The 144,179-nt window shown below is 38.2% G+C and overlaps 2 protein-coding genes and 1 long non-coding RNA gene across 9 annotated transcripts in view; all 3 read left to right on the plus strand.

The window, feature by feature from the left end:
- Positions 1-26,546: 26,546 nt before the first annotated feature.
- On the plus strand, positions 26,547-84,256 carry PELI1 (pellino E3 ubiquitin protein ligase 1). Of its 2 annotated transcripts, none has more exons than XM_025868591.1 (7): positions 26,547-26,868; positions 70,400-70,539; positions 73,563-73,692; positions 76,940-77,041; positions 80,784-80,981; positions 81,077-81,265; positions 81,825-84,256. In XM_025868591.1, exons 2-7 carry the CDS (start codon positions 70,469-70,471, stop codon positions 82,389-82,391), a joined length of 1,257 nt encoding a protein of 418 aa, XP_025724376.1. In that variant the 5' UTR covers positions 26,547-26,868; positions 70,400-70,468; the 3' UTR covers positions 82,392-84,256. The 2 variants fall into 2 exon arrangements, with proteins under 2 accessions (XP_025724376.1, XP_073753756.1); XM_073897655.1 differs by lacking the exon at positions 26,547-26,868 and adding an exon at positions 56,886-56,990.
- A 10,846-nt stretch (positions 84,257-95,102) lies between these two features.
- LOC112820705 (uncharacterized) lies at positions 95,103-123,899 on the plus strand. 2 transcript variants are annotated; one of them, XR_012379808.1, is made up of 5 exons: positions 95,103-95,256; positions 95,372-95,492; positions 107,527-107,617; positions 120,333-120,416; positions 122,894-123,899. It is a non-coding gene; the product is annotated as an uncharacterized lncRNA (long non-coding RNA). The 2 variants fall into 2 exon arrangements; XR_003207231.2 differs by lacking the exon at positions 122,894-123,899 and having other exon boundaries at positions 120,333-120,704.
- A 14,571-nt stretch (positions 123,900-138,470) lies between these two features.
- Positions 138,471-144,179, plus strand: part of VPS54 (VPS54 subunit of GARP complex) — an 89,231-nt gene continuing 83,522 nt past the window's right edge. For 2 of the 5 annotated variants that reach the window (XR_012379806.1, XM_073897647.1), the window contains exon 1: positions 138,515-138,610. The gene's annotated coding sequence lies outside the window, so the exon portion shown is untranslated. Of the gene's footprint in view, positions 138,611-141,908; positions 142,471-144,179 lie in introns of those variants that run through there. The other 3 variants (XM_073897649.1, XM_025868595.2, XM_073897648.1) reach the window with 3 other exon arrangements.

Consider the following 144,179-nt stretch of genomic DNA (forward strand, 5'->3'; position numbering starts at 1 on the left):
CCTTTGTTATAGACTTTGTCCATAAGTTGAGAAATCAATTGGTTTTATGCAACAGAACAATGACTAATAATTTAATTACAGATCATCATGTTCAACTGGGGTGATAATCAATTTAACTATGTGATATTCAACATGAGGGATGTGGCAAACTTTGCACATAATTCCAAAATAGAGGTGTGAAATATCATTTTCCCCTGTGACTACTTGGTTTACCCTAGACATTTACTATGTTTAATATTACAGCTGCCAAGGAGGCATAGAAATTAATTTAGAATCTTGTTGGACTTTATTTTCTACTTTGAAGCAGCTAATACTTTTAAAATACCCTGTTCAGGGTACAGAACGTGCTCTCCAAGTGTCCTGATGTGCATAGAGGTGAGAGGACATTATGCCTGACTTTGAGAACAAATCATCTCGTCCTCGCCATCATCCTGCACGATTGCCCATGCATTGCTCCTGACTTGCATTTTAAACGTTGGTCAGCATGCTTTTGGCAAGACTGTGCCAGGAGAACAGGTTTTATGAGAGGACAGTGATAGAAGATGTGATAATCTTGCCCTAAAACCGTCCCTTCTCTCCTTGGGGCCTTGTCCTCCCCTAAGCTCCATGATGTCATAGTCCACTCAAGGGACCAGGTTATAAAGGGACAAGGGGATGCCAAACTTGCTTTTACAACTGGTTGCCCTCTTCCTGCCCCAAGATGAGGTTAAGAAGTGCAGGCTCGAATCAACATATTTTTTTAAAATTTTTTAAAATACCGGATTCATTTCACTGGATTTTGGTGAGTTTTGCCTCTTAAAATGTTATCACAACCTCAAAATGACATCAGAAGGCAAATTTCCATTTATTATTTATATAGTACTTATATTATAAACCACTAACATAGGAAGTAATTATCTTATAATTATCATTATCATAAATTGTTCATTATTTGCTATCACTGTGAAAAGAAGGGGCAAAGTTAGTCCCCTGGAGCTTCTGGGGCCGGGCCTGGAAACCACCTGAACCCATCCAGCTCACCCATTCAGCAGCCGCCACCACGTGCAACTGTGCACATGGAGCCCTAACACCTTCAGCCTTTGTCCTATACCTTTTTGTATGCCCCCTCTCATATCTTTTCTCTTTACTTTTTCTCAGCCTTCCCAGATTCTAGCCTCCTGGGTTACTTCCTTGTCTATCGCCGCAGGCATAATTCTGCTGACCACTTCCCTGGTGCTAACATCTGCCTCTCCCTCTGTTCACAATTTGGATACCCATTGAGACCATGGGTTCCCACTCCTTACCTCAAACCCTTCCAAGTAGAAACTTACCAATTCACCCAGCAGCAAGGGGGACTTGAACACAAAGGTAGAAAGCAGAGAGACATGGTGTTCCCTTAGGTAAGCCTCAGTTCTGGGGGTAGCTATTAATAGCTTGCTCTAGTCCCTGCACTGGGGCTCTGGGGGAGAGTGGGGCCATTGTGGTGTCAACACTATACCTGCACTAAGGTTTCTTCTACCTGAACCCTGGAATACATGACAGGGCAGTGGGGGAGCAGTGGACAGAAAATATGGGGGGATTGCAAAGCAGGGAGATGGACATTCAGAGATCAAGCATGTTTGCCTTGCCAGAGCTTATGATCAGTAAAGTTTTCCTATACCAAGGAGGCAGGGCCCAATAAAGATCCAGCTCTGCTACCTCATTCATAGACTTCAGTCAGGACTTTTTCTTACTGGATTCAACTTGTACTCAGCTTCCACATTTGGTTTTGTTCAACTGGCAATGGTTCAAGCTGTACCTCTTGGGTTAGGGTTAGAAGGTGATGGTGATCCTCTATTACAGACATTGATTTGCCTTCTCAGGAACACTTCAAACATGCTTTGTAGAACACATTGCTGTGTAGCTGGGCAACAGCAATAATCCCTACACCCACTCTTGCATGGGACTCTAGCCCTCAGCCCAGTCCAGTTAGCTCCAATCCCCAAGAAAGGGATTTGAGCAACTTTAGAGCAAGTATAGTAAGAGAGAGAGGGAAGGAGTTACTAACATTTATTAAGCCCCTGTTATAAGCCAAGTATTCTTCTAGGCATTCTGTTCATAGTATCATGAACATAGCATCGTTTTGTTCCTAGTATTTCATGATCCATAGTAACTTCCATGAAATCAGAGAAATTTGCTGTTCTATCTCCAGTGCCCAGAACAGTTCCAGGCTGATAGAAAATTCTCAGAAAATATTTGTTGCACTCACATAGGACCCAGATTTGGGTTTCTAAATGCCGTTCCCTAATAAAAGGAACCAGGGCTCTTTGGAGAGATGGCTGATTTTAGAACTGGAGCAGAGAAAATTTAAGATGAGCCTAGAGCATCTTATAGTACCAGAAAGCAAAGAAGTGCTCAAAAACACAAAAGGGTCAAAATATGTCAAAGGGGCACAGGAAACACCCTGAAAGGGCTCCCCATGGACAAAACTGGAGCAATTTGAACAGCAAAATAAATAACATAGCATTAGATTATTACCTAAAATATAAAACATACATAAGCCCATACTAATATAAATGAATAATAATTAATTAAGAAGAAAAAACAACTCTTCCTTACAAAAGAACTCCAAATATTATATATGGACATTGCCCCTCCAGGAGGCAGAGCTTAATCCCCCACTCCACACTCCCATCTTGACTGGCTCCAACCTATGCCCAGCCTGGTTCCCAGAGCTCCCCATTCTAGCTAGGCATTTACAGCTTGTCATGACCTTGTCACTATAGGTGTCCCAAGTTAAGACAATCTTAATAACTATTTGCTGCTTAATATAATCAAGTCAAATTCTGCCCCTAATATACACAATTTATATTAAAGCATTTGAGTATTTTATACAGTTATCCAAGGGCTCAGAAAATATTTTCTCTATTGTCTTAAGGTTTGAGTAATAACTTATATTTATTGAAGTCATATGTGTGGGCATATTGTTCACTATAATCCTATAAGTATTATTATCACTCATTTTCACAAATAAGGAAACTGAGAGTCAGTGAGGGTAAAGGACTTCCCTATACAACTAGTAAGTGGTAAAGCCAAAATTTGAACTTACTCTGATTCCTATGCCTATATTTTCCCACTGTGCCATGCTGCCTCACCAAAAACAAAAACAGAAACAAAAACAAAAGCACACAACAAAACAAAAAAACAAAAAACAAAACAAAACAAAAAAACCTAAAAGTTCTATAGATACAGCATTCCATATGCAAAGCACTGTGAAAACAGGTAGAGCTAAAATTATGTCTACCAACTTTGTTTCAGATTCTACATGTGTGCTGAGCTTATTGTTTCTTGCCTGATGATTTACTTTCTATACTTGCCTGACAGAGAAGGTAACAGATGTAGTGTGAGAGCAAAAAAGAAACAAAATGTGTCCTGATGCCAAAGTCAAAATTAACTCTAACAGAGGGAAAAGTTGAAAGAGGAAATTTTCTTTTTGATAGAGTTTAGTTTGGATCACCCATGCTTCTATAACAATTTATAAATCATAGAATATTTTGGTACTCTACCTTGTTGTTTTTAAATTGCTTCTTTAATGGAAAGGTTTGCAGATCTTTAAAAAATAGATAGTTTAATTGTTCTCAGTTATTTGGTTTCATGCCTTTCTTTCTCTACCAGGTTCTATGATCTGTGGAGACCACCATGTCTTACTCATCTTTTTCATTCGCACTGCCTGACAAAAAGTAAGGACCCCCAAAATAACGACTGAGTGAAGGAATAAGTGAATAAAGGAGCAACAAGCAAATTATGATCAAGTCAAAAATAGTCCAAAGGAAGTTGGGCATTCACAGATGAAGTCTTTTCTCTCCAACCAGAGAGTTCTTTCCAGTCCTCTATCAATCCTTTTGATAGGACAGATTTTCTTTCCTCAAGGATACAGGGTGCTTAAAAAGCAGATTCAAATTCAGTTAACACCCACTGAGAACCTGCTATGTGTCAAGATAGTTCATGTACAATAGCTTATGTAAAACATCTAATAACCATGTAGCTATTATTATCCCCATCTTTTAGATGAGGATGCTTAGGCTCAAGGAAGTTAAATGCTTTGCCAAGGGTCTCACAGATAATAAGGGGCACGACTGGAAGCTGAACCCGGTCTCAATTAAATTTCGGCACTCACTCCAGTCCCCTGCCATTTCCCCACAGTGTACTAACCCAATGCCATATTTTGGTAGAAATTATGGCACACCTTTTTCAGAGCGTAACATCTCTGAAATAGGAATGCATTTTATAAATGATAGCCTTTAAAATTCCTTGAAATGTAGTAATGGTGTCTCAAAAAATATTGAATTCACCATCTCTATCCTGTATCATTACCTCTGACCAAAAACTAGTATTAGAGGCCTCTAGTCTGTTTGTAGTATCACAAGAAAGCTGAAAGAGCCTAACTGCAATAATTTAAAGAACTGTAGGAAGACAGATCTGATCAAAATCCTTTTCTGCATTATTTTTATTTTGTCACTTAACTATCAGAAATTCTTAGCTTAGTTAGTAGCAGTTTAATTCGCTAATTTCCTCTTAACCTCAACTGAGATCACCTCAGAGGCAGTGAGGGTTTTGATTGGGAATGGAGTGGAGGGCAGTGAGGGAGTTGATACCATTTGAGAGCGCAATGGGGTACTGTGGGAAAGATAAGAAGGTTCCTCAGGGACCTTAAACAATAGGGACAGGTGAAGGAGTGGAGTTTAAAATGAAAGAAACATTTTAAAGAAGGTAAATAAATACACTCAAAATAGAGATTTTTTTTGTCCTGACCCAGAAGTCCCAGATCAATTTCCAGGTCAAGACCAATGCATTTGTGCAACCAGTTCAATGCCCTGTGGGCACAGGATGGAGTACTCTCCTCTCACTGGCTTAAAGTGTCTGTATCCCAGTTTATTGGGTAAGCCAAAATGGACTTCAACCCACAATTCCTTTTCTTTAAGCATGGGTGGCTATGTTTTGTATCTCATGACCCAACATCATGGTTGTTGCTAATTGGACCAGGGGAAGGCATCTAATTCAAGGAAAGCCTATTTGTAGACTACTCAGCAGCCTACGTATTCTGGTTCAAGAGCACTTTTTGATGGTTGCCGAACTTGGACCAACCAAGTTCTCTCTTTGAAAGATGAATGATTTAGGGGTGCCTCTAGATACAATGATGCAGAGAAAGACAAATGGTCGTTGGAAGTGGGAGAAGAAGACAGACACAGAAGAGAGCATAATGAAAGGGAATAGCTAAGTTACTCTAGCGTAGAACAGTAGAGTAGATGTGGGCAACAAGGATCGTGAACAACCTTCCAGTTCTATTTTCTGAGGCAGCGGGCCATGGTTCTTTTTCTTGAGATATTTTGCTTATTCATATTTATCCTGAGTACTCCTGAGCCCCAGTGCTTTGGTCAGAAATGGTTAAATTTTAACCAAATGGTTAAGGTAATGTAGAACATGAATACCTCAGCAGTTTAACACAATGAAAGTTTATTTCACTTTTTGCAGAATTTGCTCCAGATTTAAAAGACTGTTCAGGGCATATATATGTTCTTCAAAATCCCAGATTTCCAGCTGAGAACTGATCACTGACTCAAATACTTCTCCCTACATGTGATGTTAACACTTCTGCTCCCAGTAATTGGCCAAAGCTTATCACATGGTGCAGTTGATGACACAGACACTGAGAAATGTGATTTTCCAAGTAGTAGGAAGAAGAAAACTAGAAATACGAGTGAATCAGGTACCTAAATATGGGATACCTTGCTACCATATCTTTAACCTTTTCTTGGTGCTTTGTGTTAATCATTTTACCCTTCCTATGCTTCACTGAAACCCATCAGGTAGTGTTACATTCATGTCATTTAACTCACCTTTGAATCACTGTCAGACACACCTAGTCATGCCTCTCTATTCACTAGCAAATTTGATGCTTCACAATAAATCTAACAAAACTTGTAGCAAGCAGGGACTTGCATTGTCGAGTAGATGCTTTCAGATGCTTTCAGTAGATGCTTTCTTTCCTTCTAAAACAAGAACAGTAGCAGAGAATGATGGATTTTTGCCATGTGCTGGGGAAGGCAGGGGCGTGGGGTGAGAAGATAATGAGAGTTACTGAGATCATTTCAGTGGGACCAACTACTGTAATTTATTTCTTTGTAATTCTGTAATTTACTTCTTCTCTAAGAAGCGTAAGTTCAATCTGAAAAGGAAAAAAGGGGGGGATGGGGCTAAAATTTACTGAGTATCTACTATGTGCCATTACCTCATACAGATATTACCTAATTTATTTACCACCAAGCAGTATCTATGGGCTAGATATTACTATCATCCAGCTGATAAAATTGAGACATGAAGAGATTATATGATTTGCCCAAAGTCACACAGCTATGATGACTGAGAATTCAATCGAGGCTTCTAAATCCAGATCTTCAAATCCATGCTTCTCACAATTTCATGAAAACACAAGCAGCAGCAAACCTCAGATACATCCTGGAAGAAACAATCCAGATTTTGGGGGGCTATTGCTAGAGGAAATAAAGTTCAGGAAGGATTGAATTGATCTTAGAAAAATCCCAGAGGATTTTGAAGATGGTGATCTTATGCATTTATATACTCATTCATTTATTCAAAAAGATGTAATAAATGATGATTAAAAGGAAGTGAAGATAAAAAGACAAAATGGAAAATCCCTGTTCTCAAGTTGCTCACTGTACCTAGGCATAGCCTCACAAGTAAACAAACAATTATGATGATATAGTGAGATAAGAGTTATTGTAGAAATAAGCAAGTGGTGTTGAGGGTCCTAAGTCAGTGTTGCTACTTAGTTCCCTGTGAAATAGACTCTAAGATGGAGATTTATGCACAGGAGTCTTGCTTTCAGGATTAATCACCTATAGGGGAAGTGAAAGAAACTGAACTGAACAGAAGAAGAAGTTGGACTATGATGCAGTCACAACAAGGTCCTTAGACCTTTCACAGGAGAATTATAGGGCTAGGATGGCCTGCAAATTGTTTCAACGGGGGCAATAGGACCAGGCCTCTATACTTCTGTATCAACTAGTCATTGCACATGGGCTGCCCATAGGAAGGAAGGCATGACCTTAATCAAGTGGCTCTCTTCAACCAAGGTCATTCTCCAAAATGAGACTTAGCTGAGATCTATCTGTTACTAACACTCTCAGCAGTTAGGGAATGAATGTTTCATTCCTGAGGCGGTAGAGGAATCCAAACAGCACACCATTGGACCCACCATAGCCACCTTTGTGGAAGGTTTTCCAGAGAGGATGGCCCTGGAGCTGAGTCTTAAAGGACAAGTAAGAGTTATCTAGGAGAACGGCACATATGAAGATATGACAGCCTGGGGAGAGTACATTTAGGACAGTTTATCATGCCCTTGGGAACAAATAATGCATAAGGGAAACCAGCAAATGCTGAGGTTTAGACGTAGAGGCCAGATTCTGCAGAACATAACACACTATGCTAAGGCGTTTGATCTTCTTCCTGAAGGCAATGGGAGGGCATTCAAAACTTTTATTCAGGGAGTGATATAATCAGATTTGCTTTGTAGAAAGATCATTCTGACAACAGGTGAAGAATATATCAGATGGGGATGAAACTGAAGGAAGAGAAGCAGACTCATTAGGAAGCTGTGACAGTGATCCCAGAGAGAAGAATACTTGAATTGACAGGTAGCAGTAGCAGTGAGGATAGATAAAAGTGAATTTTAAGGATATTGCAGAGATATTAAGTGGGCAAAACTGAGAAAACTCAAGAAATCAATTATGTGTTGTGGGTAGGGAAAATTTTAAAGTCAAGAGTAACTCAGAGGATGGTTCCATGTATTATTGATATAAATCCAGAGGAAAACATGGTAAGTTCAGTTTTAAACATTTGTGGAGCATTCATGTGGGGATCTCTAGCATGCGGAGCTCCATCTGCCCTCTGGAGCTCAGGAGAGAAGTCTAGGTTGATGACAGAGTCAGAGTCCATGTATGGATGACTATAGAAGTTATGGGAATGGAAAAGCGTGTTCTAAAATGTACATAGACACAGAAGAAAAACATTATTTAAGGTAAAGAGAAGCAAACAAAGAATTGCTAAGAACGTAGGAGGAAAATCAGGAGAGAGGGATGTCTTGGAATTGAAAAGAGGGGAGAGTGTTAAGAAGTTCCAAGTGCAGTTGAATGCCACTGAAAGATTTAAAAAAAGACAATTTTCCAGAGTATTGAGTAAGTTGAGGGTCACTGGATACCTTGGCAAGGAACAGTTCAATCAGTTCAATGACATGGAAAAGACAAAACAAAGAGACTAAAAGAAACATGACTGACCTTAAGGATGTTGTGCTAAATGAAATGTCAGTCACCAGAGCATGAATACTCTATGATTCCCCTTATATGAAGTACACAGAGTTGTCAAACTCACAGAGACAGAAAGTAGAATGGTGATTACCAGGGGCTGCAAGCAAGGAAAAGGAATAGAGAATTATTGTTTAACAGGTATAGAAAGTTCAGTTTGGGAAGTGACAAAGTTCTGGAGATGGATGGTGGTGACAGTTGTAGAGCAATGTCAATGTACTTAATGCCACAGAGCTATGCATTTAAAAGTTAAAATGGCAAGTTTTATGTATATTTTACTAAAAGAAAAAGAGAGAATGAAAAGATTAAATGAGAGATGAGAAAATGTAGGGACTGAATATAGCCCTTTCTGAAGAAGTTTGGTTGGGAAGAGAAGGAGAGAGAGAAAGTAATAGCTAAAGGAGGGTTTAGGGTCCTGGGGGGCATTTTGAGGCGAGAGCCAGTAGAGAGGCTCTCTGGAGATATCAGAGGTGCATCAAAGAGAAGCAGTTCTGTGAGCTGAGCAAGACAGAAAGATGGTGAAATGGGGGCTGTGAGAGCAACAGTTGAATCTCATTCTGGTGAGCACTGAGAAAGGTGGAGTAACGTAACAGAAGAATGACTTTTGGCCCATGAAGGATAAAAAAAGGTCTTACTCTGCCAAGATGATGATCTTCAGTTGAGAAAATTCAGTAAATGATTAATGCTCTCTTGAGGTTTAAAAATCAATATCTAGTTCATTTGACTGTTTTAAGCAGCTAATAGTGGCCACACAGTCTTTTACAGATTAAACTGGTCAATCACAAAATATAGTGTGTCATATGCAGTGAGTAGACACAATTATAGTATTGTGATATGTAAGTTTTCATTTTCCCATTACATGTTGGGTGATGTTTTATCCAATAAAGGGCAAGAACATACACAAACTTTGAAGCTCACTAAAATGTCAAAAAAGAGTATTGTCTAAATTTTAAGGAAGAGTATTGTCTGAACTTTACACTCTTAAATATTTCCCCTTTTCACTAAATTTGTAAGATACTATATACTTTTATAGTATGTTACTTTAAATACCTACAAGAAAAATATATTCAAGTCATGGGTTCACTTGAGTCACAAAGAAAAAAAATAGTAAAGTAAAACAGCAAATTGTTTTCTCCAGCGTGAAAAACAGAGGGGTCTTTTTAGAAGCACCACATTTAATTCGTAGATTTTTAGTCTGTCTAAATGGTCTGTGCCAATTATTCTCCTACACATCAGCGATAATGCTCAAACATTGCACTGTATTTGTTTCTGTCTAGACATAAATGTTTATAAATTACAAAGGTAGAAATCTTTGATATACCTTTTTGTGAACATACATATACACTTGCAAGTGCTTGGGGAAGATCTGGCTGTTGGCCGTGATTATGTGAATTTGCATCATTTCTTAGTTATATGAAGACACAGCACCAGGAAATCGCACACAAACAGAAATGCTCTCTCACTTCCAGTCCTCTGATGTGAATTGAGTTTTGCGCTTTCTGTGGCAGTTTTTAGATTTAATCTATATGAATATGTAGATGGTCATAAGAGCTCTCCTGTTGGGTACATGTGTATGAACTTGTCATTAAAAAAACACCTTCAGGGTCACAATATGAGGTGGTAATAATGACACTAAAACAGAACTTTCTGTGCCACTATATGCATTAATCTCAAAAAATAAAGTAAACTTAAAATCTTTATTTGCTAAGAAGTATGTCATAACCATCACAAAGCATGTGTAACACAAGTATGACACAAAAACAAGTATGTCTTAGGAGCTGCCAATATCACACCCATTGTGTGTGCATGGGCATTTGGATATTGAGGATACACCACATTAAAAATGAGAGATCACATTGTCCCCTGAGGTCTGGAACATGTGAACCAATTAAAAGCTGTAAAGAGAAAAAGGAAAGGAAATTAAAGGATTAGTCTTTTTTGAGAAGCTGTCAAGTAGGTCGAGATAAGATTCCCTTTCAACATTTTCTTTAATAAGCAAGGAATAGATACATCCTGTCTTTACACTATTGCTGCTAGAATGCTTCCTTTCCTTCAAAGGGGAAGAAAACAGGGCATTGTGTTCTTTTAATGAATCTGCTATCTGAGCCTCATCTAGGTGTGTAAAGGACTGTTCTAGGCCAATTGCTCAGTTATTGCTTTGACAAATCCTGTCATACTGATTCAATATTTAAATGATTCTTAGAAAATAAAATAAGAGAAATGTTTTTAAAAGTAGAAGTATATTCTCTTACATGGCTGAAATGCTGTCCTAATAATAGACGGACTCTTCCCAACTTACAGACTAATCAGTATATATGTGCTATTTGAAGCCTTAAACTGGAAGAAAGAATTTTCAGAGTATCTGTGGCATAATAAAACTTCATAAATAGATCTCTCTATGTTGTTATAAACTCAGATCATATTTCATAAAATATTTGAAGCCCATCAGAAGACCTATTCACAATCAGTTACTCTTTATTAATTAAATGCTCTAAGTCTTCAATGAGTGTGGGACCCACCTATAAAAACTCTCTGATGTTCCTAAGTACCATTTAGAAACAAAGCCAAAGTAAGATTTTCGTAAAAATATTAGATCGTTACCCTCTATGGTGTCCAAACACTTTGAAACAAAAATCAAAATGAATGGTTTAGCATGGTTTTTAAATGGAATATTAAAATTGGAACTGTCTTAAAAACTCTACAAAAAGTAGTCATAGCTACACATCCTCCATCTGTGAATTTGCCCAAGAAAATATTTTCCTTTTTCTTTAAACTACATCCATTTCTTTGATTTTTTTAAAAAAATTAGCAAAAGGGCTTGAACAAAACTAACTTTATGCATAATTATGTTTTTGTCATTGACATAAAGCACCACTTCTGAGTGAACAAATATATATGTCTGAATTAAGTAATTATCTCCCACACAAAGTTTTCTTGCAATCCAAATAAAATGTTAAAGCTATTCAGTAATGAATGGTATTTTTTGTTTTTTGAATGTTGTCTATGATCATTAACCAATTGAAAATTTTTTAATGGCTATTTTAAAATTATTAACATTTTTCATTAAAAATACATCAAACACCTAAGCGGGACATGGGAATTTAAAAGAACATGCATGTCAATAAAAGTAATGTACCGTAGATGAAAACATGATTTTCTTATATTTCTAGGAATACTTTTCATAAATAGTTTTTTCAAATGTTCCCGTGAATAGACTGGAGAGTGAAATTTTGTGATTAGTATTTGAGTCATCTGAAAGATACTAGCTAAGCAATAGTTGGCTCATTTTTTTAAAAGTGGTAATTGAATGTATTGCTCTCAAATTACATTGAATGTAGTTTTTAGCTTTTTTTGTCTTTTTGTAGCTCAGAGAGCACACTATGGATCATGATTATCATCATGAGACCAATCATCAATACAGCACTATAGGGAAAGTATAGGAAATCCAGTTCAACATTGTATGTAAGACATACTGCTCTTTAAAGTAAACCCTTGGTTTATTTGGTGCTGAATACCTGAATTTTAAGTTCAGAGATCTTTAAAGAACATCTGGTGTCCTATTTTTCTCACAGAAGTATAGAATGGGGATAAATCCAATTATTTTACTTTCCTAATAGCTTGAATTCCTGATAAATTAAAATTTCTTATAACTTGTAGAAACACATTTTAGATACTGTATGATTCAGTATTAACACATAATCCAAGTTGGTATTAAGTGCTGGGACTATTTTTGTTGGGCCCTATGACACAAAATAGTGTTAACCTTTATTTAATATGTCTATTTGTACTGTTTCCCAAGATAGGAAACTTTATTTATCTGGTATTTTTAGAAAAGAGGTATTCCACATAGGAAAATTTTCCAGGTACTTGAAGTTCATCCCTTTGAATGCACATTTTATTTTAACCATATCTATTTTTGACTTTTTAAAATATGTAATACTTTCCCCTGTTTTCTTAAACAGAGAGTAATGAACATAATGTCACTAGTTCTTGATTATTGGGGTCTTAATTGTACATATTTTATTGTACCATTGTTACATTCAACCACTTTATGTATTCAACAAAACCCTCACAGGCTGGTGTAGTGTTTTCAGGGCCCTTTCCTTTTATACAGAATTGTAGACAAAACGCTTTATAAGTTCCTGTGTTTCTGGGGTTTTGTTGGAGTAGTGAGGTGTAGGAGCAAGAAATTAAGCTTTCATGTCAGACAGACCTGGATTCAAATCCCAGGTCTACTATTTACTAACTACGCAATTCGGGGGAAATTTATTTAATGCTTAGTAACCTCAATTTCTTCATCTAAAAAGGGGCTGCTTCTAAGTTACAGCATGGTTGCAAAGAATGAATTCAATAATAACTGTAAAGAGTCTGGTGCTCCCAACCCTCAGCCCCCTGCTGTTGTGCTGTTGGCCTCAGCTCCTACCAGCTCACTCCTCTTACAGTTCCCTGGCCCTTGTAGACCTTGACAGCAGGAGCCTCCCCAACCTGTTCATTGCTGTATTCACAGTCCCTGATGTCTGCTTTTAATGCCTAAAAGTGTGGTCTCTGGTAAAACGCTTGTATTTGAATCCTGACCCTTCTGGCTTCTACTGCGTGATCTTGGGCAAATTTAACTACCTCTCTCTACTTCCGTTTCCGTGTCTGTGAAATGAGGGGAATCATAATACATACCTCCTAGGATTAAATTAGCTATTTATGTAACTATCCCTCACACATAGTAAACACACAATAAATGTTAGAGTCTATAATAACTGGGGGTTAAAAAATTTATTGCTTCTAATTTTCTGTGACTAGGGGAATGAAATATCAAGTTTATTTAGATGAGTTTAATATTAGAACATTTTCTACTAATAAAGTTTGTGATCTTTAGTATATAGCTTTTTAAACATTTTTTCCTTTTTTTTTTAAGCAGCTCAGAAGTTTTACCTTTGGGTTATTGGGTCCTATTTTGATTGCTGGATAAATGATCTCAAGATAATTTGGATTTTTACCCTATACCCTATAAATACCCTATATTTTTACCCTATAGGACTATGAGATAACCTATCTTTTTATTTCTTTTTTTCCTCCAGTATCATTTGGTTCCATTTTCTCTGTTCCATTTATGAAGACAGATTTGAAGTTTCTTCTAAGCTAACCAGTTTGCCTGTGTTCAGGTATAGAAATGTTTGCCTTTTATTCACGTGTGGCCAACCATATCAATAGCCTAAGTCACAATTGGGTATGTCATCAGTAAAAATTCATAGCAGTTATATTTCTAAACCTTAACATCTAACTTATTTCAAAATGGGATGCTTACATTATGTATTCCATTTCTTTATGTTAAGTATCACCTATTTGTCTTCAACTCCTAGCTCAGGCTAATCCTCCAGTTGAATAATCTGTTGGAATTTGGAATTGGAGAGTGAAAGATGAGGGTAGAGAGCTGTGGTTAAGGAATGAATAGCAACAAATTGCTTTGGATACCAAAATAATCTCATGCATGTTATTATATGGTTCTAATTGAACAATGAAATTTAGAAATTGAGTAAACAAAAGTTCAAACTGAACCTGCAATTATGAAAGAGTTTATTTTGTTTTATTTCTTATCAATCCTACTACTTTATATGTATAGGACAAGGTTTTTACTGAATTTCCTGTTTATTCTTTTCAATCAGTAAGACCACTTCTGAGTGGCAGAGCTTTCCTGAATTCTAGTTTTCTGGGAGATAAGAATTACTTTTCATGATTTCCCTAAACATTATTAAGTCTGGTCAGTAAGAAACTAAAATGTAGGTGTCTGTCATAGTAATGATAATCTTCATATAAACCAAGTTGCTTTCTTTAAAAGTATATAATACTAATGGGTTTTTCCAGTACCATTTCCCCCTCTGCATCAAGGGATTTTTTTTTCCCACTTCCTAGAGATGATCTTTGAAATTCTTAAAACCAGAGAGAAACTTGTGAGTGCAGGCAAGATGTTCAATAAGCAAAGGGAGACCCAGGCTAGTGACCCATGGTTTAGAATATGCTATTTATGAGAGCGTCTTAGGAGAGGGAATTATAGGAGAGTTTTATGGGAATCCTGTTGGGTCTGGGAAGGAGGCTGGAGTTTCTCACCATAGGGATATAAGTGTTGTGGTCAAGCACTATAGAATGTCTCTGTGACTTGACTTCAAGAAGTATCTCCAGCCCGATATCTGACCTAGAGAGAAATTTTAAGGGTAAGTCTGAAGGAAAATGTAGTGCTATATTTTCTGCTGTTGCCGCTCAAGAGAATAGTATCAGGGATAAGAGGTGGGAAAGTAATTATTATGGTATGTTTGGAAAATATAGCCAGTATCCTATGTGTTGCCTCTAGTATCTCTGATAATTCTTTACACCAGCATTTGCTTAATATGTGGAGAGCCAAATGCATGACTATAATTTACGGAGGCCTTGGGGAGCAGAAAATCTAACTCAATATGTAAATCACCAGGCATTTTCAGTTTTACTTATTATACTGATCTGATGTCACTCAATTAATCAGACTCTTTATAAATTGTTCTCTGAGGTTCATACCTAGAATAAGACAATTTTTTTTCCATATTCTGGACTCACTTGGTCTATTTTTACTATTTTTCCATATATTTTATTGGAATACTATTTTATGTATTTTCTTATACATATACCCTCAAGTCCAAGTAAGAACTTTTTTCCTTTTCATTAGTGAGGCAAAGGCTTTTCTATTTCTATTACTTCTCAGCTTCCAGGTAAATTGATTCTTCATCACCACACATCTTCATTAGGTAGTATGTCTCTCACTCCCCATTCACTGAAACATGTTAGAACTATATTCTTTGCATTTATTATGTACTAAGTCCTCAGTCTTTTCTTTCTTTCTAGTTAGATTTTAAGCTAGTTTTCTTAGACACTTTTATATTTATCTTTCTAGACCTCATGCTGTTTCCACGTCTACATATGATATTATTTTTCTCACCCAAGCAGGGTTCTTTCTTAGTAAAAATGTTAGCATATCTAAAACCTAATTTATCTACATCTCCTACCACAATGAGTTATGGTTACACTTAAATCTACACATATTTTGAGGCAGGATACCCCCATCAAGCCTAGCTCTAATGGGAATATAGTCCCATTGAACTTGCTAAAAAGAATAAGTTTATTCTTCTTTTTAGTTGCCCAATTTCTGGGGGATTAGAAAGAGATGCTAACCCTGTTTTACATATAAAGTTGATTCTCATTCCTCATGGAGTATGTATTTGTGAATTTGCCTACTAGCTAAAATTTATTTGTAACCCCCAAATCAATGCTCATAGTGCTTTCGCAGGTCATTCATGGACACGGGAAGAGTAGCCAAAAATTTGAGTCACCTGGCACTCGCATACCTAGCTGAGGCTGAACAAGGCAATGCTCTGCCTTCTTGTCTCAGCTCTCATAGTATAAATAAGTGTCCTTTTTGTGGTCCATTTAGCACCACATTGTTCAAATTTTTGTGACTTTTTTTCTTTTTTTCTTTTTTTGATGATTTCAATGTTTAAAATGGCCCACAAACATGGTGCTGAGGTGCTGTCTAGTGTTTCTAAGTATAAGAAGGCTGTGATGTTGCCCTCAGAGAAAATATGTGTGTTAGATAAACTTCATTTAGGTATGAGTTATAGTGCTGTTGACTGTGAGCTCAATACAATATATACTAAATAATTTGTCTTTCAACAGAAGTACACATAAAATATGGTTATCTATTGCTCAGTTGACTAAGATGTTGTGACCAGATGCTCACAGGATCTTAATCTTGTATTTCCTCTAGGAAGCATGGTTCAGTATTCACTAATTCAGTGTTCACAGCAGCTTTATAGATCATAACTACTACGAATAATGAGTTTCAACTGTGCGTGTGTGTATGTGTATTTATTTCTATGTAGCAAAATTACTGCAACTTGCTAATACCTCACTGAACAGCATATTATAGTTTATAATGCACCCCTGAAAATCCTGTAAGTTAAATCTAGTGAAATTATATATACATTTACCCTTTGATCCAACAATCTTATTTCTAGAAATCTATCCCAAAGTTATAGTGGCAAATAAAAGAACACCCATCACTGTGAATCTTCTAATGGAAACACACGACACCACCTTTGAAACAGTCTTGACAAAATTGAATTTGAATCTTTTATGCCTCTAGATCTATCAATTTATGGAAAATTCAAGGGACAGAGGAATATGTAAAACACATGTGGATGCAAGCAGTGGAATCCAGATTAGACATTCTACTGGACAAATGACCTGAATTCCTCAAGAACAACCAACCCCCTACACTCAGGCACCCACCCACCCACCCACACGCACAAACACCACTTAGACCACTGAGACCTTAAAAGAGACTTAAGCACTGGTAGTCTTACGGAAGAATGTTCATAGCAGCTTTATTCTCAATAACAAAAACTTCCATTAACCAAATTTCCATCAACAGGAGAAAGGATACACATATTGTAGTAGTGATAGCAATTATAAGAAGTAGACCAAATGAATCTCACAGACATTATACTAAGAAGAAGCTGGACATAAAAGAGGATAAGGGTCTAGAACAGGCACTAATCTAAGGTTAAAAAAAATCAACATAGAAGTTTCCTGTGAAGGGGTAAGAGACACAAGGGGACCATCTAGTGAGATGTAAATTCCTATGTGATGATAGGGATATAGGTTATATTGATATATCCATTTGTCAAAACTATACAGCTAAGATTTGTATGTTTAAATATATGTATATATTTTACCTCAAAACACTGTTGAAAAAAAATAATGGAATGGAAGTTGGAGAGTGAGTGGAGGTAGAGATGATACAAGGAGATGGACTGCTGGTCATGGTTGAAGCTGGGTGGTGCGCATATATATTATACTGCTTACTTTGTATATGTTTGAAAATTTCCATAATACGAAACTTTTTTAAAAAGAGAGAATTAAGAGATAATAACAACCAATTGCATTTTTGGCTCTCAATTCTTAAAAACTGTCTGGATATTTGAGGATATTAAGGAAATATTCAGGGGATTATTTTTAGGTGTGATAATCACGTTATAGTTTTGTTTTTAAAATAAAGATACCCAGTTTTTAAGAGACACATATGGATATACAGATAAAACTACATGGAATCTGGGATTTGTTTTGAAATAAACCAGTGGGTGTGGTGGAGGTAGAGACAAAACAAGGTTGACCAGGAGTTGAAAATTCTTCAAGCTGGATGATGGATACATGGGATTCATTGGACTATTCTCTGTTCTTCTGTATATTTTGAAATTTCCTATAATAAAAAGATCTATAAATAATGCATTAAAAACATACTCCCATAAACTGAAAAACTCCAGGCAGCTAAGTCTGGTCAAATGGATGGAAATGTGTGACTCCTCTAATGTGCAATGCTGATTTTATCAGAGAAGAGACAGGCTGGGGGCAGGAGCCCCGGCTGGTAACAGTAGGACGGCGCATGTGGTGACTCAGGTTGGGAGGCTGGGAGTTTTATACAGTGACACAGCAGGGTGGGGTTGTGAAGAAACTGATCTCTGAGAGGTAACTGTGGAGGCAGGACCAGCAGGAGACAGATGCTTAAGGCAGGGAAACTGAATGGGGGAATTATCTGAGAAAAGATTAAAGCAGTACCAGTTCAGGAGACCTCGCTGGGAGGAATCAATCCTGAAAAAGGCAGAACTTAACTAGGAAAATTTTATTGGCAAAGTCCAGGATTCCTGTACGCAGGCCTACAAAGAGATGTTAAAACGAAACAAAACAAAAACTGATATAGAGAGTAGACTAGAGAAGACTACCAAGGAGGGTTTGGGTTATGGGGCACCAACATAGCTGGGAGGGCAAAACAAGGAGAATGAGAGTGAGCACCATGTACTGCCAACTTTAAATATGGCTGTTTACCCTAAACCCCCTCCATACCCCAGCCTGGCTCCCCAGCATTCCCTAACCATGCCTCAAAAGTGTCTATACTACCACTCCAGTAGTATAGAGTGGTAATGCTTCACAGTTAGTGTATTTCTTTTGTACTTGAATGCTAAGAAAGTAGTATTTTAGAAAGTCAGGTATGTTCTTAAAGGTATCAGTAAAAGATTTTAGAAAAGGAGGAATATAGGTAGTTATGGCAAAGTGTTTGAAACCGTTTTCAAAAATGAATGAAAAATAGGCTCCCATAACATGGCAGACTGGGCTAATTGTAGCCACATTTTCTCATACAAATACATAGACATCCTGGGTAAATATAACAACATAGCTGAGCTTGAGAGAAAAGAGAAATCCTTATTGCCAGAGGGGGGAAAAACGTTGTATTAGGAGAAGGGGACTCAAAGCTAGAGACCTAAATCTCAGCCTTAAGGGCCTGGGGCCAGGATTTTAATGCCCATATAGGGACAGGAGATGTGTACTGGTATTGGCAGTGCAGAGATTAGAACTGGGATCCCTGCTAACACGAGGACTTTCAAATAGCTGAAAGCCAGTATCCAAGCTCAAGGCAGTCGGGCAGAAGGAAATTCCTCATTTGTGGAAGGATCAGCCCTTTTGTTCTATTCAGTCTTTCAACTGATCAGATGAAGCCCACTCACATTAGAGAGTGCAATTCGCTTTACTCAGTTTAGTGATTCAAATGTTAGTATCATCCAAAAAACACCCTCAAAGACACACCTAGAATAATGTTTAAGGAAATATCTGGCCCAGTCAAGTTGACACATAAAATTAACAATCACTAGTATTTATCTCATAGAGTTGTGTCAAAGATTAAATGAGATAACATAGAGCAGGATGCTTGGTCAAAGTAAGATCTTAATAATGCAATAAACGTTAATGGTTGTTATCGTTATTACTCTACACACTCTCCCTGGTGGATCTTTTTTTTTTAAGATTTATTTATTTATTTGAGAGAGAGTGGGGCGGGGGGCAAAGGGGGAGAGAGAGAGAGAGACAGAGAAGCCGACTCCCCGCTGAGCACAGAGCCCAAAGCGGGGCTCGATCTCACAACCCCGAGATCATGACTGGAGCTGAAACCAAGAGCTGGACACTCAACTGACTGAGCCACCCCTAGGCACCCCTGTCCCTGGGGGATCTTACCCACTCTCAGGTTCAGGATGGCATGAGTCCTCAATATTTATCTCATGCCTGCTAGATATCAACACATTCACTTCAAACTCTGTTGTCCAAAGCAAAATTCATTATTCTCTACAAAGTTGCTTCTCCTCTTGTGTTCACTATATTAATGAGTAACTTCAGTGTATAATGTCCAGTTATACAGCCAGAGACCTCAAAATTATCCTTCTCTCCTCTTTCCCTCACTTCCCACATCCAATCAGCAATTGAGTCCCATTCATTCTATCTCTTGAATGTCTTTGGTATCTGTTCTCTTCTTTCCATTCCCACAGCTACTTAGTCTGTCCATCATCTCTCACCTGAATTATTACATATTCTTTTAACTGGTCGCCCTGGTCAAACACAAATATGATTTATATCACTCCTCTGTTTAAATTCTTCCAACAGTTTCTCATTGCCAAACTCCTTGGCATGGCATGGCATACAAAGACTTCTGTGATCTGATCCCAGAAAATTTACCTAACTTCATGATTCAGGGTGCCCCCATCACACCCTATGATCTGGCCTGAATTGCTTATAGTTCTGCAAGTGGGCCATGCTATTTCAACTTCCATGTTTTCTCTTATAGTGCAAGCTCTGCTGAAATGTCCTTAGTCACCTGGTGAGTACCTCCTCATTTTTCAGGACTCAGCTCAACCACTACCTCCTCTTTGAAGTGTTTTCTGACTGTATTCTTGTGTAAAATTGATTATTCCCTTGTCTACATATCCACTATTTCCAAAATATACTTCTAGAAAAGTGATTATAAAATTTTGTTGTACTTATCTACTCCCTTGCTTATAAGCTTTTTGAGGGTTGGAAACATGACTAATTAATCTTTACATCAATAGCTTGGCATTATGCTCAATGAGTATTCAATGAAAGAATTAATGCATGAAGTTTGAGGTATAAAAATACAAGTAATTATTCCATGAGCAGATTAATCAATAGGGATGGAAACACAATCTAAATCTTCTCTCAATGAGTTTTCCACTTCTCTCATTATTTAGTATTTTTTTAAAGTTTCAAAATAACTGCTTGCATATGTGTTGGTTGACCTAATACTGAGAATATACAGGCTGCATTCTTCGGTATATAAGCACATTCCTTTAAAACATTAAAATCTTAACTAGCTTGTCTTTGACATTTTCCAAATATATCTAAAATGTCAGAGACAGCATTTGGGGCCTACAAATCTTTTGAGTGAAAGCCCAGGCCTTCAAATTGTGTGCCATTCACAGGTTTAAAATAGGAACATGTTCCATGTTGACTGTGAGCTATTTGGAGACTCTGAGAACATTAAAAGAGAATAATTTTATTTTAGGGAGGACTATCAGAAAGTAGAAGTTTTAAGAGATAACCTACATAATTTATAAATATTAAAATGCATGCCTCCCTCCCCCACCAACACACATTATTACTTTCAAATCTGAGAGTCTTAGCAAGAGTTCAATATGCAGTCTAGGTCTTCCTGATCCCAAAGAGAAGACTGCCTGTGTTTCTAGTAAAAAAAAAACAACTTTTAACGTACATGAACTAACAGGATATAATCGTTTGTCAGTATAAAATATGAGAAATTTGGACAAAATATGAAAAGGTATGTTCATATGCTGCAGATGAAACATTTGCAATAAAAGGAGAAAAATAAGTTTGTAAGTTTTTTCAAGTCATAAGAAAAGATTGGTATATCCAATTCCCTCTACATCATTTACTAGCAAATTAGATTAATTGCATGATGTTTTGGAGAAAGGTATCAATGTTGTGATCTTTTCCTTATATTCATATTCTAAATACCATTTTCATGTATGTTTGGAAGGAGGGTAGAAATACAGTTTTAGGTAACTTTTATATAGTCAGATGTGGAGGAAACATTGGAATTTACTGAGCAAAGTCCCAAGATCAAGAATTTTTTAGAATTTAAGAGATCTAACAAAACCTAAGTTATTAATCCCCCAGGATCCACTTTCTTACTGAAATGTCTAGATATTTGAATATACCAAATTTGAAAGTGCAGATAAGCAACAAAAGGATAGCTGTTTTGGTCAAGGAAATGTTCAGTATTAAACTAGATACATAGACTGAGTAGATGATGGTAAGTGAAGGTACACTCATTTCATTTCCTGTGACTGAAATTTCCTGAATTCAAAGCACTGCAGATTTTGAAGAACTATATAGGAGTGTATGGTGAACACAATTTCAAAAAAGAGAGTCACTGATTTTCATAGATAAATGAATGCCACATTGATTTTCTACCCAACTTTGGAGTATGAACCCCATAATATGTCTAAATTGGGCTGTCTCAACCTTATTATGGTGGCTTCTTCAAAGTAGTATATATTGACTGAGCATTTACTCTATCCCAAGGACTTTACATGTATTTCCTCTTTTAAGAAAAGTTGATTGAACTAATAGTAAGGGATGTTCATACAAAAGACAAACTATTCCTGCAACTCCAGAAGTATGCAAACTCCAGAAGTATGTTGAAGTTGCTGCCAATGAGACCAAATTTTGAGCAATGTGTGTGTCTGCCTGATTGTGGGAAATATACTTTATTTCATGAAACTACTATAAGCATGTAGCTATTCTGATTATATTCAGCTGTACATACATAGAATACAAAATAATAATGCCTATAAATAAGAAAGAAGTTTATTTCTCTCTCACTTAAAAGAGGTGAAGGGGTGCCTGGGTGGCTCAGTTGTTGAGTGTCTGCCTTCAGCTCAGGTCATGATCCCAGGGTCCTGGGATCGAGCCCCGCATCAGGCTCCCTGCTCCTCAGGAGGCCTGCTTCTCCCTCTCCCACTCCCCCTGCTTGTGTTCCCTCTCGCTGTGTCTCTCTCTGTCAAATAAATAAAATCTTAAAAAAAAAAAAAAAGAGGTGAAGAGATAGAAAGTCCAGAACTTATGTCAGCTCTATGGTCATTAAGGATGCAGATTTCTTCATATTTCTATTTCTACATTCAAGCATACTTTTTTAGAATTTCATTTTATCTCCACTGTTGACTTATTAGCTATACCCGTTTGTTTTATTTTTGATGGGCATTCTAAGATTTAGAATGCACATTTTTAATTTATCACAACTGACCTTCAAATAATAGTACAATATTTCACATAATATAAATTCTAACAATATAATTCCATTTCCCCCTTCCATCCTTTGTACTATTATTGTCAAGCATTTTACTTCTACATATGTTATGAACCCATAAAACAGTGTTATATTTTTGTTTAAGTAGTCAATTATCATTTTTTTTAAATTTTTAAGTGGGGGGAAGCCTTTTGTATTTACTTATATAGTTACCATTTCCAGAATTCTTCATTCTTTAGTATAAATCCAAGCTTGTGTGTGTGTGTGTGTGTGTGTGTGTGTTTAATGCTGAAAAAGTTGCTTTAACATTTCTTGTTGTGCAGCTCTGCTGGTAACATTCTCTCAGCTTTTGTTTTCTTTAGCTTTCCTTTTTTGAAAGATATTTTCTCTAAATATAGGATTCTGTGTGACAGATTTTTCTTTCTTTCAGCACTTTTTAAAATGCCCTTTCATTGTCTTTTGCATAGTTTCTGATCAGAAGTTTATTGAATTTTTGTCTTTATTTATACATAATGTGCCTTTCTTCCCACTGGCTGCTTTTAATATTTTCTTATCACAAGTTTACAACAATTTAATGATGATGTCTTTTGCAGTGGTTTTGTGAGTGTGTGTGCTTACTCTGCTTAGGGCTCATTGAACTTGTTGAGTCTCTGGGTTTATAATTTTTATCAAATTTTTAGCTATATTACTTCAAATAATTTTTCTGTCATCCTTCTCACCTTTCTTTTATCTGGAACTCCAGTTGCACAAAAGTTAGAATACTTGGTATTATCCTACAGATCACTGAGGCTGTTTTTCTTTTTTTAGTTTTTGTTGTTTTAGTTTTTTTTTTTCTTCATGTGCTTTACTTTGGCTAGACTCTACTGCTATGTCTTCAAGTTTACCAATCTTTTTTTCTGAGTGTCTAATCTGCTTGAGTGTCAATCCCACCCAGTGAAATTTTTATGTCCATTGAAATTCCGTATTTTTATATCTTTAATTTCTCTCAGTATATGGAGCATATTTATAATAATTTTTAATGTTGTTGACTGCTAAATCTACCATCTTTGTCATTTCTGGCTTTGTTTACACTGACTGACTTTTCTCCTGGTTATAGATTACATTTTCCTACTTCTTTGTACGTTCTAGTTCCCTTGCTAGTTCCCAGGCATTTTCATGATCTTCCTGACTACTCCTTAAGTGCTGGTGTTCCCCAGGATGCTATTATTGATTCTTCCTTTTCTGCTGTACATAGTCCCGGTGGGGTTATTTCATCCATTCCCATAATTTTGACTACCATCTATATGATGGTATATTCCAATTATAACTTCTGCTGTTCAGATCTCTTTTCAGAGCGCGCGTGCGCACACGCACACACACACACACACGTATATATATATTCCACTTCTCCACAGAGATGTCCAGAATTATCTCAAACTCAACATATCCAAAGTGAATTCATCAAATTCCCCCTCAAAAGCTGTTCAATCTCCTATATTCCCTAACTCAGTGAATGGCATCACTAGCTCAAAAATCTGTGACTCATCCTTCTTCTTCCTTGTAATAGATATTGTGGCTCCCCCCTTGTCAGCCTTTGTTCTTCGTTTTCTGGGCAATCACCTCAGTTTTCATTGGAATATCCACACCTCCTCATCACAACTTGGGGGAATCTGACTCCTTTGGGTCTAGGGGCAGGGCATATGTCTTTATCCTAAGATAATTAGACTCATGTCATCCCCTGGCCATGTACAGACACATGAACCAATTCTTGAGGCTTCTGGGAAAGGTGTTTTCTCTCCTTTCTCAGAGAGTTTTCAAAAATTTTCTTTTTTTTCTTTTCATGTGCCTAGATGGTGAAACTTAAAACCACAGGAATTTTTAAAACCACTGTCATTTGACCATAGGCTAATACTAAGTAAGGAAAAGCAGTGAAACAAGAGAGAAACATGACATCTTTGAACTGTGGAATCATTCAGCTCTGTAGCCCACCTTTTCACTGGACTTTCTATCTAGATAGGTAATATTGGTTTATTGGTTAAGCCGGTTAGAGTTGGGGTTTTGCTGCTTGCAACCAAAAGCATCATAATTGTAACTTTCCTTCACCTTTCACCCCCAAACACAGGCAATTGCTCACTAGGTTCTATTAATTCTCTCTTTTAAATAGTGTCTGAGTACCCTCAGTTCTGTCTCCTGCCACTGTGAATGCCTTAGTTCAGGCTCTCCTTTTTTTTTTAAATGCATAAAATGCATTTCTAAAATACATATCTTATCAAAATTTCATCTGCTTACATCCTAGCATGAGTTTCCATTGCTTCTAGAAAAGAGTCCACATTCCTTAACATATTGTATAAGAGTCTTCATGATCTAAGCAGTTTCCCTTAATTTTTCTGCGTCTCCTCTCACTACTCCCTCAACCCCGTTCTACCGACAATGCTGAACTCTTGGCATAACCAAAATAGTATAGTCTCCTGCCTCTAGCACTTTGCTCCTGCTGCCCTCCACCTCCACCTGCAATGCTCCCACCCACTTCTCTCTTCCCCCTCCTCCACCAAAGTGCACAAACACACTGATAGGTAGTCATCTTCAAGCTCAAATGTTCCTGGAAGCATCTCCTGACCTTGCTTGAGTCTGGGGCAGCTATGTACCAAAGCACCTGGTGTGCTTTCCTGTTACAGTATTTATCACACTGAGTCCCTTTATTTACGGGTCTCCTCTGTGCACAGCAAGCACTTTGAAAACAAGGAATGTTTCTTTTACATTCTTGTATCTCTACTTCTGAGAACTAATAAAGGGACTGAGACATAGTATACTCAATAAATTTTTTTTGAATGAGTAATTATGTGCTCTACAAACATAAGGATTTCTGATCTTGAGATTCTATTTGAAAACCTCTAATTTCTCTTCCGTGACATGTGTTTCTGATTTATAAACATTAATCTTTTTCTTCCAGGGTATGGGTTTCTAGCTAGGCAGAGAAGGAAAACAAAAGAGCTTGGGACAGGTTGCCTTTAGTCCTTTAGAGATCCAGTAACTGTATCCTGCCTTTCACCACCCTCCTCCAACACCAGTTCACACCTGGGTGCCCAATATGGGTGTAGACTTAGCTGACCAGCCCAACAGCATACTCAGACCTTGGTTCAGACTTCTGTTATTGCCAAATGAAAGTTTGCCAATATAAGTACAGTAAACAATTTTCAACCTCCCATGTATCGTTTGAATTTATGTATGTTTCTTTAAAAATCGTAGACCCTAAAATAAACAAACTTGGATTATTTTACACTGGGCAAGTAAAAAATACCAGTCCTAATCCTGAACTTTTACCTTTGCTGGTCTTAAAGTCTGATGTGACTAAGTGAAAAAATTAACTATGGGATTCCGACAGTGTTCCTAATAGTTTTATCACTTAATTGTTAAGTTACTGGAAGGAACTACATTTCTACAAGTCTTAAGTAAAAAACAAAACAAAACAACCTTGAATTTAAAGCAGAGAGGATTCGTTTGAGGGAAGGGAAGGAAATGGGTATTTCTGATTCAAAATTTTGAAAGAAAATGAAGCCACAGGGAAGACCGAAATACCGACAGGAAGTCAGATTTCACCGGGCACTTGTAGTGGTGAAGCTAGGAGCTGGGGGTGGAGCGAAGTAGGAAGGACTCGCTGAGGGCGGGATCCCTAACAGCACCTTAAGACAAGAAGGGCCTTGTTCAGCCCGCAGCAGCAAAGAACACGTTTTCTTTCTCAGTGTGTCGGTGACCATAGTAACAGTGGGGGCCGACCCTCTCTCTCTCTCTCTCTCTCCCCTCTTTCTCTCACGCGCGCCCGCGCGCCCGAGCGCGCTCCCTCTCCGAGCATGCGCAGTGCAGAGAGAGCCGGGCAGCATCCTCAACGATGTTTCCCTTTTTTCTTCAGTCGGAAAACTACAACTCCCAAGAGACCACTCGGTGTCGCGTCACCGCCTCCCGCTGTGGCCCTGCCCGGTCCCCTCCCTCCTGTCCCGCCCTCCTCCTAGTCCCCTCCCCTCCCTCCGAGTGTGTGTCAGTGACCCAGAGGCGGTGTGAGGCGGAGGGACCGTCGGGGGGCGCCGCCGCGGCCGCCGCCTCCACCAGCAGCACCAGCCGCGCCGCGCGTTCGGATTTGCCTCGAGCCCTCCGAGAGCGCACCACAAAGCGGGCCCCGCGTCTTTCCGTCCGCCCGCGGCCCCTCAGCACTCGGCTCCGAGGCCAACTTCCCTCGCGGGGCTTGGTTGGCTGGCGAGGAAGGCGGCGGCAGAACGCTGGGCTCTCTGCTCGCGCTCCTCGCGTACGCACACTTCACCCCCTCGCTCCGGATCTCGGGGCCGTGCTGGGATTGCGGTCACCAGCAATTGTCCGGTGAGTGTGGCCGCGGCGCGCCGCGGGAGGGATGGTGACGGGGCTGGCGAGGGGTGCGGGCAAGGCGGGCGCGCAACTTCCTCGGCGGCTGCCCGGGGCGACCGGCCGGCTCTCCCCGCCCGCCTGCGCGCCCCCGCGCTAGAGGCGGCCGGGAGCGGAGTTTGCGGCGCCGGCATCCCGCGCCCTCGCAGGAGGAAGAGCCTTTGTCAGGAGCCGGCCCGACGCTCCCTCCCCCTCCGCCCGGGAGCCCGGCGCGCGGCGGCCAACTCCGAGCTCCGCGCCCCGCGCCCCGCGCCCGGCCGCATACTGCGGGAGGGGAGCTCTGCGGGGGCGGGGAGGAAGAAATGAAAGAGAAACAAAGGGGGCTGTGGGCTTTTCTTTTGTTTGTGCGAATCTGCTAACTTATTTCTCCTTATATAACGCAGACTTCCAAGTTAGTCATTTCTTTTTATTGTTGTGATTATTGTCATCTTCTCTGCGTGTCTCTCGCATTTCCTTTCGTCTCTGGATCTCAGAGCGTTTAAAAACACTAATTAATTACACCTCTGGGGTCCCTACGAAACAAGTTAATACGCCCGTTTTCCTAAGTGGGTAAACTGAGGTCCGGAAGAGCTCTCCAATTGATGGATACTCTTGATCTTCCGCCTGGCCTGGTGTCTGAGGACCTGAAAGCATTTATGAGTAAGAACTCGTTCTCCAATGCTCCGTGGAAAAGTTAAAGATGCTCATTTTAGTTACAGGTTAACTGAAGTCTAAAAGAAGTCTGGGTAATTGTTAGGTAGTTCAAACAATAATTCTTCTTGCATAGTATTTGAATCTTAAAACCTCAAGGACTCTTGAAAAATGCTTCGAGTATGGAAAATGCTGTAAATCATAAACTCACCTCACCATCTACTTTTAATTTTGTACACTCGGGTCTCTTATGAGGCAAGATGGGGAGCAGGAGGGCAGAGATTTTTTTTTTAATGTAGATTTGACAGATATTAATCACTACACACAAGGAAATTTGTCTTGGTTTTAACAGCATCAACAACCTTCCCATCGTGTAGTCATCAAAGACTATGTTAACAAATAATTGAGGGAGCATTTTATCCATAAGGTGCTGATTGTGCCATGGACTGAAGCTTCAAGTTTGAAAAGGTCATCTGTTTGTTTTGGTTCAAAGGCTGTGTACTTTTCCTCCTCTGCAAAATGTTATTTTGTTTTTGTAGCAGCTGATCTTTTGTTTCAGAACTGGCTTTGTCTTTTTCTACATTGAATATGTATTATAATTGAAGAGGGATATAAGATGCTGGGTTTTTTGTTTTTTGTTTTTTTTGCACTGTAGTGTGAATTTCAATTTTTGAATTGTGGAGAAGGTTCAGTCTCTTCATTTCTTCTGTTTCAGTTTATGATGTTTCCTTTAAAACAGGAAATGTTTTCTCAGAGTGATCAGATTTACATCTCTCAAAACATTGTCCTCATTGTATAAATATATGAATTCCTTTTGTTTTTTATTCACACCAACAACCTCTTCTGGAGGAAAATGCTTAACTCTGAGAACAAGCTTATTTATTTTGGTAGTTGAACCAAACTGGAGGGTACCAAAAATTTAAATCAAGCATCATTTCTAGTAGTTATTTCCTGAGGTGAATGATGATCAGAACTATAGTTAACAGTGAGTACTTTCACTTATCCTAATTACTCTTGAATTTAACTTTGTGTAATATAGTTGCCCCCAGATTTTAGATTCTGGTCGTCCCGTCAGAAAAGGAAAGTGAGACATTTGCTATTTTCATATTTCTCTCCAATTCTCTAACCTGTCCCCTTCCTGTTTAAAGAGGTCTTGAGTTTAAAACAAACAATTGGAAATAGAACAGTTAAGTGTATGGAAAGTTGCATGTAGTGAAGTGGTTTTAATGCCTAATCTAATAAATTTACACCTTTTAAAGAGAATAGTCACCTAGGTTTTCATTAATGTGTTAGAGGTGCTATAATGCAATAATGGTAGTATTTATTGACTTAAAAAAAAAAGCTAGACATTGTGTCTTAGTGACAGATTTGGGGTGAAGGGATAGAAGCTGTGCTCTCCTTAAAATTGTCATTTCAGTGACCTTGCAGTTAGTTGGTTATGTTGAACTTTTTCTGTAGCTTTTACAAACCAGATTTGCCAGAGGCATTTGTACTTTAAGGAAGCTACTGACACAACATCTTTGTTCAATCACTGGAGTCCAAAGGCGGAAGTTAGTGTTGACTGAAAAAGGCTTGCACTGCAGTGTCCTGGTATCTTTGGGAACCCTTAAAGAAATGACTGAAAAGCACAGGTCAGGGAACGGAGTCTGGTACCGCTGAATACTAATCAGGCAAGTTTCAAGGGGAAGCCTCCAGTAGGTTGCTATTCGACTTTGTTTCAGCTTCTTTTCAGGTTGTCATAATGTCACATATTATTCAGAATCCTGTGATTCAAAACATGCCTTATGGTAGTTGTCCAGTGGGTCAGATGATAAGGACTATACTATAGTAATCCTACTTTGTGAACAACTGTTTGCAGACAGAAACTTCTGGGGCTGATGAAGATTTTAAGCCCACACTTAGAATTGAAAACTATCTAACATTCTCACACACATACATTTTACCATTGCACATCAGTATAGACCTACCCTAGTATTTATTAAACCAGAAAGATTTATATGGATTATTTTATTACATATATTTTAACTGTACAGTACATAATATGTTAAAATTTCAAAATGACAGGTATATGATGGTATTAAGATAGTTCCAGGAGTTTCTTTGGAAAAATCATGTTATTCCAAAAGTTACATTTATGTCATTTAATTAAAAAGAATGAAACAAATTTAAGAGCCAGTGGAAAGAAGGAAGAAGAAAAACAACAGAAAGAAGGAAACCTGATGAAGATGTTTTTAAAGAGTATAATATAAAAGATTCCTGGCAACATTATATAAGGGACAGAATTCTAGCTGAAATCTATAAACAGTGAATTCCACTTAGCACTTTCTGTTTATAGATTTCTAGCCATCTTTTCCAGATTCCCTCTAAATATATTACACAGGAAAAGTAAACAGAAATCATTCTTTCAAGGGATTTGGGTTGTTGGAGATTGTTTTTACACATGTGGTAAGGGGGAGGGTGGGCTATTATTGTTTTTCTTTAAGTTTGACCTCTGCCAGAGAAGGTTTTCCCCACACTAATGTGTGGGAATCTCAAAACAAGAAATATTGGTCACTGAAACAACTAGATATAATTTCAAGTTATGCCACTAGCTTTTTCTTACGTTAACTTGAAAGACCACTTTTAACTTTCCTTTCAGAGGTTGAAAATAATTGCCTAACATATTACACTTAGTAGGTCCTACATAATTTCTGTTGTTGGTGCTGAATTAATTTGCAGTTAATAAAGAAGCAGCAATGATTTTTTGAGAGAATATCAGGGAATTTGTGATTTTTTATCCTTTTTAAATAGAAATAAGTAATCGAAACATGAATGTCTGATTGGAGCCTTTCAGTTAGCATAGCTTCCTTCAGAAATAAATTTAGAGGAAAAGCTTCGTCAGGTAATTTAAGAGAAATGAATTGTAAATGAGTCTAAGAAAATGTGATTATTTTTTCAGAATGTGTAGACGATGTTTTAGATTTTTTTCTTTACTGCAGTAAACTCTTGTTTCAAAGAACTAGAATTCGATATAATACTCCTTGTATTACTCCTGTAAGACTTTTATAAACCTCAAAATACCATTTACAGAAAAATAGAATGTGTTGCTGTTGCCTATAAATGGGAAAATCCGGACATTTGTCATTCCCGTTAATCTTGACCATTTATGTAGTTAAAAAAAAAAAATTCTAAATTCAATACACTTGTAATTTACTTCCTTTTCAAAGAATTTATTATTGATTTTTCTTTTATAATGGACCCTTGGGATGTTGCTAATTCTAAAAATACATAATACCCCTAGTTTCCCACCATCTTCTGCAGTTTCTTTTCCTATCATTTTTTGGCTACAACTTGCTTTCTCCCCTAAATTGTCTAAAATAAGCTAAGAAATGTTTACACATACTTGACAAGAAATACAGTTACTAATTATGTTCAACTTCAGCTAAATTTCATTGTACAGGGTGCATTGAATTTGTTTTGGAGATAAAAGTATGCTTACTTTGAAACGGGGAGAGGTAAAGCAGGAATAGCAAATAAATTTCACTTTAGGTACCAAACCGGTTTCTTGGTGGTGGCTCCCTGCACTATATTTGGAAAACTGGGAGTGCTGTGATTAGCAATTTCTGCTTTTGGGTGGGCAATGGACTTTTGAGATGAACGCCAAATATTCATTCAGTAAGTATTTATTGGATGTCTTTTATGTGTCAGGCACTGGTCTAGATGCTGATATCACTCACACAGACTAAAAGTAAAAGCTCTGCCTTATGGTGTTTACATTCTAAACCAAGACACAGGCAATAAAATAAAAAAGTAAAATATTTCATGTTTTAAGGATAAATGATCCCATTTCTTTTTTTTAAAGATTGTATGTATGTATGTATGTATGTATGTATTTATTTATTTGAGAGAGTGAGCGAGAGACCATGAAGGGCAGGGGTGGAGGGAGAAGGAGAAGCAGGCTCCCTGCTGAGCAGGGAGCCCTGATGCAGGGCTCCATCCCAGGACCCCGGGATCATGACCTGAGCCAGAGGCAGATGCTTAACTGGCTGAGCCACCCAGGTGCCCAAATGACCTCATTTCTTCAAGAAGTAAATAACAAAAATAAGAAAGGGAGAGGAAGCTCTAAGATTAAAAGAGACTTCAGAGGCATAGCCACCAAATGCAATGTATGGACCTTTGATCCTGCTTTGAGCAAACTAACTGTAAAAAGATGTTTATGAAATATTGGGGAAATTTAGACATTAGATATTTGATTAAAAGGAATTGTTTTTGTAGGTGTGATAATGTATTATGGGATTTAAACAAGAGTCCTTTTAGAGATCTAATGTGTTTATGAATTAAAATATCATGTCTGGATTATTGCTCTAAAATAATTTGGAGGGGAGAGGAGCATAGATGAACCAAGATTGGCCATATATTGAAAGTTGTTGAAGGTCGGGGCGCCTGGGTGGCTCAGTCGTTAAGTGTCTGCCTTCGGCTCGGGTCATGATCCCAGGGTCCTGGGATCGAGCCCCGCATCGGGCTCCAGCCCCAGCCCCGCATCGGGCTCCAGCCCCAGCCCCGCATCGGGCTCCAGCCCCGCATGGGGCTCCCTGCTCTGCGGGAAGCCTGCTTCTCCCTCTCCCTCTCCCCCTGCTTGTGTTCCCTCTCTCGCTGTGTCTCTCTCTGTCAAATAAAAAATATATATATATATAAAAAGAAAAGTTGTTGAAGGTAGATGATGGATACCTGAGATTTTTCATATTCTCTCTACTTTTGTGTACGTTTGAAAATTTCTGTAATGAATAGTTTTATACACACACAAGAGAAAATAAAGCAGAGAAGGGGGAAAAGGGATAGGTGGGATGTGATAGGAGGAAGTTGCAGAACAGACGTCATTGAGAAGGTGATAGAAATTGGAGTAAAGACCTGAAGGAGGTGAGGGAGTAAACCTTGCAGATAATCCTTGGGCAGGACATAGGCAAAGAGCAAGTATGATGGCCCTGAGGTAGAGAATCTTGACTAGAATGCAGGAAACTACAAGAAGACCAGTGTGCCTGGGTTAGAGGGAGAGAGTAGAAGGTGATTGGGCAAGAAAGGTACAGGGAGGTGCCAGGGCCTGGTTGGCTACCCATCCTTGCTTTAAAGTAAGGACATTGACTTTATACACTTAACTAAAGTCAGTCTACTTTAGTCACCCTGAAAGCTATACACTTATTTCAAGAATACTAGCATTATTAAAAATATTTTTAGAACTACCTTTTTTTGGTAATTGCCTTCTAAGCCAGTTTAGGAGCCACACATGAAAATAGCTCAGTACTTTATATTTACTCCTTGTTTTTAAGGAAAAAGGGGGTATTAGCCACATGATATCTCATTTCATTTATCAGATATGACTCAAAGGATTTTGGACAGAAAGAAGATAGGAAATAACTCCAGGCTGTTTCTAAAATTCACATCCACTCTGAGAAGGCAATTACTATTTCTAAAAATCATATCTTCCCATAGACTGAAAGGGAGTTTTAATAATGTTGTGGACAATTGTAGCATCATTTAGAATAAGGATCTAACCTCTGAGAGTGACTAATATGGAAGAGACTGTTATACTCACTGAGATATTTAAGTTTTGTCTGATGCATTAAAACACATACACATATACACACAAGACTGTGCACACTTCTTAATAATTAAGTACTCAAAACAGTCATTGCAGATAAGTGTCCGTGTTAGGTATTCAAGACTGAAGAGATGGCACGTATAATGTAATGAAGTTGTATAACTTTCTTGTTGCTATGGCATATACTTGGGGCATTGAAAGACTAGCACACGTTTAGTGTTAGAGACTAATCTGGCTCTTAAGTCTTATATTCATGCTTCAGTTCTCAGATTAGTAGTTGCTTCCGGAACATGATGATTTGCCATAATAAAGAACTGTGTTTAAATCTTTTATTATTATAGAAAAATTGATCTCATCCTCCAAATGTTTGAGAGGCCCCCTCAATAAAACCCTCCATAAATACGGATTTTTAAAATCATCTATTCATAGGACAATATACATGTGGAGATTACTAGTTTTGAATGATTGTACGCTAAAAGATTTAAAATGACAAATGATTTTCATTTTTGTAGGGATAAGTTTTCCAACCTGAGAAACTAAACTTATTTCAATGATTTTTACTTTGTTGATAACATTGAATTTAAAAAACCATTTTTTTCTAGTTAATTATGCATAATGGGGGGCACAGTGTTTTCTTTTGTATTTTTAATCAATAATATGTAGGATTTAATGGGATTAAGTAGAATTTGTGAACTTTTATTTTATAATAAATTGCAGGGGCACCTGGCTGGCTCAGTCAGTAGAGCATGCACTCTTGATCTCAGGGTTGTGAGTTTGAGCCCCATGATGGGTATAGAGATTACTTTAAAAAAATAAAATCTTAAAAAAAATAATAACAAAATGAGTTGCATAAAGTGACTAAGAATATAAGTATGTAACAGTATAAGGAATACTTTAACAAAGCTCCCTATTTTAAACATTTTTCAGAAAAATCTTTAATTTCTTTAATTCAATCAGAGTTTTTGGTCCTTTTAGTGTGTATATATGCATAGGTGTATGTATAGATAGATAGAACCTTTCTTCATATACTGTCTATACTCTCAGGATTTAGATGCTAGACGGGATTATTTAACGTATTTTAAACACTAGCCTACTGGCATGGAACACAGAGCCCATGTTTAATTCTTAGGCTTTCCATTAACTCTGAAGGTCTTTACAAGCAATCTTTGATTCATCTGTAAAATACAATAAAAAGAATAATAGTTTTTCATGAAGGACTTTGAAATTCTATGGTGGGACCATCATGATGTGTGGCTCATTTTAGAAATTGCTTTCAGTCTCTTGATTTGGTGGTAGGATTATGAATCTCTTTCTCATTTACATTTTTGTGGAATAAATAACTTGTGGTGGAGGAGGAAGAGAAGGAGGGGGAGGGGAAGAGAAGGAAGGAAAGAAAAAAATTGGCTGTCACAAAATAGTAAACATGTCCATAGATAATTCTTGTAACTTGGATCTACTTAAGTGTAGCTCTAAGACTCAAAATTATAAATTAAGTAGAGAATAGTAATAATAATACAGTTTCCATTTCAAGGAAAAAAAGTTGCTTTGCAAAAAGGACATCTTAAATTTCATGTTGGCTTAAACTTTGTGACCATGATAAAGCCTGTACTTATTTTGGGAAGTAATAACAATAATGAATTGATAATAATGTTAATAATGATGGTGATGATAATTAACAGTAATGAAGAATTATTTGAAAATTCACTCTGTTGGGGCACCTGGGTGGCTCAGTTGGTTAAGCATCCCGCTCTTGATTTTGTCTCAGGTCATGAGTTGAGTCAAGCTCCGTGCTCAGTGGGGAGTCTGCTTCTCTCTCTCTCTCTCCCTCCCTCCCACCCTCCCTCCCTCCCTCTGTCCCCCTGCTCTCTACTAGTGTATGTGCACTTGCACTTTCTCTCTCAAGTAAATAAACCTTTTGCAAAAAAAGAAAATTTACTCTATTACTTAAACTCTAGATTTTTGCAGCATCAGGTTCCAGGATGGTCTTTTCAACTTGTGATTTGCAGGGTATTAGTATTCCACATCCCTGCAGCTCTCACTTCATCTCTCTTACTTTCATCTCTTCCTCACTTTTTCACTGGCTCTGTTTATCTTCCTTTGCTTGCTTTAGTGCCCATTGCTCTTCCACCGTGTTTTCTACGTGTCTGCCATTTTTTATACTTACAAAGTGGGCTTGGAATGAATGAAGGGTCTTAAAGAAGTAACAGGTAGATGACAAATAAAACATTTGTCCTATTTGTGTCTTACCTACTTAGCTTCTTTTTATCTTTTCTTGCCCCCCTTTTTTGGTGTGTGTTCTAGTGGAGAGATAGTATATCCCATCAGCTAGGCACTAAGAGATAACTGGGTGACCCAGAGGATATAGTACTTTTTGAACTGAATAATGTAGGGAGTAGTAGTAAACTCATTAAATTGAAAGCCTCATGAGTTCTGCATCCATCCAGAACTATACTAAACTAGCAAAATTTGGTAGAATTAACAGCCTAGTAGAATTTCAAAGGCCATTTTCAGCTCTTGGTGTATGTTGTCTTTTCCAAAAACATCAATCAGGGACTTCATCATTACTGTAGTAATAAATGGCCTTGGAAAAAAACTGTGTCTGGACTTCTGATAAGGCGCTTTTTGACAGTTAAGAGGAAAGGATAGAAAGATCAGTAATATGGTAAAGAAGTTTATAACTTCTCCATCCTTTCATGGAATAAATTATAAAGTGATTGGCCCTGATTTTTTGCCAGTTAGATGCTTGTTGTAGTGTTCAACATATCAGTTGGCTTAATCCTTAGAAGACATCATAAAGTTTAATTTTATTTTTTAAAAATAGGTTAAAACAATTGGAGGTGCTTTGTTGGTTCCTCAAAAACCTCAGTGTTGCATTCCTGGTTCTTGGCAGATTATATCCACAGTATTTCACGTTCCTCTGGGTCCATGCCAGATTTAATGAACTGCATGTACCGGAAGCGCTAAAAGCTGATTTTCTTTAATTTAGACTACAGATAACATAATAGATTTTTCTTTGAATTGTTTCTCACTACTATTCTTAAATTTAACAAAGGACCAAAACATCCACATTCCAAAACTAGTTAAGTTTATCTTTCATGAGAAAATGTGTTTAAATGTGTGTTTGTTTCATAAAGTAGTGGTTGCTTCTAATTAGAAACCACAGTCATATAGACAAACTTCATGTATCTGAAAGCTTTTTAAATTTACTTACTGCTTTACTGTAATTTTCATTTAAAGTGGGATGATTCAGCCTCTGAACTAAGTCCTATTGGTTCACCAAAGGAGCAATGAATTTTCAGTTAGGCCCTTAAACTGTTCAACCTAGATCATGTCTGTAACTTCAGTGACACCAGACCTTTTTTTTTTAAATTCATCACTGATTGTTAACAAAAAGAAAGTCACATTTTGTTAAAACTTGTTGGTTGTGTCTCTTTTAGAAATGGTACACCAAATTATTTGTATATAGTTCAGCTCTTAAAGACCAGTCTTTAAAGGCTTTAGCCAGAATCTGCCTTCTGAAGCTGTCTGTAAAATGGCTTCCAAAAGGATTTGCTACATTTCAGAACTGAGTAGGTTGTTAATGATTCAATATGCCCCCTCGTTCTCCTCCTACTTCTTAAAGTGAAAGCTTCTTCATAGCATCTAGGTGCCTTGAGTCATCCTGGCTAAACTCTAAAGAATTGTCACATGGAAAAACTCACCATGAAGTAAAATTGTCAGAAAACAATCTGAGTCAGAGATCATTCACTGATCACAACCTAGAGATTGTGGGCTTCATTTAAATCTTTGAATGTACTTACAGTGTAAGTCTTTGTTATAGGACTTATAAAATTATGAGGACTTGTTTATTCTCAGTTAAATTTTAATTGGCTTGATTTTTGCTATTACATGAAAAGGATTTTCTATTTTTATTGAATAAATGTATCAGGAGGAAAAGCAAGAGGATTCTGGATAAAAACCAGTATATCAGGAGTCAAGAGACCTAAAGTTCTGGTCCATTTATTTGGTATGTGACTCAGATATTTCATTTAACCTCTCTAGGCCTTAGTTTCCTTATCTTTACAAGGTTAACAACTTTATGGTAGCCCTCTTTGGAACCATCCCATGGCAGATATACCTAATAGCTGACCCCAAATCAGCTCATACTCCCTTTTTGGTACTACACTGTCAGCAACTAGATAGTTGGCATTCTAGATGAAATCTGTCACCTCAACGTTACAAGGTCTCTTCTAACTCCATGATTCCATGATTTTAAATGACTTGCCAATAGAAAGTCTTTTTCTTAGTCTTTACTGTTTTTTCACATTGAACGATCAGAGTTGAAACTTTGTGAATTAAGAATTCTTTGTAGTCAGAGATAGCATGTTTGTGTTTCATGTAATACTATCGAGTCAATGTTTGTATCTCCCCAAAATTCACATGAAACCAAATCCCTAATATGATGGTATTTGGAGGTAGGACTTTGGGACAGGATTAGGTCATGAGGGCACAGCCTTCATGAATGAGATTAGTGATCTTATAAAAGAACTCAGATATCCCTCACTCCTTCTGTCAATGTGAGGACAGTAAAAAGATGACCATCTATGAACCAGGAAGCGGGCCCTCCCCAGATACCTAATCTGCTAGTTTTGATCTTGGATTTCCCAGTCTCCAGTACTGTGAGGAATAAATCTCTTGTTGTTTATAAGCCATCCATTCTGTGGTATTCTGTTAGAACAGCCCAAATGGGCTAAGATATATTGTGATGTTAAAAACATATATTGAAGGGGGCACCTGGGTGGCTCAGTTGGATAAGTGTCTGACTCTTGGTTTCGGCTCAGGTCATGATCTCTCAGGGTCGTGAGATCTAGCCCCAGGTCAGCTCTGCAATCAACAGTCAGTCTGCTTCTTTCCCTTTCCCTCTGCCCCTCCCACTGCTCTCGCTCTCTCTCCCTCCCCCTTCCTCTAAAATAAATAAATAAATCTTAAAAACAAAACAAAACAAATACTGGAGAAAATTCATGGGAACACTTAAAATTACAAATGAAGTGGAAACATTCAAAATGGTTAGTGATGACTTGTTTTAAGCTCAGTTCAACTCCTAAATGTTTCAGTGGCAAAACTTCAAGTCAGTGAGGTTCAAAGTGATGTGTCTGTTTGAAGGGCACATAGTGAAGCAGAATGAATACTAGCCTGAGAGGCAAAAGGCCTGACTTCTAGCTCTGCAAACTATTTTTTAACCTGGTTAGTGTCTTCATCTATGTAATGGTATCAGACCATTGCTTCTCAGACATAAATGTATTATGCACATTATCTGGGGGTCATATTAAGATTCATTTTCTGGTTCCATAAGTCTGGATGAGCCTTGAGATTCTACATTTTTAACAAGCTCCCAAATGTGTTGCTGCTGTATACCATGGAACATATTTTATAAAACTATTATGATGGTTTGATGTTCTTCTGGCTGGGTCTTTAAATCTTAACTCTACTTCTTTTTCTCCGACTCCTTCACATGAAATTTTATTAAACTTGTTTTTGAAGCCTCATTTGTCTAGGTTCATTCCCTATTTTCTCAGTCTGATAGCTCCTTTAGTTTGCTGTTTTTCCCTTCCCAGAGCCAACTTAATAGGTGGTCATTCAAGTTATAAGTAAGGTAGTGTATAAAAAGAGGCTTTACTATAAAGAAAACTGGATTTTTTTTTTAAATTTTATTTATTTATTTGTTAGAGAGAGAGGGAACACATGCAGGGGGAGTGGGAGAGGGAGAAGCAGGCTCCCGCTGAGCAGGGAGCTTGATGCTGGGCTCGATCTCAGGACCCTGGGATCATGCATGACCTGAGCCGAAGGCAGATGCTTAATGACTGAGCCACCCAGGCGCCCCTAGAAAACTGGATTTAAATCCTGCCATTGATTAACAGCTCTTTTGCCTTGGGCAGTTGACTTAGTTTACTTAACCTCTCAAAGCTTTGAATACCTTCTTAATAGGGTTGTTGAAAGGAATAGAAATAATATATAAAGTCCTCAGCACAATGTCAAGCATAATGTGGGTGATCAAAAATTGGAAGCTGTTTTTATTCCTCCTGGCATCTTGATTTGTAGAGGTGGAAGAAGAGAGGGAAAGATCTGTTCCCCAACCCAGGACCTCTCTCCTGTGTGCCACATTTAAATTTTCAGCTGCCTAACAGACCTACTAATCCAAATTCTTCAAACTTACCATTGTCAAGGAGATCTCTTCATTCTTTTTTCAGTATCTGTTCTGCCTCCTTCAATCCTGATGGAAGTTAAGGTTTCACTCTGTACATGCCCAAGCCAGGAATTCATCAGTTCTGCCTTGGTTTCTCAAGTACTGCTTTTCTCTATCCTCATTTCCACATTCCCCTTTGCCTGGGCTCTTTATCCTTTCACCTGGGCTCTTTTTATCTGATCTTGTTGGTTCTAGTCTCCTCATGTTTTCCACATCCTCCTTCTCCTCACACATCCTCCATAGTGCTTTCAAAATTATTTTCCTAAAAAAATTTTTTTTTCTTACAACCAGTATTTCTTAAAGGCTTACTATGTAGAAGGCACCGTGCAGGCATTGAGTATATGGTGAGAGAACAGAATGAGACAGTTCCTAATGAAAATTACAGACTAGGAAGGGCAGTAGATATTAAAAACAAGTAAATATACAGGTAAATACAGAACAGGGTGCTGAGAGAGAATAATAGGAGGGGACCTGTGTTACACTGTATATTGGATGGTCAGAGAACACTTTCTAAGGAATTAACATTTAAGCTGCTATCTGGAGAATGAGGAACCAGCTAGGCAAAGAGCAGGGAATATTGCTCCAGGCTGAGGGTACAGCATGAGCAAAGATGCTGAGTATGTTTTAAAAGTGAAATGGTAGGACATGGTGGTAGACAGAATATAGAAAATGAGGGAGAAGGAGTTATTAAGGACTTCCACATCTCCAGTGTGAGCAATTACTGGGTTAATAGTGGTGCCATTTACTGAAATAGATTAGGGATAGGATAGGTTAGAGCAGGGGGTAGGATCATGACTCTAGTTTGTCAGGTTTGAGAGTCTGAAAAAAAACAAATATAGTTATGTCAGTCCATTCTTGTTCTCCAGTTAAGCATTTGACTCGTAGTTTCGGCTCAGGTCGTGATCTCAGGGTGGTGAGATCAAGCCCCGTGCTGGGGTGGAGTCTGCCTAAGACTCTCTCTCTCCCCTTCTCCCTCCGCCTGGCCCCTTCTCCCTCCGCCTAGCGCCTCCCTCCCTCCCCCAGTTTGTGTATGTGTGTGCATGCACTCCCTCTCTCTCAAATAAATAAATAAATCTCCAAATTCTGTCATGGCTTACAAAGTCCTTAAATTGTTGACTCTCCTCTACCTCTAGCTTATCTCTCACTTCCCTTCATTATGTGCATAAGTCATAATGAAATTTTCATTGTTCTCAAAACAGTTTTGAACCTTTGCACATGTTATTGCATAGAATAAACATCTCTGGCTGAGGCCTTTTCATCCTTCAAAGCCCATCTTGAATTTTACTCTTCTATAGAATTTTCTCCAACTTCTCCATGTTTAGGTTAGGGTCTCGGGCTTTTTTACTTTTTATTTTCATTTGGTTAACATTTGGTTAATACCACTGTTATAGCACTGATCACATTGTATTAGAATTTCTCTTTTGACATATCTGGACACGTTTCACTAAACCATGAGCTATGTGGATCCAGAGATCTAAGCTTATTGTTTTTGTGTTCCTGGGATCTAGTGCATAGGAGCTGCCAAAATGAATGAGTGGATATGTATCTTATACAAAGCAGTCTGACCCTACCCCCTGAACTGGGATGAGTATTCTTTGCTTCCATGGGGCCCAGACACTTTTACCATATTACATTGACATTAAATTGTTTTACATACATTTCTTAAGGACAAGAACTAAGTCTTGGTTTTCCTTATTTATCCCGATACTGTGCTTAATGTGCAATCAGGAAAATTGCAGTAAACTATAGTTTCATTGTAGAATATCTCACCAATATAGCCTTCCTTGGATGGGCATTATGGGGGCTGGAGGTAGGAAGAAGGCAGACCCAATATAATTATCAACATATCTCAAATGTTTGCTTGCTGTTCTTGATAAAAAGATACATAAGTGTGTTTAAAATAAAATGAAATCCCATTTTTCCTTTGAAAATGGCTATGGAGATCACTTACTATCTCCATATTTTTAAATTCAATGATACTTTTTTCATTTATTTATCTTACTTGACCTCTCAGCAACATTTGACATTGCTGACTACTTCCTACTTTGTGAAGCATTCTTCTTCACTTCCAGGATGCCATACACCATAGACCAGCACTTTGATGCTGTTGCTTTTTAAAATCTCTTTTAGGAGGTGCTACTGTTCTTTCAGATTCCTAAATTTTTGAACTTAATCTTAGGCTTTTTTCTTATACTCTATACTCATTCCCTAGGTAATTTCATTTGTACGTTGAAGATTTCCAGGCTTATATTTCCAGCCCAAGCTCCAGACCTGTATATATAATTGCTTCTAATGCTCCGTGGATGTCTCAAAGGCACCTCAGATTCCCATGCTCGAAGTCAAATTTATGGGAGCCTCCTGGCTACAAAAGTTGTTGAAGAGTGATTTATTACCCTTCATAAAAATTAATTTCCGGGGTTGTCTTTCTCCCCACCAAATTCTCTTTAACAAAAAATAGTTTCTATACTAAAATAATTATTTAATTGACAAAATAAATATCCAAGTAAATAGAAATTGACTATCAAAAGAACCATAACAATAAATCTTTATTGAACTACTACTATGTGCTAAACACTTGGTCTAATTCTCAAAACAACCCTTTGAGGTGGGTAATATTTTGTTGTTGAAAGGTAAATAGATTGTAGTGTTTATAAGTATTGACTCTTAACCAAGACTTCTCAGGTTAGCTGTATGACCTCTGGTAATTTACTGATCTGGACCTCAGTTTCCTCATCGATAAAACAGAGAAGATATTATTTATCTCCCAAGAACATAATTAGGAGTTAAAGAACTAATATGTAAAGCTCTTTCAAAAATACCTGGCACCTATTAAGATAAGCACTGCATACATGTTAATATTATTACTTATTATCTTGGACTTACAGGTGAGGGGATTGAGCTTCAGTAGGGTTGGTCCAAGACTTATAGCTTTTAAATGACAGTGCCACGAGTCAACATAGACAGTCTGACTCCAGAACTCCCTTAACCAGTCTATTTTATTTCATCTCAACTAATAATAATGTATCTCATCGTGTGGCACACAAGACTCCATATTAATGATCTCATTGTGATCATAGGAGTATTATAATTCACTCTAGTACTCATACCTGGTGTTTAAAATGTAAAAGATCTAAAACATGCAGTTAAGAGCTCACTTGAATATGTTATGAGAAACACAAGGATATACATCTTAATTCCATTTTATTCCACATGCATTGTTTTTCTTTTTCTTGTTAGCAGTTAAGTCACCAAAATCCCTAGAAAGTGGGAGTACTAATTTTATATATCACTCTAAAGTGTCTCTAGTTGTTGTGAATTACTTATTCTTTTAAATCTTCTTTTGCTGAATATTTTCAGAATGACTTGGAAGTCAATAGCATGTCATATTCACACAGTATGCTTAAAATCAGTAATTTTTATGCTTATGATTAACTATTACCTCTTTTGAAATCATGTAGTTATTTGCCTATTTTTAAAAGTCATAGACATTTCAATTTCCCAAGGAAAAGTTTTCCTATTAATTTTTTCAGCTGCTTTTGGAATAGGAACTTTTAGTATTTTGAGGTCTTTGTATTAGATTCTGTATGTAGTTGAATCTGCTTAATTGTATAACTTTTAGTCCCTGACTCTCATCTAGGCCTTTAGTAAAAAAAAGTACATCTGGTTACAGTTTCTATAGATGACTTACTCCCCCACTTCCGGGTTGCCTATTATTTCTTTTTTCCATTGTTGGTTTTTCATTCTTATTTTTTTGTGGCAAAAAAAGAAATTCCTTTGTGTTAAGACAATATAAAGGCAGAAGATAAAAAGTCTTCTATAGCCTTTAAACTTAGCAAGTAGGGGATCTTGAGAAGGAGAGTAGACTATGAAAAACAATCATTTATGAAGAAGAGTCTGTTTTACCATGTTTTTGGAACTGAATTCTGTGGCCTAGTGTGTTTACTCTTGGGGAAACAAACTCTATTATGACAGAAAACTCCACTCAAACTGGCTTAAGAGGGGAAAAGTTTTATTGGTTTGTGTAAACTGGACCCGGATAGGTGTGGCTTCAGGACTGGCTCCACCCAAGGCTTTAATAATGTTAAAACTCAATTTCTGTGCTTTTTCCTGGCACTACTTCCTCCTTGTTGGCTGTATTCTCCAGCCTGATCTGAGTAGAAGATAACTTTAATCCCTTCAGCCCCTAAATCCCTGCAGGGTCATCTGTATCTGGAAAGAGTGACCATCTTTTTCCTAGAAGCCCTAGCAAAAGTCTCACTGCATCTTATTGGCTCAGACTGGCCCACTCTGTAGCCACAGGAATGTGAAGTTTGGATTGTCTAGGAGTGAGCCATATGCCCAGCCATTGAGTTTGAGGGCATAGTCAACTCCACCAGATATACATAAACTGTAATTTCCAAAAAGGAAATGAGGATACCATTATATTACAGGAAGGATGAATGTGTGCTGGGCAACAGAAAATAGATGTCCTTAACTCTTGTTGTATCTTTTCCATTTTAAGAGTTAGGTCTCAACTAAAGAAGACCAGCCTGATTGGTTTTTTTTTCATTTAGTATTCATTGCTAATTTGGAATTTGTATGACTTCCCTTCACATGACTGTTTTAAAGCAATATATAAATGGGAATTGCTAGGACTTCAACTTTGAAGAGCTTTGAGAATATCAATTTTAAAATTTGGTGCTACTTTAATAAATTCCATACTATTAATTTTCCTATTAGCTATAGTAATCACATTTGCTGATAACTAGTTCTTATGATATACAACAGTGTCTTTATGGATTCACATGTTTTTCTAGGTTAATACTTCTTTAATGCCTTAAGCAGACTGGGCTTTTAGACCAATAAGTTCATAAAGAACCATGAAATCTAAGGTTCTCTGCTAGACACTCAGGGCCTTGGGGAGAGGAGGAGCAGTGAGGGGTGATGAGGGACACTAAAAAGGCTTTCTGTATTCATTACTGTAACTGATTTTAGTCTGAAAATGGAAACTCAAGTTATTACTGAAAAGGAAAATAAAGTTTTGTACTTTTATTGTATTGTATTGTACTTTTATTCTTTTTAACATCAAAAGTGTGAAATGAAGTGGAAAATTATATTTACATTTCAGTCTCTAATATAATCATTTAGATAGCTCCTTTCATTTCTTTTTTTTTTTAAGCTTTTATTTATTTTGTCAGAGAGAGAGAGAGAACGCACAAGCAAGGGGACCAGCAGTCAGAGGGAGAAGCACGCTCCCCTCTGAGCAGCGAGCCTGATGTGGGATTCGATCCCAGGACCTTGGGATCATGACCTGAGCTGAAGGCAGATGCTTAACCAACTAAGCCACCCAGGTGTCCCACTTCTTCCATTTTTTACATTACATTCATATATATGTGAATGAGTACAAATATCCCATTAAGGCTCTACTATCCTATAGTATTTAGGAAATTTTAGTTTTTTTTCTTTTAGATTTTTTTTTTTTTTTAAGATTTTGTTTATTTTAGAGAGAGAGAGCAGGGGGAGGGCCGGAGAGAATCCCAAGCCGACTCCACATTGAGCACAGAGCCTGACTCAGGGACTGATTCCAGGACCCTGAGATCATGACCTGAGACGAAGTCAAGAGTTGGACACTCAACCAGCTGAGCCACCCAGATGCCCCAAAATTTCTTGACACCATAGAAATATTTATGCTTTACTCACCAAATTAAAATGAAGACTTCAGGGGTGCCTGGGTGGCTCAGTCGGTTAAGCGTCTGTCTGCCTTTGGCTTGGGTCATGATCCCAGGGTCCTGGGATGGAGCCCCACATGGGGCTCCCTGCTCAGCTGGGAGCCTGCTTCTCCCCTCCCCCCCTGCTCATGCACTCTCTCTCAAATAAAATCTTAAAAAATAATAAAATAAAATGAAGACCTCATGAAATCTAACTTAAACATATATTTAACATTTTCTTTCCTTCTGTTAAGGTCAGCAAAATGAGCAAAACAATTTTTTCAGTTTTATAGATGTTTTCAGCTTTAATAGGAGATGGTACAAGATCCATACCTACTGTAATGCAAAGCTGGATGTAAGGATAAGTGTTTAGGAGGTAAGGAAAGACTTCCTCATTGGAAAAGGCATATCAAATGGGTCTTGAAACATTACAGGTAAATAGTGATAACATTAAAACAACTATTACTTACTGAGCATTTATTCAGTTTTACTTTTTTGTCAAAAATATGTGATATATCATTTTAAATCTGGGGAAAAGTTAGAAGAATTTGAATTGTGGTGGATCCTAAAGAAACGTGGTTTAAAACTTAAAAACCAAAAGTAATAGAGCTTATTGGGACACATCATGTGAGAAGCTTTCTATTTCAGCCACCACAATAACTCTTGTAGTATAAATAAAAGTTGAAAATCATTTCTAACAAAAATTACATTGTTTCTCAAGAGGTAATCAATGATTTGAATAAAAAATAATACATACCTTGGCTTAGAAGGTTCTAGATTAATGTTCTAACATTAGTCATTAAAGAAATTCCTGTGATTATATATGGATCAGCAGTATTAGCAATTGTAGTCTGTACTCTCTACATCTTCTAGAATCAACAACATATTAATTTGCTTGGTTTTTATACATGTATTAATGTGTTTTACAAATGTAAGATCATTCGTTTAAAGTGGACTTTCCAAAATACAGCGTGACTTTAAATGAGTGGTCTTGGAAAATTTATAAATACTCTAAATGTTTACTGAAGAACATTTTCATAACCACAAAGAGAATAATATATTTCATAGGTTATTAAGAAGTTAAGCCTTTTTTTGAAGTACTAAGAGGAATAATTAGACAAAACCTATTCAAATATTATTTTAATTGCAGTTTGAGTTACATAAAAAAGAGCCCAAATTAGTTTAAACAAATAAGATTTGAATCTGTGGTATTCTGAGCCTAGTATTTTTTCATTGAATGTTAAGGGTATGTTAAAGTTCCCACATTTATGTTTCTCTACAAAAGATTGTTCTGACAGTAAGTTTAAGTCATTTTCACAATTTATTGCTGTCTAAAAATTTCTCTTGACTTCACATTTTGTTCTGAATGTCTTGGTTTCTTTCTTCCACCTACACAATGTAGAAGGCAAGTGAAGCAGGAGTTGCAAAGTAACACAGTAAATTTAAGAACCCTGGCTTTTTTCCAAAACAAAATAAACCTTTATTATAAGAATGCTTTTTATTGATACCAAAAAGGGGGGGGGGGCTTTTGGCAAGTGTTCAGTAAATGTGTGAATAACCTAATTGATTTAGCTGGAATGAATAGGAAGCTTTGCTGTTTGTCCTTGTAGATATTTGGCTCAGTAAACACAGTGATAGACCAAACACTTTATGGTCAAAGGTTAAGAAAAAAACAATCCAGTAAACTTTACTGATCCAAATATCAGCAATTTTATATCTGTGTCAGGGCCTTCAAAGAGAAAGAACAATATGTTAATTTCTATTATGAAAAATAACTGTTAACTTACATAAAACCCAATTTTTTGACAAATGTTAATATGTGAAAATATTAATAGAGGAGAGCCTTGCTGAGAATTGTAAGCTGTATGAAATTTAAAGATGTGTGTAGACATTTAAACAAACTGTCATATACTCTACAATAAAACTCCAGTAAAAGCAGGAATCATTATTAGGACAAATAATTAAAGATGACAACAGAAGCAAATTAAGAATTTTTTAAAAATTCATTATAGATGTCACATTAGTTTAGCTCAGTCTGTAACTCTTTAAAAATGTAAAATTTTAGGAAATTTTTGAGGTCCTGTAAAAATTTTTCTTAGTGAGAGGAAGAGAAGAAAGAAATGTTGATGGCAATTAAAATGCATACAGTACTTTTATTCATCCATCCATTCATTCATTCATTTATGTGAGCGAGAGAAAGAGAGAGAGTATACACAAGCCCAGGGTGAGGGGGTGGAGGGGCAGAGGGAGGGAGAGAATCCCAAGCAGATTCCATGCTCAGTATGGAGTAGACACCAGGCTCAGTCTCACAACCCTGAAATCATGACCTGAGGAGTCGGATGCCCAACCAACTGAACCACCCTAGCTCCCCTACGGTACTTTAAAAAAGTACATTTGCTAATCCATTTTTACAGTTTTAAAAGCATATAAGTATATCGTGTATAACTTTATTTGCTTATAAGACTATTACATGATTTTAAAAGGATATCTCAGAAAAATTCTAGCTGCAAAAAAACATGTTTTTCCTAATTTTAATAGTTCCTTTAGGAGAGGAATATTTCTCATTTAATCTTTGAATCTATAACTCCTTGCACAGTAGCTGAACCATAGTAGGCACCATGTAAATGTGTATTGAACTAACCTCAATTTTAGAAATTCCAAAATAGGACAGTGTTACCTTTCTGGGTTTTAAATCTATACTTCTCCCCTCCCCACACAACCCACTTTTGTATCTCAGTTTTGGTACAGATAGGTTCTCAGTTTTGAGTGTGAAGAAAACTGGTTGATATTTTCATCTCCCCAATCTTAGCTTGAGCTGAAATTACTTAAAAGGGAACTAGATTTAACAGCATACCATCTTTTCAGGTGTCTATAGAATATAGTTTCTAAATTATATGAATGGGAAGAGTCTGTTTTTATCTGAGATGCCTGATGGAAAAAAGTCAATCAACCAAAGGTAGAGAAACTTTCTGCCAAAAGGATCTACTCCTATCTAGCGGTCAGTCCTAATAAATGTAGTTAAAGGTAAGCTAAATTCTGACTTTCAAATGTTAACTAAGGCAAAAGCCTAGATTTTCCAGGTCAGTTCCAATTTCAGGTACAGTAATCCTTTGACAACAAGGATTATGATTAGCAAAGTTGCAGTTGTTTCAGTCAAGCACTCATTGAAAATAGAGTTTGAGAAAAACAGTTAAAACAGCACTAAATGAATATAATATAGCACAGCAAAGTTCCAGAAGATACCCACTACCAATTCAAGCCATATTCACCAATGTTAAAAACCCAACTCACTTAACATTGTTTAGGAAACATTGCTATGGTGTTGTAATCTACTAAAGTATAGTCTCCCAACAAGTGTATATGGAATCATGCCTCTGAAAAGTTTTCCAATCAACTCTTTTTTTTTTAAGATTTTATTTATTTGAGACAGAGGGATAGAGAAAGCGACTGATAGGGAGGAGAGGGAGAAGCAGGCTCCCATTGAGCAGGGCGCCTGATGCAGGGCTGGATCCCAGGACCCTGGGATCATGTCCTGAGCCGAAGGCAGAGGCTTAACCAACTGAGCCACCCAGGTGCCCCTCAAATCAACTCTTAATGGCATGGAATTTGATGGGTTTTATGCTTTCATTCTACCTTGTTGTGTTGTTTTTGTTTAATAAGCATCAGCAAAAGGGTTATTAACAACCTGGGCTTTCGCAAATTAATATGGGAATGTTTTTTTCTGGTCTTGGTAGTCCATCATTGAAAAAATATGAGGTCAAGAATTTTCTCTATTGTGAGGCTATAAAGGGGAATCAGTTGCTATCATACTTTTTGTTTGCACTGAACTGAATTTTTTAAAATGAAGTGTTTTATTTTGGTGTACAATACTAAAAGTCATAATTGGTGATTTCTTTGGTTTTCTTCCAACCTACCCCACCCAGCTTCTCATTCCTGTGAGTAAACTCAGACTTAGTCAAATTTGTCCTGGTTCTCAGTACCTTAAAGTATGAAAACCATGTCCAATACAGAACAGAGATTTTTTTTTTATCAGTTTTGACCTGGCTGGTTTCAGATAGTTTCATAAACATCTTCTAGCTGCATATACAGTTTCTTATTCCTTTTACATATTTGCATTGCAGAAACATCTATGTAACTCATCTCACTTGGGGAGCCACATTACTGGCCTGTTCTTAATCCATTCACCCTGAGAAAAAATAAAGATATAAACCCATCCCTCTCTGGTAACCTTCTTTAGGAAAAGAGCCCTCCCTCTGAGAGATGTTGAACAACACACAGCAACACACAACAGTACACAAATGCTGAGGGATCTCACACCAGTCCCCTATATTCATCAATATAGATTTTCCTAAATAGTGGAAAATTGACAAGACATGTGAGGAGAATCAGTAACGTGCCTGTGCCTTTGGGGCTTTCCATTTTGTCTTAATGCATATGGCATATATTTCCCTCTCCATATTCAGATTAACTTCTCATATTGGTTTACTGTATTCTGAAAGGTAACTTTCTTTGAGATGACTTCCCAAAAATCCCTAAAGTGAGTTTTATGTGTGCTACTGCAGCCTGTATTTTGGGTCATACTATCCCAAAATTCCACCTAAACTTGGCAAAAACCCATTTTTCCATAATGTGGTAATAATCCAGACTAAAAATATGAATTTGACATAATACATTATTTTTATCAGACATTTTTGGCAGACAGCTTCTGGCCCTGGTTTGATTGATTGATTGACCTTTGCTGTGTAGAATGGTGGAAAGGACGGGCTTAAGTTCAGATCATAACTTTTGCCAGTTAGTTTCAAAATGACCTTGAGCAAATTATTTAGCCTGTTTTCCTCATCTGTTATGAGACAGTTATAAAATTTGAGTTTAATGTGTATTAAGTTCTTAATACCTGCTACCCAGCAGATAACACGTTTGTTTTCTCCCCTCTCTGAAACCTTGTTTAAAGACTTTTGATTAACTCCAGAATAAAGTTCAGTCTCTTTACCTTACCCTGACCCTTAAGGCCCACTATATTGGGTACTTTTTACCTTTCAGCTGTATCTCATTCAGTTATTAGACATTTATTCAGTGCTTGCTGATAGTGACTGAGCTTACAGAGACATGCTCCTTGATTTCCACAGACTTACTGTTTATTGGTCTCCTAACCAGTCCCTTATTTCAGGGAACCTACTTACTTACCTTTTCTTGAGCACACACTATAGTTTTAACTCCTTGCCTTTTTTGTCTTAATGCATGTGTTTCTTCCATCTGAATTGCCATTTCTCTGCTTATCAAAATCTAGTTTGTCTCACGAGGCCCAACTCAAATACCCCTCCTATGAAGATTTCCCTGGATCCTCTTCCACTGAAGTGGTAATACTTTTCTTTGAGGTTTTACAGTACCTATGGTCTTTTGCTTTAATATGGTATCTGTCCTGTACTGATTTGGGTTGGGCTGATTGATTTATACCCCTTTTCCTAACAGTAAGGAAATAAATTTTGGTATAGGGAATCACACCTTTTGCATTCGTTTGAATACTCCCGTAGCTTCTGGTATTATAGTGAATGCTCACTGATAATTTGTTGGATTAGTAATTGCATTATTAGTTATTCTAGGTGCACAAAATTAAAAGTAAGGAGGGGGCGCCCCGGTGGCTCAGTAGTTAAGTATCCAACTCTTGATCTCCGCTCAGGTCTTGATCTCAGGTTGTGAATTCAACCCTTGCATTGAGCTCCACACTGGGTGTGGAGCCTACTTAAAAAAAAAAAAAAAAAAAAGTAAGGAGACCAGAGCCCTCAGTTTGAAAACTACTCAAACATCTAAGTTAATTAAATTGCAAGGGAAGCCTACAATTGCTGTTGTTAGTAGAAAAAATCATTAATAATCATTTAATGGAAAATACCAATCTAAGAATATTGGAAAAGGGATGGCTCTTTATAATCTTGTTGTGTAGAGATATCATTATCTGGTAACCTAGAAATAATAGTTTTTAAACTATTTTTAGTTATTTAACCAAATAGGACTGTAAGCTAATATTTGTAGCTAATATTTCCTTTTACAATAAGGTGGTAAATGTAAGTGAAGTGTATTCCTGAGTTGTGTGAGTCCTGTTAATAAATTATGGAACATGTGGAGTGGGGCAAACCCCCAATTTATAGCCTGTTAGAAGTAGAGAGAGCCTGGGATTTGCAACTGGCATTAGAAATGGGATGGTCTTTTGGGACTGAGCTCTTTAACTTGTGGGAGCTGAGTGAACTCCAGGTAAGTAGCATCAGTTGAATTGAATTATTGGACACCCACTTGGTGTCAGAGAACTGATGAATTGATTGGTGTTAGAGGAAACACCATGCTCAGTTGCATTCATTGAAGGGTGATGTAAGATGTCAGCAAAACATAAACCAAAAAAACTCAGGTCTGCAATTAAAGCTAGATTGAAACAATGAGGTTAGAAATTCCAAGCCTAATTGTCAATTTTGTGATTTCTGGTACAAAAAACATTTGGTTTGGGAAAGTCTTAAGCTCTGTGAAAACTTGTAGAATGTTCAAATAATTACTTCCCTCCAGTTCTATGGTTCAACAAGTAATAGGAGTTAAAATATTTAGAATTTTTTTGTTAAGATTTTATTTATCTATTTGACGTAGAGAGACACAGAGAGAGAGGGACCACAAGCAGGGGGAGTGGGAGAGGGAGAAGCAGGCTCCCTGCAGAGCAAGGAGCCCGATGCGGGGCTCAATCCCAGGACCCTAGGATCATGACCTGAGCCGAAGGCAGATGCTTAACGACTGAGCCACCCAGGCGCCCAAAATATTTAGAATTTTTTAACTTTTGCAAGTTCTAAAGTTGCATAAGTTCTGATCTTTTATTCTTCAGAACATTAGTATTTGAATTCCAGATGTATGCCAGCATTCAGTAATCTCAAGTATGGCAGGATTTTTTTTTTAATGTGGTAATATTTTGTTTCTTTGTTATTTATTGTAACAGCTTTATTGAGATATAATTTATATACCATACAGTTTACCCACTTTAAAGTGTATACTTCACTGGATTTTTGTATAGTCACAGAGTTGTGCAACCATCATCATGATCAATTTTAGAACATTTTCATCAGCTGAAAAAGACACCCCATAGCCTTTAGCCATCACTCCTCAAACCCCACTTACCTACCCTCACCCTGGTCAACCACCTATCTTTCTGTCTCTGGATTTGCCTATTCTAGACATTTCATATAAATGGAATCATATAATATGTTGTCCTTTGTGAGTGGCTTCTTTCATTTAACATGATGTTTTCAAAGTTCATCCATGTTGTAGCATCTGTCAGTACTGTCAAAAGTTCATAAAGAAAACAAGTAAAATCAGTCACTTAAGTAGAAATTAGTAAAAGTTTATTGAGTGCATATCAAAAAGACAGTTTGCAAACCAGGAGCACTCAAATCAAAACATGGAATGAGGCTCAGAGGTATATTATTATAAAGTAGTTTATATAGTGTGAAGGCATGAATGTTTATTCTTTATGGTGGTTACTTGCAATATTGAAATTTTCTTAAAAGAAAGAGAACTGGTTACTGCTCACTCCTTATCAGTTTGGGGAACTATTTTGCTTATGATTTTTAGCAGCGATCCAGGTCAGGGTAACTTCACTTATCTTGCTTAATAAGCTAAATTAAACTTTGCTTGTATGACTGCTCAGGGAGTTTTCAAGTCTGGTCACCATATGTGTTTGATTCTAACAGGTCTTTATTCCTTTTTATTGCCAAATATTCTATTGTATGGACACCACATTTTGTTTATTCATTCAACAGTTGATAGACTTTTGGGTTGTTCCACTCTGACCATATGAATAATGCTGCCCAATGCACATTCATCCACAAGTCTAAATATGGACATATGTTATCATTTCTCCTGGATATATACCTATGAGTAGAATTCCTGGGTTGTATGATAACTTAATGTTTAATCTTTTAAAGAACTGCCAGACTGTTTTCCAAAATGACTGCAGCATTTTACTTTCCTACCAGCAGTGATTGAGGATTCTACCTTTTCCACATCCTTGCCAATACTTATTATTATCATCTGTCTTTTACTATGGTCATCCTAGTGGCTGTGAAGTGCTATTTCTTTGTGGTTTTGATTTACATTTCCCTAAACGCTAGTGAGTTGAGCATTTTTTCATGAACTTATTGCTCACTTGTTTATCTGTTTTTAGAGAAATGTCTATTCAGATCCTTTACCAATTTTTAATTGGGTTTATATTTTTATCATTTAATTGCAAGAGTTCTTTATATATCTGTATTTAGATATAGATAGATCTATATCACATAAGTGATTTGCAAATATTTTTTCCCATTCTGTGGCTTATCTATGGCAGTACTTTTGATATCTAGGTTTCTTTGGTTTGTTTAAGGAGACTTCTAGGTTAGCAAAAGCCCACAGAGTGGGAGAGTGAACAGACAGTTCAGGGAGGCATAGCCCCTCTGATGAACAAAAAGAAACCAATCTCCATGGTATGCCTGTCATCAAACTTTTATTTATCTAATTTTCAGCTTTCTCTTTATGATATAAATTATTATAACAACCAACACAGCAAATAATAAAGCTAAAGGTGAATACTTGGCTATGTCATATGATGATACTTGCACAGCACAAGGTATGAGTTACTTGTTGGCTGACTGTTCTGTTCTTTAGTGCTTATGGTCTTGCCTCCAAAACTAATGAAACAGACTAACAGAAGTCAGAAGATCTGGGGGGAAAAAAGGAAGTCAAAGATCTGTTGTCTAGCTCCACTACTTAGCCCTATAACTTCATCAAATGACCTACCCTCTCTGGGTATAGATTTTTCTCATCTATAAAATGAGGGAATTGAAAAGAAAATTGTGCAAGTTGAATAGGAAGGATATATTTTAAGGTTCTTTCCAGCTTTAGAATGTGATTCTGTGGTGCAGTAATACCAGTGACTTTTTTCTCCTTCTCCTTCTTATTCCTTTTTCCTTCCCCCTCCCCTTGTTGAAAAATCTTAGGCCCCAATATATCTTTTTCTCAAAAGGATTGGAGATAGATGGATTTGGCAAGTAAAAAACCAGGTACATGTAGATACTCAGTAAAGACATTATAGGGTAGCCAATGCCATCTATGTGAATTTGCTTATGTATTAGAAGAACATGACCTACACATCATCAGTGAGGCAGAACTAAAGGATGAAATAATTTACACACCTGCTGTGGGTGTGGCTAGAGGTAAAGGGACTATGAAGATTAAGTCCTTGATTCCTTCCGCGGAAGTTTTCAGAGATCATTAGAGAAGAAGCACGCTCTCAGAGGTTAGTTGTGTCCAGAGGGGAAATCAAAACCTAGACTACAACTAATAAGAAAAACAGGACCATAAGAAAAGAAACATCAGAAAAGGCCTAAAAATTGTGAGGTAAGTGTACTTTGTTTTGTTTAGCCTTTTTCCAGAATGATTTTTAAAAGTTTTCAGGGTACTAAAAGTTTATCATTGGTCCCAAAGCTCAACTGAGGTACTTGCCAGAAGTTCAGTCACTGTAGATAGAGACCAGGAAGTTTAAGACACCTGTAAACCAAGCTAGATATGGAAGAAGAGAGGGGGAAGGTCACTGAAATTCAGGTCCATTTGCCAACATTTGGGAACTTTGATTCCCACCAACCTAAGAAAAGTGCTTAAAGTTTTTGTTTTTGTATTTGACTGGTCTACATGATATTATTAATCAGACATTATTATAAATAAAGCACATGTGAAAAGCAAAAAGTAGGGACACCTGGCTGGCTCAGTAGGTAGAGCATCTGACCCTTGATCCTCGCGGTCATGAGTTCGAGCCTCACATTGTGTGTAGAGATCACTTAAATAGAACTTTAAAAAAAGGAAAAGAGGGGCACCTGGGTGACTCAGTTGTTAAGCATCTGCCTTCAGCTCAGGTTATGATACCATCCTGGGATCGAGCCCCGCATTGGGCTCCCTGCTCCGCGGGAAGCCTGCTCTCCCTCTCCCACTTCCCCTGCTTGTGTTCTCTCTCTCACTGTGTCTCTCTCAGTCAAATAAATAAATAAAATCTTTATAAATGAATGAAAGAATGAATAGAAAAAAGTAGAATTCAGACTGGGAAAGAAGAGCTTGGAGATTTAATTCTAGCCTTCTCTCTCTTATGAATATGGGTCTTTGTCCCATTATAAAAATAACTCAACCATACTCAGAAAATACGGAGGTTTTGTCTTTAATGTTTTCTTAGAGTTCTTTAGGAAAATTATATTCCCTCAGGAGACTATATGGTATAAACACAGAGCTTGAAATACATAAGGAACTTTTATACTCTTAATGCTCTAATTTTAATCATTAAGGTAGTTCCTGAGCTACTGATATCTCAGTTACTTTAGTTTTTGAGCAAGAAACACACTCCGCAAATTTTAAGAGAGTTGATATGTTGGTCTAAAGACTGTCAGATCCTCAGGTTTTGTTGTAGACTCAAGTTTAAGGAATAGTCACAACTACATTCTATTTAGTATGAGTATTGGACCTGTCATGTCCGGCTTCTTGAGCAGTTTCATAGGCCCAGAATCACATGACAAGGCAGGATTACCAAATAGCAAAATCTTAGAATATGCCCAGGTCATTTTTATAGATGTATTTCCTGAACTGGACATGCATCTACACTGGTTAGACAAAAGCAGACTCCTGGAGCAGATTTACTTCACAGTAACCAGAGCGGGCCTGCTGCCAGCTGAATGGGCAGAGGAAACATTATGCAGATTTACTGAAGAACAGCTTCAGGGGATATGACACAGATATGGAATGCTGGGAAGCAACAGAAGTAAACTTGCAGCAATGACATGGGAGGGAGGGGGTATTTTATGCCAGGGTGTTAGGTGACAAGGTATTATTAGACTTAGGCCAATCAAAAGCATTTTTGTATGAGGGAGTATCTGGAGTAGGGCAAGAGTTTAATGGGTGGAGGGTATAGATGGTTTGCCTGTGCGGCTCATTGATCAGGTATGAACCAGCCTTTACTCTTGTGACTTAATTAGCATGCTTTAAAAAAAAAAATAGATGAGTTCCATGCACAACCCTTTACCTTAAGAAAATACATTTCTTAAGAAGAGGAATGGGGGAATTTGGAGCTGCAGGGAGTTAACTCTTCAAATGAAGTTTACAAGTCAATAAGTAGGGTGCCCTCAGTCGCTCTTTGATGAATATTAAACAATCCCAGCTCACCACTGGGTATTGCTATCGATTGTCCCTGTTCATGAGCACCAAATGAATCTAATTTATTTTAAAATACAAAGCTAGAAATAAAAAAGCATGATCAATTGAAAATGTGATTGAATGTTCACCTGTTCTTATGCCTGTGATAATGTAGTGTTTTGTAACAAGACCAAAAAAATCTGATTCATTAGATAAAGCTAAATGGACACTATTTCTTTATATGTGAATTGCATTGATTCTTCCGGTTTTTTTTAATGGAATGTTCTTAACAGATTATTATACTAAATCTGTTAAAAATAGATTATTACACTATCATGAGAAGGTAGTTCAATATCTTAGTTATACCTCTGACATTTCTAGAGCATTTATATAGTTACCTCAGTCAGCCATTTAAGAAATAGAGTATTGCCTTTTCAGGTACCTTATTCCATTACTTCAAATTAAGCCTGTGTTAAAAACTGTTCTGTGCTTCCCTCTTACTTCCGTTTCTTCCCTTTTGGGCTACAAGCTTCCTTAGGGAGGACGTGAGGGAGAACTGAGTTCTCACTTCAGCCAATAGAATTTAGAATTATATAGTGTTTACCTATTTTGCGTAACACAGGCCCACCCACACACATTATGAGGTGCTTAAGTGAAAGAACACTGAGCAGACAGCTATTCAGTGTGTGATTCCAAGTGTGATTGGGAGATGCTTTAATACTGTCTGGATTTTTTCTACTGGTGAGAAGATTGTTTATCTAGCTAATGCTGATAGCAGTGGAATAAAGAGGTAGGTATTCTGTAGCTTATTTTAAGTGTCACATTGTCAGCGCTTCAGGTTAGAGGTAAGGTTGTAAGGGGAATGATTTGAATCATAATCAGATTGCTTATGTTTAATTTTTTCACATTCAACTTTAGAAGTGTTATGTATGAATTACATTTCCTTCTGTCTTAGAGAAAGGGTTGAATAAATATCTAGCTCTGAGGCTTCTGTGTTTTTAGGGAGGCTTTACACTGTTAATCTCACCTCCATCAGTCCTAAGAAAAATATCTACAGGTGTTTATTGCCTCTTGACTGCTGGTCAACAGAAACTTGAAAACTCTTCATGTGTAATATTTTCCCAATCCAAGCTAGTGTATGTAGGTGTTTTTTTTTTTTTTACATGCTTTAGAACTTAATGTTGTCCATTGTTTTCTTTTGAATTATTAAATTTGTGAATTATGTTGCTCTCTGAAGAAAATTGTTTGGAAGCCAGAATGATGGTGCTGTCATTGTACTTTGGTTAGCTATTGACAGCTTATTCAGAATCTTGCTTTTTGACCATAAATCTCCTCTTGAGGTTCTCTCAAAGAGATCTAGGCCTTTGAGATAACTACAATTTACTATTTAGACATTTTCATAAGGTAGGGAAAAAGTATAAAAAATTTTTTATAATATTGAGAGTCTTGCTTTATAAAGATTTTAAGTAATGTTCCTACCCTGAATGTTTTGTTGTTCTTCTTCTGATATGATGGGAAGAGATTTAATAATTTTAGATCTGATGTTTGATGAGATGGGACTCTTTCTGCTATAAAATGAACAATCATAAGTTCTCAGTATTTTCTAAAGCATTGTGTTTTCATTAAAAGAAAGGGTTATAATTGAGTTTTATTTTTCTTTTTATAAGAAATTTATTAAAAATTGAATCTTTTTGCTAGAATATTGACATGCTACCCAGTAATGTGTGTGCATTTTTTGTCAAATTTTCTAATCTGTTTGTGAGGGGGAAGTATTCACTCTTGTACATGTATAAAATGGAAGTAACGAGAAAAGTTGCAAATTAGGAGGAAAAATTGATCATAGTAATTTTGCATAATTGGGGTATTTATAATGTGATAATATAACAATAACAGAGTAGAGAGAGGAAATTTGTAAAAATATCTCAGCTGTATGTATGTATCATTTTCCTAATGAAAAGAGTTAAGTAGGAATACCACACTGAGTGATTTAAAATAATCACTCTGCTAAAAAATAGATGTTCTTAGCCTCCCACACACAATGTCTCTAAATTATTGCTATAAAGATTTATGGGGAAAACATGATTTGGTCAAAGAAAGATCAGCTGCTACTTTTGAGAACTTTTTGTGAACCAAAGAGAAAACTAAAATTCTCATAAGATGAAACTTCTTTTCGTTAGATGAATAATAGTTGTCATCTTTTAATAATGATCTCTTTCTAACCTTACTGTTAGACACAGTTTTGAAGATTCATTTGTAATTTGAATTTTCAACTACATTTTTCCCTTCCTTTTTAATAGAATTTATAATGGAATTATGAAACTATAAAAGAGTTAAAGTTAACTTCCCTATAAGAGCAGGGAATACATATACTAACTCTGACTTGACTTAGGTGTATAGTTTTTCCCCATTTTGAAAATCAAACATTTATACAACATTCAACCTTGACACTAACTGCAGTGATTTTTGAGGCCTTTGATTGTATTTCAGGGCCTGTTACATATTATGAGTAGTAGAAAACTAGAACTTGTGTGGTGTCAAAGTTATCTACCAATAATAGAATGTAAACATTTGTTTAGATACCAAAAAATAAAGATGAATCTCTGAGAAGATAAATCTAAAATGATGGAGCAGTATTATTAAGTATTAGTAAGACCTACTTTGTATGCCTAACTAAATACATAGTGGGTATTTAGCAAGTACTTTTAAAAAAAATTTTTTTATATTACATTAGGTCCTTGAGAATCCCTGGTTTAACCCTCACAGTTTGAAGAATTTTAAGAGACCCAAAAGTCTATGACTTACGTATATAGTGACTGAACCAAGCGGATTGTCCAACGTCCAAATCTCAAAGCCGCTTTGTTGTTCTCATTCAGCGCTGGTGACAAAATCTATGAAGTATGGAAAATATTGTCACCATAGGTAGAGAAAATCATGTGCTGCAGAATAGGTTTTGTAGATTCGAGAATTCATGAAGGACCCTGGATATTGCCCTCATGACTGTCAAGGGCCAGAATGCTCAGGTTTGGCCCTACACAGTCACAGCTTAGACTTTCACAGTGTCTTCTCTAGTCTGAAGAAAACACTATTGTAATGAAGTAATCTAGTGAATAACTCAGGAAAGTCCTTGACTTTCTAGCTTTTCAAGATTTTATTTTTATTTTTATTTTTATTTATTTATTTGACAGAGAGAGACACAGCGACAGAGGGAACACAAGCAGGGGGAATGGGGGCGGGGAGAAGCAGTCTTCCCGCTGAGCAGGGAGCCCAATGGGGGGCCTCTATCCCAGGACCCTGGGACCATGACCTGAGCCGAAGGCAGACGCTTAACGCCTGAGCCACCCAGGCGCCCCTCAAGATTTTATTTTAGTGAAATGTATCAGAATTAAAATTTGATGCTGCTTTTTCCTAATTCTTCTTCCTCCCAGCTCCCCTTCTATTCCTTTTCATAAACTATTTAAGACGAGGATTCATGTGTGTAGGTGGACAGAACTCAGATTCAAACACTGTTAAAGATTTCAGTTACATGTAAATGTACATATATTAACTGAATTTATATGTATTAACTGACTTAATCCTCAGAACAACCTAATGAGGTAGGCACTATTATAACCCTGACTTTATAGATAAGAAAAATAAATGTAAATACATTAATTCAGAAGCTATGATATTACTGCATATACAGAGTGTTTTCTAATAAAGCCACCTACAGTAGATTAATAATAAAGTTGCCCTTCTGTGTCATAACTTTTTTTTTCTTTTTCTTTTTTCTTAAAAATCCATGAAGCGTGGTTCTGCAAATTCTAGTCAGTGTGGGAAATGGATCACTTTGGGTTTGGTATCACTCAGTCTGTTGAGTGGCCATACTTGTAGTAACAACCTTCTTGACCAACGGGCCGTGGATGGGCAGTTTCACATCAGAGAAAGGATGGGAGGCCTGGGTGGCTCTGTGACTTGATAGGACCAGCACAACGTGGAAATACTGTACCTTTAGGTTGTGAGAAGGCTGAAAGGAGGCCAACTTTGAATCCTGAATTCATTTTAATGCCTTTTATTAATTTAAGGGGCTGTTTTTTGTATTTTGTTTTTATTGTCTCTTTTTTACTTTTGATTTTGAAGTAATTTTAGCTTATAGAAATATTGGAAAACTAATTCAGCTAGTTTACATATATCCTTTACTCAGCCTCCTCTAGTGTTGACAATCTATATAATCAGATTATATTTATCAAAACCAGGAAATTAAGGTTGGTACAATACGATTAACTAAACTATAGACCATATTCAAATTTAGCCAGCTTTCCACTAATGTCCTTTTTCTGCTCTAGGATCCAGTTCATGATCCCATACCCCAGGCAGTTATTTCATCTCCTAATCTATTCCAATCTGGGAGTTTTCCGGTCTTTGTCTCTTATGACTTTGGCACTTTGAAGAGTACTGATAGTTATTATGTAGAATGTCTGTCAGTTTGCATTGGTCTGATGTTTTCTGGTAATTAGATTGAGGTTATGCATTTTTTGGTAACATACCATGGAAGCAATATGTCTTTTTTTTTTTTTTTAGATTTTATTTATTTGAGAGAGAGAATGAGAGAGAGAGCACAAGAGGGAAGAGGGTCAGAGGGAGAAGCAGACTCCCTGCTGAGCAGGGACCCTGATGTGGGACTCCAGCCTGGGACTCCAGGATCATGACCTGAGCCGAAGGCAATCGCTTAACCAACTGAGCCACCCAGGCACCCGGAAGCAATGTGTCTTTTGGTGCATCTTAATCACAGGATACTTGATATCAAAATGTTATATTACAGATAATGTTATCCTTGATCAGTTGGTTAAAATGGTGTCTGCCTGCTTTTACACTGGGAAGTTTCTGTTTTCTCCTGTATAATTAATGTCTTGGGGAGATATTTTGAGACTATTATTATTGCCTTTTTTATTATTTATTTGAGAGAGAGAGCATGCACACACAAGTAGTGTGGAGGGGAAGCAGAAGGAAAGGGACAAGCTCACTCCCCACTGTGTGCAGAGCCCGACTTAGGGCTCAGTCCCACAAGATCCTGAGGTGACGACCGGAGCTGAAATCAAGAGTCCGTTGCTGAACCAACTCAGCCACCCAGGCGCCCCTGTTGTTGCCTTTTTTAAAATGCATGTAATTTGGTCAGTGTTCCAATAAAAATAAGGACTAGAGAAAACCCAGGTTATTCTCTTTCTGGGAGTAATTTAACTTTCCAAAATAATTATTACATAATACTCTTTTTGGAAGGGCCCATAACCTACATAAGATTAATATTGTTTACTGCTGGAATATAAAAAGATGACGATAGGCTCAGTGTTCCATTTTTTTAATTTCATGGGTTAGTATACATTTAAAGTGGTTGGGGGCACCTGGGTGGCTCAGTCGTTAAGCATCTGCCTTTGGCTCAGGTCATGATCCCCAGGTCTTGGGATCGAGCCCCGCATGGGGAGCCTGCTTCTCCCTCTCCCACTCCCCCTGCTTGTGTTCCCTCTCTCGCTGTGTCTCTCTCTGTCAAATAAATAAATAAAATCTTTAAAAAAAAATAAAGTTTGGGAAAGAAACCATTTTATTCATTTTTCCATGTTTAAATTTTATCCAAGAGACTTTTAATTCAGCTTTAAACAATTAATTGAATTACTGAGAAAATTAAAATGGCTAGTCAGTATTACTTTATTCCCATTTTGGGACAATAGCATGTAACATGTAGCCTGTAATAGCGAGCATGAGTTGGAACCTTAGTTTTCTTATCTATAAAGTAAAGGTTGTAATAGTTCCTACCTCATTAAGGTTGTTCTGGGGATTAAATCAGTCAATACGTGTAAAGTGCTTAGAACAGTGCTTGGCACAGGGACAGAACCCAGTAAGTTTTAGCCACTATGGAAAAAAAAAAGGTAGCATAAGCATGAGTTGACTGCCAGTGTTGAGTGCTGACTTTAGAAAATGATAGACTTTTCCATGAATATACTCTTATCCAATGTTTTTGTTCCAAATAGCTGTCAAATCCCACTGAATTTGCTGCTTTCTGCAGACTTTTGTTTGGGATTTTAGTGGTTAAACCTAAGGGAATTTCTAGTCTTGCTTTTTGAGAAGCATATTCTCATTTTAGGAACTTTGGTAATCTGAAAGGGTTGCACACAGGCCAAGTATGGGCAGAGACAGTAAAAATGTTTGAGGCCTTATTTGTGTCTTTTAAAATACATTTCTGTGTGTAGGGAATTAAGTCATCATTTGAGGTCAGCCGATCAGGACCTGCAGTTTTTTCTTGATTGTTACTTTTTAGGGAGTACATGAAGGCTTCTGTCCATAAGCTGTCTTGACTCACTTTCCAATACATGTTTTTCTTTCCGATGGTACCAGGAATTTGCCTTAGTGAAATACCCTGCTTTTCATCTTGGCTTCCTTTCTCTCTTTCCATTTTTTAAACAACCATGCAAAATCCACTTCATTTACTGAAGTTTTTATTGTTGGTCGCTACCAGGAAACAGGATTGACAAATACAGTGAGCAGTGAGGACGTGACAGTTTCCAACAATCTCAAAAAACACTAGTCATAGTTGCATAGTTGTTACTAGTCTATATTGGAGTGTAACTTGTTTAGTTTATTTTACCCAGGTATACTTTCCAATCTCTCTCCTAAATGATCCCATAGTAGGGGCATCCTATTCTTATTTAGGAATTAGCCCCACCCAATCATGTATGGGATTTGATTTGTGGTATCAGAAAACCCAGGCTACTTAACTTCTAGGAGCCACAGTTTCTCCATTTATAAAATGGGGATAAATGAGTTAATATATGTTAAATTAATATATGGGTCTCAGTTCTAGCTTTGCCAGATATTACCTGTTTGGCCTTGAACCCAGTCAGTGGCCTTTCTGACTAACACGCTCAGTTCCCTTATCTGGAAAATGGAGTTAATAAGACTTTTCTAATTCACAGGGCTATTGTGAGGGTCAAATAAAATAACCTTATGTGAAAACTCTTTGCTAATTAACATTCTGTGCAAGTGCAAGATAGACTTTAATCCAAGGTTGATTCAAGTTGACACCCCTTTTGATTTAAAAAGATTCCCCTATGCTTTACAAAGCTTGCTTTTCATTTCTCCAGATACGGCCCCCCTAGGTCAAGAAGATACTTGCTTATCTGGCCTTCACGGATTAGCCTTTCTCTAAATGTCAGACTATCCAGCACTGGCCTATTAGACTACTGTGGCCACCCCAGCTCCAATCCCTTTCCTTCAACCACTTAAGAGAGGTTGCTACAATATTAAAATATTTTAAATGCACAGAAATATTAATAATTAATCACCATCAAGGTAAGATGATCGTTCGTCAATTTTCACTTCCAGCCACTCTTACCGATTCTAATAAAATGCTAAAACTGCAGCTACCTTCAAAGCCATTGCCTTCACTAACACAAGGCTTGGTAATAACCATTTAAGACATCAGTATGATGAGGTAAGCAAACATTTATTAAATATCTTACTATGTGCCAAGCACTATGCCAAAAATAGGGGAAATTCCCCTCCTGAGAACAAGCTGTCATCCTCAATTTGAGATTAGAACAGTTCTCACAGGGTGAAGGGTGGGAAGGTGGGACATTTTTGATCATCACAACTAGGGATGCTCCTGGCACCTCTGGGGTGTAAAGGCCAGGAGTGCTATTGAACCTCCTGCAGTGAACAGGCCAGCTACCCCACAATGTCAAAATATCAGTAGTGCCAAGGTTGAGAAACCCTAGTTTTGAGGAGCAAATACTGTCCCTGTGAAAGATGTTAACTGCTTTCCCATCAGGATGAAAATATGTTGTCCCTATAAGTAGTAGAATATCAGCATGTCTTTTGGGCTGTCCTGATGGGAAAGACTAGGTGTTCTAACAGGGGGTGCCCTGTATTTTGGGAAGGGGAACATGGACTTCACTTCCTCCATTGCTGTATTAAAAAGTTTAAAGTCACTGACGGGCAGTATTATAACCTCATATTCCTGCAGGCTCCATTGTTTCTTCTATCCTTTTTATGGAAGAATGCTGTTTATTAATCCTGCTGATTGTGAAAAAAGGAAGAAGGTGATTAGATTTTCACTCTTATTTTCAAGAAACTGCTATAAATTCACCTCCCTTCAATCGTAGCTTAATTGGTTTCATAAAACGGCTCCACCACAAATATACCAAAACAGTTGTTTGAGTCATCCTTTTGAAATCAGCCAAAGGGAAACTCTAGTGTAGATGGGAATCTGTTTCATTAGAGATAATATATGCAGTCCACACCATTTTTCACCATAAAGAAGCATTTCATGTTTTAAAACATTTTCCTTTTTTTTTTCCTCTGCAACCCTTTGTGCCTACTCACTTCCCCACCAAAATAGAAGTGTTCAAAAGATTATGTAAACATCTATGTAAGATCAGTTTTGTTCTTTGTTTAGTATTTGTTTTGCTTTTTATTTTTCAGGGCAGGAATTTTGTACTTGTGTTTAGTAGGTAGTAAGCAGAAGGCTGTGTGCAATGTAAATAAAAGAAAAAAACATGTTTGTTGAGGGAGCAATTTGAACAAAGATTGATTTCCCAGTTTTCCTTCTTTAAGTGAAACTGACAATTATATGTTACAGAAAGTCATTCCTTTGGGAAGAGTTGATACAAAAACAATTGTTTTTGTATCAACTCTTCAATTAGAATCCTTTATCAGTCAAATTTAATGAGACTTTTTCTAAGAAATATATATTTTGTGGCTCGTTTTTTATGTTTTCCAAGCCTACACAGAAAATAACAATATTCTTGAATGTGTTTCTTTAAAACAATTTGTTTAACTTGGGAAGGTCCCTGCTGATGAGAACATGCTTACTTTCTAAGGATCAAGCAGAGTTTTAAAATAATAGGTATTATAGAAAACAGCCTTATTATTAGCAGGATTTTTTTCTATCCTTTTTTTCCAGTCTCAGGTAGAATTAATGGTGCTATTTAATATTCTTTTTGTTAGATCATCACATTGGGATAGAACTGAATTTATGAGGTCAGACCAACTAACTCAATTGAGTATCAACAGATGGGGCCAGTAATTGAGGCATTAGAATATACTTTATATAGATACCCACTTCACGGTCTCAAGTGAATTTAGGAATGACTTTAGGAATTAATTTTGAAGAATTCTATATTTTATTCAGATTTTAAATATAGAGAATATACAAGGAGGGTGGGTACAGGAGCACCACCTAGTAACTTGGCTTTGTTAAAGATTCTAAACCACTGTAAAAATCATGACTCTTCAGAACATGTAAAGATTCTAACAATTCTTTCTGACAAACACATGTAAACATGTATTAGAATTGCAATGAAAGGTTCCAGGAGAAGTAGCTGTCATAGCATATATTATTCATAGTTTAAGAATGCCAGTTATATATCACTGGTTATATGCCCATTTTGAATTTAAGAAAACTGTTTATCTTGGGTCATTTAAGTGTATAAACAGTACTACTAAAGTGTTTTATTACAGCTTTCAGATTATTAGATACAGAAATAAAAGCCAAGTTTGAGTGTGTTCCTGTATTGAGACTTTGATTTCACTGATAAAATATCCCAAAATCAGGCCTTCTAAGGGACCTAAGCAGAGTAAAAATAAGTGTAATTGGAAATCTATTGTTTTTCTTGGCTAATTTGGCCAAGGTCTGTATGGTGGATATATGCTAGCCCTATTCCAGTTACTTGTCAAAGCTAAAAATTGTTCCTTTTGCTATCGAGGTGATGGGACTAAATCTATAGTCCTAAATGTACATTACTTATAAATTCTTATGTTAGAACCAGATGGTCTCGTATTTTTTACAGCTCCAAAATTCTCTTCATTCTACTTTAGTCCCATCATTTTTAGAGATGAGGGAACATTGCTTTGTTCAAAGAGAGCCAGAACTAGAACATAAGCTAATATTTGCTAGCCCTGCTATACACGAGTATCAGCCAAATATGGACATTCACATTTATCACTTTCAGATTTCACCCGTATCTGTGTACTTATTGATACTATTTAGTACTTTTAAATTGACTTACCTCTTTAAATAAGTGTTTTTAAAAGGAACATTTTACTACTATAAATGGAAAATTATCACTTCCTAAAAATAGAAAGTAACTCTAAATGGGAGTACAAATCAAGACAAAGCCCCATTATTAAAATTTAATTTAAACTTTAATTCTTGTTATTACATTTTTAATTCTTGCTGTTCTTGGTTAGAAATGTATCAAAGCAATGTTTTTGTGTTTGATGACAGTACCTTAATTGAAGAAAAGCACAGTTAAAGCTTCTAATTAAGCTTTGCTTAGCTTTTTGTAATGGGATGCTTCTTTGAGGGGGGAATAAGAGGGTATGAATTCTTGTTTGTATAGTAAAATCTGATTTAATATAGATCAGAAGGTCTTGTAATATGGAACCAAAATTGTTCTTTGGTTAATTTGAATTAATTTGGGTTTTTTTTTTAAAGAATTTATTTATTTATTTGACAGAGAGAGACACAGCGAGAGAGGGAACACAAGCAGGGGGAGTGGGAGAGGGAGAAGCAGGCTTCCTATGGAGCAGGGAGCTTGATGTGGGGCTCGATTCCGGGACCCTGGGATCATGACCTAAGCCGAAGGCAGATGCTTAATGACTGAGCCACCCAGGTGCCCCAAACAGTCTATTTTTTTTTTTTTTAAAGATTGTATTTATTTATTTGACAGAGACAGACAAAGCGAGAGAGGGAACACAAGCAGGGGGAATGGGAGAGGAAGAAGCAGGCTTCCCGCAGAGCAGGGAGACCGACTTGGGGCTCGATCCCAGGACCCTGGGATCATGACCTGAGCCAAAGGCAGACGCTTAACGACTGATCCACCCAGGTGCCTCTGAATTAATTTGTTTTAAAACTCTTAAATTTTTACATTGAAGGCTTTAGTTAGCTTCGTATTATTTCTTTTTCTAAATGGAAGATATGATCAGTATAGTTTATTTTCCTGAAATAAAACATTTATCTGGGGAGATGAGAGGATTTTATAGAGTATTTGAATGGAGGAAATGTGTTTTTTAAATAATTCTTAAGCATGTTTTATTTATTTAAAATAAGTGTTTTTTAAATTTACTAACAAAAATTAGTGTGTCTGAATTGCTGGTTTAAATGTGTATGTCAGTTACAACGGATAAAAGAGGTCAAAATGGCTAAGCTTTTTCCTTTTACTTGTTCTTACTCATTGGGCTACAAATAGTCTGTGTTGCCTTCTCTCCAAAAGTGCTGCTATAGAGGCTGTATTTCGCTGTACTATAGAAAAATACAGATAGGCATTTTTCATTCATTGGTTTCCTATGGAACTTGTTGATGGAAGTATAAAATCAGGAGACTGTCATGGGTTAGCTAGTAAGAGTTTTGTTGTGAAAAACCTTTGTAACAGGTCTAACAGGAAGACCGTGGAGAGAACAGGTGTAGGAAATAACTGGTCCCATTAAGCTGCTGATGAAATAAACATGATAGTATTGTGGGGATTGTTTATTGTAGCATTTTTTCTGGCTTATCAGAAATATTTTGTTTTTCATATGTGTGTCAAATTTATATTTCTTAATTAAGCTTTTTAATTTGGGATCATTGTAGATTCATATGTGGTCACAAGAAATAATACAGAGAGAGATTCTGTGTATCCTTTACACAGTTTCCCCCAATGGTAATATCTTGCAAAGCTATAGTAAAATATCACAACCAGAATACTGACATTGGTAAAAATACAGAACATTTCCATCACCACAGGGATCCTTTCTGTTGTCTTTCTGTAGCCATGCCCACTTCCCTTTCACTCCCACCCCCTCCTTAACTCCTAGCAAGCATTTATGTTTCCCATTTCTATAATTCTGTCATTTCAAGAGTGTTACATAAATAAAATCATTTTCGTAACCTGTTGAGGTTGGCTTTTTTTACTCAGCATCATTCTCTAGAGATTCAGCCATGTTATTTCATATATACCAGTAGTGTGTTCCTTTTTATTGCTGAGTACTATTCCACAACATGGATGTACCACAGTTTAATCATTCACTCAGTAAAGAACATCTGGATTGTTTCCAGTTTTTGGCTATTATGAATAAGGCTGCTATAAACATTCATGTATAGGGTTTGTAACATAAGTCTTCATTTCTCTAGGATAAATGCCCAGGTGTGCCATATATAATTGTCTTAAATATTCCTTTACATATATCTGAAACCACATCAGACAGTGTTAATAATTTTTGCTTTGACTTTCAGACATCCTATAGAAATTCAAGAAAAGGAAAGCTTATTGTATTACCTGTATTTTTACTTACCATGTTCTTTCTTCTTTTCTGATGTTCCAGGGTTCTTTTTATCATTTTTCTTAGAGAATTTCTGCTAGCCATTCTGATAGAGTAGATCTATGGTGACAAGTTCTCTTTAATTTTCCCTCACCTGAAACTGTCTTGATTTCCCTTCCATTTTTGCTGGGTATAGGATTCTGGTTGACAGTTCTTTTCTTTCAGCACCTGAAAAATATATGCTACTTTTTTCTGGCTTCTATGATGTATCTTGGCATGGAATTCTTCAGGTTTATGCTCTGTGAGATTTGTTCAGTTTCTTGAATCTGTGGTTGTGTGGTTTCTCTTTCCAAATTTGGCAAGTTTCCAGCCATTATTTGAATACTTTTTCAGCTCTATTCTCTTTCCTCTCTTACTGGGTTCCAGTGATAAAAATGTTAGATCTTTTGCTGCGGTCCCACAGGTCCATGAGGCTCTGTTCTTTCTTCATTTTCTTTTTCTTCCTTTCCTTTCCTTGCCTTGCCTTGCCTTGCCTTGCCTTGCCTTGCCTTTCCTTTCCTTTCCTTTCCTTTCCTTTCCTTTCCTTTCTTCTCTTCTCCTCCCCCTCCTTCCTCTTCTTTTAGTCTGTTTTCCCTCTGTCATTCAGATTAAGTAATTTCTCTCTTCTGGTTCACTGATTCTTTATAATGTCCCTTTTATTTTGCTGGTAAGCCCATCCTAAAAAGTGAGCTTTTAAATTTTTGTTTCTTTGTCCAGACTTTTTTTTTTTGGTCCCAAATATGTTTGCAGTTGTTCATTAAAGCATTTCACATTTTTATCATGATTGGTTTAAAATCCTTTTCAGGTAATTCTGATCTCTGCCATCTCAGCTTTTGTCTTTATTATCTTTTTGCATTGTCTTAAATCTTTGTAGTTCTTAATACAATGAATGGTTTTCTGTTGGAACCTGGACATTTTGGTGTTATGTTCTGAGACTCTGGATGTTATCTACACCTACTGTTTCCACTGTCTTTTTCTGTCACTACCTTAGCTCGGGAATAGTGGCTGCCTCCTTATTACTGCCAGATAGACATAGAAGTCCAGTTTCCCTAGTCAGGCTTCATTGACACCCAAAGGGAAGGGAATCCTTGTTACTGCAAGTGAGTGTGGAAGTCCATGCTCCCCTGACACTGCTAGAGTAGAGGTGGGGGCATGTTACCAACCAGCAGGGTGGAAGTCTTGGCTCCCTACTTGGCTGCCCTGATAATACCCCGGTTGGGGGCAGGGGCTAGGCTTCTTCCTTACGGCCTCATGAGGTGGAAATGTAGGCTCCCCACTTGGCTCTTGCTTGTGTAGGCCGTGGTAGGGCCAGTGTTTTCTGTGGTGTTTGGCTACAGTAGAGTGGTTATTGTCAAAAGTTATTTCTCTTACTAAGGCAGCCCCTTCCTCATTCCTTTAACTAGAGAGAGCGAGCTTTTGGGTGGATTTTTTTTTTTTTTTTTTTTTGTCTCTGCCAATTGACATTTCCAGGTTGCTGGATTCTTCAGCTCTTAATCTGGGATATATTAAGCATAAAGAAAACCCAGAGAAACTCAGCGCCGTGTCATTCCTTGTGCCCCAAGGTCCCTAGCTGGTCTATCTTCTCTCTACTTTTCAGAGTCTTCTTATGTTTTATATATAATATCCAGAGTTTGTAGTTGTAGTTAGTGGAAATAATAGGGAAAAATACTCCTACTGCATCTTCCTAGAAGTAGAAGTTACCAAATTTACATTTTTAAACTATTTAAACAGTTGGACCAAATATATAACCACTATTGGGGAAAATGTCATACACTTTGTATATTATATATGATAACTTTGCATAATATTGTGCTTACAAGGACTGCTAGAAAATAACATCTTTATTTAAACTGAAATTCATTGTTCACATTATTAATGAAAACTTTTTCCCTCTAGGAGATAATGCAAAAGGTGTCCCAAGGCTCCTGACCAGTGAACAAAGATTTGAGAAAGACAGCCAAGCTCATGTTTTCTCCTGATCAAGAAAATCATCCATCCAAAGCACCAGTAAAATATGGTGAACTCATTGTCTTAGGGTAAGTTTTCTCCATCTGATGACACATAAAATTGAATAATATATAGTAACTTTGACATCTAGGTTAAAATTACTTTTTAGATTGTATATCCTATCTATGTCCAAAAATGATTTAAAGCTACAGGATAATATTACCTCAAAATAATATTGATAATGTTAAATCAAGAAACTCTTGGGGTGCCTGGGTGGCTCAGTCGTTAAGCGTCTGCCTTTGGCTCAGGTCATGATCCCACGGTCCTGGGATCGAGCCCTGCATCAGGCTCCCCGCTCCGTGGGAAGCCTGCTTCTCCCTCTCCCACTCCCCCTTCTTGTGTTTCCTCTCTTGCTGTGTTTCTCTCTGTCAAATAAATAAATCTTTAAAAAAAAAATCAAACTCTTTTAATCCTCATTTTTATGCCGTCTCTTATAAGTGCTCACATATGCATAAACTTTGCCTCACCCTTACCCCCAGAAAGAATAAAGCTTCTTAAAGGTGAAAAATGTACAGTCTAAGTATCTAAAGTCATATAATTTTTCCATTTGTCTTCCCTATCCCATCTTTTAGAAAAGTTTGCCTCACCTGACTTTACCAAAATCCCTTCCCCGTTTAGGTCATTTCATGTAGGTTAGTATTTATTTGTTCCTTTGTCCTTCTGAGGTAGTTGTTGCTTTGTGCTTATGGTCCTATTCTTCGTGTGATAGAGTTGTACAGGCTAAAGATACGATGACCCTGAAGCCCAGAATCCCACTACTTGTTTGCTTCCAACGTATTCTCATCCATATAATTTAACACAGACACAATCTGAAGAATGAGGAACAGATGATTTCGTTTATTCAGTCTAAACTTGCATTAACTGTCAAAACAGAGACACAATATATATTAGCTAGAAATTTCAGAAACTAGAAATTGCAGATTTTACTTTCCCCTTGATGTTTCTTTTCTTCTGTCTAGAAAACAGCTCTAGGAACAATTATATGACTTTAGACATTTAAAACAACATGTTTTAGAGTTAGGTTGGTACAAGGTCTTGTTTAAGTGAGAATATGTCCCTTGTTTCAGAGCAGAGAGTAAGAGAAAGTCGGAAGATAATATGGAGTTAATGAGCTTAACTAGAAGTCAGGAATGCTAGATTCCAGTGCCTATTCCAACATTGCTAGTTATATGACCTTGGGCAAGTCACTTCACCATTCTGGGTCTTGGTTTCCTCTTTGGTAAAATGACAGACAAGATCATCTCAGGCCCTTTGAGAGCTAAAAATCTTTTTTCTCAAAAACAACTTAAAAGATTAGAAACTTATATAGTAACTACAATGTTACCAACTTCACATCACATAGATCTTAATGTATTAATGACAAACAGCTTTTAACTACCAAAAATTATTCAAAGTTAAATTCTTCTACCAGGAAATCTGAGTCATTTGAAGACTGGAATTTAAAATTTAGTATATGGTTTAAACTGCCTTTCTTAGCCCAGCAGTTTCTCAGTTAATCCTTGGCAATAGTGGTTGTCTCTGTGTCTAGCACTTGGTGTCTTAAAATACAAATAATACTTCTTTCCAGCCCCCTAGGAAAAATAAAGCTGGATAAGGTTGTCAGTTTGATGTTGTTGCTACTTTTTTAGAATAGAGTTTTGAGTTACAGAAACACAATGTTTGGGAATAGAGAGTATATCCCCAGGAGGGAAATAAGTCATATAACTAGGCAGACAGAACAGTCAGGACCCAAAGTGGGGCTGGTGGCAACACACAGCCTAGAATTAGTACTGTATTAACTAAGGGGTGTGACTCTGAACTCTTACCAAAGCTAGCAAGATTGGCAAGGGCTTTCTCCAACAGAAATCAGTGTGTTTTATTTTTTATAAAGAATCAGTGTAATTTCTGTATATGGCAGTGTGAGTAAAGTCCCTTCTTTTCCTTGTCAGCCATTGATGTAGGCCATTTTATAATTACATTCTCCTCCAACCTCAAAATTGTCCCTGGTCCGTGCCTCGTTTTCCCTCAGATTGACCAACTATAAATGAGAGACCAGGAAACAAACCAAAGATTTTGTCAGGGGGCAGGGAACAGTGAACGAGGAGAGATTATTATTAAGCCATTGCTTATGCCAAAATGAAGCAATAAAGAATTTTAAAAAGCATGACACAAACACCTGGATTCAAATTCTAGTTTTTCCATTGTCACTTGTGTGACCTTCAGAAAATGACTTAATTTCTCTGAGCTCTAAGGAATTTTATTCCCCTGGGGAATAACTTAAATTCCAAACTGTAAAAGCTGAGTGATGCCAATCTCAAGAGTTGTTATGAGGATGAATTAAATGAGGTGCTGTATGGTAGAGAACACAATAGTGCCTATTACATGGTAAACACCCAAATGTTTTGTTGTGAACTTCTTTCCTATCCACTCCTCGCTTACTTGCGTATTTTCAGCACATGTATATGGTATCATGGAGAAGTGGTCATAACATTTGAACAACAAAAATGTTTAGTCACTATTTAGCAGGCATCTCAGTTGGATAAGTTTTGCCAACGTAATGTGAATGTGTATGTGCACATTCAAGTCCTAAGACTTATCAGACTTACCAAATGAGTCTAAAAATTTCAGAAGTTAAGCTATTTAAAGTATTTAGTTGACAATTAAAGGAGATTCTGTTTTAGACAATTCATACTGTACTTTTAAAGGTTGTATTAGCACAAACATTCACCTTTAAAAAACATAGAATGAGTCATAAGGAATCAGATATGCCATTAATCAGCTCTTGATTATCTTGAATAAAAGAGGAAAGAAAAATACAGATAATTTAAGGCTATTTATAATCCAAAAAAATACTTCTTTGTGACTTGGAGTGTAACCAGAATCTCATTTTGTTTCATACTTAGACAGCTGGTCTAGGGATCAACAATTACTGAAGGGAATTTGAGATACTTACAGTATGCTAATAAGATGATTAATTGAAGATTGATCCATATTGTAAAGCAAAATAAAGCATTTATTTCAGAATTGTGTGGTTCTTACAAGAGATCACCTAAACTTTTTTCCCTCCCATCAGGTATAATGGATCGCTCCCAAACGGCGATAGAGGAAGAAGGAAAAGTAGGTTTGCTTTGTTTAAAAGACCTAAGGCAAATGGGGTGAAGCCCAGCACTGTGCATATTGCTTGTACTCCTCAGGCTGCAAAGGTAAAAAGCAAACAAACCCAAATTAAACTAAATAAGTTAACTTGAGAAATTGAAAGACTTGTACATGTTGTTTCTGTTCTCTAGCATTCCCTTCACATTCTGTACCAGAAGTTTCCTTTTGTTTCAATAGGAGCAGACACTTTGGAGACAATATCTGAAGCACTGCCATATGGAAGGGCATCAAACTTTTTTTTTTTAAATGACAAATCAGGATCAGTGGGTGGAAATTAGAAGGAAACATTCCCTTTTAATAAGAAATTTTAAAAAAGGTGGGTTGGGACCAGGACTTTATCTAGTATTTAGAATTATACAACTGTCTACCCTGAGAAGTAGGGAGTTTCCAGTGTTACTAGAGGGGCCTTGCCTGGGCTGAGCAAGGAATGTAGTATATAATAAGAGTACTCAGGTACTAGAAGCATTGTTTGGATGAGGTGATTTTTTTAAACTAAGGGTTTAATTGTGTGGTTCTTATAAGAGATCCTTATCATAGATTCTGTGTATGCTCTTATTTTTTGTTTGCTTGTTTTATGACCCTCAAAGCTTTTAACATAGTGCCTTGAACAAAATGGATCTCAGTTAACTATTAAATTGAACCAAAACTATAAAAGCAAATAGCCACTGTACCTCCAGTATAACTTCTCAGTCTCCCAGTATATTTAATGCTTTTAGCTCCTTTTTCTCTCCCTACCAAAATCTCCAGAACCTGAGCCATCATTTCGGGACACTTGGGCTTTTCCTGGAATGAAAGACAATTTATAGGGAATTTTCAATCTTTCCATTTCTGTGAATTCCTCTACTTCCAATTTTGTAACACAAAATTTGTATTTGATATTGTGTTGAGTGAATAAAAATTACAAAGAGTCTCTCAGCTTCTGGAAGTAATTGTATCTTTAGCTAGGTAGCCCCAGGATGTGCATTAATATTTTACCATCTGAGGTATATCTTTGTAAGTTAAACAAGAAACAGAAAAATTGGCATATGGTGACTTGTTTTAGGTCATAGCTCCAGTCCCTGAAGTTAATCGAATTTGTTTTGTATCCAGCATGGTGACTAGAACAGTCCTCATGTCTTGATGAGGCCTCCTCTATTACTGTTTGAGACCCAGTGAATATAGGACAGTTTCTTTTTAAGTGTTTCTTTTTGCTCCTTTGCAGAGAAGGGTTGTGCTAAGCAGGTGGTGAGAGTGAGTGCAAGCTAGTAACCCAGGCCAAGGAGCTCTTTGCCAGAACTGTCCCTGCAGCGTGCTCTTGCATTTGGGGTATGCCACTTCTCTGTGCAGGGTTGTCTCCCATGTTGTCCCCAACCGCTAATGCCATGTAAGCCTGCAAATCACAGCCAGAAAATGCAGCTACATATTTCCAAGTGCCCCTTTCACAGCTAATACTACCTCTGGTTGAGAACCACTAGCAGAGGGAAAATAGTTATGATCCCTATTTCTAAAATACCCTATTCTGGCAGTCATCTGGGATAAGGTTAAACCCCGCCTTTCAGTCCAGTGAGAACTTAACTAGACATAGTTCTTATTCATAATCTAAGACTAGGTTTAATAGCTAAAAAGCCAGAGATTACAATCTCAAAGTACACAAAAACCTGTGTTTTTAAATCACTTTAGCCACTAAGAATACATTACTTCCGGGACACCTGGGTGGCTCAGTTGTTAAGTGTCTGCCTTTGGCTCAGGTCGTGATCCTGGGGTCCTGGGATTGAGCCCCGCGTCAGGCTCCCTGCTCAGTGGGAAGCCTGCTTCTCCTTCTCCCACTCCCTCCGCTGTGTTCCCTCTCTCCCTGTGTCTCTCTGTCAAATAAATAAATAAAAATTAAAAAAAAAATACATTACTTCCAAGGTTATGGGCAGTTATTTGATTAGAAAATCAATGCTTTATGCTAATTAAAGTAATTATAGTTTTTAAAATCTATAAAACAATTATATAATGTTTATTTTAAAAACATCAACAACGTGCATGGGAATGATCTACATTGTGTTAATGAGGTGTTGGATACCTCCATGAAGATAGGGGAGTGAGAGAAACATGTAAGCAGCCTTGACACTGCTGTTGAATTTAATTTCTTTTAAGAAACCAGAAGCAAAAATGGCATTGTTATGGTTTGATAAAGCTGGGTAGTTGGTACCCAGGTGTTTTATTTATTCTCTTTAAATATTTGAAAATTCCACAGCTTTAACTAATTTTAAAGCTGTTATTTTAAGGCTTTATCTATTACAGATTACCTACAAATTAAAACCAAGTAAGGTTTTATAATGCCAGTGTTCTAATTAAGAAACATTTTTTTGCGGGCGCCTGGGTGGCTCAGTCGTTGAGCATCTGCCTCTGGCTCAGGTCATGATCCCAGGGTCCTGGGATCGAGCCCCACATCGGGCTCTCTGCTTGGTGAGGAGCCTGCTTCTCCCTCTCCCTCTGCCTGCTGCTAGCCTACTTGTACTCTCTCTCTGTCAAATAAATAAATAAAATCTTAAAAAAAAAAAAGAAACATATTTTGAATTTAGCTTCTTTGCTTTGTATAATCATTCTTTTGTGTCTTTGTATCTGTTTTGTATCTGTTTTCCTTTTACGCAACCTATTTCCATTTCCTTTGTGCAGGTTTCCCCCCTTTCTGATATTATCTTCCACTCATATACATAGAAAATGCCTGAAAACAAAACCGAAAAGTTCTTTTTAGCAATATTTTTAGTTTTAGTTTGGGATAAGTCAAAAATACAGTCGTAAGCATTGTGTCCATTTCCTTTGGTAATGTTTAATCATTCTATGAATTTTTCTGTATTTGCCCAGCCTATGGCAAATGTTTGTCACCTATAGAGTCAGAATGATTAAGAAGACCATTTAACTCTGCTTGTTGGTAACTTGTTTATAACTCTTTGAGTTACTTTAAATACTTCTTATCTTGCAAAATTCTGTATTTCCTCCTTATTAGAGCATGGTCAAGTACTATTTTCAGTTTCTGCATGGGCTTTGATTTTGATTACTTTGTAATTTAAAATATTTGTAAGGGAGACCTAGATTTTACAGTGTTTTTATACAATGAAATTATGTTCTTACTGTATAACATCTTCAAGGTATTCTTGAAACCCCACTCAACCTGAGTAACTACTGTCACAGCTGAGGTTACAGAAGAGTTATTAGTGTCTACCTTAAATTTGGGAGGAAAATATGTCAGACGTGATAGATTACTTTTCTGAATTTGATTTGATTGGCCTACCAGCTAATTTTTGCTATTAATCTTTTCTTTCTTAGGCAATAAGCAACAAAGACCAGCACAGCATATCATATACCTTATCTCGGGCCCAGACGGTGGTGGTTGAATATACTCATGACAGCAACACTGATATGTTTCAGGTACTATAACATCTGAATTATTTTTTGTCTTAAAAAAAAACAAAGAAGTTGAAAACCTATTGTCAGTGACTTTTGCTGTGGTCAATTTCGTGAATATCCTATTTTAGTCATGTATTACATTAAAATATATATTGATTTCCAAATCTCATATATAGAAGTCAGCGTAGCATGGTTAAGAAACAGGCTCTGGTAAACATTACTTAACCACTCTATGGCTCACTTTGCTCCTATGAAGTGCAGATAATAGAGCTTCCTTCATATGACATTTAGGAGGCTTAAATGTGTTGTTGGTACATGTAAAGTGCTCAAAGCTGGCCCAGGGAGCTGGTAAACACTTAGCTATTAATAATAGTGGTTATAATAATATCTCAGATAGCTATTATCCAAAAAAAAAAGAACCAGGAAATACTCTGCATATATTTATGACCATTTTTGCCACTATTTCCCACCTTCCTCTATAAGTAGGAAAATGTACAGGCAGTCTCTAATTGTCTATATCATGTTTGTGATCAAACTTGTTTTTCAGCACACATTTGCTCCAAGCTACTAATGCGGTAAAAGGTTGTTTTTTTTTCTCTCCTTTTTGTACCAGTCCAGTGCTGATGTTTTTATAAACTTGATAAATAATAGAACAGTCAAAGCCAAAGATGTAAACAGAATCCATGATGTCTTCTCCCTTGTTTGGTTTTGTAAAGCCCTGGATTTTTTGGAAACAAATAGGACATAAAGTACCTGATAATGTTGCTCTTATAATTACTGTCCCAATGACTTTTCAATTTTTCTTTTTTTTATCAAGATTGAAATCTAAAGGCCTAGAGATGTCTTTAATTATAACCAATAGCAAAGTATTTCTCATTGAGGTCACTTATCACTCCCCCGAGCCCTTCTAGTAGAATATAGAATACTGAATTTTTTAGAATAGTGTCTCTATATCAGAATATGGATGTATGTTTATCTTTCTTGCTGTTGCCAAAAAAATTTAAGATAAATAACACCCTTAATGAAGATGAAGGTTGGGATCTTAATGAAAACCTAACACAAGCTTTAGGATGATTTTCCACATTTTATTTCACTGACAACCAGTTAAAATCAAGATGCTACCTAGATGTTTGACCCCAGACTAGAATTTTAGTTTCAGAAAATACCTTGAATTAATTTGTTTACCCCTTATTTTTTGTCAGTAAAGTTACTGAAATCTTGTGAGTTAAAGGTTACAAAGTTAGTTGGGGGCAGAATAGGGATTAAACCAGGCATTCTGATTTATAGCACAGTGTCTTTACCATCTTATGAAGGTCCTTAAATAAGTTGCACCATTTTTGTTTTCTTCCTTTTCATAAAGGAATAGAGAGTTTTTCCTAAGTAGTAGTCATGATGCTCTTTCTATAAAGCATTATACCAATGGAAAATCCAAACATTTCTACATTAAAAACCATAGATATATCCAAAACTACCCTGATAAATTAGCCAGTCTTTGAGGAACTGGTTTTATAATCATTCTGGGATTGCCTGCCTTCCAAACTGAACAAGAACATTTATTGTTCAATTCATCAGCTGTTCAAACTCCAACTCTGCATTGGTTAACACTATGAAGTAAATAAAGACATTACAAGTTGATTGTATTCATAGGTGCTACACTGGCAGTCTAAATATGAAGTACAAGCTTCTGATTGGGTTGAAGAAGGGTGAGGGAAAGACTTCATAGCAGTGCCTTTTTTCCAGACTTTTTTTTTTTTAATCAAGTTGAGTAGGATTTTGTCAGTCCAGCCAGTAGAAAGGCATTCTGACAAAAGAGATGGCAAAGTACACAGTGTGGTAGAACATTGACAAGTGAGCTGCTTGTAGGTAGAATATACTTTTCGTGTGATTAACAATGATAGGAAATTAAGCTGGATCAGTGGGAAGCAAATTGTGAAGTCAGTTTCTAATTATTACAGAAATAAGAAACTAAGAAGTTTGGATAGTCTGTAAGGAACCATTAGGGTTTTTAATGAGAGTGGGAGGGAATGACATGATAAGATCTATATTTTTAAAGCTAATAGTAGCAGTTAGAAGAGGAATTACTAAAATTTATCTTAAGGCACAGTTATATTTTGGCATCTGATCATGATCACATAGGTTTTTTCTCTTTATAGATACTTAAGATTTCTTCCTTCTTACCTGTCTTGACCAATATTGCTTTGATGTCTTAAATCTCCTCTAAGACCCAGATCAAATCTCAACTCTTTGGGAATAATCTCTCCTTCCAAATAAGTCACTTCTGAATATCTTGATTCAAAAAATCAATCCTCAATCCATTCCTGGGCCTACATCTTTTGGATCTAAAATAGCCTTTTATTCTTAGAAATATTTTTAGTTTCAAAAGTCTGAGACCATTTTCTTTGGATATCATTATCTTAAAAAGCAGGAAAAGGGACATCCAGTCTTACGTTTGTTAACCAGCCAGTTTTCTTCTGAAACTATCCAAACTAAAGAAAGACTTACACTTGATAGGACAAAAATGCTAAAAGGATTTTTTCCGAAAGTGTGCAGTTATGAGGAATTCTTGAGGTTCAGCTATGCAAAGAATGACTTTGAAGTGTCGTCGTCATTGTAGAGGGTCAGTGTTTTTTCTCAGTATCCACTTTCTTCAATTTTATGATACTACTTTATAACAAATACATGAATGAACTCATCATTTTTAAATGTTTACTTTAAAACCCTGTAGCATTTGTCAGGTCTGTCATCTCTTCCACAGATTTCCTTTTTTCTTTTCATTTTTAAATGTTTACTTTAAAACCCTGTGACAATCAGTTCTGTCACCTATTTCCTTTTTTCTTCTCAACTTTCATCTTTCAAAATGAAAATTAATATATTTCCTAGCTAGTACCTCTGAAGATGTTTTAATTTGCCAACCCATCCACCAGAACTCTTATCTGGGAACCTTTTTTCTCTAAAATATGGCCCAGAACCAGGAAGAAAATAAAAAGGACATCTAGGCCTATGAAATAAAGGCCACATAAGGCCACGCACTAAAATTCCTTTTCTTTGCTCCAGGGAGAATCCTTTAGGAACTTAACAAGAACTTTTGAAATACTGTTCTTTAAAGTTTAGTTTTTTTGATTTCTCAACCCACAGCAGAATAATAGTGACTAGTTAGAGGAGGGGTATGCTGCTAGAGTCAAGTATGCCCAACAGCAAGAAGTGATAGCTGACAACCTGACAGAACACATGAGAATATAAAGTATATATAAGACCTCAAAGAAAGCTATGTAAGCCCATAACATAAGGATCAGCCTTCTTGTACACCTTTATAGCACCTGAAGACATCACTGCATTCAGTGTAATATAAATGGTACTTATAGTTTAATGTCCTGGAGACATCATAAAAGACTTACTTGTATGTTCACTATATTCTGTTAAAGAAGGCAGAGTAATACATGGTAGGCATATTTCCATCGAAAGGGGTTAAAATTAAAATCTGCAGCCATCTAGAAATCTCGGCCATCCTAAACTCTGTATTCCCTGAGGGTTTCATATATTCTGGATGGTAAGTTCCCATTTACTCCTATGCTCTAAATAATTATTATGTCAGAACAAGTTTGACAGATTAGTTTTCTAGGGTGTAGATGCTCTCAGAGTTAAGTATAAGTTTGAGCTTTAGAAATTTCAGAGGCTTAATGATTTCATCTTCTTGTACCTTTCTTGAATGAATTTTCCACTGTGTTCCTTTCAATAGGTTTATAGATATTTCTTTTTCCCTTAGATTGGTCGGTCGACTGAAAGTCCCATTGATTTTGTAGTAACTGACACAGTTCCTGGAAGCCAAAGTAATTCTGATACACAGTCAGTGCAAAGCACTATATCAAGATTTGCCTGTAGAATCATCTGTGAACGGAATCCCCCCTTTACAGCACGGATTTATGCTGCAGGATTTGACTCATCAAAAAACATCTTTCTTGGGGTAAAAAGCTTTTTTCCTAACTGGTGCATTATTTTTAACCACTTCTGTTTCCAAATTACAAAGAACTAGAAGCTCACTATTCTTATTGCTACTAGGAGAAGGCTGCCAAGTGGAAGACATCAGATGGGCAGATGGATGGTTTGACCACTAATGGCGTTCTTGTTATGCATCCACGCAATGGGTTCACAGAAGACTCCAAGCCTGGAATATGGAGAGAAATATCAGTGTGTGGAAATGTATTTAGCCTGCGGGAAACCAGATCAGCTCAGCAGAGAGGAAAAATGGTAAGTATTGAGATGTAGCCTCTTATTTAGCTCCAGTAAACACATTGGGTGAGTTGGACTGAATGAATTACATAATTCCAAAAACTCTCAAGTGCTGACACAGAGTGCTTAAGTCTGACTATCAGAAACACTGACCGCTAAATATTATACTAGAGGGTAATATCTTAATGTTTCAATCAGGACACTTTAAAAATTTGTTCTTTCATATTATGTTAATATATTTTAAAACCTAAGCTTTCCTAAATTAAATAGCACTGTGTAGTTTCTATTTATATCTCTTTGACCATGATGTATATGGGAAATATTAGACTTACTGAGTAGCCAGATGTTTTAATCATAAATAGTATTCACTATAAGGCTGAAAAGAAATATGTTCCTGCTCCATATTTTATCCTTGGTTTTCAAACTTGTATTTTTCATGACTGCCATTAGAGTTTCTTATATTTAGTAACAATCATAGGAAATCTCGATTCTTGAGTAAGGAACATGTAAGACCAAAACTCTCATGTAAAAATTGAAAACACAGTGTTGAATGTTTTTTGATCCTTGTTTCTTCTAGGTGGAAATTGAAACCAATCAGTTACAAGATGGCTCATTAATTGACCTCTGTGGTGCAACATTGCTGTGGCGTACTGCAGAAGGCCTTTCCCACACTCCTACAGTGAAGCATTTAGAAGCTTTAAGACAGGAAATCAATGCAGCACGACCTCAGTGCCCTGTAGGGTTCAACACCCTAGCATTTCCTAGTATGAAGAGGAAAGATGTTGTCGATGAAAAACAACCATGGGTGTATCTAAACTGCGGCCATGTGCATGGCTATCATAACTGGGGAAACAAAGAAGAACGTGATGGAAAAGATCGTGAATGTCCCATGTGTAGGTCTGTTGGTCCCTATGTCCCTCTGTGGCTTGGATGTGAAGCTGGATTTTATGTGGACGCCGGCCCTCCAACCCATGCGTTCAGCCCATGTGGGCATGTGTGTTCAGAAAAGACAACTGCCTATTGGTCCCAGATCCCGCTTCCTCATGGTACTCATACTTTTCATGCAGCCTGCCCCTTTTGTGCACATCAGTTGGCTGGTGAACAAGGCTACATCAGACTTATTTTCCAAGGACCTCTAGACTAACAGACAGTTGTCCTCCAGGACTACATTATAAATTTATAAGCTAAGTGAGTTGGGTTTTCCAACCTGTTGTCCATGTCACAGTTTCTCTGCTCTGGTCATTTGCATTAAGATGAAGAATTTTTTTAAACATTTATAATAAGTAGTAACAATTTCTGATCAAAAAATCTGGGAAACTCAAGAAAAAGAATTTCTGAAAGTACCAGACTTTGAATTCTGAGTTTTGAAAATATATTTTGAGGATAAAAAATGCAATCTATAATTTGTTGCCTTCCTTTTAGTGTTTTTGAATCACCCATCCTCAGTGTTGGAAAATTGTTTTTATATAACTGAGGGTACTGTTGGTTCAAACTATGTTAGTTTACAGTTTGTTGCAAACATTGTAAAATACAGCAACATGTATATTAACTTTTTTCTATTTATCTTTATTATAGAAAAATCTTAGAATGTTCTTGATAGAGTAGCATGGTAACGATGGTGTCACACTTTCGGTGTGAATGGTAGTTTAGCGAGCATAGCTCAAGGATTTACAAGCTTAGAAGGACAAGAGAGCCTCTCTCCCTGCCCCCTTCTAAATATGGAATTTGGTAAATTAAAATACTTTGTAAAACCAAATTCATATTAATTATTATTGTGTAAGAGCTGTTTGTTTTTAACCACATTGAATATAATCAGGAAAGTTTTTTTTCTTAATGTTCTCTCAAGTGTAGTATATAACAAAAACTTAATGCTAAGAAACATTTTATATGCTCCTTTGAATATGCAATTTAATCTAGATTATCTATTTTTCTCCCATGATAACTAATCTGTTTTTAGTACCAGCAACATTTGGCAAGTTTATTTTTTAGATATAAACTGTGGTTCATCTGTTCACTGTTTCTGGAAAAAAAAATCATTCTCATGAGGAAAAGCATAAATTAACAAGGAGGAGAGTGACTTGATTTGCTTTTAGAAAAAGAAATACTTAATTGATTATTCTGTTTGTCGTCTTATCCAGGCATTAAGAAATGTGGAGAGATATAAAGGATTCAGTGACAATAGTGCCCCCCCTTTTTTTTAACCTAACAGACCAGCCTTAACTTTGTGGGCTTTGAATCCTAAGGAGAGTTGCCACCATGTGACTCAAGGAAATGTTTGGTTGGCAGATGAGCACCAGTGACAGCCAAGTAGGGGGACATACTTGCATGGTATGTTTATTCTCTAATTCCAATAAGTTCTTTGCTTAAAGAAGCAAGAAAACGTTTCTTCACTCCCTCCCCTCCCCTTTTTTTAATGCACCACAAAGGAAGTATAGACAGTTGCACTACATCAAACCCTTTGTGACACTTGTAGAAATCAGTACACTTTTAGATTAGACAGAATCTTTTTTTTAATCTTTTGATTTGTTTTTCCTTTAGTTCACAAGTTGTGTAATAATTGACTGTAGCAAATTTTCGTATGTGGTAGTATAGCTTTAATTTATCATAACTATTACTATACTGTTCTGAATTTTCTTTTGGTTTAAAAAAAAATAACAAAACCTGTTGCTTAGAAGCCATGAACTATTTTACTTTAATTCAACTTGTCAAAATTTCCTTGTTTTTAAAAATGATCATTTGGGTTCACTCAGGAAATGCATGTCAGGAAACTTGTATTATAAGTTTACTAGTTGTGATGTATCAGTAACTGCTGTTATCCCCTTTTCAAAGAAATATAATTGATTTTGAAGTTTTCTAGATAGTCACATGCTTTGTGACTAATGCAAGGAAATCAAGTCCTGTGTTGTATTTGTTCTAGTCATTTCTATTCAGGCTATATATTGTAGCTAATTTTTATTTGCAATTAATTTATTCAAACTAAGTAAATACTTTTCAAAATAGATACTTGAATTTGTCTCCGTGAGTTCGTTTTTGCATAACTGAGAATGGGAAACTAGAAATGAAAACTCTTGGACAAATCTGCCCCCCCTCCATTTCAAAAATATTCACTTGAAATAGATGAAGAATTTGCATTTAATGTAACACTTTAAATCTCTGGTTCTCTTGAAAAAGCATCTCTTACCTCTTAATAAAGGAACTTTGTTTAGTGGTTGAATAATTGAAGCTTTGGTAAAGTCCTGCTAGGGAGTTGGCTCTCTGCAAGAGTGGGATACTAGACCGTTGAAACTGCTTCACTGACCATGAAAAGTTCATGTTCTTCCCACAGTGCCTCAGTTCCCCTCTCCTCCCAACTATGAAAAGTCTGGTTCATTTTCTATCAAATTCAAGTTTTGAAAACTCAGGTAATTTAAATCATTAGGTGTTTTTCTGTTCAAGCATTTTGAATATTGGTTCTGTCATTTTGCTGATGCTTAATGGAACACTTTTAGTTACTCAGTTGTATTGAGGGAATATCAGTATTCTGGCCAAGGAGAAAAAGTTGTATTTAGGTCTCCTAAATGTACTCGAAAGAAAGATCATCTTTATGGCTTAACTCATTTATCAAAGTGATTTTACCATTTAAGTGTTCCTTAATTTGTATAGGGAATTTCCCTTCATCAAACACGTTAGGGTCATGAAGTGAGACAGGGCAGAGACCCAGAAGGAGGAGTCCTACCAGACTATCTTCTTGAAGCTGTCATCGCTCACTTCTACCATTTTAAGAATATTCTGGTATATGTAAAATAGGATAGGAATATATAAGAATGTAAATAAGTATATAATTACATCTAACATGAATACTCCTACTCTACTCTTCCTTCAGGATACCTCCAGAACCATGGGTGATGCATGATCTTCTGACACATAGACTGAGTGAGTGAGGGCACCAGTGAAAATCCATCCGTTACTTCTTAGGACTGTATTTATCATATCAATTTAAACACTTGGGCCCCTCATCCTGATGGATCATCTTGTGCTATCCCACTTTAGAGACCACTGGCTAAGAGATCTATGATCCGTTCTTTCATATTTATGTTCCAAGCATTAACCCTGTGGCATATCAGATCACCAAAATACTGCTTAGTGAACTATACTATTCTGTCTCCCACTCCCACTTCCAGAAATAAGTATACTTTAAGACCATGCCCTCAAATTTTATCTACACATTCTTGCAACAGGTATTTGAATATCTGCTACACAACAAGCCACACTCGGTGATTTAACAGGAAAAAAATCCTTGCCCTCGTGGAGCTTATATTTTAGGAGGGAAGATAGAAGTGAGTAAGAAAAATAAAAGACACAGCATGATGGATAGGGAACAGCACTGAAGGTTCATATAAAGCAGGAAAGGGAGATACAAAATATCATGGGTGATGTGTGTGGAATGTTTGCAATATTAAAGAGGAGGGCAAGGGAAAGCCACGCTTAGGAGAAGAACATTTAGGCAGAGGGAATCGCAATTGCAATAGTCTTGAAGTAAAAGTGTGCTTGGAATATTGCTGTAATGGCAAAACGGCAGTGTAGCTATGTAGTGTGAAAGGGAGGAGTTCATAGGTAAGACCAGAGAGGAAAAGGGATGAGACTAGATCATGGAGTGCCTCCTGAGGCTTGGCTTTTATTCTGGGTGAGATGGGAGCTATAGGAGGATTTTGAGCAGGGAAGTGACATGATCCAACTCACGTTTTTATAGATGCAAATAGACTGAAGTGATAATGGGGGGACCAGTTAGACCCTTGCAGGAACCCTAAAAGGAAATGATGGAGACATGGGTCAAAGTGGTGGTGGTGGAGCTGGTTTGAAAAGTGGCCAGAACCTGGATATATTTGAAGACAGAGCTGGCAATATTTGCTGGCAGATAGATATGGGGTGTCAAAGGAGAGGAGTCAAGAATGACTTGGCCTGAGCAACTGGAAGAATAGAATTGCCATTTAAAGTGGAGATATGAGAAGAAAAGTTGAGGGGTAGGGCGCACTGCTTGTGGAATCAGGAACATAGCCTTGGACATTAGGTTGAGACTCCCCTATTAGACAAGGTACTTGCCAAAGGTAAGCTGTCTCTGCTTTTTTTTTAAGCTGCTGTCAAAGTTCTTGACCATCATGAACAAAGTTCTCCATACACGCTCTGTTGGCTTAGAAACAAGAAGTGTTCCTGATGAATGGCAAACTTCCTGTCATTAAATAGAGAGTTGGGACACCTCTCATGTTTCGCTCTTTGGTTTGGCTGCTCTCTGAGGAAATGAAGTTCTGATTTCAACTACAGTAACTTCCTTTAACCGATGTATTCTGATTCAGTTTTTCTCCCTTCTCTTCATGTACATCTTTTTCTGTAGCTCTTGCCTTTAAAAAAAAAAAAAAGTCCTTTGAATCTTAATATTTTGCTGCTTCAAATTCTTTCTGGCAGTGGCAAAGCACAAGTTGTGTTTTATTTTTAAAAATTTTTTGAATATTCAGATGTTTATGGAAAACAAAGAATTCTTGACCCTGTAAGTCCAGATATCAATATTCAGCTTCCCTTATAGAAATATGCCTGTATTTTTGATAATATTGTCAGCAGAAAATGGAGTAAATCTCAGAGTATCAGAGTTTTCCTAGTAATTGTTGTAAAGCATCATGTCCAAACATTCTGTTAGATGATAACGATGGGAATGCTGGTCTGTTTTGGTTGACATTAGATTGTAAACTCAGCTATGTATGTTAAAGTTAAACTACAGCATAAGATAAATTCCTCACAGCTAACATGACTATTTGTTATGTGTCAGGCACTGTTATAAATTCACAATTTTAAGTATATTATTTAAAGCTGAAACGTGCTCTGTGAGGTAGGAATTCTTGTCTCCGTTTCACGACAAAAACCAGGTACAGCGTTATCTGGTAACTTGCCCAAGGTTCACATGCTCACGACTACAGGAGGTGGAATTTGAACTTTGGAAGTCTTGCTCCATTCCTGTGTATGCAGCCACCATGTTTGCTCCTTCCCCCTTTTTTATTGAGTGGGATTTGGAGTCTATTTCTTTCATAATTTTTAAAAAAATGACTTAAGGTAGCTAACCAAAATTATAATTAAGATTAAAACATCAATAGCAAAATTTTTTAAATGAACAACAACAAAACAAAGGTTTGGTATTATAACAAAGTAAGATAGAACCAGAAGTGGTGTGAGTACATGAATGGACTTAATGAAGACCTATAAACTTGCTAAATGTGAGTCACAAACAGTTTAGCACAAAGGTGTTTAGCAGGTTATTCAGTAAGGGGAACATGATCAGTTATAAGTTCCAGGCAGCTGCTTAGAAAGTAGCAGCAAATTCACTGATGCAAAAACTCATGATCATTTCTAGTCCTGCAACCAGAGAAGTTCACATCCAGGAAATAGAACTATTCCTTCATACAGGTGGATTCATGCAGGACTGTCTTTCTGTGACTGGCTTATTTCACTTAACATAATGTCCTTAAGGTTCATCCATATTGCATATTGCAAAATTTCCTTTTTTAAGGCTGAATTGTATTCCAGAGTATGTATATACCATATTTTCTTTATCGATTCACCTGTTAGACTTTTAGATTGTTTCCACATCTTGTTTCTTATGAATAGTGCTGCAGTGAACATGGGAGTACTGGTATCTCTTCAAGACCCTGATTTCATTTCTCTTGGGTGAATACCCAGAAATGGGATTGTGGGATCAAACAGTAGTTATATTTTTAATTTCTTGAGGAATTTTTTTTTTTTAATTTCTTGTGTTCCATAGTGGCTGCACCATTTTGCATTCCCACCAACGGTGTGCAAGGGTTCCAGTTTCTCTACATCCTTGCCAGTGCTTTGTTGTCTTGTTTTTTGAAACTAGCCGACCTGACTGGAGATCCTGGGTGGCTCAGTCGGTTAAGCATCTGCCTTCGGCTCAGGTCATGATCCCAGGGTCCTGGGATCGAACCCTGCGTTGGGCTCCCTGCTCAGTGGGGAGCTTGCTTCTCCCTCGTCCTCCGTCCCTCCCCACTGCTGTGCTCTTGCTCACCCCATCTCTCTCAAACAAAACATCTTAAAAAAAAAAAAAGGCCAAACTGACAGATGTGAAATGACATCTCCCTGTGGTTTTGATTTGCATTTCCCTATGATTAGTGACATTGAGCATTTCCCATGTACTTGTTGGCCATTTGTGTATCTTCTTAAGAGAAATAGCTATTCAAGTCCTTAGCCCATTTTCTAATCGACTTGTTTTTTTAACTATTGAATCATACAAGTTTCTTATGTATTTTGGAAATTAAGCCCTTATCAGATACGGTTTGCAAATAAATTCTCCCATTCCACAGGTTGCCTTTCCAGTCTGTTAATTTCTTTCCTTTGCTGTGCAAAAGCGTTTTGGTTTGATATAGTCCCACTTGTTTATTTTTGCTTTTGTTGTCTGTGCTCCTGGTGTCCTATCTGCTCCTTCCCCACTGTAATGATAGAACACACTGAAAGAATTCTTTCCCAAGTTGATGAGCTGTCATGGTGCCTGGCCTGTGATAGATGCTCAAAAACTATTTCTTAGACAATTGTAGGAAGAACTCTGAACCATTAAGCTACCAAGACAGTTTCTAAGTAGGAGCATTAACAAAAACAGTCAAAAGAATGAAGGTTCCAGAAGCTATTTGATCAGAAAATGGTTTTTATTGGCTGAAAAGATAAAAATGGAAAACGTGGAGACATCACAAAAAGTGACAATAAGTAGGTGACTAGGCAACAAGAAGAAACCCAGGGGTGATGCCAGAAGAGAACAAAAAGGATTCTCCTGGAGAAAAGAGAAGGAATATTGATTACAGCCCAAAAGTATGTCATCCAGACTTGAGCGCCTGTCATTGGTAGGAAGGGCGCAAGAAGCAATTCAAGATTGAAAGGGAAAATTAATATCTGTCCACCTTGGAATTTCCTGAAGTTCCACTATATCATGTTACTGTGTAACTATTAATAAAAATACAGAATATGAAACTAGAAAGGATCTTGGCAATCAAGTCACAGTTGAGAAACCAAAGCCTAGTCAGGCAAAGTCGCTCCTGACTGATAAATCTGATACTAGAACCTCTGTTTCCTATGTCCACATAATTCAGGGACTTAAGTCACCAAGATTCCGTTAAATTTCCAAGTTTTGTTTGTTGAAGCAGAGATAACGATGTTGCACTTTAATAGTTTCAACTATTTTTAAATTACAAGTGCCAATAGAGTCAGAACATCAACTATCGTTGTGTTATAAACACTGATTCCCAATTGTAGGGGATGATCTGCCTCAGAATTCTTTCAACAAGTTAGCACAGTTGTTCTGCCATACCACACCTCTGTGGGAATGCAGCACGTTCAGATACTCCTCATTTTCAGTTGGCTTCTTTGTCAAATGACCTTTGGAAAATGAGTTATTTGAAATGGTGATTGTAATATCTCATTAAAATGTTAAAATTACTATATTGCCAAGCAACTCAAAATCTTTCTTAATCCACGAGGGAACCTAAACTCTTAAGTGCCCATAAAGTTGTCCAAAGCTTGAATCACAAAGGAGAGGTCCCTAGGTAGAGAAACGGGAGTTGACAGTAGTACCCAGCTGTATAAGGACAAAAGAAGGAATTTCCCACAAAATGGCTATCAAGGGTTTACAGCAGGTAAGAGCTCCCACAGCAGGGATGGACTCGGGTACAGGGGAAAAGGGGTAAGGGGAGGAATCCTTAGTAACATGTTAGGATCTTAGTAACATGATAGGATCCCTAAAGTGATTGCTTCCAGAGTTGAGTGTAAATAAGGGTTGGGGATGGGGTGGGGTGTCAGTATTTAGTGTGCATCCCTCATGAGAAGTCATAGTAATTATCCACATGTCCAGGTGTGGAAACCATAGGAAGGAGTCACAACATCAAGAGATTGGCACCTTCTTGGAGCCCTCTGTCCCTCTCTGTCACACACACACCAAACTGCTTCCGATGACTTTTTGAAAGAAACAGTGTTCAGTTGAGTGTGTAAATTCTAACAAGTTTGTTAGTGTAATTTCTATATTAGTCACACTGCATGAATGCAAATGTTAATTATATTTTTGTTTGAATATATTCAAAGAACTACAGCAAGAATTCCTGAATGAGGTGTACTATGCAAAGTTGGTATCTTGTTGCAGAGGTAACGAATATAGCTCTGAAATGATATCTGTGATGTGATGAAACGAAAGTCAGACACTACTCTTGAGACGTGGCCTTTTGCAGACAAGCACTAAAAGAACGTTTACTGCTTTGGCATGTGCTATAGGAGGTTAAAAGTTTGAGAGTTTATAATCAAGAGTTTGTTTAAAGGTGCTTTTATGGTTTCATTATTACTACTGACTTCAAATATGGCCATATTTATTTACCAGAGTGTTTTAATTCCTCTTTAAGTACAAAAGGACGATTGAAAATGTCTGGGTGGAATTTCACAAACACAAGGAATTCTTCAGACAAGGCATGAGTCCAAGCCTTAATCCAGTCTGGCCCCAGATACCAGTCCTTAGATGTTCTTTTATCAGAGTAGGTAACAATGAGCAGTTATTCGCTGTAAATAAACTAGAGACTGAGTGAGGGGAGTTCAAAAATACTGAGGTAAGCTGTCCGCTTTTGGAGAGGATCCCGTTCATACTGAAGCCAGCATTTCCTGCAGTTTTGCAACATAGTTTTATGTTTAGCTTCTTGGCTCTACTGTGGTTAAGAATCTCATTACCTGCTAACCTATTGGAACAAGATAATCCGACTCTTTGGCATCAATGAATTAATACTCATTCTACTTCATCTTAATCCCTTAGGACTTTGGTGCTGGTCCTTTGTGTGGAATGAGACTTGTCAGAGCAGATGGTCCCAGACTAATAAAACTTCAGTTGAAGAGCTCAGTAGCCTCTTTGAAATATAACAGAACCAGAGAATCTTGAAGAAATTCTGAAATTATCTTCAGTTTAAGTATTTTTTAAGTCATTCGATGGCTAATGAAAAGGATATTTCAAATTATTCATAGCTGAAACACTTCTGAAAAGGGTCTATGTAGTTTGAGGGGACAGATTCAGTGCAGTGATGCAACATTTGAAATCCCCTAACAGATTCCAAGGAACTATCCCTATTAGCCTGTATTGCAATTTAGTTGTATGTTGATCTGTGACAACAGTTTGAATATCTTTTTGATCTGCAAAAATATTTGGTTGTGATGGGAATTTGAATAGACAGTTGATCTTAACCTTTTTATGTATTTCTTCATTATGATGCATTAAGCCTGCTCACCCATGAGATATACTACAAAATGGGAGACATGAATGAGAGAATGGGCAGGACATGTAGTAGTTTAAATTTTTACTAAGAATATTACATTAATTTGATATATGCCATTATCGTTGCTCATAATGGCTGACACTTTGAGCTACCAGTCAACCTGCTGGATTCTGAAATACCCTTGGTCTGATTTGGAAGTACACCAGTAATCACAGGACCCAACATTCACTAGAGAAGATTTACACACAAACAAGTGAGAGAACCTTTCCAGAAAATGTTTTGTGACTTTGCTTTTTTTTTTTTTTTTTTTTTTTTTTTTTTTTTTTTTTTTTACAGTTTCTCTTAATGTGGAAAGGTGATAGAAGTCTTTATTTGGAGAACTAGGTATAATTAAACAAAATGGAATCTTACGCAGTGACATCATCTTCCTGGCTGGCAAACACTCCATGACTTTTAAGGCCCTCTTTCATTTACTTCTGTTTGCATGCTTTATTTCCAGCTAACACAGCATTTCTGAAATGCCAACATTGGCTTTTTGTTTTCTGGTATTAATTCTAAGCAAACTCAACTTATATGGGTGCCAACAAAGTAATGCCATGTTTTTGGAGAATTCCAGGAGATGAGTTCTCTAAGTGAAGTTGGAGATAGTGGAATTGGTTTTTTAATAGCTCTAAATTTCTGGTCCTTTCTGAACCAGTTATCTTCTCATGAAGAAAACTATTTTAGAACCAGCAAACATGTATCAGGGGCTAATATATACAGATCTTCCTTGATTTACGATGGGGTTGCATTCCAATAAACCCATCATAAGTTGAAAATATCTTAAGTTGAAAATGCATTGAATACTACTGAACATCAAAGCTTAGCCTAGCCCAGCCTACCTTAAATGTGCTCAGAACACTTACATGAGCCTACAGTTGGGTGAAACAAAGCTTATTTTATAATAAAGTCTTGAATATCTTTTATTTATTGAATACTATACTATACTATACTATACTGAAGGTGAAAAATAGAATGGTTGAATGGGTACAGCATGGTTGTAAGTATATTGGTTGTTTACCCTCTTAATTGCTGACTGGGATGGCTGACTGGGATGCTGTTGCCCAGCATCACAAGAGATCAAACTGTCCATCAATAGCCTGGAATAAGATCCAAACTTAAAATTCAAAGTTCAGTTTCTACTGAATGCATATCGCTTTTGAACTATCATAAAGTCAAAGAATTGTTAAGTCAAACCATTGTAAGTTAGGGACCATCTGGAATGACTGGATCAGAGCGTGTAAGTAGTGCAATGCATCATGATCAATATGATTAGAAAAACAGCTCAGAGCAAAATTCTTTTTGGTGTCTTAACTCTGTAATGTGGTTTGGACTTGGATGACCGTGACTGAAACTATTTCTCTGATTTCATTCTGCTTCTTGAAGGCCAGGGGGCCGTTGGTAATAGAGTAAGGGCTCCCCTCTTGAAGGGAGGTCTGCGAGAGAATAAAATACTTGCAGGAGACAAAAGTTTGATCCTTCATAAAACCTGAGATTGTGACAAATAAGAGGGTGTCTTGCATATAGTCAGCATGCAGTTAAATATTCATGGAATATTTGAACAGAAGTGGACCCTTCATCCTTCATGAATGATGGAGAGCTCTTTTCAATTTTCTAGCAACTTAAGATCACAAGACAGGAGATAGGAACTCCACTCCTGAGTGGAGTAGGAAAGTAATAAGGGTCTATGCTGACAGTTAAGATACACCTTTTGTGTATCTCCTTATTCTGTGGGACTCCTGGGGAAACCTCAAAGAAGGAAGCCTGTTGACAGCTTAATTGGAAAGCAAGAGCTGATTTTAATTTGATCTTTTTCTCTGAATGAGCATCACAATTTACAGAGCTTTGTTAAACTTAGTAATTATAAAAATGTCTAAAGAGAGGGATTCTTTCTTTTCACTCACCATGAGAGTTGTTTCACTGAAGATCTCTTAATTGCCTAACTAGTCAGATGAGTTTAGCCACTGAGAAAAGGACACATGTATTGAATACCAGGTACCTACTTTGGATTCATGTATTCACTAAAAATATTTTGAGCATCTAGTAAGCGAGAAACACTGGGGATATAAAGATGAGTAAAATAGACATAGTCCCTACCCTCACAATGCCGAAAATCTAGTAAAAGGAAGTGGATAAATAAACAATTACAATGTGATGTGTAAGTGCTATGACAGAAAAAAGATCTCAGTCTTTGTGGTTGGCAGAGAGCACATAGGAGGGGTACTGAACCAAACTTGGGAGGTCAGAGAAGACTCTCTAGATGAAAGTGATAACAATCAGGGACCTGAAAGAAGGGGGAGGTAGCCAAGGATGAGGGAGGGTGACAGGTAAGGGCAGTGGGAATAGGATTCCCAGCAGAGGGAACAGCCTAGCCTGTTCAGAGGCTCAGCACCAATAGAGAGTAGCACGTATTTGAGGAACTGAAGTTGAATGTGGCCGAGTGGAGAATAAAAGGAGGGAAATGGCAAGAGAAGAGGCCAAAGCCACAGGCTGGAGACATATCAGACAGCTTTTGTAAGAAAGCCAAGATATTAAGCTTTATCCTAATGGCCATAGGGAATCAGGGAATGCCAAGAGCACATCTGCACTTTTGAAAGATCACTCAGCTATACTGCAGAGAATGGGTGTGCAAGACTGGAAGCAGAGCGAAAGTTTTAGAATATAGCCCCAGGGAGAGACGATGGGGAACCGCATGAGGGAATTAGCAGTGAGAATGGAGAGAAGTGAGAAGTGGATGCATCTGAAACATATTTAACACATTGAAGAGTAAACTTGGCAAGACTTTATGACTGATTAAAGAGGACCCATGACTGTCTTGGGCAACTAGACGGATGGTTGTTCATTTACCGAATTGGAATAACAGAAGAGCAGGTCTGGGGGTGGGGGATGAAGGTAGTTTGAGATCACTATAAGATATCACATGATGCTGCTCTGTGGCTTGTTGAATGTATGACTCTAAAGCCCCAAAATGAGATCCACCTTGGAGAGCGTAATGAAGATTTGGGGATCACCAGCCTGAGGTCCAATAAGTTAATGAAACTTCCCAGGAAGCCATGACCTAGACAGACAGGAAGATTAACATTTATGGGGTAGAGTAAAAGAAAAAAAAAAAACATAACAAAGACTGAGAAAGAGATGTCACTGGGGGAAAAAAGATGAATGATATGGAAGCCAAGAGAAGAGAATGCATTAAGGAAGGGTGGTCAACCTTGTCACATTACTGAGGAGCAAAGCAAGTTGAGGACTGAGAAATATCCATGGATTTGGCTACAAGGAAGGTGTTAGTAACCTTGACAAGAGCATTTTTATGGAGTGGTGGGAGCAGAGACCATGCTCTGGAGGTTTGAGAAGATCCTGAGGGAGGAAGAGGTGGAGACCTTGAAACGTCAAGTAGTTTGGCTGTGGAGGGGAGGAGATAGGAAGGGAGAGGGAGAGAAGTGAAGGAAGGGAGTTAGAGAGGGAAGAGGGAGGGGAGCAGGAAAGCAGAGAAAACTGAACAGGAATGCAAGGCTGAAGGAAAGTTTTTGTGTGTTTGTTTTGCAGAGGAGAACTACTTGAGGATGCTTGAAACTGAAAGGAAGGTGCCAGTGGAATAAGGGAGGAAGATCATGGACAGTAGGAGGGTAGTCCCTGAGGAGGATGGAAGAGACTGGATCCCTAGCACAGGGGAGGAATTAGCCTTCAGAAGCTAATCTCATGGTAACTGGAGGAAAGGAAAAAAAAAATGGGTGCGGATATGAGTAACCTTGGAGGTGGGTGATTGAGGGGGGATGTCTTATCTAATGGGTTTTTGTATTTTTCCCTCTGAAATAAGGAGAGGTCAACTGCTGAGAGGGAAATGGGAAAAGGAAGCGAGAAAAGTTTGAAGAGCACGAAGATTTGAAGTGGCTACTGGAAAGAATTGGACATACTGCTAAGCAGCACTGAGGACCCAGGTGAGGTTGGAGAAGGTAGTAGGTATTGGCCGTGATCTGCTTAGTCATGTAATTTGACCACCAGCATTTAGAGCCCCCAGGACTGGTATGGGGAAGAAGTTAGAATGATCCAACTTTGTTATATTCGTTAGATTAGGTTGCAAATGATGGAAAAGTCCAAGTAACAGTAAACATGAAACAGGTTGATTGCTCTCTTACCTAAAAATCCAGGTAAACTAATAAGGCTAGAATAGAGCACCAAGGTGTCAAGAGCCAAGATTCTTTCTAGCTCCTAGTTTTACTTGCCTCAGGATTTGACTTCCATACCCTGGTCCAGCAGTTTCTCCAATTCCATCCTTTTTGTTTGCTTTGCAGTCAGCAGGAAGAAGGAAGGGTCAGGAGAGGCTCACACCCTACTGATACTGAAATCCATTGGCCATAGAACACGGAATGTCTAGTTGCAAGGGACACTGACAAACAGACTTTATTATAGCCCAGTTCATTTTAAATGAAAGCCCTGAGCCCAGACCATAGGAGATACTAATAGGGTTTATCAAGGTAGGGACAACAGAATGGGGGTAGGAAGAAGAGGTATGCAGAGTCTGGTCAGATGCAAGATCTTTCAAATATTAATCTCCGTTCTCTTGGACTGGGGTTTGGGAGTAATCAGAATGGTTTGTAGCATTGTGTTAAGATAGCCCAATGAGGTTTGTATCAACTCTACTGTGTGGAAGGAGAAACTTAAGACTCACCCAAGAAAACGAAGCTGGCAGGGCTCAGTCCTGGTGAGTTTGACTCCAGTGCCCAAATTCTTTCCACTGCTTCCACACTGTTATTTGATGCCGAAGGAATAGAAATGTCCAGCATGAGGACAAATACCCCTCATCAATCCTTTCCATGCCTCAATCTAGGCAAGACTGGGTCAGGAGGGTTGTTTTCCCCTTTAGAAGTGATGGCCTGTCTACTGGATGTATGATATGTGTTTGGGGTACAAAGCAGGGATGGCCTAGGCAAGCTGGAGAGCCAAGATGGACAGCTTACAAAACCAGCATCAGTGAAAATGAAAGGAACAACCACACGGTGCATGGAGAAGATTCTTGGCAAGCTAAAAAATACTTAATGTCAGCTGTCAAGCATTCACTATCAGATTCTGTGCATCTGCATTTTTTGGTTTATTTATTTATTTATTTTTTAGTAAGCTCTGCATCCAACGTGGGGCTCAAACTCACAGCCCTGAGATCAGGAGTTGCATGCTTTACCGACAGAGCCAACCAGGCGCCCCTGCATTATTTATTTATTTTTTTTCATTTCAGAAACTTTTCTTTTTCCCATTTTAATTTACTTTTTGAAAGTTAATGCTCATGCCTGGTACAAATGCAAAAGGTACAAAAAGTATACAGTAAAAAAATATGTCTTTTTCCCTCCTCTGTCCCCCAGTTACCTTCCCTGGAGACAACCAGTGTTGACAGTCAACCCTTGCCCTCTTCTTTCCTGTCTCCCCCTCTCCCCATTATGGGCTGAGGTACATCAAGCTGAGCTCTCCTCATTCAGTAAAAAGATGCAGACTTTCCTAATGTAGCAATCTTGAAATGTATGCACTAAAAATTAGATATACCAACAAAACAAAACAAAAACACTTTATTGTCTATAATGACTTCTTGCTAAAAAAAAACCCCCTGTTCCTGGTGTAGGTGGAAAGCACTTGATGCTGCTGCTTAAGCACAGCTCAGTCCCTTTAGGTTTAAAACAGTCCCCCTTGGTAAACAACTCAGTCCTTCCTCAGGGTTTGTCCTTCATCCCAGGCTTCTCCCCTTCCCAGGTAGAAGGGAAGCTGTAGGAAAGGTGCAGGGAAAGTCTGTCTGCCAATATCCAGGCCTTCCCAGCTTCCTTTGGTCAGATCGGTCTCTCCAGGCTTTGGGCCTACACTGATTCCACATTCTACCGACCGCCACAGTCCCTGCCATAGCCTGTGGGGATAAAGACCTTCGCACCTTCTTGGCCCAAAGCCAGGCATCCTCCAGCGCATTCCTCCTGTTAGCCTTCCGCCATTCTCTCCCAGGGAAAACACAACAGACCCCAGGAACTGGAAGCATGATCACAAGGCCTCTTGTTGCCTACCACGGCCTTTCCACTTCTCTGTAGTTGGCCTGGTTCCAAATGGAAGGCAGGGTACACACCTCTTCAGCTTTAAGACTCCCCCACCACTCACCTGGGGCAACCCTGTGCTTCTACCCTCTGAATCTTCCAACTTCCCATCTGCTGCTTAAACTTGATCTGTCTTTCCTCTCATGGGAAAACAACTCTGACGTCATATCCTGTGTTCTTCCTGGCACTATCTACAATCTGCTCAGGGACAGTTCTCCAAGCTCTGCCTCATTGGAAGATACAATTACATTTTTTTTCTTTCAACACAGTCTGGCTTTTGCTAGTCAAAAGCACTTGATTTCAAACTGTTGTCTTGCCATGAATTTTTTAAAATCCTACTTTGAAACTCAAAGCTAAATGATGACTTACCCATTCTTGGCTGTTTGGTTGTTTTTTTTTCTCTCTCTCTCTCTCTGTGTGACTCAATGCATGCCACTGACTCAATGGGAGGGGGCGGGGTATGGGTACAAGAGTTTACTGGGAAGGCAACATTGGTTGGATATCTCACAAATGCTATTTCCATGACATCAGCATAAGGTTTCCGGTGCTGGTTGAAGTGGTAACTTCCCCCCCTAGCCAAACTACTTGACTTTGTCAGTGTGATAAATGTTTGCCTGTTGGGAACTGGGTACACCCGCTTCATGGTGTTCTAAGTGAGCATGATCAAAACTGAGCTAGTGATTTCACCACAGTCCACCCCATTATGCAGGTGCAAGCCTCAGTCATCTGGCCTCCTCTTTTCTCCACACCCCACATTTAATCCACCTGGTATTTGGGGCCACTAAAGGGAAGGGGAGACTTCCTCATCTTCACAGAAGCACTGTATGGGCCAGTATGTCCTCTTTGCTGAAACCTTGGGCCAAGCCAGCGGCGCCTGCCATTGTTTCCTCTGGGCTATTGTCTCCCCACTTCTATGTTTAACCTCCTACAGTCCATTCTCTACAAAGTAGCAGACTTATCTTTTTAAAATATCATTTAGATTATATCACTTCCCAGCTTCCCTGCTTTAAATCCTCCATAAATTTCCTCTCCGTCTTTGACCTGGCTGGGCCTCCCTCTCCAGCCTCATCTCCTCCTCCCCTTCTAAGTCAACCTCTTGCTCTGCCCCAGCCCCACTGCCCATCTTTCTGCCCTTAAATACACTGGGTACATTTCTTTCTTTCTTTCTTTTTTTTTTTTTAAAGATCTTACTTATCTATTTGAGAGAGAGCGAGACAAAAAGTGCACAAGGGGTGTGGGGCGGCAAAAAGAAAAGGAGAAGCAGACTCCCCGCAGAGCAGGGGAGCCCAGCGTGGGACTCGATCCCAGGACCCCAAGATCATGACCTGAGCTGAAGGCAGACGCTTAACTGACTGAGCCACCCAGGTGCCCTATACCAGGTTCATTTCTACCCCAGATCCTTTGCACTTACTATTTCTTTGCTAGCAGAGCTCCTCCCTAGAAGGCCACACTGCTGCCCTTTTCTCAGCCTTCAGGTCTCAACTCAGATGTCACCAAGTAACCACATCACACCTCAGGTTCCATCTGCCATATTACCCTATTTAATCTTCTTCATAGCACTTAGTTCCTGAAATTGTATTTATTTATCTACATGTTTATTACTTATCTCCTTCTCACTTGGAATGCAACCACTGTGGACAGAGACTTGGTTTGCCTTCTTCAGTACTGTTATTTTTTGCAGCAAACAGTGTCTGGCACCTGGTGAACACTCAGTAAATATTTATGGACTGAAACCATCTAATTTCAATCAGAGGCAATATTTTTTTTTTTTAACTCCACAGGCACTAGTGGATACCTTTTCGTTAGTTTACCATTTACAAGAAATCATTCTACTAGTTTCTTTGTAAGGGAATCCTACAATTAATGTGACTTTCTAGTGAGAAATGTGGCCGCAAGACAGAACTGGCATCTGTATTTATGCCACAGAAAAGCAGTTTTTTTTTCAAATAATTAAGTCAGATCAAAGTATAAATTGTTAGCCTTATTTGCCAGGTACGAAATTTGAATGATTGCCTGTGTGCGAGTGTGTGCTTAACTGGCTGGCGGCAGCCTGCTATTTTAGGGTCGCTGATTGCTGAACGTTGTTGTCTTGATTTCTTTCATTTAAGTACAGCTGAAGAGACAGGGCTGATCAGAGGCAAGATGTGAGAAAAGCGGCAACAGGAAAGATTTCTCAGCCACTATGAAACAATGACCAACAATCTTTAGGTATTTCTTGTACTTTCAGAACTGAACACTAGGCTCTCCTTGATACAGGCTACGAATTTTGAAAAACGGATATACTGGAAAGTCTTGGAAGAGCTGCAACGAAGCTGAAGCAGGGACTTTAAAGTTCGGCTCCAGATGACACGTGTTAGAACAAAGATAGGAGAAAATTAGGCCTCCTCTTGGTCAGAATGGAGGAGGTCAAAATCCTTCTCCTACCCTGGCGTCAAAGTCTGAAATGTCTACCTTCAGAGCTTCTGTTTTTATCCTGGGTTTCGCTTTTACAATGCATGTATTCCTGGAAATACAGGAGACTGATTCATGAAGATACTGGAACTAATCAGATCCATGTTCCTTCCAATGGGAGAGATACCAGTAAGAGACCCTGAAAGAGAAAGGCAAAGATGCATGGGAGGACACTAGATGCACCAACTCTGGCTTTTCTGAGCAGAGAATGGACCCAGTACAGTACAGTAGCTGTTGAACTACTTTGGAGGATGATATTGTGGGGCAAACGATTTGAGAGTGAGTTTTGTGATGGGAGTTCATCTGAGACAATGGATTTTTTAGACTTTAAGTGTTGCTATGCAATATGAATTTTGATGGGTTTTTTTCTAGTTAGGGTCCCAACAGGAAACAGATGGCACACTTAAATTAGGATAATTTCAGGAGAGTTTCTTTTCAAAGAGGCTATTTACAAAGGGCTGCTGGGGTATAGTGGAAACCCACTGGATAGTCTAGGAAGTAGGAGTTAGAAGCTGCAGCGTGGTTGACACCCTTTGGCCCTAAAGGAGTGATTTTTCAGAGCTTGGAAAGGGAGAGCTATTCGGAGCAGACCACAGTAAGAGGAGCAATGACCTTGACACAGCTAGCCAGAGGCAAGCCCATTGGGAAAAAGCTAATGGATGAACAGCTCTTCTCCCTTCTCCCTTCCTCTGGTCTTCCCCCAGAAGACTTTGATTAGCCAAACCCAACTGGAAGCTAAAGGGAAGGGAACACATTCCTACAGGACCAGCCTCCCTGGGCAGAGAGGAAGGCAGGCCATGGTAGAGAGAGGGTCTCAGGAGCATGTAGAAGACATCCAGCATAATGAGGCTTCCATTCACTTGACAAGAAGTTCTGAGAAAGAGCCAGCCAACATCCCTCCCTTTTCCCACTGCAATCTTTCAGAGTGAAGCTGCTGGGGGTGCTGGAGGAGAGGAAAGGATGTGTCCTTAAAATCAGATTTGGAGTTTTGATTAATAGCTCAGACTTACCTAATTTCTGCATGGAGACTGTATTTATAATGGAAATTGATAGTCTGTGACATCAGAGTGGCCGTAAAATTTAAGGGCCTAACAGAATTTTCATCCCAGAGCAGACAAAGAGGACCTTGCTCTCCCCCTGGACCACCACCTGACTTTTTATATATGTAAAGTCAGTGGGGACCAAAATAAATAAGGTTGCATTTTGGTTAGGTCAGAAATTTGTGCTTATTCAGCATATCACTCACATCAACTTTACCAACATTTTCCCTTTATAAAAGGTAATGAAACCGCATGCCAGAGAGCTTGATTGCCATACTCTGTTTCAGCAAGCCATTTCACAGCCAAATCCCAACTAGAAGTATGACTTATGACATCTATAGGATATGCAGCTACAGGCTTACATAGGCAGTTAGCACGGGGGCAAATTTCAAACAAGGTCAAAGACATTGATTCGCTATTTTTCTGTCTTTTGGCTGCAGGCATTACCCTTAGATGGTGCAGTAAATGGTGAATAGGGAAGTCTTACTGGCTAGGCCAGGCTTCCTTGTTTCAATGATTTGTACCTCTGCTCTGAGGTTTAGACCTCAGTTTTGTGATTCAGAAACTCCATTCATCTGTTCACCTAAGAGTAATAAGGTCCTGATGAATTGATACATTTGCCAACCTCTCTGCAGGTTTAAATCAAAATGTCCATTGAATTACCCTGAGAAATGTTATTGTCAAAAAGACAAGACTGGTGTCAGCTGGTCAACATTCTGTGGCTGAATTGTTTGGAGAAAGAACATAGATCAGACATTCACTTTCATTCTCAAGAAAATAACTCAAATTGTAAATACCACTGATGGTGGGTCAAAGACATAAATTCACACGTAAATGACAACATATACTATTAATAAATTGCTTTACTGATGATATGCCCTGCGTTTTTACAAATTCCTGGGTGTTTTTTATGTGTATATATGATGACATAGTAAAACCCTGGCATCATAAGCGTCATAGCCAGAACTTAATTAGAACCCTTAATTTAAAAGGATTTCTTTTTGGGGACACCTGGCTGGCTCAGTCGGGTCGAACATGCAACACTTGATCTTGGGGTTGTGAGTTCGAGTCCCACATTGGAGGCAGAGATTACATAATAAATTAAAGGTTTTGGTTTTTTTAAAGAATTTCTTTTGATATATATTCTAGTTAACTATTTCTTCTCAGCTCCAAATCCACCCTTCACTGCCCTACTTTGTGATGCTGCAGCTGAAACTGTAAACATTTCTCCTGTGTAGCTGGCCTGATGGTTTGTGAGTAAAGAGCACTGGAGGGCCACTGCAAGGGAAAAGTGCTTTTCTTCCCTGTCCTGAGGTGGCTTTCCTTCCCCTGTGGTGCGTGGCAGCCATGGGCACCAGAATTCCAGGTGTGCTTAGCCCTCCAGCAAGTCTCACAGGCACCCCCAGTAGGTGATCTCCTGCTTCCCCACCTGCCTTCCAGCACCTCGCTACACCCTCTCCAGTGAGGTCTCAGCATCTCCGGCTTCGTGGGGTGGGGGTGGGAGGGCTCTTTTAAATGTGTTCCTTCCTTGGGCCTTGGGCCTGCAGCCCTAGCCCCAGAGCAGGCATCCTTAGGGGGCGGGGGGTGAAAAGTGCTTCTGGGGGGGGGGGGTTGTGTGAAATAATCTCAGGTATTACCATGGTGTGTGCAGATACAGTGTATCTGCAGTATTAAAATTTAATGGAAGGGAGGCACAAAGGAAAAAAAAAGTCTAGAAAATCTCCCTAAGGGAGCAATAATGAAATAAAGAGTTAGGTAACAGTGCCCTAAAAGCATCAACAGCTCCCCATACCCACTATCCCTGCATTCTTTAGACTCCTCTTTACTCCATAGTAGTTAATCCCATTTTTAGTTAATATAATTTATATTAAACTTTCCCTGTCCCAGTTATTGTATGGTTTCTGTCATCTAACTGGAGTTTGATACAGTACACTTGATTTCTATGAAAAAAAAAGCAAATCGGAGGCTGAATTAAAAAAAATTTTCAAGATATTTTCTAGAACCTGCAGAGATTAATCTCCAGCTACTCATATTTTGTACAGCAGGGATATATGTTCAGGATGCTGATCTTGGGACCATAACAGATACAGAATGAGCAAAGACAGGCTGTTAGTCTGAACTTGGTAAAGCAAAAAGATTGGTAAAAACCATGGTTGAAGCAACACGGGTTTTCTGGATAGCACTTAACTGGGTACCGCACATGCCATCGCTGCTGAACATGTTTCTCACTTATGACTATTTTCTTAAGTGCCAAACTCTGTAATAATCACGATGATGATAGTAATAGTAATGACAGCCAGCATTCACTGGGTACTTACTAAGCTCCGTCACTCTGACAAGAGGGCTGAGAGTGGCTAGGAAAAAGCCCAGCCTACAAGCAAGGAGGTCAGTTAGGAAACTGCCACACAAGTCCCGGCATGAGGTGATGGTGGCCAGGACAAGGGAGATAGAGGGCATGCAGCAGCCTCACCGGTGCCCAGAGCAGAAGGGGCTGTCTAGTCTGCACCAGAGCAACCGTTCGGTTAACCACCAGAGAGGCAGGACTTGAGATGGAGATAGAAAAGATGGAGATAGAAAAGTCTTTCTTTGGTAAGCTCCTACCAGGCGTCCAGTACTATGTTACCCAAAGTTAGGGGTACTCTATAATAATAACCACACGTTCTTAAGTAACTTGTGACCCCTTAGAAATCTATAAAATGATAACGCTAATAGAAGAACATGTAGAATATATTTGAGACTTTGGGATGGAAAGAACTCTGTAAATCAGACCCAAAAAGCACAAGCCATAACACAAAATTTTGGCAGGTTTGGCCACACCAAAATTAAGGATTTCTGTTCAGCGAAGGCTGTTGTAGACAAGCTTATGCAGACAGAGGACAGACAGAAAGAAAATATTTAGGAGATATTTCAAACCAACAGAATTAAAACCCAGCATATATATTATTTCACCCATATGTGGAATTTAAGAAACAAAACAAATGAGCAAAGGGGAAGGGAGAGGCAGACCAAGAAACAGATTCTTAACTCTAGAGAACAAATTGATGGCAACCAGAGGGGAAGGTGGGTGGGGGGTGGGTTAAACAGGTGATGGGGATTATGGAGTGCACCTGTGATGAGTACCATGTGTTGTATGGAGGTGCTGAATCACTATATTGTACACCTAAAACTACTATTACACTGTTAACCAACTGGAATTTAAATAAAAACTTTTTAAACCTAGCATATATAAGGAGCTCTGGCAAATCAAATAAAGTACCCAATAGAAACTGTTAAAAAAGAAAAGTACTCAGTGACACTTGTTAAAAACAGTAAGGCAGACTGTACTGAGGACGACTGCAGTGGGGTTGTACAGTAGGGAGAATTGGGCTCAACTCGGAATACAGCATGGCCAAGTGGGAATTTGTAGCCCAGGAGGGGGGTGGGGTCAGGGGGTGGAAAATTGCTAAGAGGAAACGTCGGGGGTAAGGGGGCATCTTGCTAACCCCAGATCCCAAGATTCTTGCTGAAGGCAGGCCAGGGAGACAGACATCACCTGGGGGCAGTGGAGGATGAGGAACCTGATCAGATATGGGGGGGCGGGGGGAGCCTTGCTAAAACTGGATTTTACGAGGAAGTGCATATAATGGGCCTAGGAGAAGGTTCAGTAGACTGAGTAGTTTGGTCAAGCAAAGAATTTTGTCAAAACATCAACAGAGCCCATGAATAGCCAGTTCTCAGAAGTGGAAAGCCAAATGACCCGGAAGAATTGAAGAGAAGTTCAATGTTACAAGTAAACAGAGAACTGCATATTAAGACTAATTACTCTCACACCCAACAGATTTGTAAAAATTAGAAAGTCGGACAATGACTTGGCCATCTTGGCAAAGATGTGGGGAAGCAAGAACCTTCATGTGCTGCCGGCATGACTGTAATTAGATATGAGCATTCTCTGTGCACACGTGCTTGCATACATGTGCACATGCAATGGATGACTCGGGAATCCCTCTTCAGTCAGGTTCATTAGGAGACGTGTATAAAGGTGTTTATCACAGGGTTGTTTGTGATACAAAGGAGTTGGAGGCAGTCTGGGTATCTATCACTAGAGGAGTGGATGTGTTAAAAGTATTGAACACCTAATATGGAACCTTATGCAGCAGTTCAAAGAAATTAGCTACATGCGCATAAAGGAACATGGAAAGAACTTAGAAACAGCGTTGTGTAAAAAAAAGCAATAAACACGGGCACCTGGGTGGCTCAGCTGGTTAAGTGTCCAACTCTTGATTTCCGGTCAGGTCATGATCTTAGGGCAGTGAGATCGAGCCCCACGTCGGGTTCCCTGCTGTGCATGGAGCCTGCTTAAGATTCTCTCTCTCCCTCTCTTTCCGCACCCCCCCCAGAAAAAAAGCAATAAACAGAATAAGAGCCATTGAACAATACAGACTGAATACACATACATTCATAAAACAGCATTATAAAATCCAACTTGGGGATACATGTATTTCCAAGCACAGAATGGCTGCTGATGCTGGAGATGAAGTGGGGAAATGAAAAACTAAAACAAGAAAATAATAAAGTAAAACAAGAAAAGGCCTCCCATGGATTATTGTGTACCATGAGCTCCAGAGGGTAATTAACTCAAGTCTTTGCAAAGTCCAAAAGAAAAAAAAAGAATCTAAATCCTATATTTCTTGAAGTTCTTTCATTTTGCAATGAGATGTGATGTTTGCTTTTTTAGGTAATCCATGTAAACAGCTGTGTGAGTAGCTTATCCATCTAGCCAGGCTTCCCAGGTCTCAGGGCACATTTGAGCAAAGCAGACATCCCTGGGGCACCTGGGTGGCTCAGTTGGTTGGGCGACTACCTTCAGCTCAGGTCATAATCCTGGAGTCCCAGGATCGAGTCCTGCATCGGGCTCCCTGCTCAGCAGAGAGTCTACTTCTCCCTCTGACCCTCCCCCCTCTCATGCTCTCTCTATCTCATTCTCTCTCTCAAATAAATAAACAAAATCTTGAAAGAAAAAAAAAAGCAGACATTTCTGAAAAGCCAGTGGGTGAGAACAGTGTGGAGGATGCACCTGTAAACTGAATTCTAGAAACCAAAGCCTAAATGCAGCCTTATTTATGAAACTAGAAGCACAGTGCAAAACCCATAATGAACGTGCTGTAGTAGCAAATCAGTGACCCGACTTGGTTATTTCCATCCAGCAAAGAGAAAAATTATTTGAGATGTTATTTAACTATGAAAAACAGAATAGAGGAGACAAACAGGTAGCTCCCAGACATCTGCAAAGACAATTCAGTTGGCAAAGGGGGGAAATGTGGCATCAGCAGGCACCAAAAAAATTCATATACATATATGCCTGTGTGTCTATAAAATTTTTTAAAGTGAATTGACTTCAGGATTCTGTTTGCTTCAAAATGCCTGCAATCAAACAGGAAACAGCCCTGGTTCTGTTGATGTTTTGACAAAATTCTTTGCTTGACCAAGCTACTCAGTCTCCTGAACCTTTTTAAACCTGCCAGGTCTGTCCTCTTGAAGGGAACGAGAGCGAACGAGCCTGAGTATTTCTCTGTTTCTGAGGACTGCATACACCACCTGCAGAATCAATCAGTTTGCCCTTTTTCAGTTCATTCTTTCTCATTTTCAACTGCCTGCCTAGACAGTGGGTTGCTGGGAATTCACGTGTCTTTTGTTTTGGGTTTTGTTGGGTTTTGTGTGTGTGTGTGTGTGGCTTTTTGGTTAGCTTTAAAATTGTAGCCACCTAACTTAAATGACACTCTAAAGTTAGCAGATTCTGCTTTCCAGTAAAATCCTGAGGGGTGGGGAAGTGAGGGAATGAGGAGTGAATTCTTGATTCTTTAGTGTTACACCAGCACTTGATCCTGCCTCTGAGTTATCTCTGAGCCCCTTTCTTTGCCATTAGAAGGAATAAGTCTATAAAATGTATTCCATCAGGATACTTAGTTATTTGAAAACTTTTTTTGCCTACCATTTTATTTGGCTATAGACAGGTGAGACAGTAGACTCACCTGCAGCTTTCACTGAAAGTACATCAAGATAGCCTTCAGCAGCAAGCCAAGTTTAAAGAAAACTCTAAAATGTATGTACGCGTGAATGAATATAACTTTTTAAAACTATATATCGATATACTACTAAAGTAAAACTATCACAAATTCTTAGAACATTATAGGAGAAAAGAACCTTAACAATTAATGACCTCAGCTTCTTTCTTTTCTGCCTCCCCTGCAACATACTCAGTAACAACGTTTCGGCATAAGGAGTCCCACCTGAGAAGGACAAACATCTATACCATAGCTTGGAAAGCTCCTCTTTCTCATGCTTTCTTCACACCAAACTTATTCATGTTTAGAGACTATTTGATGCCAAGGATGATAAAAGCTTTAGTGTGATTTATAGACTTTTCTTGTTTTATTGCCTAGACTATTGCTTCGTCTTGAACTGGAGGACATAAGGCAGCCATCTACAGGGCCCTGGAATACAAAACAACGAGTCCCCACCTGCAGAGCGGCTGTGAGTACCTGTACATTGTTTACTGCCCTTTTTAACCTTACAGTTAAATGCCACACTGCCTCTGCTATTGATTCAAGTATTTAGCATTCAACCAAAAGGTTTCTATTGGCTATTAGTATTAAAGTATTTGCTATATTATCAGAAGCCTAATGGGGTGCCTGGCTGGTTCAACTGATGTGGAGCATGGGACTTTTGATCTTGCTGTTGTAAGTTCAAGGCCCAGGTTGGGGGTAGAGAGTACTTAAAAATAAACAAACGGGCACCTGGGTGGCTCAGTCAGTTAAGCGACCGCCTTCGGCTGGGTCAGTCGAGCCCCATGTCGGGCTCCCTGCTCGGCGGGAAGCCTGCTTCTCCCTCTCCCTCTCCCTCTCGCACTCCCCCTGCTTGTGTTCCCTCTCTCACTCTCTCTGTCAAATAAATAAATAAAATCTTTAAAAAAATAACAAATTTTAAAAATAAACAGCCTGAAATATTGTTAATCAAGGAACGATTTTTACGATACAGTATCTGACTGGTTTTTCAAAAGCCAGTATCTGGCTTTAGGATTTTTTTTTAAATTTTATCACACATATTCATGTAGAAAAGTTGCAAAATACAGCTGAACAAAACGAGACAATTTTTCATAATCTCACCACCTACAGAAAATAGCATTTTCCCATATATACTGCTAGTATTCATTTTTGTCTTAAGAATATTTTACTTCAAAATTTTCACCCAAATAGACTTGTTTCTACAAAGGTGAGCTTCTGAGAAACCAATTTCCTTTGTGCAGACAGCAGATTTTGCTCTGGAGGGAAGGAAGTGGCTCATATCCTGGCTAACAGGGTATCATTGTTTCTCTATCAGAACTGGCATAGCGCCTTCTTAAGCCAGAAAGACAATTATGTGACAGAATCCAAGAGTTAGACCTGCCTTAGGAGAAAGTGGCTTAAAGGCAAATTTTACTCACGTATGGAGTATGTTAGGTACTTTCCACGCCTTCTTTCTAATTATTACAATCCAGAAAAAGTTGAGTTTGAATCCCAGCTATTCCTTACAAGCCAGGTAACAGTGGGCAAGTTACAAAGGCCCTTTGCCACAGTTTCTTCATCTGTTAAATAGGGACAAGAATACCAACCTCACCGGGTTCTTGTAAAGACCAGTGAGCTGACAACAGAGTCCTTAGTGCCTGGCCCGCTCTAAGATTTTAACAAATGTCAGTAGCATTATTGTGGTTGTGGATTGCCATGGGGATTATATGAAATGCTCTATTTGAAACTCCTGCCACACTTTGGAATTATTATCACAATACCTAGTATTACAGGGAGGGTTTGTTTTTAACCACCCACATTTTCCTTTGGCAGCACTCCTCGTTTTTTTGTTTTTTTTTTTTTTTAAGATTTTATTTATTTATTTGACAGAGAGACACAGCAAGAGAGAGAACACAAGCAGGGGGAGTGGAAGAGGGAGAAGCAGGCCTCCCACTGAGCAGGGAGCCTGATGCGGGCTCGATCCCAAGACCCTGGGATCATGACCTGAGCTGAAGTCAGCCGATTAACCGACTGAGCCACCCAAGCGCCCCACTCCCTGGTTTTTGACTCTAGTCCAGTGCTGTTTGGTAGAACTTTCTGCGATCATAGAAATGGCCCATAATCTGTGCTGGCCAGTATGGTAGCCATCAGCTAAACGTAGCTGTTGAGCCCTTGAAATGTGGCTAGTGCAACTGAGGGGTTGAATTTTTAGTTTTAATTTTATTTAGTTTTAATTAATTTAAATAGTCACAGCTAGTCTCATGATTTCTATGTGTTCCTACTCCTGTCTGATCACTTCAATTGCCTTTAGTTAGGTATATATCTCCCCATTCACATTAAGTTTTGAATAACGTCATTTTCTACATGGTACGTTTTTGATAGATAAATTACAGTTAAAAAAGTAAAAACAAACTGGATATATTTCCAGTGTCGAGCTTCTCCACCAAGTCTGGCTTTCTATAAGCACTTTGGGTTTTTTGTTTTTGTTTTTGTTTTAAAGAGTTATTTATTTATTTTAGAGCGAGAGCATGGGTGGAGGGGAGGGGCAAAAGGAGAGAGAGAGAAGCAGATTCCCTGCCAAGCTCAGAGCCTGAGGCAGGCCAATCCCACCAGCCCCAAGACCACAACCCAGGCTAAAATCAAAATTCCAATGCCCAACTAACTGAGCCACCCAGGTGCCCTGCCATATGCGTTTTGTAAACTTGCATAAGAAGAACTCAATAACTTTAAAAAAAAAAAAAATTGGCAGTTTAGTTTAAAAGGCTGTTTCATCAAGCCCCACGCTGAGCATAGAGCTTTCTTTAAAATGAAGGAATGGGGGTGCCTGGGTGGCTCAGTCGTTAGGCGTCTGCCTTCTGCTCAAGTCATGATCCCAGGGTCCTGGGATCGAGCCCCGTTTCGGGCTCCCTGCTCTGCGGGGAGCCTGCTTCCCCCTCTCCCACTCCCTCTGCTTGTGTTCCCTCTCTTGCTGCACCTCTCTCTGTCAAATAAATAAAATCTTTAAAAAAATTAAAAAATAACATGAAGGAATGAATGAATAGCTGCTTTACAGATCTGGAATGAAAAGGGGGTATCTCTGCTGTCAACTACTCTCCCTCACAGTCCACAGCAGGGTGATTCTTGACCTGCTCTGATTCTGTGTCGTTGGGTCAGTTCTGTGCTTCCCAGTGGACTCTGGCTCATAGCCCCCTTCTGGGCCTCAGGCTGACAGCCTTCTCCCATCCCTGGTGTTGAGTCAGAACTTGAGTTGGCTCCCAGAGGGCAGCCACTGACTAACTCAAAGCCAGTGGCTCGCCCAGAGGTGAGCTCACAACGTCTTTTCCAGGTTCCAGGGTCCCTGCATCTCTTCTCTATTATAAAGCCAATCTGAACTTCAGGTTCTAGATAAATCACCTGACCCTCATATCAAAGAAAAGCTATAAAACCAAAATGAAATTTCCATAGGGAAGCCTAGCTCTTCCCTCTCCTGGGGAAAGGCTGCCACCTGCTGTAATACATCGGCGTTGGGCTTGTCTAAGGTCCCTGAACGAGTGTGTGCACAGCCCCACCCACCTTCCCCTCAATGTGTCAGGAGTGCAAGGAGGAAAACCAGTAGACATTCCAAGCTGGAGGGCACCAAAGCAAACTCATCCATGTGAATGGTGCCCAGAAGGAATTGGCATCTCTCTCTGATTAGAAGAGCATTTATTCTTCACCACTCAGCAGCACTATTTTTTCAAGTTAGCTCATAGCGACCTACATAAAATCTCCGTTGTTAAGAGGCTGATTATTTCCTCGATCCTTCCAGCTTTATGTATCTTGATCTATTCTTCACAGTCCTGGCAAGTATTTGGTAGGAGAAAGGATGAGAAGAGAATAAAAACTGATGGTTTACAAGGTAGCATCCTTCAGCCTTGCACTCTGACTTTCTTCAAAAATCCTAAAACTAAAAGAAATACTCCGTAGTGATGAGCACCGACTGCTGCTATTGGAGACATGTTGAATCTTAGAAGCATGATGTTGAGTGAAGTAAGCCAGATGCCAAACAATATACTATTTACAGATATAAAGTTTGTAATGTAATTCTATGTCTGTAAAGTTCAAAAACAGGCAAAACACAATGAAGCTGATAGTGGTTAGCTACGGGGTTGGGGTAGTGGTGGGGTTTAGGACACACCATCCCCAAAGATGGCATCTTGGCATGCTGAATATTTTAAGCTGAAAGAGTTTGAGAAAAGACAGAGCAGGAGGGTCACTCTGACCTCCCCTCCTCATCATTCCCCCTTCTTCTCTGAAACAAGTCATAAAACTCATGTGAGAGGTGCCCTCCCTATATACCCAGAGGAAAGACTCATCCTTATCTTGGAAGACAAAGAGATGCCAGAAAGAATCCTAACAAACAGGCCTTGCTAAGTTTCCCCAGTTTACTGGAATTACCTCACACTCTAACCTATCCCACTCCCCCATAACTGCCCACTTGTCATCAAACCTAGCATAAAAACACACAGCTCTGTTTTTTTTGGGAGGGGGGAGGGTCTTTACTTCCTGATGAAGGTTCTTATGTAAAACTTATATTAAATAAATGTGTATGCATTTCTCCTGTTAATCTGCCTTTGTAAGTTTAGGGTCCCTAAGAGGGTCGAGGAAAACCTTTTCTTCACCTACAGCAGTAATCTGGAAAGGAAAAAAAGGGGCTTCTGAAGTATTGGTAATGTTCTATTTCCTTCTTTTTTTTAATTTTTATTTATTTATTTATTTGTCAGAGAGAGAGAGAGAGAGAGAGCACAAGCAGGGGGAGCAGTAGAGGGAGAGGGAGAAGCAGGCTCCTCACTGAGCAAGGAGCTCGATGTGGGACTCGATCTCAGGACCCTGGGATTATGACCTGAGCTGAAGGCAGACGCTTAACGACTGAGCCACCCAGGCATCCCTAATGTTCTATTTCTTGACATGAGATGTAGTTATGTGTTTTCACTTTGTGAAAATTAGTTGAGCCATAAATTTTAAGGTATACATGATATACATCAATAAAAAATCCTTGTTCGAGAAACTAAATATTCATGAGTAAAATAATACGATACATGAGTTGTTTTTTTTTTAGAAAACTTCAGAAAAATAATTAAGTATGGATAGATGAAACAAAAATATAGAATTTAATAATGTTAAGCTGTAGGATAGATACATGAAAGTCCATTATTCTATTCTCCCTACCTTTGTATATGCTTTTATAATAAAAAGTTTTTTTTTAAATCATGGGTGAAATTTTAATCTGAGCGAAGAGGACAACATAAAACCCAAAAGTCAAAAAGAAAAAGAAATGAGGCTTCCACATCCATTCCAGCTCCTTCCTTCCATCATAAAGGCTATAAAGTAAATCCTGGCTTTGCTAGCCCTCTGACACTGAGCCCGTCTATGTGACTGACCTTATGCTAGTAATGAAGGTATAGGCAGAAATCATACATTATAGCCACATACATAAATAATATAAATCAAAATAACAGTGAGGTATCACCTATTTTTCACCTGTTGAACTGATAAAGATCAAAGAGTTTGTTAATACCAAATGTTGACATTTTGAGGACACAGTTGATCTTTTCTACTACTGGTGGAAACCTACGTTTATATAAAATATTTTGGAAGAGTAATTTGGAAATATCTATCAAAATTCTCCTGAAAGCAAAAGCAACATTTAAGTGGCAAGAGTGGGCATGGACTTGCCATGGTGAGCACTGGGTGACGTATGGAAGTCTTGAATCACTATATTGTATACCTGAAACTGATGCAACACTGTATGTTAGCTAACTGGAATTAAAATAAAAACTTAAAAAAACATTTTTTCAAGAGAGTGTGGGTATGGAAAGGAGGCAGCAGGTAGAAGAGTCTAAGTAGAGTCAAAGTTGATTAATTGTATGACTGACTAAATATGGAGAAAAGGCTCCAAAATTACTAAGGACGTTAACAGAAATAGGGAATCAGGGGGAGGCACTTGTTTGGACAAGCAGATAAATAATTCAGTTTGGAATATGTTATGTTTTCCGATACTTTCACAACAAAGATAGCTTTTGTTGTCCCTCTAGATCTAGAGTCTAGATGTTAAGATAAATGCTCATATAGCAGATTAATAATTTCATTAAGTAATAATCCAGGAACTCACCAGAAGGCGAACTGAGAGAATGCCATTTTAGCCTCAACTGTAAGTTGAGGTACATTAAAGAAAATGTACTTCAAACAGTGGCTAGACTTTCTTTTTCTCCTGCCCAACTGGCAAAGATTTTTTTTAAATAACTTAGTTTGGCAAAGATGTAGAGAAATGGGTACTTGTCATTTATATAGGCTGGAGTCCATATAAGTGATGGCAACTTCTGGAAGACAATTTTACAGTATTTAGCAAAAACCTAAAAAGCGTTAGGCCTTCTGAGCCATCAATTCCAATTCTACCTGAAGAATGTATGTAAATATTTTTTATTTAATTGTTTTCCATGAAAGTCATATATGTACATGGTACTAAAAAATATTCTAAAAGACATATAAGGATACAGAATGACCTCTCCTCTGTCTCCTACCCATACTGCTCTTAAGAGGTCACCACTTTCAACATCTAGCTGTTTTATCTATTATTTACCTCTTTGTGTTTAAATAATTTGTTCATTCAACTATTTCTTATCTTTTTTTTTCTCTTTTGAGTATAGTTGGCACACAATGTTACATTAGTTCCAGGTGTATAACATAGTGATCCAACAAATTTATACATTATGCTATGCTCACCACAAGTGTAGCTACCATCTGTCACCATACGAGTCATGACAATATCATTAACTATATTCCTTATGCTGTGCCTTTTATTCCCGTGGCTTGTTCATTCCATAACCGGAAGCCTGTATCTCCCACTCCCCTTGGTAACCATCAGTTTTTTCTCTGTATTTATAGGTCTGATTCTGCTTTTGTTTATTCATTTGTTTGGTTTTTTGGATTCCATTTTGAGTGAAATCGCATGGTATTTGTCTTTCTCAGTATGACCTGTTTCACTTAGCATAAGACCCTCTAGGGCCATTCCTTGCTGTCCCAAATGGCACAATCTCATCCTTTTTTAAGGATACATAATGTTCCATTATGTGTTTGTATATATATATATACAGCACATCTTCCTTAAGTTGTTTCCATATCTTGGCTACCGTAAATACTGCTACAATAAATATAGGGGTGCATATGTCTTTTCTAATTAGTGCTTTTATTTCCTCTGGGTAAATACCAAAGGAATGGTATTATTGCATTGTATGGTATTTCTATTTTTAATTTTTTGAAGAAACTCCATACACTTTTCCACAGTGGCTGCACCAATTCACATTCTCACCAAGAGTGCCCAAGGGTTCCTTTTTCTCCACTTGCTCGTCAACACTTGTTGTTTCTTGTGTTTTTTATTTTAGCCACTCTGACAGGTGTAAGGTGATGTCCCATTGTGGTTTTGATTTGTATTTCCCTGATGAGTAGTGATGTTGAGCATATTTTCATGTGTCTGTTGGCCATCTGGATGTATTCTTTGAAAAAATGTCTGTTCAGGTTCTCTGCCCACTTTTTTTAATTGGATTGTTTTTTTGGTGTTGAGATGTATAAGTTCTTTATATATTTTGGATATTAACCCCTTATCAGTTATATCATTTGCAAATATCTTCTCCCATTCTCCCATTTTTGAGAGCTTTTTGCTTTGTTGATGGTTTCCTTTGTTGTGCAAAAGCATTTTATTCTGATGTAGTCTCACTAATTTATTTTTTATTTTGTTTCCCTCGCCTTAGGAGATATATCTAGAAAAATGTTGCTATGGCCAGTGTCAGAGAAATTACTGCCTGTGTTCTCTCCTAGGATTTTTATGGTTTCAGGTCTCTCATTTACGTCTTTGTCATTCAATTCTTTTTTGATTTATCAACTGAAAACATAGTCTATCGGCATCCTGTTATGGTAGTTGAGAATTTAGCTTTTCATTCAACTACCACCTCCTCCGCTTCCTCACCTCCTCCCACTATGGTTTTATCAAAATCTTTAAATGTCACGTAGCAAGACTTCTTGGCAAAAACATCATAAGGCAAAAATGTTTTGATTAATTCATTAGTCAATATTTACATAATTATGAATATAAAGATTTTCAAATGTCAAATGGCTAGCAATATATTTTTTTCAAACCTACAAACATAAAACCACAAAACGATTTATCAGTTCTGTTTTTTTTTTTTTTCCAAAAAAATCCCTGTCCTCTTTTTTTTTTTTCCATACTGAAGTCTAGTTGACACACAGTGTTATGTCAGGTATAGAGCAGGGTGATTTGAAAAGTCTATTCATTATACCATGCTCACCACAAGTGTAACCACCCTCTGTCCCTCTGTGCCATTGATCTAATCAGGACTGGCTGCTCCCTAAGCTTTGAGGCATGGTGGTCACTCTAGGACTTCCTCTCATCCTCTAGCTTAGCTCTCCCATTTCCCAGGTTCTTTGTCTTCTTTCTCAGTTGACTCTTGTATCTCTAAAACAGTAATTTCCTCAGAAAGGGTACATAAGATGTAAATTTTTGAGACCCTGAATCTCTGAAAATGTCTTTATTCTACCCTCACACTGTATTGATGGTTGGATATAAAATTCTTAGAGAAACACAATTTCACTTCAGAATGTTGGAGGTAATACTCCATTGCATTCTAGAATTGAGTGATGCTGTTGAAAAGCCTGAAGTTATTGTTCACTCCCCCTTTTTTAATGGTTTGTTTGTTTCCCCTTCATTTTGATGCAGTCAGTTTTCTCCTCTTTGGATGCTTTTATGTTCTTTATTCTCAGTGTTGTTTCATAATCATGTCCTTGTTATAGGCCTTTTTTCATTCATTGGGCTGGATAGTTCAACCTGGAGATTTATATTCTTCAGATCAGATAAATGTTCTTAGATTTTGTGTATAACTTTTTCTGCCTCATTTTTGTTCTATAGTCTCTGGCACTCTAGTTGAAATGGATTTCTGTTTGATGTTTGTTAAGTTTCCTACCTTTCCCCCCAGTTTTCCATCTCTTTGTCTTCTTGTTTGATGTTCTGGGAGGTATCTTCAATGTTCTCCTGATCCTTTTTTGGACTTTTTGTTTCAGTGATTACATTTTTAATTTTCTTTTTCTTCTTCTTCTTCTTCTTCTTCTTCTTCTTGTTTTAGTAATCTCTGTGCCCAATGTGGATCTTCAACTCATGGCCCGTGATCAAGAATTGCATACTCCACCAACTGAGCCAGCCAGGTGCCCTGTATTTTTTTTTTAAGATTTTATTCATTTATTTGAGAGAGAGAGAATGAGAGATAGAGAGCATGAGAGGGAAGAGGGTCAGAGGGAGAAGCAGACCCCCTGCCAAGCAGGGACCCCGATGTGGGACTCAATCCGGGGACTCCAGGATCATGACCCGAGCCAAAGGCAGTCGCCTAACCAACTGAGCCACCCAGGCACCCTCCTGTATTTTTAATTTTCTTTTTTTTTTAAAGACTTTATTTGAAAGAGAAAGAGAGAGTGAGAGAGAGAGAGAGAGCACAAGCAGGGGGAAGGGCAGAGGGAGAAGCAGACTCCCCCATTGAGCAGGGAGCCCAATGTAAGGCTTAATCCCAGGACTCCGGGATTATGACCCGAGCAGAAGGCAGATGCTTAATTGACTGAATCACCCAAGTGCCCCATTTTTAATTTTCAAATGCTTTTTTAGAAAGGTTTTTTTTTTTTCCTGCATCCTTCATCATGTTTGTTACCTTTAATATTGTGGGGTTTTCCTTTTTTTTTAAGATTTTATTTATTTATTTGACAGAGAAACACAGCAAGAGAGGGAACACAAGCAGGGGGAGTGGGAGAGGGGGAAGCAGGCCTCCTGCCGAGCAGGGAGCCCGATACGGGACTCGATCCCAGGACCCTGGGATCATGACCTGAGCCTGAAGGCAGACACTTAACGACTGAGCCACACGGGTGCCCGATATTGTGGGGTTTTCTTAATTGTCTGGTCTCTGTTCTTTTTGTAAGTGGGAAAAATCAACTAAGAAAGCAAATTGAAAGCCCTTGCTGGGGTGAAGGGGGCAGGTCAAATGGTGGGATTCTCTTAGGGTGATCATTTGGTACACTGGCCTTTTTACTGGCTGGTTATAAAATGCCAGTGTAGGAAAATATTTTTTTCTAAGGGTATTTAGTTTCTCCTTTGAAGAATTCTCCATTCCCCTTTCTTAAATGTTTTGTGATCAAGGTGTAGAAAAGAATGTGAGTAACATTTGAGTTATTACTATGTACTGACCTTGTTTGTATATTTAGGCTGTTGCAACCAAGGAAATTCAGGTTACATTGTAACATGTACACCCACATGAAAAAATAGTCTGGAATACACAAACCAAAACTTGAAAGTCATTATCTGTTAGTGTGGATTCATGGGTGATTTAAATTTTCTTCTTTTTTCTATAAAATGAATATGTAATTTTCAAGATTATTTAGTAAAAGCAAACCATAAGAAACAAACAAGCCAAATTCTCAATGAACAAAAAAATTTCAACAGATATTTCATCAAAGAAGATATACAGATAGCAAATAAGTACCTGCAAAGAGGTACATCTTTGGTCATTAGAGAAATATGGATTAAAACCACAATGAGATACCACTATACACTCACTAGAATGGCTTTTAAAAACAAAGCCAATGCCTGGCTGACTCAGTCAGTAGAATATGCGATTCTTGGTATCAGGGTCCTGAGGTTGAGCCCCATGTTGGGTGTAGAGTTTAGTTTAACAAGAAATAAATATAATCTTTAAAATAAATAAATAAAAATAAAAACAAAGCTACAATAACTAGTGCTGGTTAGGATGCAGAGCAATTCTCATACATTGTAAATGGGGATGCAATGTAGCAACCTCAGGGACACCTGGGTGACTCAGTTGGTTAAACCTCTGCCTTTGGCTCAGTCATGATTCCAGGGTCCTGAGATTGAGTCCCATGTTGGGTTCCTTGCTTGGCAGGGAGTTTGCTTCTCTCTCTGCTTGCCCTTCCCCCTGCTTGTGGTCTCTGTCTCTGTCTCTCTCTCTCTGACAAATAAATAAAATCTTTAAAACAAAACAAAAGGCAGCAACTTTGGGAAACAGTTTGGCAGTTTTTACGAAGTTATGCACTTACCATATGACCAAGTAATCCCACTTCTGTATGTTTATCCAAGAGAAATGAAAGTATATGTTCACACAAAAACCTGTATACGAGTATTTATAACAGATTTATTCATAATAGCCCAAACCTGGAAACAACCCAAATATCCTTCAACTGTAATACCTCTATACCATGGAATACAACTCAGCAATTAAAAGAAATGAACTATTGATACATCAGCAATATGGATGAATCTCAAATGCATTATGCTAAGTGAAAGATGCCAGACTTAGAAGGCTATGTGTTATCTGATTCCATTTATATGACATTCTAGAAAAGGCAAAACTATAGGAACAGAGAACAAGTTGGTGGTTGCCCAGGGTTTGGGGTGAGGGAAGGGCTAACAAAGGGACAGCATGAGAGAATTTTCTGAACGGTGGCACCATTCTGTCTTTTGATTATGTGATTATGCATTTGTCAAAATTTATAATGCTATGCACCAAAAGAGTGACTTTTATTGTGTGTAAATAAAAATATTAAACTCTGTGTTTTAAAATCATAACAAAATACTTAAATTAGGAGGAGCTAGGTATTTCTTTTTTTTTTTTAAGATTTTTATTTATTTATTTGACAGAGAGACATAGCGAGAGAGGGAACACAAGCAGGGGGAGTGAGAGAGGGAGAAGCAGGCTTCCCGCCGAGCAGGGAGCCCGACACGGGGCTCGATCCCAGGACTCTGGGATCATGACCTGAGCTGAAGGCAGACGCTTAACAACTGAGCCCCCCGGGCGAGGTATTTCAAAAGGATCCTAAACATGGTTCCTCCAGAGAGCAAGACTCCTATGGCATTAAAATATAATTAAATTTAGAAAATAAATTCATGTGAAGATTTTGGAATATACCTATTGTATGCTGTCTGAATACAGGCAATTCTTAGCCCATGAAGTCATAAGAATTGCATCTTTAACCTTTGAAAAGATGAGACATTGTTCAAAGACATCAATGCAACTTCATCCCTACTATCTCATTCATGAAACACATTTATAATTATTTATAAATATTTGTTGGTTGCTTACTATTTTTAAGAAAGAAATGATAATGTAGAAAATACAGAGATAAATCATGAATCTTATGCTTCAGTTCTAGTGGGGAAACGAACCACGTAATATATACCTATATTACAAAGCAAAATATGACAGTGTGGCCTGAGGTATGGAAGAGGGATGAAGGGTAAAGACTTGCTTTTACTTAGTAGGGAGGTCGGAGATTGTATCCCCACTTCCGGAATTTGGATATGTAGAGTTGGAGGTAGGGAGGGTTGGAAAGGGCCCAGGGAAGGTAGACCAAGGAACGGAGAAAAACAAAACAAAACAAAAAGAAACTCAGAGCTTTTTTTCCCCCCCACAAATATGGGAAATAGCTGTGAACACACCAGCTCTCATCATCATCATCATCATCATCATCTGAGCAGATTTGTCATATTGACTGCTTTGCTCACCACGCTAATTTGCTGCCAACCTTACTTATTATAATAGCTATTATTCTGTTCTTCCATCAGGCTCTCCAGTGTTTGCCTGCAAGTTCTTATGTTCTAATCACTGGAAACTTGATTTTGTTGAGTTTGTCATTCAGTGCTAATATGTGTGATAACTCAGTTAAAAAAATACATCTTATTCCAGGGCGCCTGGGTGGCTCAGTTGGTTAAGCGACTGCCTTCGGCTCAGGTCATGATCCTGGAGTCCCGGGATTGAGTCCCACATCGGGCTCCCTGCTCAGCAGGGAGTCTGCTTCTCCCTCTGACCCTCTTCCCTCTTGTACTCTCTGTCTCTCATTCTCTCTCTCAAATAAATAAAACTTAAAAAAAAAAATACATCTTATTCCAGTCTTTTTCTCCATGCCCCCCTTGGCCATTGTGAATAGTTCCACTTTAAAAATGCCGCATGAAATCATTTATTTCTCTGGTATTTCCATTAATATTAAACTTCATTTTAAATTCTCTTGTTCCTGTATCGTTCAACCAGATAAAAAGGATGAACAGATCAATTTTCACGTGCCCTCTGTAATTGCAATTTTCAGTACTTCAATCACGTCCCTTTATATTCTTTTCATTTTTACAGGCTAAATAATCACATTGAGTCAGTTGCTACAGTGAAACTTGAAACCTGATCATTGAAGAAGCTTGCAATTTAGCAGAAAACAAGGTACACCAGGATCTTTCACTTCAGCTGCGCCTTGAGGATTCTGGTCTCTTTTTGAAAATGCCCTGACATGTCTAGTTAGTTTCGTTGTTATAATCCTTTCCTTAAACAACTTTGTAAAGTTGTTGTATTTTAAGGAATATTATACTTAAAACTCCTAGGTAACTCACTATATCTTATGATATAACACTGCTTAACTATACATAATTTGTGGGTGCCTGGGTGGCTCAGTTGGTTAAGCGACTGCCTTCGGCTCAGGTCATGATCCTGGAGTCCCGGGATCGAGTCCCGCATCGGGCTCCCTGCTCAGCGGGGAGTCTGCTTCTCCCTCTGACCCTTCCCCCTCTCATGCTCTCTATCTCTCATTCTTTCTCTCAAATAAATAAATAAAATCTTTAAAAAAAAACTATTCATAATTTGTGGAAAAGACATATGCTGGGTAAATGAATTTTCTGGTGAAACCCTTGTATCTTTCTCATGGCACAATTCAGAATTTTGAGTTGCTTCATTTTTGGAAATGATACTGTTATTGAGAGGAAGACACATGCTGCTAGTTGCTGTTTTGAATGCTCCTTTGACAACATTTTGTTACTGTTGTCATTTGTTGTTGTCATTTGTTGTTGTCATTTGTCTCTTTCTACAAGGACAAATCCTCTCCGCCCCCCCCCCGTGTGTGTGTGTGTGTGTGTGTGTGTGTGTGTGTGTGTGTGTGTGACTGGAAATGGCAGTTAATGCCAGTTAATTGGGTCTGGTTAATTTGAGGTTTTACTGTTAGCAGACCAAATTACCTCAGCTCTAGAAACACCCAAAATAAATTCCCTTATTTTTCTTTTCTTAGTCAGTAGTCCTTCTAAACTAAATACTGTTCACAAGCCATATCTTCAATGTATTTGTGAAACCATGTTGTTAACAGCTATCAAAAGCCTCTTCTATGCTTCAGTTTGCCAACTTAATAGCTGGTGGTTCTGAATGCATAAGACCCCTTTGAGTATCAAGAGAGAACCCAGGCTATGGGAGATGAGGATGATACAGGATATGAGGGCAGATTTAACGATGATTTGCACAGTCATAAGCCCTAGACAGCAAGGAAAATGGGTAGCATACCAAAAAGGCACCACTTCCAGCATTAAGTCAACAAGCAATTTTTCTATTTGTTTGTTTGTTTACCATGTGCAAGTCACTGTACTAGGGCCAAGAAGACAAGCCATGGTGTAGTAGTCTAATACGGAACCTAAGAGGTCCACTAATAGTTTGAACAGGAGCAAGTGTGTCATAAATGCCACATCCACGGTTCAGGAAATAAATGACAGTTGAGAGGAAGAGGAAGTTGTCACTTCTGATTAAATGATAACAGAACATTTAGTAAAAGAGATGATGATATCTGAGCTCTTCTTGAAGAAGGGATAAGATTTGAGTAGGTGGAGGAAAACCCAAGTCCGTTTCAGGGTAGTGAGGAAAGACATATGAAGGTCAATAATGACAGAAAGGCTTAGGAAGGCAGGTAGGATCCAATTAGGAAAATTTTTTCCTTTGCTCATTTTGTTTTGTTTCTTAAATACCACATATGAGTGAAATAATATATTTGTCTTTCTCTGACTGACTTATTTCACTTAGCATTATACTCTCTAGCTCCATCCATGTTGTTACAAATGACAAGATTTCATTCATTTTTAATGGCTGGATAATAGTCCAGTGTGTGTGTGTGTGTGTGTGTGTGTGTGTGTATACATACATATATATACACAATGATATATATATCACATATATACGATTATATAATACATATATAATGCAATGATATATATATATATCACATCGTTTTTGTTTGTTTGTTTGTTATTGTTTTTAAAGTAGGCTCCACGCCCAGTGTGGAGCCCAATGTGGGGTTTAAACTCATCACCCTGAGATCAAGACCTGAGCTGAGATTAAGAGTCGGATGCTCAACTTACTGCACCACCCAGGCACCCCAACCACATCTTCTTCATCCATGCACCTGTCAATGGGCACTTGCGCTCCTTCCATAATTTGGCTGTTATAAATAATGTTGCTATAAACATAGGGTATTTACCCCCAAAATACAAAAACAGGGATTCAAAGAGATACATCTTTTGGGCTTATTTCAAAGTCAGAGAAACAGAGAAGTGATGAGAGAGAGTACCCAATTCTCAGCTGACAAAAGGGAAAGACAGAGTCCATTTGCCATTACATTAGCAGTGCGAGAAACAAGCCAAATCCCTGAAGCACGTGTGGTAAAATGAAAGAGATTAAAAGGAAGTTGACGTAACACAAAACAGCAGATCAGGGTTTTCACTTGCAGGAGACTGGTGGTGGACATTTGCTGGGTTTTCAGCCCACATTTATTTCCTCTTCTGAAATGGGGCCCCAGTTTTGTTTTGTTTCTTTTTCTGGAGAGCCCAATCTTTCCTCATCCTTATTTTATATATTCTGGTTAAATGGACTCCATTTCATTCTGGTTTCAGGGTTGGCTATGATTCAGGTCCAGCCAGTTAGAGCCTCACACAGGTCACAGTGACTGAATGGATGCATCATCACTTAATCAGAGCCAGAGAGAGGCAATCTGGGATTTTTGCTGAGCCCGTAAATATGCCTTGGCTTCTACTGGCTTGAACATGGGAAGTTGCAGCCTAGGAACTGCTAGCAGCCATCTTCCTATCACCTCTCACCCCTTGAAGCCTGAGATTGAAGCCAGACAACATGGAGGAGAGCAGGGATCCTCACAGGAAAATACAAAGTCCCTGAGGTCGGGAAGCTTGGCTTTGTTTTTAAATCTTTTTCATTGATGCATCACTCACATACAGGTGGGGGTGGGGAGTGGGAAAGCACAAAACAAATGTTTGGGTAAAAAAGTATCACATAGTGAATACACATATTTACTCCTCCCAATCACTACCCCCCTTTCCTCTTGACTATTAGCACCATAGTTTCAAGTTTTTTAATTGTACATAAATGAAATTATAAAATATACATTCTTGTGGGTCTGGCTTCTGTTACTCAACATTCTTGTAAATATCTTTGATGAATATTATTGGATATATATATATATATGATTTATTTATTTGAGTGAGAGAGTGAGAGAGAGTGCAGGATGGAGCAGAGGGAGAGAGAGTCCTAAGCAGACTCCGTGCTGAGTGAGGAGCAAGACGCAGGCCTCAATCTCATGACCCTGAGATCACGACCTGAGCTGAAACCAAGAATTGGACGCTTAACCAACTGTGCCACCTAGGCGCCCCTCTATTGGATATATTTCTAAGAGTAGAATTGCTAGATTACAGAGTGCACATATGTTTCCCTTTAGAAGACATTGCCAAATTATGTTCCAAGGTAATTGCTCCAATATACTCTTCTCCCCTAGTATGTACCTGTTGCTCCATATCCTAGGCAATATTTGGTATTTTCATTCTTTTAAATGTGAATGTGTAGTATATCATATTGCATTTTTCTAACGAATGAGGCTGAATACCTTTTCTTATGGCTATTTGGATGTCTTTTTCTGTAAAGTGTCTAGTCAAGTGTCCATCTTTCTATTGAGTTAACAGTCTTTTCTTTTTTAATTTGTAGGAGGTTTAAATTTTTTTTAATTTAGTTACTACACCAATGCCATACCATATTATATTATAGTCTTGTAATAAAACTTAGTAATGATAGAATATGTGCTCCCGCCATGTACTTTTTAAGAGTGTTAGGCTATTTTTGGCCCTTTGCATTTCCATATACATTTTAGAATCAGGTTACTATTTTCTGCAAATACACCTATTGGGATTTTCATTGGGATTGCATTGAATCTATAAATTGATTTGGTGAGATTGATGTATTTACAACCTTGAAACATCTAATCCATGAGCAATGTACATACTTCCATTTATTTAGGTTATCTTCAAATTTTCTCAATAAAGTTCTCTAGCCTTCTGTGCAGGGGTGAGTCTTGCATTCTTTCATTAGATTTATTCCTAGGTATTTGATATTTTTGTACAATTGTAAGTGGTAATATTTCTTTTTAAATTTTGTTTGTTACTTATATATAGAAAAACTATTGAATTTTTGTATAGTGACTTAATATATTGGTCTTCTATTGCTGCATGAGAAAGTATCATAAACTTTAAAACATCTTAGAAAACAAGTTCATTATCTTACAGTTTCTATGAGGCAGTAGTCTAGATACTAGTTAGCTAGATCGTCTGCTCAGAGTCTCATTAGGCTAAAATGAAGGTGCCTTCAGGGCCTATGATCTCATTTCAGGTGGAGGGTCCTCTTGCAAGCGCACTGATTATTGTTGCATTTCAGTTCCTTGTAGTTGCAGGACTGAGGTTCCTCTTTCATACTGGCTGGCTATCATCTACCCACCACTATCAGCTCCAAGAGACCTCTGCAATTTCCTGTCACGTAGCTCTCTCTGAAATATGGCCTTTTGTTTCTTTAAAGCAGGAGACCATTTCTTTTGTTTGAAATATATCTGACTTATGACATCTTTGACCTCTAAACTCTCTTTTAAAAAGAACTTACCCAGGGCGCCTGGGTGGCTCAGATGGTTGAGCATCTGCCTTCGGCTTGGGTCATGATCCCAGGGTCCTGGGATCGAGCCCCATGTCTGGCTCCTGGCTCGGTGGGGAGCCTGCTTCTCCCTTGCCCTCTGCCTCTCCCCTGCTCATGCTCTTGCTCTCCCTCCGTATCTCTCTGTCTCAAATGAATAAATAAAATCTTTTAAAAAAGACCAAAATTAAAAAAAAAAAGAATAAAAAGAACTTACCTGATTATGTATGGCCATCAGAATGATCTCCCTTTTAATTAACTCAGGTTCAACTGATCTTAATTATATCTGCAGAATTCCTTCACCTTTGCCATGTACCATAACCTAATCATGCAAGTGAAATCTCATCATATTCACAAGTCCACCCACACTAAAAGGGAGCGGATTACATAGGGCATGTACATGGGGTGGGGGGGGGCTGGAATCTTGGGGGACAACTTAAAATTCTGCCTACCACATTTTGTATTCAGCAGCCCTAGTGGTTAATTAATTCTACTAATAAATCTATACATTCATTGAGATTTCCTTGATACACAGTTATATTATCTAAATATAATAAGTTTTATTTCTTCCCAATTTTTATAGTTAAAATTTACTTTTCTTAACTTATTGCACTGGCTAGAATGTCCAGTACAGTGCTAAAAAGAAGTAGTGAAGGTGGGCTTGCTCATCTTTTGTATCATTGTATTTCCTGTGCTTAAAATAGAATATGAGAAATAGTAGCTTTTCAATAAATATTTTTAAATGAATAAATGGATGACAGCAAAGCTGGTGGCGGGGGGTAGGAGGCTGGGGATTTGTTCATGCTTGATCATTTGAGCCCCTAAATTTCCCATGGCTTAAGTCATTCTTAACCATGGACTTTTTAATGACATGATGGCAATAAATGGTAATAAATTATTCCCTCTTTTTTTTCCCCAAGCTAGATTCTTTTTGTCAAGTTCAAACAAAATTTTAAATTACATTAGATCTCGTGATCCACAGAATAACATGAGCAAATAAATATTTGGGAGAAAAACAATTATGCTCAGAGGAATTAATTTTTTTTTGGAAAAACACTTATGGGAATTCAAACATGTTCATGTATCTACCATATTAAGACAATCCTCCCTCACATCCACTTCTACCTACCACTTCATCTACCCCCCTTTTTTTTTATTTAACAACAAAGCTTCTAGCATCTTTTGTTTTTCTCCATATTAACAGTCCTCAACTCATCACAATCTGCTTCCAATTCTACCATCTACCAAACTTATCTTGCTAGGATCAGTAGTGACCTTCATGCTGCCAAATCTAATGGACAGCACACATCTAATTTGCTATAATTGATCATGCCTAGCTTTTAAAAAAAAATTACTTCCTTTGTTTCTGTGACCCTGTAGTCTCCTGGCTTTCTTGTTATTTTTCTGGCTCCTTTTTCTAGTCTCCCTTGGTTGCTTTTCCTCCTCTCAGAACTGAGTCTGTTGACCAGAGAAATATCATGATCACCTGGAATCAAAGCAGCACTCACTGACACACATCAGTGAGCTAGTTTAATCATAAAGACAAAGCTATTTACACAAATGTTTTGTTTGCTCATTGGTTTGATATATGTTTGTGGTGTGGATCTGTGGCCAGTTGCAAGATCTTTTTCCTTTCCTTTCTCTTTTCTTCACCTCTCTATACTCTCAGAGATCTAATATACATCCATCCTTTCACTGATTAACTACATGTTGACAACCTTTGAATTTATATCTTCAGGCCTCCCTTCTGAGTTCCAGACCCATCCTTGTGTCTCCTTGATATTTCCAGGTAGCTATTATATAGACATCCCTAGTTGGACACATCGATTACTGAACTTACGGTGCCAAATCTTTTTATCCTCTGATGTTTCCTACCTCAATAAATGGTTCCACCAACCCCCAGTTGCTCATGTCAGGAGCCTAAGAATCATCCCTCATATCTACCTATTCCTTAGCCCCTATGTCCAACCAATCACAGAGTACTTTCAATTATGTCTCCTAGGATACTTCTCAAACTGTCTACTGTTCTTTATCTTCAGCACTACCACCTTATCCTAACACCTAGACCACTTGGACATTATCTTTGTCAGCTTGCACTGCTATAACACAGTCGTCCATAGACTGGGTAGCTCAAAAAACAGACATTTATTTTTTGCAGTTATGGAATTTGGGAAGTCCAAGGTCAAGCTGCCAGCAGATTCAGTTCCTAGTGGGAGCCTTCTTCCTGGCCCCCAGACTGCCACCTTCTTAATGTGTCCTCACATGGTAGAGAGCGAGTGACCTCTCTCTTCTTCTTATAAAAACACTAATCCCATCATGGGGGCTTCACCTCATGATCTCATCCAAACCTAGTTACTACCTAAAGGTCCTACCTCCACATACCACCACACTGGGAGTTAGATCTTCAACATATGAATTGGGGGCAGGGGGACACAAACATTCAGTCCATTAGAGATTCCTTCAAGCTTCTCATGCCACCTTCTCTTGGTTACCTCCAGAAACTCATTCTCTACAGAGTAGTTAAACTGATCTTTTGAAACCATGCTTATGTCATCTTCTTACTCAAAGCCCTGTCATAGCTTGCAATAAAACTTAAACTCCAACATGACCTATTACTCCCTCTATGATCTAGCTTTGTTCTACTTTTGTCTCATTGCATGCCAGCCATACTGGCCTTTTTTACCTCCTTTGTGTCTTCTTTCTGCTGGCTGTTTCCACTGCCCAGGACTCTACATGACCACTATTCCCCTTCTCTGGCCAACTCCTATTCATTTTTCCTTTAAATCCTGCTTCTTTGGGCAGTTATTTTCTGTTCACCTAATATTATATTACACTCACCTTTATAAGCTCTCACAGCTTCTTTTACCTTTCCTTGACATATATTCCAACTCTTGTTAAACAATTCCTGTAATTATTTGCTTTGTCTCTCTTGTGTACTCCCTCTCCACCCCAACCCAGAATGTCAGTGCTATGAGAGCATGAACTGAATCAGTCTTGCTTAAGGCTATCATCTAGGACCCAGAAACATCCTTGATAAATATTCATTGAATGTGAATGGATGTCTGGATGTCTACTTAAGAATGAGGATGAGTGCAGGGGGTTAGGCAATATTGGTGTAGAAACAGTTTTCCTACCTCTTCATTATGCCACTTTTTAATTTTTTTAATATAATTTTTAAAAGATTTTATTTATTTATTTGAGAGAGAGAAAACAAGAACGAGGAGGGGAAGGGGGCAGAGAGGGAGGGAGAAGCAGACTCCCTGCTGGGCAGGGAGCCCAATATGGGGCTCTATTCCCAGGACCCAGAAAGCATGACCTGAGCCAAAGGCAGACATTTAACCGACTGAGCCACCCAGGTGCCCACCTCTTCATGATAGTAACAGATTCAGAGTCAGAATCAGAATGTTGGGTCCACCATTAAAAGGAATTATGATTTTGACAAAAATTAACCTCATTCTGGGGGCAAGTAATGAGTAACTAAGGTAGCCTCTAACATACTGAGGCAAAATGCAGGCAGCCCAGGCAGGCAGTAAAGAATCAACCAGAGAGGAGGGCAATTTCCCTCCAGATGCCATTAACCAGAGAGATATGCTGACCACCTGGAATCAAAGCAGCACTCACTGGCACGCATCAGTGAGCCAGTGTAATCATGAAGACAAAGACATTTATACAAGCTTTGTGTTTGCTTACTGATTTGATATATGCTTGTTGTAGGATCTAGGGGGGGAAAACTGTCAGTAGTCTAACTTTCAATTTGTAATAGACACAAAAATACTTAGGTTTTGTAAATGTGTCCTTTATGCTCACTTTACCATTTCTTTTGCTCTGTATACTGAACTGCAAAGTAAAGTTGGGATAAATTTAGAAGAATGGAAATAGGCTTTTGCATGTTTATAAAGGAGGAATATGCAAAAATAATCTATTCATTGTCTAAAATACTGCATTCTTTCAACCAAATATGGGAACTGTCTCTTGGATTTGTGAACTAGTAATGAGTACTTGAAACAATAAATGAATCTACGTTGATTATTTTCTAAGTTACTAAATACTTATTACCAAGCAAAATCTTTTGTACAAGATGTTTTTTTGTTTTTGTTTTTGTTTTTGTTTTTACAAGTAATGAGAACCTCCATATTTCATTCTTTAGAGAAAGCCTTCACTTTTCTTTGGAAAAGAGGGAATATGATATGTTTTGGATTCAAATAATAAGCAATTGCAGTTAACATAATTTTTCACTTTTATGGTAATTTGTTGCTGTAGCGTCCCCACAGAATAGTGTGGGACAAAGAACATGGGACTGGAAGTCCTTAAAACCTGGCTTCTGATTTGAAACCATTATCTGTTACAGCCCTTTGGACCTCTGTTTCCTTGTCTGTCAAGTGAGAGGCCTCTCCTGTTCCAAAACTCTTTTATTTCAACTATGTTTTCTTTCTTTGAGTTTATTATTTTTGTTTTATATAGAACCTTAAAAGCATGGAAGGGAAAAATATTGTTCTGAATTCAAGTTAGATTTTTGGAAATAAGACTTCTAGATTGAAATCAGATTCTGATTGAGAACTTTTTATTAACAATTCATAGATGAGAATAAAATGAGAAAACACATGTATTTTACTTTCTGGTAGAATGGGAGCAAAAAAGACCAGACAGTGGCATGAGATTTAAATGGCCATTCTAATATATTTTGGTATCCAAGGAAAGTCCATCATATAATTGCAATCCATTGTTATGTTGATTTTTGTAAAAGATTTATTTGAGAGAGAGAGCATGAGCCAGGGAGGGACAGAGGGAGAGGAAGAGGGAGAGAGAATCTCAAGTCAACTCCCTCCTGAGTGAGGAGCCTAACACATGGCACCATCTCAGGACCAATGAGATCATGACCTGATCAGAAACCAAGAGTTGGACGCTTAACTGACTGAGCCACCCAGGAGCCCCTTATGTTGATCTTTTACTTTGGGTTATATTGTGAAATTGTCCTGGTTTCAGGATACCCAGTTTTTTCCCCCTCTCTCTGTTTATTTTTCTTGTAAAATATTTGATTTGCCCCCCAATTTAAAAATATTACATATTAGGGGCACCTGGGTGGCTCAGTCAGTTAAGTGTCCAACTCTTGGTTTCAGCTCAGGTTGTGATCTCGGGGTCATGGGATTGAGTCCCGCATCCGGCTCCATGCTGAGCTTGGAGCCTGCTTGTGATTCTCTCTCTCTCTCTCTCTCTCTCTCTCTCTGCCTGTCCCCTACTCATGACGCATGTGCGTGCTCACAGGCTCTCTCAAATAAAATAAATAAATTAAATAAATAAATATTACATAGTGGTGTAAGACTTTGTATTCTTGCTGCTTACGAGGTTCTTTCTGTGATGGCTGGTGCTGAGACACAAACCCACTCAAGGTGGTTCTTGAGAGGCCAACTATGGCTTCTGTTTGTCTGGAAATATACATGGCTTTTAAATTGCCCATAATTTTCCCAGAAAATTTTTAAATGAAATTTCTCCTTTTCCTAGAGAAGTTTTAAATGAATGTTTTTTCCCTAATAAATGTTTAACCATCTGTCCTTATAGATCTACTTCATTATAGAATTGCATATTCTAAAAATAATTTCATGTAGTTATTACTTAAAATACTCCAATTATAAAATAAGCTAAGACTATCATCTTGATCATAAATCTAACAAATTAATGTGGCTTACAAAAATCTTGAGCCCTATAACATATCAGTGGAAAAGTTGTTTTAAGACAGGCTAATTGGTTATTGATTCCGCTCAGTGTACAGAAAAAGTGGTTTATGTTTATAAACACTAGTCTATATCTTTCATTCATTATGTCAACAAGTATTTACTGAGCTCTCAACTTGCACCAGGCACTGTGCCAGGTGTTGGGGGGTAAGGTGGTCAACAAAACAGGCAAAACTCTCTGCCTTTATGAAGCTTTCATTCCTGTGGGGGAAAGACAGATAACAAATAAATAAAATGTAAGGAGGAGGTTAGATGATAATAAAGACTAAGTATAAAATTAAGGTAGAAAAGCATATTGGGCATGGTGTTGCAATGAGAAATATGGGTGTCATGGAATGTCTCCTTGAGAAGGTAACATTTGAAGAAAGACCTGAAGAAGGTGAGAGAGTTAGCCATCTAGACATCTGGGGGAAAAGCATTCCAGGCAGAGGGAAGAGCAACTGTCGATGTTCTGAGGCAGGAGCATGCCTGGCATGTCCCAGGAGGAGCCCAATATGACTAGAGAAGAGTAAGAAATGGGGACAGCAGGAGGAGATAAAGGCAGAGAGGAAAGATTGGGATGACATCATCTAGGACCTAATAAGGACTTTGTCTGTTACTATGTCTGTTACTATGAATGAGACAGAACCACTGGAGAGTTTTAAGCAGAAGAAAGACATGATCCGACCTATATTTTAAAGAATCAAGCTGACTATTATGCTGAGAATAGGCTGATGGGGGACAAAGGCTAGGAGACTTTTGCAATAATCCAGGCAGGTAGGATCATTGTACTAAACACTACAGAATTCCAAGAAGTATCATTCACCCCACAATCTCTGAATGGTGTTTTCTATAATGAGCAGTGCAGAGTATAGTTATGGGCCCTGTGGACAAGATTACTTGGACCAGGGTAGATGCAATGTGTATGGGAAGAAATGGTTAGTCAAGATATATTTTGAAGGTAGAACTGATAGGATTTGCTGACATAGTAGATATGGGATATCGGTCAAGTATGATTTTAAAGTAAGATTTAATTTCGCAAATTCAGGTTCATTATACCAAATACCATTTGCTAAGGGGAAGTAACTCACATTCATTTTTTAATTCAACAAAGTTTTGCTGAAAGTCTATTATGTAGTATATTGTCCCAGATTCTGCAGGGAAAGGTTTTTGTCTTGGTTTTTGGTTTTTTAAGGGGGGAGGGGCATACAGAGAGGGAGAGAGAGAATCTTAATAGGCTCCATGCCCAGTGCAGAGCCCCAGGTGGGGCTTGATCTCACAACCCTGAGGTCATGACCTGAGATGAAATCAAGAGTCAGACACTTAACCAACTAAGTCACCCAGGTGCTTCTTGCAGGAATAGTTTTATTTTATTTATTTATTTTTCATATTTAATTAATTTATTTGCCAGAGAGAGAGAGGGAGAGAGAGAGAGAGAGCACAAGCAGGGGGAGCAGCAGAGGGAGAGGGAGAAGCAGGCTTCCCGCTGAGCAGGGAGCCCAATGCGGGGCTCTATCCCAGGACCCTGGGATCATGACCTGAACCAAAGCCAGAGCTTAACTGAGCCACCCAGGCGTCCCATTGCAGGAATAGTTTTTATTTTTATTATTATTATTTTTTAAAGATTTATTTATTATTTATTTTGAGACAGTGAGAATGAGAGAGTACATGAGAGGGGGGAGGGTCAGAGGGAGAAGCAGACTCCCTGCTGAGCAGGGAGCCCGATGCGGGACTCGATCCTGGGACTCCAGGATCATGACCTGAGCCGAAGGCAGTCGCTTAACCAACTGAGCCACCCAGGCGCCCAGGAATAGTTTTTAAAGTACAAAAGTAGCAACAACAGAAAATCCTGTTCTAGAAATATTTATAACTTAGTTTGTTAGACAAGGCCTCTACAGATAAAAGAACCAAATAAACAACAGAAGAACCAAATACTGTATAAAGCAACATAAGAATAACTATGACAATGGGACTAATAAAATGGGATATATATATATACAGTTCTCTAGGGAAATGGTCCAATTTGAAAATAATTTTACGTTTGTCGGGATATGCCTGTATTTCTGATTGCTATACTCCTCTAATCTATTCAACAACTCTTTCACTAGTTTCCAATAGTAACATGACTCATGTGTTTCCTATTCAAAATGCTGGACTAGATATGCTCTGTGGTTGACTCCTGTTCCAGATGGAAGTATAAAAAGTCTTCCTGTGGGGGCGCCTGGGTGGCTCAGTCGTTAAGCATCTGCCTTCGGCTCAGGTCATGATCCCAGGGTCCTGGGATCGAGCCCCACATCGGGCTCCCTGCTCAGCCGGGAGTCTACTTCTCCTTCTGCCACTCCCCCTGCTTGTGTTCCTGTTCTTGCTATCTCTCTCTGTGTCAAACAAATAAATAAAATCTTTAAAAATAAAATAAAATAAAAAAGTCTTCATGTGTGAGGTAGGAATTACCTGTTTTGTGTACTCTTTTCTTGCTGATGTCTTAGGTTGTATTGCTCAGAGTTTGAGAATTCACAATCTTACCTTGGTCCCTAGTTCTTATTTGCCCAATTTCTGACTTGCAAGTTTTCATACCTTGTCACCACTTATCTTATTTGTATATGTATATGTGCATATACATACATATATATATAGTTATGAGGATTTTTGAGATCTTGTGGTATCTCATGCCTCACCTTCCCCCCCTCATTCAAAGCCATGTCTTGCTGTTTTCTGTTCTGTGATTTTCATTAACACAGCTTTCCTAAAAATAATGAGATGATGAAGAATATAATGAGTATGATAGTTAACATTTTTAAGTATTGACTATGAGCTAGGCACTAAGTTATACTATTTAAGTACACTTTAAATGTAATCCTTACAACACATCTATAACGTGGGTACTATCATTATCCCCATAAGGAACTGAGCTTTAGAGAGCTTAACATACCTGAAGTTACTCAGACAGAAAGTGGCAGAGCCAGGATGCCAACCCAGAGCTCATGAAGACTACTATGCCGCAACTTGTCCTTTTGTACAATATGCATATTAAACATGCAGAGGGAGAAAAAAGCCAATCCCAACAAAGTTCTCTAAACTCTCAAAGACTCTATGTCTAATAATTATCTCTGTAATGTCATGGATTTATCATTAAATTTTTTGCCCAGTTCAAGTTGGAGATAACACTTGCAGTACAGTCCTATTGATACTGGAGTTGGTTTTGCATGGTCCTAGATACACACACACACACACACACACACACACACACACACACACACACACACACACACTGGGTACAAGTTTAAAGAAGTAGCAGTTGAAAGTAGAAATACCAATGGGACTTCTGTTAGACCAAGATCAAAATAAAAAAGAGGAGAGAAAAGGAAGGAAAGTAGCAGTGCTTATTGAGCTTTTCATGTTATCAGTTAATGTATTAAAATACTTATTTAATCCTTACAACAACTCTTTATTATCCTCACTTTACATGGAGAAAATTAAATGTGAAGAGGTGATTACTCTTACTTGGCAGATGAAGAAATAAAGGACTAGAAACTGAGATCAAAATCACATGGCTAAAGGTCAAAGCTGAGCTGAAAACCCAGCGTTAGCTAAATTCCAAAGCCTATGGAATTAATCAATCACTGCAGGTGGTAGACAGATTCTAGGGTAGCTACCATGATTTCTACCTCCTGGTACTTACATCTTTGTGTAATCCCCTCTCCTTGAGTGTGGGCAAACCTTGTGACTTGCTTCTAAACAATAGAACGTGGCAAAGATGATAGAATGTCACTCTTTCTCCCTAGCCAACTCACTTTAGAGAGTTTAGAGACACTCTTCTCTGGTTTGATGAAGTAAGCAGACATAATGAGAAAATCTACATGACAATGAACTGCAGGTGGCTTCTAGCCGCTGAAGGCAGCCTCTGGCTGGCAAGAAGCCAGGGCTCTCAGTCCTACAACTTCAAGAAAAGGAATTTTGCTAACAACCTGAATGACCTTAGAAGCAGATTGTTCCGCAGTCAAGCTTCCAGATGAAAACACAGCCTGACTAATGCTTTAATTGAAGACTTTCGAGACCCTGAGTAGAAGACCAAGCTACACTGTGTGTAGACTCTTGACTCACAGAAAATGTAACATGATAAATATGTGTTATCTTAAACTGCTAAGTTTTGCTAATTTTTACACAGCAATAGAAAACTAATATACCACGTTACCTTGGTTTTCCCTATGCTAGGAGCACAGTAAATTCTTAGTAAATTGTAGTTGCTATTATTATGATAATCAAAATGGAAATTTGGAGTATCAGAGTCAAAGAGAAATGTAACAGAGAAATTTAATAAAGTTAAATAATTGTTTCCATTTTAATCAAGCAACTGCTTTAGGAGATACAGATGATGGTATGTCAAAAACTTTTATATTACTCCCAACAATTATTGAGTGTATTATTATCACATGAAATATAAAATTTCTAGTGGCGCTTACATCCACATATTGTTTTACTGTCTTACACTATACTCAAAGTAAATTAGAAAGTTTCCCACATTAAGATAGTCCTACATAGATATGAAGACATAGTAAAACATAGTTTCAGGTTAACAATACTATTGTTATAAAGTGTGATTTTTAAACATTGTAACATTTTTTAAAAAGATTTTATTTTTTCATTTGAGATACAGAGAGAGAGAGAGAGCGAGAGAGAGAGAGAGCAAGCATGAGCAGGGGGAGAGGCAGAGGGAGAGGGAGAAGCAGGCTCCTTGCTGAGTCAGGAGCCCAATGGGGGCTTGATCCCAGGACCCTGGGATCAGGACCTGAGCCGAAGGCAGATGTTTAACCATCTGAGCCACCCAGGTGCCCCAAACATTGTAACATTTTTAAATAGCTTAAATATGATGGATAAAATAATTCAGGGCATTGTATCAAAAAAGGAAACTGATGAAACTGCTATCAGCATAATATTTTCAGTCCATGAATGCGTGTATATTTTGCTTATCAAGGATAATTTATACTAAACACATGATATAATTATACATATTTAACTATAGAGTAGGTTAGAGGACTTGAGTGGGTTTCTATTTGATAGATTTAAGGTTTGCTATTGTGGGAAAAAAGACAGGTTAGTGTTTATGTCTAACTAAATGGCCAAATTTTTCTGATTGTATCTTCTACCAGTGGCCCCTTTCCTTTCTGTATTTACATTGGCATGTGAATGTACAGTTTCTGTCAAACGAGTCATTAAAGATGGTGTTCGTTGACTGAATAGACACATTAATCTCACTACTGCTGCACACACAAATATACACTGAACATATAGTAAATATAAGCATAGATCTTCTATAGGTGTTACAGCATCAGAAAATTTGCCCATTCTCTCTCTAGTGAGAATATGTGACCCTAATGACCATAACCATTCATAATTCTTAATAGGTTTAATAAATACTATGCCAATATAGCGTTAGTAATATGATAGCTAATATCTTCTTCATATTTGCTTCTTTTGAGGGCAATTATGATTTCTATCAGTTTTTCTTAATTTTTTGTCATCTGTGTTTTCTGGAAACAAACACTAATAATGGATCTATGCACATTTATTTGTGGTTTGGCTTTTCTAATGATTGACTCAATGAAATCAATCATTTCTAATGAAGTGATTCAAGAGATAACAAATGAACATATTAATTTGAAATTTATCTAACTTTAAATTAAATTACTTGTCCAGTTAACAGGGTTTTGTTTTGCTTTCTTTTTGGCAAACTTTATCATCAGCATTTACTTTTCTGTTTAGATTCACGATTATGAATTGTTCTGTGGCAAAGTAAAAGTAAACACCTTGTAATATCCCTGAAAGAATTAAGCATTTCTTTCTATGGCATGTTATCCACAGATGGATAATGAGGAAAGCAAACCAGTCTGTCTTGTTCTAGTGTCTAGGAGATATCTTGTGGTTATTATTTAATTCAAGTGCCAACTAGAGCTGTCTGGAATCTTTTTTGGAACAAGTTGTGGTATAAACACAAATATTTTTTAAAAGGTCAAACTGCCAGGTTTAAGGCAGCTTTTGAACTATTGTTGACTTCCTGATACAGGTTCAAAATAATGGGAAATTGCTAAGTACGTTTCTTAGTATAATCTATAGATCGATTCTAGACTTAAACTGAAATTATTTTCCTCTCTGGCCTTGGATGAAATTTGGTAAAGATTTCCTTAATATTTTCATAATAAAAACTCATCTGGTTCTATATGAGATCAGGGATTTAGAAGGATTTCTTTATTACTTTATAGTTAAATTTATTTCATATTGGGGTTGATATTCTTCCTCTCCTTATAAAATTGTAGAAAATGGATTGAATTTAGAAAAACAAGGTGAGAATTTCCTCTCAACTATTTTTGTTGCATCCTTCTCTTTTGTCCTCCCTTCCCCCAACTTTAGCTCTTTAGTGCGTAAAATATTTCACAAAGTTGTGTTTGCAGTTTTCAAAGTGACTTCTTGGAAATGAAACTTGCATCAACTTTTTTACTTAATCCCCAACTGTAAGAGCCACATTTTCACTTTTGATTTGTTAAAACAGACTGGCTTATAAATGCCTGAAACTTTGGTGGATATTTTTAGGCAAGGAATGGTTTCAAAATTGAAAGAAATCCTCCTAAAACTAAGACATAAGCACAAATGATTGAGACCCCTTTTTTCTCTTTTTAAAAATATTCTAAGACATTTCCTTTTGTGCAGATTGCTCTTTTATTGGATTAAAATTGCAAGCCCTCAGACACCAGGCTGAATTCTCTTACTGTTAACAATCACAGTGAGAAGGTATTAATACACAAGCACTTCAAGTATCTCAGTCCAAGAGCAGAAATAACCGGTTTACGTGCCAGAATAGTATGATAGATGCCTGGTATGAAGGCCTGGAACTAGGGGAAAACAGAGAAGGACTCCGTGGGGGAAGGCATCAACAGAGAGACAATGCACTGTTTTCAGAGTCCAGTGGGTTGTTGGGGAGAGGATGACCTTTAACCTTTCGAGGGACATTTATTTGGGAAACTGAACAGCATTCACTTTGAGGGGGCGAAAGAAGTGGAATGTTGTGAAAGTATCTACTTTAATAGGTCCTGGGTGGGTTTAGGGACGTTCGGAGTCGGTTGGTCTGCGGGGTGGGCGAGCCACGCTGAGGAATCGCGGGCCAGTCCCAGGACAGGCGGAAGGCGGCCTCTGGGTGCTCCTGGGAACAACTCGGGTGGGGGAAGGGTCGTGGGGAAAAGTAGAGTTCAGCGTGTTTCTGTCTTTGCGTGTAGGACTATCGGAGGAGGCGCAGAGGAGCCGCGCGGGGTATTCCCCGCTCGCGGGGAAAGCCGGCTGCGCCCGCGGCGCCCGCGCGGTGGCCCCTCTCCCGAGGCGGCGAGCGCTCCCCCCGGCCCGGGCCGCGCGGCCCTCCCGCCCCGGCGGAGGCGCGCGGTGGATTGTGGGCTGGGGGCTGCGGCGGCCTCGCGGCGGCCTCCGGCGCTGTTTCCCGGAGCGAGCCGGGCCGAGCCGGGCCGGCGGGGTGAGGGGAAGCAGTGGAGCAGGGAGCAGGAGCGCTAGGGGTAGCGGTCGCGGCGCGGCGGCGGCGGCGGCGGCGGCGGCGGCGGCTCCTCTGGAGGCCGGGGATGTGGGAGAGGCGGTGGCAGCAGCGGCGGAGGCGGCGCTGCGGACCCGGGGGAAACTGCTGGCTGACAGGACACCCGGGAGAGACGTGAGGGAGCCGCCGCTGCCGCCTCTCACCCGCGAGCGGAGCTGGGCTCGGGAGGGAGGCCCTGTGCTCCCCCCCGGCCGACGGGCCAGCCGGCGCGGGGCGGGGGCGGGAAGCCGGGTTCGGGCCCGGCGGGGCTCAGGGCGGCGGCGGCCGCGGAGCAGCCTCGGCGCGACGTGGAGGGCTGGAGGTGGCGGCGATGCACTAGGCCTCGCTCTGGGGCGGCTGCCCGGGACCCGCAGGTAGGTGTCGGGCCGGCCCCACTCGGCCCCCAGCGCTTCGCGGCCCACCTTCACCCCGACCTCCGGTGGAGAGAGGGCCCGAGACCCGACCCCCTGTGTCTCCTCCCCGGCTCGAAGCCGATAGAGTTTCGGTCACAACTGACGGGCGCTGAAGCTTCCATTCTCCTCTCGGCCGCCTCCACCTCTGCGTTTTCGGTCCGGCTCTGGGATCAGGGCCGGCAGCTGTTCTCCCCACCTCCAGTCGGCGGCCGAAAACGCCGCTGTCCCCCTCTCGCCCCTCTCTGGGATCCGGGCTTTGGAACTTCCATCTCCCTCCTTAGATGCCGCCCCCAAACTTTCCTTCTTTTTCCAGCCGGGCCCATAACCCCCTTTTGAGCCTACTGGAATAAATAAATGTAAAAAAAAAAAAAAATCGTTTTTCTTCCTAAGGAAGAAAAGGAAGGCTAACCCCCCAAATAACTCGGTGTTTTGCAGTTTGACGATTTAGCCCGCAATAATTTGTTCAGTAATTAATTTTCTTCAGTTCTGCTTCTTTACATCTGTGCATTGATTAAAAAAAAAAAAAAAAAAAGGCCTCCCCTGCCCTCCCGTCGTTGACAAGGGAACTTTTGGCTACCCATTATAACTAACCACTTGGTCTGTGCATGTGTAGAGTTCAGGATGGTATTTTTAGAATTTTGACTGATCCGGGTTTGCAAGTTCCGTTTTAATTCACTTTTAACCAGCTTTATTTTTTTTGGCTTTTATTGAGTGAGGCGCCCCTTACTTTCGAAGAATTAAATTGTTTGGACTGTTTTGTTTTTTGTTTTTAATTGGCTCTATTTCTGGTTTGTCAAACCCCAGGGTATTCTTAATAGTAAATGCTTACAAGGCAAATGATATCATGATACAGTATGCTGAGAAATGCATTATTATTGTGGTAACTTAAAACTGCAGATTTTGATGGACATTCAGGTTGACTTTTATAAATCTGGAGAGTTCTAATTGGAAAAGTACTTTGAGAGCCTTGATTTCTAAGCAGTTTTGGTGGAACAGATGGAATGATGGGATTTGTCTATATTTGTATTGCAGTCAGAGTCTGATTTCCTAGAAATAGGTATTACTTGATGGTTCATAGTGGTCATCATTGCTCATGATAGGTTTTGGTAAAAATGATCAGTATATGCAAATTTGGGGTGATTGAGAGTTGTGGTTTGAGGGATTAGATGTTTGCAGTTTTATTGTGATTTGGCTATTTTTAAATTATGCTCTGTTAACTTCAGAATTATTACACTACCAGGGCAGACATTACAGTCTGAGGATCATTTTTAAAAGAAAAATGTTCTAAGGTTTTCTTTGTAAAGAATGCATCACAGAATTATAAAGACTTTCCATGTTTTGTTGATAATACTGTTGTATTTTGTTCTTGTAGAGGTATTGCTACTCTACATTTGGCTTTCTGAAATGTTTTTCATTGTTTTTAAGTTATTCAAAGTTTGCTAGGAAAAAATGAAATTTTTGTAAGTTTTCTGGAAAAGTTAAAATTTATCTGGATAGGTATTAAGTTTTTATGTCAGAATTAAAATCAAATCTTATATAACTCATGAAATGGCAAACTTTGCAGAATTTCTTAATCACTTCCTTTTCCTACCAATGAAAGTTGATTAAAATTCTTTTTTCCTGCTTTTAGTTTTTACATACAACTTTGAGTAAAGCACACTCATTTAAAGTGTAAAATTAAATGATTTATAGTATATTTACAGAGTTGTGAAACCATCATCATAATCTAATTTTAGAACATTTTCATCACCCCAAAAAGAAACCTGCTCATTAACAGTACTCCCCCATTCTCCCCACCCTACCCCCCCAATCAACCACTGTTCTACTTTCCATCTTAATATTTGCCTATTGTGATTCATGCATGTAAATGGTATCAGCTCATAGCTTTTTCACGTGTTTCTTTTAAAATCAACTTACCTGTTTAAAATATTTTGAGTCAGAGAATAAGCAACTGATCACTGGTGTTAATAATCTGTGTTCTAAACAACTGACATTCTGTTTGGTTATGGTCAGCATAGATTAAAGTGTGGAGAAAGAAAAAAGTTAGCATGAGTGATTTCAGTGATCTCAAGAGGTGGTCTGGTTAGCTGGGAGTCAAGTAAAAGTTGGAGTATCTTTGCCTTGAATATTAGGACATCAGGATTAGAAAAAACCTTAACGGTCATCATCTTACTTCCTGCTTGTTTCACAAATAGGTGGCAGGAGCCATATAAAGAATTCTGGAGTGGAAGCTTGAATTTCTAGGATTGTGGCTCAAGAACCACAGTGTGGCCATGTAAGGCAAGAAATGGGGATTTGCCAATTAGAATTGTTAGGTTCTCTTATGTGTGCGTGTGTTTGACATTTTACTAGCAGAGTTAGAAAAGAACTGGACATTTCCCCATTTGGGGATGGAGGGTTGTGGGGAGACTAATGTATCCACATGGATGAAATCCATCTTACAAAATCCTCTAAAAATGCTTTAGTGTAAAGGAGGATGGTGTATACCGTATATTATTTAGGCAACTTCTTGTACTGTTACCATCTTGTTTTTAAAAATTCAAATTTTGAAGACAAAATTAATTTTAAAGAATTAAGATTAACAAGGCTGATTATAGGCCTCCTTTTTTCAAAGACCAAGGGCCCTAACATCTAAACTAATGGTTCTCATACAGTGATGAATTTGCCCTCCAAGGTACGTTTGGCAGTGTCTAGAAATGTTTTTTGTTGTCACAACCGAAGGTGGGGTGCCATTGGCATCTAGCCAAGAATGTTACTAAACTTAAAATGCACAGGATACATCCTATGTCATCCCACCCTCCCCATACAACAAAGAATTACCCACCCAAATGTCAGTAGTATTGTTTTAAACCTGTGGTTTGCATTATTCCAGTAAGTGTCTGAACTAGTGTTCTCAACTCCCACTAGGTGGGAAAAGAACTCTCACTAGGTACTGTTTAGTATGTTAGATTAACCCTTTAGGTTCTCCAGCAACTCTCTCTTTGCAGTGGGAGGCAGTCAAGGGAAAAGTAGAAGGCAATCTAATTATGACACAATGCAGATATTCTTTAGTCTGTTTAGGTATCTCCAAATCTGAAGAAAAAAAATTTTTTTTTCCCTGAAAATGCAAAAGCCTGTTTTATTGCAGATTTGAACTATTATTTTGAATTGTTGGTTACTGGTGCATAGTTTTTTGAAATTGAAATAGATAAAGTAGTGTTCTTGTTTTTTTTTTTTTTTTTTTTTAAATTTAAAAGTGTTTTTTTTTTTCCTGGTAGCTTCAACTGCCAAAAAAGGAGAGAAGTAAGCTAACTTTTAATTAATTAATTACTAATAGATATTGTGAATGTCCAAAAAGATTCAGAGCTCATATAAGAATTGCATCTTTTTTCCTCATTCTTGTAGGCCCCACTTTTGATTCATTTAATTTGTTTTTTATTATTCATTTACTTAGTTTCATTTAATTTGTTTTTAACAAGCTTAACTTGGTGATGAAAGAAGAAAAGATTGACACTTGGGATCACTTTTGCTATTTACCTCTCTTATTACCTTAGATAAATTACTCCGTCTTTCTTTTTTTTTTTTTAAAGATTTTATTTATTTATTTGAGACAGAGAGAATGAGAGACAGAGAGCACATGAGAGGGGGGAGGGTCAGAGGAGAAGCAGACTCCCCGCCCAGCAGGGAGCCCGATGGGACTCGATCCGGGGACTCCAGGATCATGACCTGAGCCGAAGGCGGTTGCTTAACCAACTGAGCCACCCAGACGCCCTACTCCGTCTTTCTGAGCCTTGATTTTCTCATCTATGAAAAAGGAATAGTGATAATTCCTATATTATAAGGTGATTGTGAGAATTAAATGAGGTAATGTGTGTTTAGATGCTATGTCAACTATAAAACAGTGTAAGAATTAGTTACTACACCTGAAATTAATGTAATGTTATATGTCAATTGTACCTCAATAAAAAAAGTTGCTTGTTTCAGAAGAATCAAATTAAAATGGGACATAGAGGGTACCAAAGTCAGGAGCATAGAAAGCAAGGCAGAGAACAGTGACTGTTGTTAGTATCTCTAGGGAGAAGAGAGAAATTCTAAAAATATACTGATAAACTAGTAAAAGAACTAGTATTATCACCAAAAATTTCAAATTCTTTACTGTAGGAGCAAATTGACATCCTTCAGTAGCACCTGAAAGTATCGCTATTATAGCACAATATAATAACTGATTATAAGGGTGAAATTAAGTTATCAAGAAAGGGTTACCCATTTTCAAAATATGCTGTTTGAGAAGTTAAGAAAATATATAATTAATTTCAGAATTAAATTTTTCAGGAGTGACTTATTTGTACAAAAAGTTTTAACCTTTTTAAGAGTAAGCTGCAGTTATTTGGATTAATTCCCTTGTTGCGAATAATTCCTTCTGTCTTCATTTACTATTCATGTCTTATTTGATAATTACAGAGTATTCTACCACTAGTAATTGCTCTTCACATGTGAGGATTTAACTGAATAGAGTTTTAAAGCCTACTCACTATTTGTAAAATCTTAATCTCTTTCTAGATTTGTTTCTTTTTCTATTATTTTCAACTTTTTGCAAGAGATGCTTTGATTTTTCTACATGTCCAGTAGTAGTTCATGCTCTAGTGTTTAGAGTTGAATTAACTAAAATACATGAAAAGAGTGGGGGAAAATGTAATCTCTTACAATTGTGTTAACTGGTCAGCTTCACAATCATACCAAATTAAGACTTGAGGTAACAGAAATCGAGCTATTCAATGTGATTTTTCTAGGGTAGCATGAGGTTAGAATAGTTGGAGACAGTATTAAGAATAAGTCATGTGGTGATATTGGTAGGTTTTTTTGTTTTTTGTTTTTCAATATGGTGTACTTAAAAAAATCTAGAGGGGGGAATTTTCATGGCAAAAAGTATTACTGATTTGGGGAATTTTATATTCATATAGTTGGCTTTTTGGCTTGAAGTTGTGTATTTGTGTATGAATTTTGTACATATCATGTTTTATGACATTTTGTGGAGTGAATAAAGTAAAATTTTGAAATCATGTAATTATGTCAAGAAAGTTCATGTCCTGTTGTTGTTGATGTTGTTTCAGTTTGGCTAAACTGAGGGGTAGATTGGGCCCAGGTGTGAAGAGTTTTTGGACTTGATAGATTTGATGTACACACCACTATCAAAGAATACTTAAAGAGAGTGACCTAATCAGATCTAAAGATTCTAAACTTGAGTGAGGTTAGGACCAAAGAAGGACTTTTGGTAGGAGATTCTCACAGCAGTTTAATCTGCAAATAAAATCCTGAACTAGAGTACTGACAATTGGATTGGAGTGCAAGGGATGGTTGTTTGATGAATTTTGGAGGTAGAATCCATAGGACAGTCCACATTCGTGTAGAAATTAAAGAATATAGAGAGGTTAGGGAGTCAAGTTGGCTCCAGGGTTTCTAATTTAGGAAACTGATAGATTATGTTGCCATTAACTGAGCTAGAGAAGGAATAAATTTTTGGCAGGTGGAGTCAGGTAAAGATGATAAATAA

The sequence above is a fragment of the Callorhinus ursinus genome, unplaced genomic scaffold (genome assembly GCF_003265705.2).
Source record: "Callorhinus ursinus isolate GAN/ISIS: 27379988/994484 unplaced genomic scaffold, GSC_fseal_2.0 scaffold10, whole genome shotgun sequence".
NCBI classification, from domain to species: domain Eukaryota; kingdom Metazoa; phylum Chordata; class Mammalia; order Carnivora; family Otariidae; genus Callorhinus; species Callorhinus ursinus.

What these genes read in the sequence shown, in the direction of transcription:
- PELI1 (XM_025868591.1), top strand. Translation starts at nt 70,469, where the DNA reads ATGTTTTCTCCTGATCAAGAAAATCATCCATCCAAAGCACCAGTAAAA. An exon ending in GGTGAACTCATTGTCTTAGG is followed by an intron (nt 70,540 to 73,562) that starts GTAAGTTTTCTC and finishes CCCTCCCATCAG; the next exon opens with GTATAATGGATCGCTCCCAA. An exon ending in CTCAGCAGAGAGGAAAAATG is followed by an intron (nt 81,266 to 81,824) that starts GTAAGTATTGAG and finishes TGTTTCTTCTAG; the next exon opens with GTGGAAATTGAAACCAATCA.